This window comes from Phalacrocorax aristotelis, chromosome 2 (assembly GCF_949628215.1).
Source record: "Phalacrocorax aristotelis chromosome 2, bGulAri2.1, whole genome shotgun sequence".
Classification (NCBI taxonomy): Eukaryota; Metazoa; Chordata; class Aves; order Suliformes; family Phalacrocoracidae; genus Phalacrocorax; species Phalacrocorax aristotelis.
In genome coordinates, this window is record NC_134277.1 from 45421552 (window position 1) to 45565730 (window position 144179).

The following is a 144179-nucleotide window of genomic DNA, read 5'->3' on the forward strand; positions in this document are numbered from 1 at the left end:
CATTCTGGGTCGGTGTAAGTGATGCACCTCACTGCAGGCTTTTGGTGGGGGGTTTCGTCAGGCATCTGTGTCCTACTGGGTTACATTTCTCAGCAAGACCCAGTTGGCCTGAGCCCATGGTGTCCCAGCCCAACTTACAGTGCCTTGGCCTATTGGCAGCTCTCACCTATTTTTGACCTCCGGCAGCTGAAAGGCTTTGCTCATGGGCAGAAAGCTGAGGACAAAGTCAGTGGTTTGTTGAAATACAGCCAAACGTTGAGGCTCCTGAGAAGACCAAGCCCAGGAAATAGATTTAAAACTCTTGACTACTGAATGCTTTGAGCACCATCTAATCACTTCACGAAGAGGCAAAGGCAAAAAGCAGCTCGTAAATTATCCTCTGTGAATTATTTGCTCAGTTATAATGGTGATAAACCAATTTCTTCAGACAGTTGCATTCATGTAGCTTAAGTCTTAAAAAATAAAAAATGGCCACCTGATCAGGTCAGCATGCGTAAACTCTCACTGCTGAAATGCCTGTTTTACAAATGTGCTGCCATGTGAAAGGAAGTAGAACAAAGATCCCTGAAATTTCTTCCCAGGTTAGCCATCTTGTCTGTGTCACAGGAGGGACAACTCACAGCTGACAACACTCCCCCTCTTCATCCTCCATTGCAGCAAGGCTTTCCTGTGGAAGAAGAAACAAAAAGCAATTCACCCTGCCCTCTTTTTTCACCATCTGTTGCTTCAATCCCAGGCTGCTGCCTTCCCTGCCCTGCTGCTCCTTTCCTCCCAGGCACCTTCAGGAGCCTGAGGGGGAGCTGCACCATGCACTCCCTCCTGCCGCCGGTTTTAGGTCAGGGTGCTGCTCTTTCTCTCATGAAAGTAGCTGATGGTATTTGTATTTCACACCAAGACCTGCATCAGATATTGGGGTTTAAAATCAGGCTCAGCCCTGCATGACCTCCTGAAAGGCACCTCGTCTTTGTTTCTGCTCAGGCTGGAGCCATGTCCTTCCTCCCATGGCCCTCTCCCCGGCCCGCTTCTCTCCCCAGCAGGGACTGTCCTGACCTCCAGGGTCTGTCCTCCTCCAGACCTGGAGTAAACACATTGCATGCACCTATTTAATACACCATTGCTTTGCTTATTTAGAGTCTAAAAGAAAAACACATCCTATGTGTTTCTAACCAACTTTAATGGAGATGGCAGTTTGGTCACAGGCCAGGCTCTCCAGCTTTCTGCTCCAGTGTGAGCAGTTGAGTGAGGCACCCCAGACCAGGGCTGTCTCCTTAGTTTCCAGAAGGCGAGGGTGACTGCATAGGCCCCTCATGGCACCTCTGGGGTGAAGCGGCCACGTATTTGTCATCCACACAAGTGACTCGCATTAACCCCCTTCACCCTCAACTTTTCCCCACCCCCAACCCAGGAATGAAAATACCCCTGCAACATTTACAGTCCTGCTGCAGCAGGATTTTCTGTAGTATACAGCACAGTCATCTGCCAGCATACCATAAAGACATTTAAAATGTCCTGTGTTTTGCAGTGTGCCTAAGGCACAGGCTGTCTGTGTGTAGGGTTTAGGGGAATGCTTTAGTTAGGATGAGCTAAACTGAAATGGGATGCACAATGCACTATCATCAGAGCTGTATGGTGAGCTACAGAAGCAGAGCTTCTCACCCACCCCCCTGCCCCAACAAAGCCCAAACCTGGTGTTTTCCGTCTCGCACAAAGAGTCCCAGAAATAGACTTCCTTCTGTTAGAAATATGCCAGGGTCTTCACACTTCAACCTTGCAGGAGACCATTTAAGGTTAGAAAATGTTTTACAGAAGATATTGATTGCATCTAATTCCTGTTTTTGCTTGAAGGTGAAAGCTGTCTTTCTACTTCTCAAACAGAAGACAGTATAAACTTCTCCTGAGATAAACATCTCTCTGTCTGTGGCTGCAAATGTTTAGCACTTAAAGGCTGGTCTTTTTATCTACTGACTTCCTTATACTTGTATGTGAATGCTGAGAGGATCTCTGCACTAATCTAGTGAGTCTGTCTATGCTGTGACTACCCAGTAAAATAAGAGGATAGAAATATCGCTCTTAAATTGGGACTGCATCATTTGGAAATGTGTAAGAAATGCATCCCCAGACTCAGAAGCAGCAAGGGTCATCACTTCAGAGATCAAGATGAAAATGCAAGACCGACTCTGGGCTGTTTCAGCACACCATTGGAGCAATTGTTTGAGAATCTTTTAGAATAAAATACTGTTTTTTGAAAGAGCAAAATCTTTTATACAGGGTATGTGAATACCTGGAATGGCAAAAACAGTATTTAATCTTTGATCCAAGAAAACTGAACTAAAGGCTGTCAGAGAAAGGCTCTGGTAAAAGAAAACACAAAGCCCATCTTCCCATACCACCAAGAAAAACAGCTACGTGGTGCAGCCACCAAGGAGAATTATAACCTGCAGCACATGGGTTAACAGCATATTGAGGAGCAGCCCATCCATAAGACAGGCACTTAGCAAGTGAAAGATGATAACTGCTGCTACTTGAATCCAGCCTTATTTCTGAAAAGGTGAGGTTTCCTCCTTTGGTGAAATTAAAGCCAGAGTATTGATTCTCTTCAACTGAGATACTCACTTTCCATCAGCCATCCAGTGCTCCTGGAGACAGAGGAGAGTAGCCATACCTTTAATTAGCTAAAAGGTTTTGAACAGGACATAAATCTCATACCAAGACTTTTAATTTTTTAGCTGTTAGGCCTCATACACTTTTATACAAACTTTCTCATGTGCTTAAGCTACAACCCCTTTTGCTCATCTAATCCTCATGTGAGAGGCAGAAGCAGTATTTCTGTAACATGGCAATGTCACCGACTCTTCAGCCTCACCACTGAGGAGGAATTTGCAAAAGCAGCTTGCAGGGGATTAGATTGAAAATTTTCTTGCAATGCTTTGAAAGCCATAGCAAAATGTTCCTGTGTTTTAAGGCATTAATGACATCTCCCATTAAGCAGCAGGTTGTGTAGTCTGAGTACTTCTGGAAAGGACATGTAAGCCTTATTAAATAAGGACAAGAAAATAAAAATTAAGGCAATGTCAATTTAATGTAGGAATGTTAATATAAATTTGCTTGTCTTGCAATAATTTCTGGAATGGTTGCTTTTAAGAACCTAATCTTAACAAAACCATAGGAAATGGAAGAAAGAATTTAAATTAACTTGCTTCACCCATTTGTAAATTGTTTAGGTTAATCACAGTAAGCCAAACAGGATTCAGCCATACTTAAACAGAGCCTTTGCCCAAGTATAAACTGTTTACTATATCCATGACACACAACCAGACAAAATTCATTCCTGATCTGGGGAACAGTCTAATTTGGTTTTATTAGCTCTAGAGGAAAACATTTTGGCAGAAGAAGGTTTGCTTTTCAATGTAAAATATTCTCAGGAAAACTCTCCCAAGAGCGAACAAGTGATGCAGCAGAGTCTCGTCACCTTCACATCAGCAACTTAGCCTAAACTTGGCTCCTAAGGCAGGGCAGGCCCTTCCCTGGCAGGAGCGGGGTTGTGCAATGAGTCATGAGGGAGCCTGAGCACAAGCAATGAACGGTCAGACAGCTGAAGCTTGGCGAGATGAAGCCTACTCCATGTACCTTCATGTGCTCACATTAAGAGACATTTGGTGAGACCATCCCTTTGCCCCGCTGTAACACTGCTGAGGTCAATAGGTTTGACTTCAGCACTTTGATCTATTACATCTATGGATTATAAGCAGATTTTTAGTATGGACAATGTGCTTTTCATAGCAGCATATGAAGAGTGGTCACAGACTAACTTAAAGAGTGGTTGTTCTGTTCTTTACGCATCTTCACATTGCTGCTAACGCTACAGAGTATAGGTTCAACAGTCCTAGCAAGAAATACAATGGATTTTTATAAAGAAATTTTGCCTTTCAGTTTTCCAAAGAGAAGTTTGAAAATCTTTGGTAAGCTTTGACTGCTATGTGGGTTGGCTAGGCTGGAGCTCTGTATTTTTGCACTACTTGCCATGATGTGCAAGATCAATCGTATCAGCTTCTAGAAGGGACGGAAATTTATTTTGTGGACAAATGCATGAAATAAGCTTTGGATACAGGGTCAGACAAGTCAAATCATGACGTTCATCATTTTTTTTCATCTCCTTTTCTGTATTTGCAGCCAATGCATTAGCAATTGGAATGTATGAATGTTATATAGAGAATGAATCTTCTCACCATCATAGCAACACATTTCTTGCTTGAGCCACATACCTTGGCAATAATAAAATTATTAACTTGAGGATATTAAATGCTCTGATGAATATCTTGTGTATGCTTGTGGCTCCACTTTGCTATAGTTCATGGTAAGAATAGCAATTTTAAATAACTGCTTTAATTGTCTTCCAGGAGTAATTAAATGAAATTATAGGTATTGCAAGCTGCATGTAGTGCTTTCATTAAGACAATAATTATGAAGGAAGGGCTCTTAATTGGACAAAGCGGAGGAGCTCTTTTTTTTTAATGCCTTATGCAAGTGTCTCCTACACGATTGCCTCATCAGGATCAGTACTCCAGGACCAGAGCAATATCTTTGTCTTCCAGTTCTAAAGAAACCCAGCAAATCCCTTCAGGAAGAACTGCATAGCTGAAAATGGTGGCTGGAAAGGCCAAAATGGTTAGTGCTTGTTTGATTGTATCAGTCTTCTCTCTAGCTACAATCAGACAATAAAAGATTAATTCTCAGACAGGATTATTTCAGCCTGACTGCTCTAGATGAACTTCATCGTCACAGTCTCAGATCCACTCATGATTGTCTTTGACTACTCTGACTCATGCATAAAATGGGAGCGCTTGTCTAGCTCCAAACCCAAATGCACGTGCCAGCCACGTCATGGCACTGTACCAAGGCAAGACTTTGCTGCTCAGCCATCCTCCCCTTCCCAGACCCCTGCTTTCTCACAGTGTTAGCACCTGGGCACATGGTCCTGACAGGCCTTTCAGCACCCTCTAGCCTCAGCTCCATCCATAGCCAACCTGATGTTCAACTACTTGAGGACCAATTTCTCCAAGCTGCAACATGCCCCAGAAAGGATTCCTGTAGTTGCACAGCTTGCTCCCACGTTGCCAAAGGGGCAGAGATGGTACTTATCATTTGCAAGGGGGCAAGAGGAACTTGGGACCCGTTCAGGTCCCTGCGTTTCAGGAAATTAGAGAGGATGGGAGGAATCAAACTATTTGAAGACAACTGGAAAACAATGGGAAAAGGAGAGCAGTCAACATGAATTGTCACGTGGGGTTTCTTTCCTACAGGGCAGTAGGTCTTGTAAAAGGGAGATGATACAGTAACTATATGGCTTGAGCTTAGAAAAGCTTTTAACATCACCTCAAGTGATGATATTATTACCAAACTAGGGAAATGTTGTCTAGATTCACGTACACAGTGGGTTCAAAGCTGGCTTGAAAAATGTAATAGTTACTATGTAGATGCCTAGGTCCCTAGGAGGTGTTGAGTGCAGTTCCAGGTCTAGCCCCTCTTCAGTATTTTAAAAGATAGCTTAGGTGATGGATTAAAATATATGCTTATTAAATCTGCAAACTGTATTGCACTCTGAAAGGCTGCACCTGTGCTGTAGGACAGACTGGCAATGCAAATTGTTCTTGACAGGTTGAATAAATCATAGTGTCATAGCATATCTCATGTTGGAAGGGACCCATACAGATCATCAATTCCAAGCCCCTAGTCTTTGCAGGACTACCTAAAATTAACCATATGTCTAAGAGCATCATTCAGCTGCTCCTTGAATTCTGACAGACTTGGTGCCGTGACCACTTCCCTGGGGAGCCTGTTCCAGTGACTGATCACCCTCTCAGTGAAGAACCTTTTCCTAATGTCCAAGCTGAACTTCCCCTGACACATCTTCATCCCATTTCCTCATGTCCTATTGCTGGTCACCAGAGAGAGATCAGCACCTCCCTCTCTATTGCCCCTCTTGAGGAAGTGGTAGACTGCGATGAGGTCACCCCTCAGTCTTCTCCAAGCTGAACAAACCAAGTGACCTCAGCCGCTCCTCACAAGTCTTGCCTGCGAGACCCTTCACCATCCTCTGGACACCTTCTAATAGTCTGATGTTCTTATACTGAGGCGCCCAAAACTGCACAGAGTACTCGAGGTGGGGCCTCGAGGGCAGTGCAGTGTAGCATGGGAAAATCTCCTCCCTTGACCAGACAGTTATGCTGTACTCTTTAGTGGGGACACTTACAAAGGAGTAATTAAGCATACAGATACCTTTAATGGGGAAAAGCCATGTAGAGCAGCTGGCCAAAGAAGCTCTAGCGCTCAGAGTGAGTCACAAACCTAGCAATAGTTAATAGCATTTTGCTGTTACAAAAGAAGGTGAATATCACAGTGTGATGTATAAGCAGCTGCGCTGGCTGAGAGATGGACAAAGTAATCATGGCTCTTTTTAAATCCTGGCACGGTTTCAGAGGACTGCTCTGTCTTGTTTTGGGCAACAGAATAATCAGAACACTTAGAACCGTGGCCTCTGAGGAAATATGGGAGGAGTGACTGTAATTCAGAACTAGAAAAGAAGATGATTAAGGGGCAATAAAATAATAATCCTTGAACATGTAGAAGTTGCAAAGAGGAAAAATATGTGTTGGCCCTAATCATGGAGGATGGATCAAGCACAGCAGTGAAAATCTAGATTTCTATTAAGAAAACCTCATGAGAAGGCTGCCAGATGCTCAGCGAATTTGGTTATGAATTATAGACTAGGTAAAGGTTAGACACTAGTTCTCTGGCATCACTGATCCTGTCTCAGGATGGAGGTCATATCTTCTTGATGACATCTTGAGATCCGATCCTGTCACTGGGATTGCAGTTCTGTGTTTGGTCTGTGTCTCCAAAGGTCTGAGTTCAGGGTGCTCAAGAAGCTTGAAATTTTGTGCTATGGGAAATTCCAAAATGTGCTGGGGCTTGGGGCAGAACTTCCTCTTTTGTAACTCACCATAGAACATTGATATTTCTTATGGAAAGGAAAATATTAAAACCCAGATATTTGGTTTGCTTCAGAATATAATCAAGCCTCAAAACTCAGCACTCTGAGGCAGTACATCTTAAAAGTGGCTTGTGTACTCCTGACTCCATTTTTAAGCTTGGTAAAGAGCAGAAGTAAGGAATTGCGGAGGTGCTCAGAGTCAGGGAAGTATATTTTTCATGGCATCCTGAGCTCCCCATTGCTCAGCTTGGATGCCCCAAACACACCAGTGTCATCATGGGTTACACAGCATGGAAACACATTCCCATCACTGTTTAGGCAGGATGACAGGAAATGATCACAGGTCTGCAAGTATTTCCATGAAGTCCATCAAAATCCAATGTTTTCACAGGAGACTGCCTAAAACAAAGCAACATTTTCTGAAAAATAATTTTTGTCTGAAAAAAATCCCAAGAAGTTTTAGTTCCAATTCCCTTCTCTGCCACATATGAGGTGTCCAAGAGTGCTCTTAGGAAGAGACACGCTGTGTGTGGCACAAGCTGGTTACCAGAGGACACACCAGTAGATGGGGCACACGACTAGGCAGTGCTGCTCTTTGGCTCTGTAAAACCAATTAATATTCTTACTGTTCACTGCTTGCAGCTTGAGACAACAGAGCTGGGGGATAGGGGCCTGGACCAGCCACCAAGTCTGCTGCCCAGCTAGGGTTTCCTTGCTGCCATACTCCAGATGACAGGCTAGATCTGCTTTGATGTTCACCACTGAATTTCTTGGCTGGCTGACTTTATTTACATGGCATTTAGGCTTAGCTCATACACTGCTATTTATATCTACCCCCACAATTTTCTGTTTCCCAAGTGTTTAGTACATCCTACCTCTAACCAAAAAGTTCTTGCAGCTTCTTGCAAGTCCTCAAAGATTTTGCACTTTTTTTGCTGACTCTCCCCTGCCACAGGTTCTTAAAATGACCTAGCTCTTCAAGCATGTCAAACTAAAACTTCCAACATAGCTTCATCAGCAAATTTCAGGAACATATGTCTAATCTCTCCGAAAGGGTTAGTGATGCCAGTATGAAGTTAGATTAGCCCAGAATCAATGCCAGTACTTGAGTGGCATCTTCCTTTCTCCATCACTCGTGTTCATCTTTCACTAGATAGTCCCACCTACCTTACATTTTCCATCCTGCTTTCCATCTTATGTAGATTTTCCCAAATGATACCACATCAAATACTGTAAGAGTCTGCTCTAGAAATTCCCCCCCCCCGCCCCGGGAAATCTCTCTGGTTAGCCTAGCACCATCTCCCTCTGCTAATCCCTTATCACCCTATGTCCCACTTTTCACTCACTGCTGTCTCCTGGTACTGACTGCTTTAACAATTATTCTAAAGCCACAGTGCAAATTTTCACAAAATTAGTGAGTTAAGTTCCTTGTGAATCGTTCTTCTGTAAACCAGGACAACAAACATTTCTCCCACCCTTTGTCTTTAATTTCCCAAGGCCAAATTGGTCTCCCACATTGTATAGTGCACAAAGAAGTCCTGCTCTTAGTGTTACCATAGCTCTGTCAGCAGCAAAAAGTGATCATCATCTGAACATCTAGACAAACCCATTGCTGAGAAAGAGAAGGCAAAATGTCAGTTCAAGATACCACCCTGAGTACTGCTTTTGCTTCAGATTTCAATCTTCCCCCTTCTGCTATTCTGACATTTTTTCCTACGGTGCCAAATACTGAAAATCTCCCCCTGAAAAAAAAATCCAGGCATGAAAAAGGGCACAGAAACAGAGCAAGAGTAAAAAATCTGTATCACCTGGCACAAAAGGGGCAGGATGTACAAGGCTGCGGCTGCCAGTGCCACTGCCTGCCAGATTTAAGGAGTCACTTCCCAGAATGACGAGCCGGGTGAAAGTTTCTTGGAAGAACAGTGTTCTGCAGAGGACAACACAGACTGCACGGTCCCAAAGGCAGATGTTATTTTCCATGGGCCTCTGCTATTTCATGGCAAGCGCTTTCATCATACTTTCCATTTTTAAACAGCTCTGTAGAAATTAACACTCTCCAAGTTACTTACAAGAAATAAATTATTTCATCAAAACAGAACATCTGTGTGTGACAGACCTATTAAGGGTCCATGTACTTCACTTTCTATTATTTTCCTTTATCCTTCATAAAATAAAGATTTTACTAATATTTTTTAAATGGATTTTTAAAATGTGATCCATTGTACTTCAATTGTACATGAACTGTCAAGGCTTAAAGTGGTCATCTCTGATGGACTTTTTCAAGACTACCCTTCCAGTATCACTTTTATTACAGAGAATTCTTTAAAACAAACTTTACCCTAACATATACAAAAATAGTTACTGTACTACAAAGTGTCCTGCCTTCTGAAAGGGCTTGTCTAGGATCAGTGGCTGGACTATGTTATGTTGGGGCAGATTGCTGCAGTGCCATGGTATATTCAAGTTCATTGATGACGCCATGATGGGTACTGCTTCACCGCTCCACATTTGCAGCACAGCTATGCAGTGCATTCACGTACATTAGATTTAGTAGAGGTTAATTGTTTGCATGACCATTGTGTCCTTTTGTGGCTTTGCCTCAAAACCTTTGACGTTCTCTTCATTGTGCCTCTTGCTGTGTAAATTTCCTTGTTTTGTTTTGCTTCTCAGAGTAATTTTTGGTTGATTATTGTGTAGTTACAGAATTAGAGTAATAACATCTAATTGTACATCTGAAGCAAAAACATGTAATTGTGGGAAAGCAGATTCAATTTAAAGAAAGAAAACCCCTCCACCAGGGTTTCTCATGGTTTGCACAGTGCATTTGCCAGGCAGTGCTGCTTTGATTGCATCTAACCTGCAATTAGCATGTGCAATTAAGACATAATGAATGTGTGCAATTGCATTATTTGGAGATGTAACAGTAGCAATATTTAGCAGTTACTGTACTAGACACAGTGCTTATAAGCTCAAACAATTTATCAGCATTTACCAATTATACCACAGGAAGGAGGGGGCCTCACTTACAAGTGATTTTCAGGGTGAACACCCCTCACTCTCCTGTTGAAAGCCCATGGAATTGGGCAGCAGGGAAGAGAGGCTGTGCAGATTTGGCGCTGTTAAAATAGGGGACTCAAATGATCCTTTCAGCTGACCATTGGGTTGTCATAGAGCTCATGTGTGACATAATAGAAGAAAGCAGACCTAGCATTTAGTATTTCTGAACTATTCTTCTCCTCTGCCTTCAACATTTCATATCAGTTTTGTAAGCCAAATCACGCTACCCAAGGATTTAAAAATAACAATTGTTTGAGCATGAACTAATGGTGTGATCTGTGTGTATGAGGAAAACCTCAGGCACATAACAGGTTTTTACACACTCTTACCTGACATTCTGGGAATGCAACTTTACCAGTTCTACCAGGCTTCTCTTAAAGTACATTACTTGTCTTTTAAGGGTCAAATGATATTTGAAAAGCATCTTAATGCATCATTGAAGGATACAAATGAAAATACACTTCAATTCAGTCTCACAGAAATAAAGATAAATCTGAAAGTCTAGGCACGGACCTCGAATAGACAACTGAGATGTCCTGAGTGCCAAACTGTTGGTGTTAAAATGAAAGATCCCAGTGATAGAATTCAGGGCCCAATCCAGCAAGGGTTTCCAGTGAGAGCTAGAAGCACTAAAATCATCCACGACCAGACTCTACTGATTTGTATTAATCAATCACAGGAAATCATATTCGAAGTCCTGAGACCAAGACTGTTTGTTCCAGTCATGATGATTTGTGTGAGTGATTTTGCACATGCACCCAGCACAAAATGCCCAAAGTTCTCACAAGATACACCCTCACAACTGTCTCAGAAACTAAGCTTAGAAACTGAGCTCAGAAACTGTCTCAGCATCCCTTCTGTTTAAATATTTCCTTCCTTTCCTAAAGCTCCATATTGACAAAAGATTATTAAAAGCAGACACAAGAAATTAGAAAGATTGAAACAGCCAGTGGATCACCTTCTACACTGACTTATACCTGTACCTCATTACTTCCAGAACTTGGCTTAGCATCCTGAGAGATGGCACTTCTCAGTAACTAGGAGAGGGAGCTCACAGGCCAATCCCATCTAGCTAGAGTAATAAAGAAATAAGTAAAATGGCCATTTCTGCAAAAACAATTTAACTTCTGCATTTGAAAGGAGGAGTAAGATAAATTGTGACATATTTTCATCCAAGGTGTTTATTAAAGATGATACGGGCACCGCACACAGATAAACCACATCCTGAAGCAGGGTTAGACTAGGTTTCACATTTTAAAGCTGTGCTGGCAGTTTGTCGTTTCTCCATCTGGAGAGCTCATGCATACCTTCTTTATATATATATATATCTGCAGTTTTAGATTGACAAATGACAAACACAACCTGTATTTATAAGGGTGTCATTTACTTCACTTTTTATTAAAATCACCAGCTACAAAATGGACATTTTGTACATACTAGTCCTAAATAGGCAACTATGAGAAAATGACATTAGTCCTGAAATGAGACCATTATACTGCACACCTGGGACATGATAAGGGGTCAGCAATAATAGAAAATATATCGAGATGAGATAAGGTACTCTCATCACACCGGAAGGTTAACCTATACCTTTGAAGAAATCAGTGTACCTGTTGATTGGAGACCTATTTTCTGCAAACGTTAAAAAAATTCCATTTTGCTCTCATTTAAAAATGTTATAGCCACTACTGCTACAGAAAGGAACTGGTTACTTCAGTCCAACATGTGCTGTAAGTGTCAGAAGCTGGAAACAGCAATGCACTAACAACATGATGAGAAACAAGATAGTAACAGTTTTTGATAGTAGCAGTGTCACAAAACACCATGGACCAAATTCTTAGCTGACAGAAGGTGACATAGAACCCCCTGAATCAAAAATCAAGTACTCACCAAGAATCCGGACCATAATCAAAACATCCTGACACTGTCTTCTGTCTTTCCTTTCAAGGTCAAAAAAGAGAAGGAGAAGGGGTAACAGTGCTATCTAACTCAAGAAGAAACAGCAAAGTCACCCGAGCATACTTGCAGTCCACCCAGAGTGGCTGGGAGGCTAAATAAGCCTTATGGGCCCTGAATTTAGCTAAGAGCTTTCCAAGCTGGTATTGCCAAAAGCATGAGATAACAAATGGTAAAGTGAACGGCAGGTATTACAGGGCAGAATCCAGGGACCACATCATTATGTTCTTTTTTATGTTCATATCAATGTGGGTTTTGTCTTAAAATCCAGTGTCTCACTATAATAGCACAAGAATATTCACTTTCAGGACACTGTTAAAGGCATCTGTCAAGTGCTGCAGGGTGACTCAAGTTCCTATCTGCTGCTCTGATTGTGTGACCTCCTTGGGTATGATGATTTTGTTAAACTTTCCATACCATAATCCTGGAGATTGGAAGTAGGAATGTCATGCAATGTTGTATCCTAGTACAATGTAAGAAATGAAAACATGAAAGCATTGCGTTTAAAGACAGCTTTCAGCAGGACAGAAAACATTACAGCAGAAAAGTTCATATTGGTCAGTGCCACCTCAAATACAGAAAAAGGAACAAACATCAAAACATTGAAGTTAAGTAGGCATTGATTACAAGGTTCAAGACACGGTTATTTCCATTAGTCTGCTGCAAGAACATCACACCAAGAAATAAATTTCCATCTTTATGAAATGGATCATTTTATAGAATAAAAACAATCAAAAGTAAACTGTGATTCTTAACACAAACATAAAGTATAGAATTTAATTTTTCAATTTAAGATTGACCAAAAATACTCAGACTAAAATCATATCTTAAAATCACAGGCAGGCAGGCTTTCACTGATCACCACCACCTTAATCTCAGTGCCAAAATATAAATCACATACTGATAACATAAGATTGAGTCATCTCAAATCTGTAGGAAAATACAGACAGTGACAAATATGTGATTTTGCTATACTCTTAATATATAGTCACCACACATTAAAAATATATATCTTTCAGGTAAATATATCTTTTGTTTCTCTGTTATAATTTTAAAGTGCATCTAAAAGGTGCTGCTGAATAAATCTTTATGCTTTAAAACAGAGGAAGGTGAACAGCAGCTCAGAAAGGGTAACTCACTCCTGTTAACAAAGAGGTAAGAAGTTCTAAGTGCTCTTCCAATATTCTCAGCTCTGCTAAAGTGGTGGCGATATTTTGGGTGGGCAACATTGGCAAACACTGACCAGGCCCAATCATTGTATTTCATAGAATCACAGAATCAGTTAGGTTGGAAGGGACCTTTGTAGGTCATCTAGTTCCACCTCTTCAAAGCATGGTCAATATTGGTTGCCTGGGGCTTTGTGCAGGCAGGTCCTGCAAACCCCCCAGGATGGTGACTGTGCTAATGTTGTTGACTGTGCTAATGGCAGAAAACCTGGACAATCCACCTAGTTAGGGGCATTGAGGAACGCTTCATACAAGTCCACGATGTTCAGTCTTATCAGTGTAATTACCAACCAGGCCTCTACCCTTAAACAGAAACCAAACTAAAATATTGACAGAGTATTATCTAGCATTTTAAAGCTCACTGAGCTAAATCCACTCCTAACAGTAACTTCAGAGGAGTATTGCCTGCATATATAAATGACCAGTTTGAGCTACTGTGCACAGGCACGCCGTAAATAGCTGCCCTCCCTGGGATGTAGACACCATTTTCAGAAGTGCTCCCTTCTTGAGGAAACACTTCCCAGAATGGCGGCAGCGGTGCTGCAAGCACCAGCCTGCCCCTGGGTCATTCTCAGCCTCCATCAGCAAATGCTTTCCTGTGAAGGGGTGTTCTACCTGCAAAGCTCTCAACATCACTCGGTAAAATGACAGTTTCCAAACTATATGTCAAGCTTTTTACTACCTTTCACAAAACAGTTCTACAATGCTGCTGCCATTCTCTCTCCATAAATATCACATGTGAGTGTGAGCAGGACCTGGTGCTGTGGAGCTACAGCTATAAGTCCTTAGCAAGCAGTTCAATTTCATCCAGCAAGAAGTCCATGTCTTCTCGACTAACTTGCGGGCTGATCACCACCTGACGGAAGAAGTTGACTTTGTCCTGGTGAGGCTGGTACCCAAGCATCATGCTGCCCTTCTTCATCATCCTTTCTTTAATTATAGGAGCAACCTGAAAGCAGAGACAAAAAAAGGGTTGGCGTCACATCAGAAATACAGCAGATTTGAGCAAGACGTATATTTTGTGACTTATGAAGTTATTTTGAAATGTCTGAGTTTTGCACCCCTTGCCTGCCTTCACACTGCCTGCCCCAAGAAACACTAAAGCTCAGACCTGCAGGTTTAGAGGCAGATTGTGTACTGAGACCCCCAGGTTCTGGGACTCCTGGCAGAATCTAAAGATCTAAAACCCTCAAAAGCCAGCTGCTTGAAGCATTCGTCTGTGACAAGGGAAATCTTGGGTTAAGGTCCCCAGTCTTCCTGATTTAAATCAAAGGTTTGAACTCAGAAGAATATCAACCGTGGCTGGTAAAGGGCAGGGCTTCTCTCCTTGTGTTGACTAGGCTAAGCCTGACTACTCGCCCCTGATGTCCCTTCTCCACATCTGCAAAGTAGCTGTCTCCCTAGAGGACACTCTCCATTGAATCTTTGTGAAACTTAGGCTGCCAAAGTAGTCAGTGTGATGCAATATTAAGGCATGAGGCCTGATTCTGGAGCTTAAGATTTCGTCTCTTAGATCTAAGGTGTAATTAGCATTTGAGTACACTCCTCTTGTGTTGAACAGGATGAAATCTCATAGGTATCTCAATGCAGAATAAATAAGCATGACTAAGATTGGCAGAGTCAGGTCCTTATAGCTGAACACTTGATCTCATCCCAGCGTAATTGTCCAATTAATCTTGTGCTTAACTTTAAGCATGTGAGGAGTTCTGTGTTCTTATGCTTGAAATCAGTCATTGGCTTAAACACATTGCTGGATTAAGTACTCTCTTCTTGGAAGACAGAATTCAACATAAGTATTTTGACAGAAGCAGTATTTTTAAAAATGTGTTGCATTTTAATATATTTCTAATAACACTAATGTATTTTAGCACAGTGCATTCCTTTTCCTCTTTTTATGACAGTTTGACTTTGAACTAAGCAAATAGGTGTATGACCTAACCTTGGTTTCTGCATTAATTTATTTCAGCACTAAAAGTTACTGCCAGAAACTACCACCTGATCTGCAAAAGAAAAATGATGATGCCAACCTTGCCTTAATAGCTTTATTTTTACATGGCACATTTTAGTAGGCAAGTCCCATACAGTTTGCTTAGATAGAAACAGCTACAGTTTTCAACACTAACAGCCTAGCTTTCCCATATTTGTTTAGTGGTACATCTACATTACCATTGTTTCAAGATGTATATTGAATTCAGAAGAGGACTGTTTATGATTCTGACTTAATTTGCCTCTCTGATTTTGGTTTATCGTCATGACAAAGCTACGTGGCTTATTTAGTGTTTGTTTTTTAAACTATGAGAGTGATAGAGTCAGAATTCTAATTAAAGTCCGGAGTGTGACATCAGTATGAATTATGCACATAAAAGCAATGAATATCCTTTCAGAATGCAATGTGCAATCAGAATTTTGGGTTTTTGCATATTGCTGCAAGCAAAAAATGATAAATAAGTTGTGAAATGATTTCGATAAACATTTGGGAAACAATAAGATAACAATGAGGACAGGAACACTTAGAATTACAACAGAAATGTTAAGAGGCATACTGTGATACCTTCAGTCACATTCAATAGCACCTTTTTCCGTAAAATCCATAAAATCTAATGTGGAGCTCCAGGTGTGCCTCCTCTGTAAAAATCCTAATGAAAGCTACCAATGAAAACACAGTTCTGCTGTGTATCTGCAATGCGTACATCATTTAGAAATAGAAGTAATCAAATATATCCCTATAACATCCCCCACCTGGGTTTCTGTCTGCCTAGCAAATGATTCAAGGATTTCTCCATTTGCTTGCTTTATAGCTCAAAATTACATCAGACTAACCTCATTTAGTCCATATTCAATAAAAAACAAACAAACAAAAAAAACCCACATAACCACAAAACACTGGAGTTCTGCTCGGATATTGATGATAGCTATTTTGCATGAGACAGTCTTCTTCACCCTGAAAAGTATGTTACTCAGCAAACAATCCTCTCTGCTTCAGACCAAATATTCCAAACTGCATCCTAACGCATTGCTGAATGCAGTGCTGTGCAGTGCAAACACCTAGGCAAAATCTGGGCCTTATAATTGTTCTTGCACAATTTGCCAGTGGTGGAGTCAAACGGGAAGACTCTTGGTTGGGGAACACTCCTGGTTAGGCGCACTAGTTAGTAGGCCTGCAACACATGTTCTCTTAAACAGTAAATAACTGGCATGATAAAACCTCTCCTACTTCTCTTACAGTTTGCATGTGTTGAACAATTTAACAGTACACAAGGCTATTAAGAGCTCTACTTTTCCATTTTTATTCACACCAGCTATAAGCTGAGATAGCAATGGCACTCTAACAATGCTCGGAAGACATCGTGCCCAGGAGGCATTGTGCTGGGCACAGTATACACGCAGAAAAGAAAAAATCCCTCCACCCCTGTACTTGACAAGAACCCCCAAGCATCTTCTGCTCATAGAATAGAGACACTACAAGTACAAGGGGAGAAGCAAATTCTTCTTACTATACTTTCTCAAGCTCTTCTTTAAGATTCAAATCCCTATGGCAACTTTTAGCCTTTATCGATGTTCCATCAGAGTTATTTCATCTTTTGTATCACACTATTGATTCTCTTCATCTCAACAACCAGTGCTCCACAATCCATCATACCAAAATGCGCAGTAGTACAAATGGAGACTATGAAAGCAAAAACATTTAGAGCTTCAGTAATTTGAGGACTGTAAATATACTGCATTTCAGTAGGTCTACTCTCATGGAAAGAAAAGGTAGAAAAATTTCACTTTTATTATCTCATTTATTATCTCATTCATCCTCCATGCTAATGACTTTGTCCTCTTAATCTGGAGTTGATCCATCCCTTTTTGAAGGCAAACCAAACGCTTCTTTGAAACAAAGAAAACAAAACATAAAACAGTCCTATGGGCTTTTGACAGGATTATTTTCGGAAAGATTTTCCATCAAGTATTTTGCATGTTCTGTTTGCTAACATGATGCAGTCAGTGTAACAAAACTATCAGGGATCCTATTCACAGAAAGCAGTAAGGAACGGAATATGTGCACAAGAGCTTAAGTACATGCCTCACGAAAAAACTATTAAATGATACATGCATGCTAGGGCTTGGGCTTGAGGAGCACAGGGTATAATTGTTAACTGGAAGTAAAGGCAACTACCACTTTGCAGCAGGTAAATTAGACCTATAAGGAACTAATTGCCTAGTGAGGAGGTCAATGAGTTTAAATCCCACTGAAGTCAATGAGACCTGAGGATGCTCAAATAGTAGAAAGAACTGCTCAGCCCCATTCAGGATAGGCTCCTCGAAAAGCAATTTAGTGAGAATGAGATTGCTTCACCAGACCAATTATTTCACTATGGAACTTACTTCAAATTGTAAATCTAATTCTTTATGTGGCCCGTCAGTGGAGCAGTCTCAGAATTTTAAGTGTAATATATCCTTAAACCGAAGTCCTTTTCTCTCCTTTGCTCCCTTCACCTCTTCCTTCCCACCACTGGCCTCCTCTTTCAATCCATCCTGGAGATTATTCTCTCAAATGCTCACTACAGCAGCCTATTAGCTATCAGACATGTCCTTCTTCCACCTAGGAAGGTGGGGAGGAGGTGCAGTGCATGGAAGGCCATCCTGCAGCAGAGCTGCTCATACGTGCAACCAAAGGCCCAGAAAACTGCTTTGCCTGAGGACTGATCAGTGCATCATTCTCCCCATGCAGACCTACAGAGAGGCTGTAACATCTTGTGCTTCCCTTACTATTAATAGCAGAGTTTTTTAAACTAGAACAAAAATGACATAGTAGTTTATCTCCTTCTCCATCTACCTGGGTGACAGGATAATCACATTTCCCACTCTCAGCCAGCACTCAGCCACACTGCAGACAACAGAAAGTTTTAGCCCTAAAGTTTAAGCTGTTTCTATCAAGACTCCAGAACACAGCTGACCATCATACATATTCACATGGAAGATGCCAATGTTCCTTCCCAGCACATACCACACACAGAGCAGTGTGATAAGCAGCCAGGAGCAGCTTGGACACTACAGCTGAAGTATCTAGTGCACCAGGAGGACCAGGAAAGCAATGTATCTCCCTCTCCATATCTCAAGTATCCTTGAGAAGAGTGGTTCTGCACAACCATACCACAGGGGAATACATTAAAACCCACTGTGTTCCCCCTAGTTGGCTCATCAATGGCATTCAATGCAAGTTTCTCCAATGCTTCAAGGATTTCCACCAACCTCAGGCCGTGACTGCGTGACACACTTCAGTAACCACCATTAAAGGCTGACTCATTGATAGAGTTGAGCACATTCTCAACAGGAGATGCATGTATCTAATGTCTCCAGGAATTACTCCCAAGTTTGGACACTTAAAATCCTTTCAGAGGACTTGATGAAACACCTATTTGAGATAATGTCATCTTCTTCCAGCTAGAGCAAGGCCTCTGAAAGCATTCTCAGAGTGGTTGAGCTATGTAAGCCTGGTTCTTAAGCTAAGAACAATTTCCTAACACATGAGTTTCTTGTGTAAAGGGAAATCTCCAGAGCAGCTCTGTTGAACAGGTGATGTTCCCACCCCATTAGTCACAACACAGTATTACAGTAATATTAATACAGTATTACTGTATTAATACAGTACTACTGTATTAATACTGTAATAATATAGTATTACAGTGAGTACTGTAGTTCACAGTACACAGTGAATTACATTCACTGTAAGCTGCCTCCTGTTGAACAGTATGGACATTTGTAATTAAAATTGGTTTGTAGAAGTTTTTTCTAACAACGACAACAGCAAATCATAGTAAGATAAGTAGGTGCCTAGCTTTTTCAAATCACAAAATCCCATTAACTTTTAAAATACATACCCCACTATTTCCAGCTTATAGTTCAAGTCCTATATTTAGTCCAAAATAGCTGATGCTTTCTGGTGACAAGAGGCAGAAAAGAGTAATGTAGCTCTTTTGTTCATATGACGTAAATCCACTGATCCCTCAGCCCCAACTACACTAATGCTGCTGGGTATGGATAGCCAAGTAAGTTGTCCTAAGGAGAAGCAGAATTTCCCAACAAATATGCTACCTTCTTGTTCCTAAATAGAGAAATAAGCACCTACTGGTTTTAATTAGCCCCTTATTTTTCTGCTCTAATGTTGTCTCTGACAATTGCAATTAACAGATATGCTGAAAGTGCAAGAAAGCTCAGGTTGAACAACTGCAGAATACCTTGCTGATAATGGAAGACTCTGTTCAACCTCAGTTATGAATTTCTTTCTCAATGCCCTCCCTTAATCTGAAAAGGATCTCATTTTTAGACCTAATCAAACTGTCCCATCACAAATGATTTTCTATGCCTCTAAGACTGTACCTCTGTTACCTGAATGTTCCTTGTACTGCTGCCATTCTCACAGACTCTAGACATATTAGTCTAGTGATACAAGATGTTGACATATCACAACAGCTTTTCCAAACTGTAGGCTAGAGGCTACACTCTTTAAAAGCAGTATTCTTTAAATTTTGTATTTAAACACTAAGGCAACAGGTATGAGTTGTAAATTGATAACAGCGCTGGGTAAAAATAGACCGCTAAGCAATGAATTTACAAAAATATTTCGCTTCAGGAGAAAAAAAATTTTTGAATTTGACAAATAGCCCAAGTGAAAAGATAGCATTAGCCAGAAAAATAAAGAAACCAGAAAGGCCTAAAGGTTTTCTACATTTTTAAATGAAAAATATTTTGAGTATTTCTTCCAAAACACTGTTTTCAATTAAAACTTTAATTCAGTTAGAAATTGACCCATTTTTATTGCAGCGAGTACAAAAGGACTGAGGAAACCAAAACTAAGTCAATTGCTGTATTTTAGCTTGTCTGAAAACAAAAATTCTTTCTGGTCAACTAAAACCAAGAACTGCCTCCAGTTTCTTAATTCAATGGCCAAACCAAAAAATCCATTATTTGTACAACCATAAATACGTGAGATCAAAAGTGCTGACACTGCTTAACTGAACCATCTGTAGAATTTTTGGCCCCTGGAAAAGACAGAAAGTATGAGAAAATTCATGGGACTGCCTGGTCTGTCGGCAAAATTTGGCTGGAAATCTCCTGTGAACAGCTTCAAGTAGTGTGGATGACTCTAAACGTGCTGGTCCAGCAAGTGCTACAAAGTCAGAATGCCTATAAAAACTGGTGTTAATACTGGCAACTGCTATCAGAAACATTTTTTCCAAATTTTTTGGACAGTTCCCAGGTCACTGAGCATCTATGCAACATAAAGCTGAAGAGCTATTCCAGCTGCTGGCAGCAGCGACTCCCACTCACTGGACCCGACCCCATTCTGCTCCTCCTGAAATTAATTTTAAAATAGCCAGGGACTTCAATGGAAGCAGAATGCAATTATCTGAATTTCCTCCTTATGTGTCTGCTTCAGGTGGCAGTTTGCAAACAGCCTTCAGCTTTTACTAGAGAAAGACACACTTGCAGTAAATCAATAACCTTTCCAGGGATCCACAAAAGCAGGCTAGACAGTGTTGGAAGGACAGGAGCATATTAGCAGCTTAAACTATTTCTTTTCCTCAAATACGGCCTTGATGAAACTTTCTGAGGTACTGAATACTGCACTAGAAATTGGCTGAAGATTTGTAGCTAGAAGACAAAAAAAAGTTGCCCTTTTGACAAAATGGAAAGATCACATTCTCATGATTTCACGAAAATGGAAAACACATTTTGTGTTCTTGCCTCAATTATTCCTTGCAATGGAAGACAAGTTTATACAGAACAGTCTTTCTCATCTGACCACAAAAATCTATTTTGGCTACCCCAGAAGGGGCAAATTTTCATATGGGAGTTCATGATAGTTACTTAAAAGGCAACTTATTGGCTATTCAAAGTCTGACAAGTAATGCTTCCTGCAAGAAATGACCAGTTTGGATTAATGTATAATAAGGAAACAACTATTGTACAGCAATTGCCACCAAAAAAGTAAAAAAAAAATTATTTCAGTGGATCTTCACAATATTGTTTTATATCTTGCTCAAATGATAGCACAGTGGTTGAAGTACTGGATACAGCTCAACAAATAGGATTGGTCCCTAACCCTGCCAGAGGCTGTTTGGACAAATCACTCCATCTCTTTTGGGTAACAGGTTTCTTTTTCCCTTCAAGGCAGTGAAGTCTCTGTGTGTTCATACATCTTTTCTAATCAGCCCTGACACTTCGTAGGTGCTCTGTACACTACTATGATATATATTAAATAATTTCTGTGCCAAATAGGTCTCTCAAACATCTGTCATAGCATATCTGCTACATTTCCCAGTGTGACTGCAGAAGATAACTTCAATATCAATGGTACCAGTCAGTATTAAGCAAGAAGAGTAGCTGGCATTTTAATATCAATCATTGGATGCAACATAAGTGAACAAAACACTTTCCTTTGTTGGTTGTAATCACAAAACTAGCTAAATACTATAAATATTTGGATGTAATAGTGCTTTCAACATATTATAACACTGAGAAAGTATATCCTCCACTGTTAAATATCTTTTCTTGCCTTGTGCTGCAACATCAGTTGTTGGCTTTAACGCAACAGGCTTTTTCCCTTTTGGTGATAATTAAAAACAAACTCAGACCATTTGTCAGCTGTCACCCCAACTGGGACAATCGAAATACCAAATATTTGCACACCCAATCACAGCTTTGTTCCTGTAGCCAAGGCACTCTGTAAAACCCAAACATGTTTTTCTTTTGTCTAGAATTTGTTCTGGGCCCACATCCCTAAACCACTAATAAATTATTGCCGTACACTATTGCGCCAGTGTTCCCCTTGTGCCACACCAGGCAACAAAAGGAGAAATAAGCGCATTTGTCAAAATAGCAGTAACCACTTCCACATTCTTCTGAGCAACTAACATATCAAAGGAGAACAGATGCTGCTGTATTTTTGTCCCAGTACTGACATTCTCCGTGCACCTTCAACTCAGGGTTGTGCAGTGTGTCTACGCTATCATATTTTTCACGTCATCTTCTCACCCATTGCTTTTTGCCAGAAGACACATTAATGAACCCCACAAATCACTGAAAATGACCTGACTAATAGGAGATGGCAGACTGGCTTCGGGTTTTGATTGCCTTAAATGACTTCTTTAGCCGGTCATTTATGCAACAAAAAATAGCCTTCAGACATAGACTTTTACTCTAATGGTATTTGCCTCTGAGAAGGAGCCAGAACAGACAGCACCCAGAACAGAATTGGCACCTAAAGATGTTTGTGTATGTTTTTACTTACAGCTAAAATATACGTTGGTGAACACATGGTTTTCCAGGTGCTCAGTCCTATGTCTTCTTCTATCTGAGCACATGCGGCTTTTCAAGACAATTCACATGGATTTCTTCCTATTTTTCTTTGTTTTACCAAGGTCTTATTAATAAGCCATGTGGAAAGTGTAGGCACTAAGAAAACTCCAAAGGCTAGCACACAACACTATGAATCCAATGCTGTGATCTGTTTAAACAGGAGTTGAGCAGTACTGGTTTTATAAAAACAATTCTTTTAAAAGCTTTCATAGCATACATGAGGTTACTGTGCAACATTTTGTTATGTTCCCATTTTAGTCGCTAGGTTTTTCAGTCTTTCAACCATGCCAAAGACATGCTCCAGTTCTCCATCCAGGATAAAAGGGTAGCTTGTCGTCTTGAAAGCAAGAGTAACTAACAAAAAAAAGACCCTTTTTAGTTTGTATGCATAGGGATGAGCTTCTGTTCTACTCTATTGGGAGAAAAAAGAAATCGCAGTGCAACGTGAATGTCTGGGGCTGGGAGGAGCACTTTACAATAGAAAGATTACATTATACCGTGACACAAGTTCAAAAACTCAACATGCTTCTGGTGTAGAAAAAGGAATGTCACTTCAGAAACTTGGAATGATTCCCAACTGTTAAGATCTTATTTACTGCTTGCACAAGTCAGCTTCTGGCATAAGGTATCAGGACCTTCTGCGTTTGCATTACAGTAAGGAATAAAGAACTGTAATACATCTTTGTTCATATTCTTTAACCAGATCTAAAGAACTGTATTACAACAAAACTAGATATCCTTTTTTTTTCTCCTTTAAAAGCATCATAATGACCTTCTCAGAGGCTGCTTACATTCTTTTGGGGTGGATGAGGGGACGTTGTCTACCATGACCCAGACTGCTACCACAAAAGCAACGCTGCTGTTTGATCTGATCATCCAGATTAACAAAGAAAATTATCCCCTATTCCCCTCCACCCAGTGAATTACAGGACCAATAACTGTCAGTTATTAGAATTGTTTTGCCTACCTGAGACTCATTTATTTAAATCCCAATCTGGACATGAAATAAAGGCCATCAAAACCTACCACATGGAGCCCTGTCGAAGTCAACAACACTTTCTTCATGTACATCTTGTCACAGAACATTGTCCATTCCAGCTCAGCCTTCCTCCTCTCCTCATCTCCAGTGAGCATATTTTCCTTTTTTTTTTTAATCCATAACTTAAATGCAACATATGTTACAAACCTCTGTGCTTAAACACATGGACAATCGTGAAACTGAAAGAACAGAACAGGATCCCTAGGGTTCAAAATCCACAAATTTTCTTGTAGTCTGAAATTGTGGATATTGAAGGAAAAACAATTATTTGCACCTACAAGTATTTGCAAACTGAAGAACCAAAATATAGGTAATTTTGATTAATAAAAGCCTTAGCTAAAAGCAACTAGACTGCAGTCAATCCCTAGATAATTTGGGGGCAGTTGGAGGGGTAAAGGCACACTGGTCTCAAAATTTAGCATCCCTTTTGCAAAGATTTGTAACAATATACTTACCTCAAAAGGAATACATGGAATAAAATTTTGCTAACCTCAGGCCTACCCTACACCCCTATAGATATGGCTTAGCATGCAGAGGCACAGATTAAACCTTCTAATCCTGTACACCCAATTGCTTTGAGAACCTTATTCTTTCACCAGTCTGACCAGATACGCACTCCGGACCATGGCAAAAGCCACAATTTCCCTTAGTGCCGCAGCTACCTATAAATCACACCAAAAAGGTAAAAATTGTACAAGTAGAAGCAAAGGACTAGCAAGGTGAAAAAAGGTGAAAACTTGCATGTTTTTGTCAAGCTTCCACACCAGCATATATATTTTTACTAGAGAAAGACAGAGCACATGCAAAAACAATCTTTTGACCTTCGAAAGAAGTTACAATCTACTATATAAAACTCACCTACTAAAGTCTGCTTGATTTTACTTCCTTTACTAGAAAGGTTCCACAGAATTCAATAAATATAAACAATCTTCCTACAAAATTTAGAAAGTCTCCAATCGATCAGTGGCTCAGGAAAAAATTCTCTACATTAATCAACATTCACCTACAGAAGTCTGCCACTGGAGCTGCTGGGAGTTTTATAGCTGAATTCACCTGCAGTAGAGTTAGACTAACACGTTTCCTTATAACTCTAATAAATCTGAAAGGAGGGTCTAAATATCTGCTGAATAGATATCAGTCTCAAGTATTTTCTACTGCTTTTAGAGGAACTCTTCTCAGTTACAAGAAATTTTGCAAGACCTGTAGATATTTCTGACTGTACTGACCCCTTTGGAGAGTAACAAGAAATTCCTCCCTTGTAGACATTAAAAGGAAACATACCCCATCTCAATCTTCTTGAGACGCCTACAGTTAGGAAGGAATCCTTGCTTAAATATCTGCAGCACAAAAAGAAATCTGAAGTCCTAGAGAAAACTTTGTGTCTCAGAACACATGAAGGAACAGGATTTCCTCCCACCCACCCCTACAAATATTTCTGACACCACTCACAACATTACACAAAATATAAAGACTGCTTAAGTGAGCAGACGACGCAAGCTACGCACTTTTTCTGTGGCATTACTATTAATTGATTTTTTCTGAACATTTCTGAAATTTCTACTTCTCAAGCAACAGTAAGGAAGGGCGGTTATACGTGAAGGATGGACAAAGAGTTTAGGCCCTAACCCTCTTTTCTTCTGTTTGCAAATTCAATACTTTCATGCAACTTCTTAAGGAAGTGTTTGACACAGCAGGAGGGAAGTGCAGCTCCCCTCTCCCCCTACTGAAGTTGGTGATAGGAAACAGAAGAGTGCAAATGTTATAAGTAGATACTCATTTAAGTTGAGGCAAGCTTAAAATTTATTGACCTGAGAGCAAGAGGTCAATATTTATTCAGAGAATAATAAATCTTGATACTTGGTTCTAACAGATGTTAATCCGATGTATTATTAAATCCTTCCCATTAAAGCTAATTAGATTGTGTGTCCTCGTGAGCCTTGTTGCCAATAGTCATTAGTATTGCATGGGTCATAATTACGGTGCTTTGGTAATTAAATCATATAATTTTCAATAAAGTTAAATATCTGGGGGTAGAAACACTTGTTTTTCTCTACAATGACTATATTATTGTACATTTCATTGGGTTCTTCCTTCATGCTGCTGTAGACCTTCCTTCCGTTCTTTCGCCAGGACCAGCACAGCTAAGGAATCAAAAGCTCTGTTTGAGCTACACCATTTTTTAAACTTTCTCATTTGTCTTAAAAAAAAATGATACTCCTAAAGCCACATCCATCTACTGCTCATATACTAGGCAGGTAAGGAGCAGAGACACAAATCAATAAGTAGCTGCTGTCGGGGAAAAGAAAAAGGGAAAAGAAAAAGGAGTCATACTCCTAAGTATAAGTGAAAAAATCCCTCTATTTTGGAATTTTACAGTGCTTTCCATCCTCACATTTCAATGTTCTTCATAGATAAGAGGAAAAACTATAAACTCCATCTTTAATCTCTGGAAGGAACTGAGGCATCCAGGAAGGAAATAATTACCAAGATCTTAATCACAATCCTATGCCAAAACCAGACATCACTCAGGTACATTAGTGAGTTAGTGAGCAGAACAGGGTATTTTAGTGCAACTTTGTCTTGCAGATACTCTTGCAGAATACACACAAACCCACCACCATGTTGGTCAAAGTGGTTTCCTTCTGAAGGAACCACAGCTGAACTCAGGCATCAGGGTGCAATGCAGAGTGCCCCACCTGCAGTGCAGCTGACAGCTCCGCTGGTGGTTGGCGCTCCATGCACTCACAGCACACACCTACAGCTGGTGACTGGTGTGAAGACTTAGTGAGGGCATGAGACCACAGAAAATCAAATCCTGGTCGTCCTGTAGTCTTTATACCACACACATCAGTAATACAGACTACAGTTCCCAAGCTTCAGCTCTGTACGCAGACTTACATTGATCCTTGACAGTATTTTTCCATCAGGACCTGCATTGTTTACAGATGGTAGTTGCTTATTTCTGTAAGAGTCTCACACATAAGGGGAGTAATAGCTTGAGAGGAAGTGTTAAGTGCATTGAACCGTACATCATGTGTTACCCAGAGACATAGCCTCCAGCACTGAAGGTAAAATGTGGAAAGTAGGAGTCAACTGCCATCACTTTAGCAGTCTAAAAATTGGACATCTAGTCTAAGCTAGTCATCTAGTCTTTGCCTTTAATTAACAGAGGAAATTAAGCACTTCCAGAGAGTGATCCACCTCATCCTATAGTGGGCAGCTGAGATGGATGGGCTCAATTTGAAAAAGCTTCTCTCCTCCTCCATGGGCTTCAGTGGAAGACCTCTGCCTAAGTTTTAGATGGGTAAAGCAAGGTGAGATGGAGTCTATGTGGACAGTTTTTCTCACAATAAAGATATCTAAAATCCACATTCCTCTGCCGTTTCTAGCCCATGGAACTGCTGGATAGGCCCAAGAGCTGCAGTGGTCACAGTGCAGAGGGAAGATATCCAGAGTACAAGCAGAATCAGTGAAACCAAGTGCTGCTCTGGTGACTAACATGGTAGCTGTGCGATAGGTGATGTGACCAAAAGCTAACGACAGCGAACACAAAGACACAGCAAGGATTAGATAACAACAGGCAGAGGAACCCTAGCAACCTGATCAGTGAAAATGGAGCATATCACATTGAGTGCTCCTCTGATTATCAAACGAAGACACTTGCCCCTGTTGTGAAACCCGCAAAGAGAAATAAATGAAAACTCTCACAGGAACGCCACGCCAGGGGTACAAAGCAAAAAAAAAAAAACAACTGAGACTGTAGAAACTGTATCATGGGATGCTCAGGTGAAGGAGCAAAAGTATGGACAGAGAGAGGTCAAGGTGGATTGGGGAAGAACAAGTGTGGGGAAAATAGATGGAAGAAGATGATCAACAGGGCAGTCAGATACAAAGAGACCACTGGTCAGTACACTCACCTAGCTGATCCCTGCACTTGATCACAGCAAACTATCCTATATTTCTGCTTTCACTAGTGAACTTCAAGACAGATGAGCCAGCTAGCAGGATAAGAGGTCTGAGTGGTTTGCAGACCAAGTGCCAGCAGCAGGATAGACAAAGTGTCCAAGACTAGCTACCAGAGACACCATAATGTGCATATATTTACCCCTCAAGATTTCAGTCCTTATCAGCTGAAGAGAACTGGGTGGTTCATACTGTTCATATATGTATGACCATTATATGTGTTTATGAGGGCACCAGTAAAGACACTGCTGTCTGTGGTGATCTGTGTAGCCAGCTCTGTGTATATTATGTATTTTGTATGTGTGCATATGCACGTGTGCACATGTGAACCTATTACGTGTAGTCACTTGACCTGGGGACAGGGAACCACAGTGGCCTTGTATCTATTGGGCTGTAAAAGAAGGAAGTCCCCTGGGTCCCAAGGACACCTGAACTCAGCCATCTTCTGACATTGTACTGAATTGCCACTGCTTTGAAGTCTTTTCGGTGGTTGACAATTTTCACTGAAATTGTGGGGATGTGTGCTTTGAATCATTTTCTATACATAAGAACTCATTTGCCTTTGATCCCAGGAGCATCCCATTGGTCCCACACATGCATACTGATCATTAGAAAATTTTGCCTTCAGGGTGGAGGCTCATCTGGCTTCATCTGACATGAACTTAAAATGGAACTTCAGACTAGGATTAAATCCACAGATGTTTTTACCTCATTATCCTATTATATGTTAGGTTCTCTGAGCTCAGAAACTTAATGTGCACAGAATGAGACAATGTGAGGCTTGCAGTTCTGATTCTGTTTGAGGAAGAGCCATCTTTAACTAAGAACATTTGTGAGAATACGTGCTAACACCATAATAAGGGCACGCCTTTTCTCTCTTGACGCTACTTCCTTCCATACATTTGGAGCCAGTTTTTATAAATTTAGTGCATACAAATCGCTTTGGTGCACTGCTGCCAAGCTGGCTGTGTGTTCATATACAGATCCATTTTTCATGTACACACAGATTATTTGCATGCATGCATTATATGCATGCAAGTGTATACGTGCAGCTGTGTAGGACCAATTTAGAACAAAAGTCAGACTTGCAGTGGACTCCTCCAAAAAAAACCAAAGACAAAAAACAAACCAAAGGAAAAATTCCATCTAGTACGTGGCACAACCTCCATCTCTCCAACGTGCTGCAAAGCAATTCACTTTCCACATCTAGCATGCCTACAGGCTACTGCCCTCCTACAAGCTTCAGACTGTTGTTATTTTACTTCCCTCAGATGATTCTCATTATAAATGGGCTGAGTGCTGAGTTAAAAAGTCAGTGTATGAATCATATCACCAACTCAGTTGTCTGGAATCTTGCTTTTCCATGCATTTCCTCGTTGCTACATGGATCACCAGTGTAAAACATGTTGTAGCTGCATCAAATTTCCTTTTGCTCTTTTTAACCCTACAATTGCCTGTGAGCAGATACTTATTGTTATCCAGCTTCCTAACCACTGATGATTTGTGCCTTTACTGCCTGCCTCACAGAAGTCACAAAGAGTTATAAGTATTTAACTTGAGGTTATTGCCCAAGGGGGACCTCTTTTTCCAGCTTCTGGGATAAGGCCTCAGAATTGAGTGTCTGTGTTCTGCTCAGGAAGGAAAAAAGAGGGGACTGTCAATTTAAGCCTAATTTAAGCTACACCATTGCTCCATGCACCATAGGGTCTCCTCCCTCTTTCCACACGTGAAGGTGGCTCCACAGCACCAGTATCTTTTGCCATAGCCACCTCCTGTGAGACCACTGGAGCAGCAAAAGCACTGGTTCCACCAGCTTTTAACTCTGCCAGAGGAAGAAGGTATGCACAGGAGTGGCTCAGAGCACTAGTACCGAGACAGGCTTCTGCTGCCTTACTTACAGATGTACACAGAGGACAAAAAAAGGCTCCTAGCTATTAAGACTTTCTATTTACACAACACCCTCTTTCTTCCAGCTGTTTATTTGAACTACGCTATTAGCCCATAATGGCTATCGTACAGCCCTGTGTGTTGTACATTCCCCTTCTGCTAACTCAACTTTGCACCTTGAATATTTTCTACCTACCATCGCTCTACACAGTATTGTACTAGCTTTCCCCATATCCCTAAATCTGTCTAAATCCATCTTTCAGCATCCATTCCTGAAAATTATACTTTGATTTTTTATTAAAGGGAATATTTTTGACTGAATTCAGTGGAATTCATTTTTCCAGTTATAGAGTCCAAAACACATCTTGCAATCTTTCCCTTTGAAGGCAGTAGTATGCCCAAGGTACAGGATTAGAGAAGCTTTTATAAATTCAGGGTGGACAGAAGGAAAATGGTTTCTCCTTGGTTTGTTTTTAATCTTATAAAAATCTGTAATCATGTTTTCAGAGTAGTGCTCCCCCTTCTCCATTACCACTTTGTACTAACCACCAGTTATCAATTTCTATATTCAGAGACTGGGTTTTAGTCCATAAGAACTATTTTAAGAACTGGTGTATTTAAATTTCTGTATTGTGGAAACAACACTAATCCCATCTTGAAGTTATGGGATATTTTATGAATGTTTGCTGCTCACACATTTATCAAACAACTGATTCTGACAGGATATATGAATTTAGCAGTGCCACTAAACACTTTCATTTCTACCTTAATCTTTAAGAAGATTCTGCTAAATAGATTAATCATTCAGGGACACAGAGAAAAGTTTAAAATCTTGGCAGGAAAAATGGTCTGCCTCACGTGCTTTCATTTTCCACTGTTAACTGTGACTTCGGTAAGCAGAGGAGAGCATGCAACTTGGGCTGCTTTTGATCACCATCTAGTGCATGAATTAAGGAACTGCACAAATTTAAGAAGTGACCTCCCTATTTAAAGTTAAGCAGCAGTAGGATTAACAGTTCTTTTCATCATTTTAGAAGACTTCAGATAGGCTTAGTGAACTTGAAATAGCAGGAATTTCCAGATGCCCCTAGCTGCCTGATGAGACAGACGTTTCATAATGACACCATTTTCTACTAGTGCTGTGACTGTGATGGTGTAGGGATGTAAGGAAGGCAAGACCTGCATATGGAAGTAATCTCTTTTTCAGGACAAAACACATAGTGAGAAAAAAACCAACATGGTTCCAGGCAAGGATTCCTTTCATCAAGTCTCTGATGTCTTCTGCAAGTGTCCAAATGTGACATTCATTTAATTGTTGTCTGATTTTTAGTCAAGGTTGTCAGAAACACTATTTGCAAAATTTTTCACTTACAAAAATGGATAGTGTGTTTTGTTATAATAAAAACTCATATTCTGACCATGCTTCAGCACTGATACATGCAATGGGGACTTCAAGGCCAGTAAGTCAGTAAGACAGCTGGACAAAGGAAGACTACCAATACCATTGGGCATGAAAGTCCCTGGAAGCTTTAGGCTTTGATCATTGCAGATGACTCAGGATAACTTGCACGATGCTTTCCAACATCACTGGCCAAGCAAGTATCCTTGCCTTTCAGAAAGCAGGCTGTGCCTCAACACACAGGAAGGAACTCAATATCTTCACACTGAGGAACTTAAGAAGACTGCAACAAAACAGAAAATACATCTTTATTGAAACAGGGTCGTACTTCAATGTTAAATAATAATAGTGTAAATTTTCATCAAAAATTAGCAGGAGGGATTTCAGGAGATTACAGAAGACACATTTGGAAGAAGCTTTCGTCTGTAGATAGCAGAAGGAAAAATACTACTTTTTCCCACAATAAAGGCAGGCACAATCCAGCTAATCCTTATAAGGCCAGGTCAAGGAACAAACAAAGATACTTTGACACCATGACTTACCAGCAGCCTATAGTCACTTTTACACAATGCCTACCCATGTTAAAATCTACATAAATTTACATAGAATTTACATAGAGCCATTAGCCAGAAGGGATATATTCAGGTATCCCTTCATGTCTGAAGCCCAGACCATCAGCTGAATTGTCACTCAAAAAAAAAAAAAAAAAAAACAAACAAACAAAAACACCCACACCAAAAAACCAACACTCAACTGCTGTTAAAACTGTGTACTAACTCTTCAAACACTACCGGATTCAGACCCCATATAGGACGTTCAAATGCCTAGGAAGGAGAGAACTGTTAAATCTCTACAAACAGTTTCATATTTTATTGGACACTGACCACTCAGGGATAATTATTCAAAATATCTCATTCAAAATAACTTTCTAGTCTAAACCTTGTAAGCAATTCATAATTTTATACAAAGGATTTAAAAACACAAGAAAAGAAACGACAAAAAAAAAAGCTCATGCTGCCTGGAAAGTACGAGATAATTCATGCTTGCTATAGTTTATTCTTTAACAGCTCATGCCTTCAAAACAGCTGGCAGTATTACTGAGGAAATCATGTTGATTTAAGAACTGGAAGAAATTGCCTCCCCTCCTCAAACACAGGTTTTTTTTTTCCTGGCTGCACCAAATAGACATTAACAGTGTGTGCACTAATTAGCAGTTCCAACATATTACTGTTGTTCTGGTGCCCCCCAATGGTCACCTGGCTTTACGACTAGCAACAGTTTAAAAACCTCTGCTGGAAAAACTGTGTGCCAGGTGTAACCCCCAAATGCACGAGTAACTGTTCATCCAGCTGGACCAGAGCTCTGAGCCCTGGCATAGCTACCAGCACTGCAGATTGCCTATACGTGGTTTCCAGAGTTGGACATGGAGGGCAGGTCCTACAGCCAGATACTAACCATCACCCCTAACCACTTCCAGCAGAGTGCTTAGGCAGCTTGAGCAGTAAGCCCTCCAGGTCAATGCGACTACCTCATAGCTCCTGTTGATTGTGAAAATTAACCTGATTCACAGGCACAGATGCTACATCCAGGATCTCTGTAGAAAACTGCATTATAGTAATCGAACTGAGGCATCATTCAAGCAGCTAAGACACACAGATACCCAGAACTGCCTGTGCCTTCCCTCCCTTCCCCAGTTGCCGCATCCCGTTATCATGCACACTGACCTAGCATGTCCAGACAGTCCCCATCTTATACAACAATCAGTTTTGCACCACAATGCATCCTGTCCCAACTCATCAGCAGGGGTGACACTGACCCAGTATGACACGTCTTCATTTCCAACCATATTGTGGCACAGAGAAATTAATTATTTTCTATAATCAGCACTTCCCTCTGTGAACTAATCACAACCTGACTATACTTGCTGCAGCCAAAGGAAAACGATGGTCCCAACCACAAAGGGTGTTCCCAGAGCCTTAATTTCCAAAAAACTTCAGGCGGAAAATACAGAAGAATTCTTAAAGCTCCTTAAGAAGAGATTGGATAGACAAAAGCTGCAATCCTTCAATCAAGAAAGAAGACAGCTTTATCTAACAGCCCATCCTGGTTTATTGGCAAAGCGAAGATAGCAAAGCAGGGGGAAACAGATCAGATAGCAATCAATACAAATGTGACATGGAGAAAATTCATCAGAAGGAAAAGAAATCCATGACTGACAGGACTCAGGAAAGAAGAAACACTTTAGTATGTACATTAGGGATGAGTAAAGCCCTACCTATGGTGAATCATTAAAAATGCAGGCAAGGCAGAAGTATTCAATGAGCTTTCAGTTCTGCATGGAGGGATTCCTACCACAAATCTGATGAACTTTTCGAGCCATCCGCAGCTATTGGGATGCTAAAGATCTACTGAGGACAAATTTATAGATCTACAGGCCTGGAAGGCTTATACCCAAGATTAAAAAAAGGCTCAGTGAATCTTTGGATAATTTTGGGGATACCATGGAAATTTCAGAAAACAAGGACCAATATTAGAAGTGGTAGGGAAATGGATCTAGTGAAATAAGGATGCTTAAGCCAATATGAACGTAAAGATAAAAACACTTGTTCTGCATTTAGTTTATAATTAATTAAAAGGTAAGAATATATAGCCATTTTAAAATTGTTAGAAACATTTAAAATTCAGTCTCTAGTGTTCAGTTACATTTATAACTCTGCTGAACACCATTTTTTGGGGGGTCAGCCTGCCTTCATTATTTTGCTGATATTACAAGCTTTCTTCATGATTTACTTGCACTTAGAGCATTAATAAGAAAGCCTTACACAAGCCATTTAGATGAAAAATAGCAGGAACAATTCACACAGCAATAGCACAAAAAATTAGGACCACACAACAGCAATAAAGTAAAACTAAACAATATTTGAATAACTAGCATATCTCCACATGTAGTAAGTAGGGTGTCAATCAAATGTTGCTGCTAGTGAGGCTCGACAGAGATCAGGATTAGCCTTGACGCTAATGCCCATTGTTGGTTTTCTGGAAGTCAATAAGTGACAGCTGATACAATTTGTGAGTGAGAGACTTACAAGGGGAGGAAACAGAGGAAGATAGACCTGGAGTGCTCAAATGCACTCCAGCAATGGCTTTTTAATACAGCCAAAAAGTAAGTTGTGCATGTAGGAAAAAAACAAAGACCGCTCAGAATGGATGACTATCCTAAAAACAGTGACTCTGAAAAGACTGTACCAGTCAACAACAAATGAGCTTCCAGGTCACATATCAGAAACCAAGAATCCTTCCTGGCAAGAAACTGAGTTCTCTGCAATTCTTTTCAGTCTACATCAGAGACAAAAATCAGCTTTTTAAAGTTCAGTCAAGAGACAGACTACAAAGGTTTGTAATTATATAATTTACATGGATGCTTTAAAACAGTCAGGGCTGCTCCTAAACACAGATCCCCAGATCCTAGGACCACTGGTTAATCTGGGAGGTCAGTCTGTTTTCCATGGGTCAATGGGAAAAAAAAACAAACCCAAGATGTCTCAACAATTTCTTTTGTTCTTGAAATAGACATTTATTCACACAAGTTTTCATTTCAGCATTCATTATCACAATAAATATATATTTCACATTCTCATCAGCTCGAGCTCCTAAAGAAATACAGTAGAAGAAAAAATTATTATGATCCATGATTTTACAAACCAGCATACAGGCATTAAGAAGGCAATTTTATCTCCACATGCAGTAGTGGAAACTCAGGTGTTGGAAACAATGCATAGTTCAGATGTTCACTTTTTTTTTAAATAATAAAGAAGAACTGGAAGGATGCTGATGACAGCCACAGAAATTATTCAATGGCTAATAAAGACTTAAAGATGTGAATCTATTTAGTTTATAAATAAAAGGATGAGAGGTGACTTGATGATAGCTTACGAGCATGTGAAAAGGTAAAAATGGAGCAGAGAAGGCTATTTTATTGTGGAAAGGTATTTTTTTTCACCACCTTTTTTCCTCCCTTCACAATCAGTCTTCTTTCATATAGGAAGGCTAATTAGCCATTGAAAGAAGGTGCCAAGGAAAATAGTGGTTTTACCATTCCTCGATATTTTCCAGTCAAGAATAGATGCCTTTCTAGAAGATGTGCTTATACAAAGGTTACCTGGCTGCACAGAAAAAAGTCCTCAAAATACAGAGGTGGCCAGGGAACTCCTTCTGTCCTTAAGTTCTTTTTGATCATAGGCCTCAGTTTTGTGACTAGATGCAAGGCTAACATGTAAATTAGCTTATTCATTTCTTTTTATAAGTCAAACGCAGCAACCTGAAGCTTTTTAAACAATCGCTAATACATTCCTGTCCAGCAGGCACAATTCAGTTTAAGCTTACTTTCAAGGGAAAAAGGTAAAGCCAGCTAATGCATTCCCACAGATATCTGGGCTGACAGCAACTGGCTCCTCTGGTCTGCCCAAAAGAGGGAGAGAGAAATTGCATCCCCTGCCCAGACTCGTCTTTCCCAGCACAGTCTGTTCAGAGTAAGAGCACAAACACTGTACTGCTAAAGAGCTGCTGCAGCAGGAAGCAGCAGGAAGGGCAGAGAAAGAGGGGAATGGCAGGGAAAGTAGAACGGCTGGAAGCTTCATTGCTCTTTGGCAGACAGCATGCTTTCATCTGTGGCACTTTCACTCCTATTCTGGTGCCAAAAAAAAAAAAAAAGCATTTTTTGGACCACACGGAACAAAGTAAGGACACTTCACAGAATGGCAGGGGTTGGAAGGGACCTCTGGAGATCATCTTGTCCAACCCCCCTGCTTGATCAGGCACACCTGGAGCAGGGGGCACAGGACTGCATCCAGCTGGGTTTTGAATGTCTCCAGGGAAGGAGACTCCACAGCCTCCCTGGGCAGCCTGTTCCCCTGCTCTGCCACCCGCACAGGAAAGAAGTTTTTTCTCATATTTAAGTGGAACGTCCTGTGCTCCAACTTGTGCCCATTGCCCCTTGTCCTGTCATTGGGCACTACCGCTCTTCCACAAATCCTGCATAAGCTGTCCAACATAAGAAGTGTAAAGCCATAAATGTTTCATTCGCACCCTAAAACAGCCACTAAACAATTCTTTCATCAAATATTTGTAACCCAGGTATGTTTGTCTTTCTTTTCTAGAAACGTTGCGTATGCTCTAATGCCCATATACTTTGCAACTCCGCATGACATGGGAGTTCCCCACTTATATCTGATCTAACAAATACCATGAAATATTTCCCCAGATACGCTAAACCAGTGTTGAAATTGTCTCCCATGTTTCAGACTACAGTGGAAGGTTACCTTTCCTCTGAGGTAAAATAAAGGCTTATACTGTTAAGCAGCTTCTGTTTTCTGGCTGATAAGGCAGAAAGATATCTCAGTTTTCATCAAATACATAGTAACTCATGCTGTAGGAGTCCATTAATTAAGGCTGAAATTCAAAGATTTTATTTTCCTTCTGTCCAATTCCCTATAAAATGACCAAAAAAAAAAAAATCACTGTGCTATTTATCTTGTAATCACTATTATTGCACTACAGCCAATTCATTACTGTTATTTATTAAACATGCCAAAACAAACAGAATGTTAGAACACACTTGATTCATTCAGAAACCACAGCAGGTACCAGCTGGCAGGGCAGAATGGTCATGATGCCACCATAAAGATTTGTAACTAAAAGGAAACTTTATTGTGTAGCACAGAAAGGGTTCATTTAAAAGGCCACTACCAACAGACCACACTAGCTCTCATTATTCATTCATGAGATTGTCATTTAGCCCACCTACAATTTCTGATACCCAAGTACCTTCATACAATATATAAAGCATTCAGAGAAGCTCCTGTTACTACATCCTTGCAGAAGAAAAGGCTGCAGTTAAAAAAACGCCAACCAAGAAGTGGTATCTTCCATTCTAAGTTGCAGTTTTGCTCTGTGCAAAAGCAAGAAAAATCATGCACCAACACAATTAAACAACTGCTGAAAATAACTTTTGTTTGGCCATGTTCTTTGCTTTCATTCTCAAAGAGGTTCATCCTATTCAAAGGACCAATGGGACAGGCAGTATCCTTTGGCACTGAAATATCAAGTATTAGCAAGGTTAAGGAACACATATAACCACCACATACCAAGCCAGAGGCTCTGCTGGGCGATCACCTCATCAATCCTTAGTGCACCCTGAAATGTCCACTGCAAGTGTTCACCTAAAAAACATCTGTTATTCCCTCATCTGCATTCCTCAGTAATCAAACCCATTCAGTTCAAGCTCCCACTGTATACCAGAAAAGACAAAACTCCTGATTGTCTGAACTGCATACCAAAATCCTCAAAGGGACAGGGAGCCACAGCTTGGACAGCTGCAGGAAAGTAGCTCTAGGAGTAGCTTACAGGGACAAGGTGAAACAAAAAGCTTCTTTGGGAGCACCATTGCCCACAGTGGGATGGGGCTGATCTGGACTGCATGGCTGCCTCCCTATCTCTAACCCTGAAGGCTCCAGATCAGCCAGTATGTCCCACACCAACCCAGCTCTGCTACAATCACACAATGCAGCCCTGGCATAGGAGCCGTGTGATCACAACTCAAGAAAGGCTCAAGGGCCTCAATTTGGCCAGGCTTCCTACAGTTTCATTCCAAGGTTCATTTTTTTTCCTGTCAGGATGCTGCAAAAGTCAGCCTTCCCTCCAACTGCTTCACATAGGAATAGAATTTATCCCCTGTGCAAATCACAGAGCACTGAGTCCATAAAACCCTTCAGTGACTGCTGTTTTCCTGAAACAAGATTATACATCCTCCCCATACCCACACAATACCACCTGTGCAGCCCCAGGGTTGCAAATTATTGTGTTCTCATCACCAAGGGACCAGTTATGATCCTTCAGAGAGCCCCCGGGGCTTCTCATATGAAACGAGTAATTTCAGAGCTGGCGTGCAGACCAGCTTCACAGACCCAGAGAGCATGCTCAGTGCCCCTGTGGGACCATTCTGCAGACACCCAGCACAGAGAAGAGGTAGCCGTGAGTAGAGTGTACTGGAGACACTCTGAAATGCTAATACCTCTGAATGACTGTTTTTCTCATTTCACAGAAAATCAGGAGGTGGAAGGGGAAGAAAAGGGAGTTCATTGTTCCCCGAAATGCCAGATAAAAATTATTTAAGTCAGTGCATTAAAATATGATTACCATTTGTTACAAAAAGGAAAGATGATGGGGGAGGAGACAGCTTTTATTCAGGCAAAAACTGAGCACAGAATGAAGCTTCCAGTGACCTCAAGACTCCAGTACTTAGACATTCCCAGGATGCTTCAATTATTGAGTTCCTCTGTGATGTATATTGGGTTTCATTTTGATCCACAGGCTATTAGACATGATCTATGACACATTCAGAAAAGCTGCAGTTTGGAGCTCAGCCTGTAACTCAAACTTTTTTTTCTTCCATCATTGCTTATTAATGTGCATATGGCACTGAAAGAACACAATGAAGAGGTGCACAGATATGCAGAAGCGCAGTGCTGCTTTATAAGAACATAGTCAATAGGGTCAACCAGAACTAAATTAACTGTGTTGAGTGTCTTCAAACTCTGCTTTCTTATTAAAAGCAGTTGTCTTCACAGGCAGGCACAAAAGACCATTTAAAATATTAGTCGATATGTTCTAACTCCAAAATGAAGCAAAGGGAAGGAAAAGTAATTAGTCCTATTTAAGCAGAGAAAAATATACGCTGTTTAGGCAAACAAGGCAGGAATCTGGATGCACTAGCTAAAACCAAAATACATCAAGACTACAGCAATTTGCCATAGCTCAGAATGGAAAATATTTGACTGTAAATAGACTAAGAATGCATACTGTATTTTTGTCAAAGAATAAACCATAGATTTAGAGGTCACCATTTCTTAGAAAGTGTATCTTTGTGAGGGATAAGATTGTGTTTGCTTTTATAGGGTTGTTTGAGTGGGCATTTTTTTCACTAAAAGTAGCCAAAGACTATTAATATAGCAAAAATGATGAACATGTTTAAGAGAAACTGGAACATGCACATACTAGAGGCTGAAGAATTGGGCTGACCAGAACTTCATGGAGTGCAAAGGGAAATGCCAAACCCTGCACCTGGGGAGGCACAATGCGCTGCACAAATAAATGCTGAGGGCCACCCAGCTGCAAAGCAGCTTGGCAGAAAAAGACCTGGGGTCCTGGTGGACACCAAGCTGAACATGAGCCAGCAATGTGGCCTTGCCACAGAGAAGGCTAGGGTAGCCCTAAGGTAGCCTAGGGCTGTGTTAGGCAAAGCACTGCCAGCAGGTTGAGGAAGGTGATCCTTCCCCTCTGCTCAGCACTGGTGATGGCTCACCTGGAGTGCTGTGCCCAGTTCTGGGCTCCCCTGTACAAGAGAGACATGGGCCTACTGGAGAGAGTCTAATGAAGGGCCCTGAATACTGTTAAGGGACTGCAGCATCTCTCCTGTGAGAAGAAGCTGAGAGAGCTGGGACTGTTCAGTCCAGAGAAGAGAAGACTAATGGAGGGATCTTATCAGTGTATATATAAATACCTGAAGGGAAGGTACAAAGGACCAACTCTTTCCAGTGGTGCCCAGGTTCCCTCTGAACATCAGGAAACAGTTTTTCACTGTGAGGGTGACTGAGCACTGGCACAGGTTGCCCAGGGAGGTTATGGAGTCTCCATCCTTGGAGATATTTGAAAGCCGCCTGGACATGGTCCTGGACAACCAGCTCTAGGTGTCCCTGCTTGAGCAGGGGGCTTGGACGAGATGACCTTCAGAGGTCCCTTCCAGCCTCAACTGTTCTTTGATTCTGTTGACTAGATTCTTAGAAAAGCTTTCTTCAGTAACACTATGTCTTATTCCATCCTCTCCCTTTTCAAGAATAATTTTCTTTTACATGATCCCAATAAGTAAATACATAATCATATATATGCATACACATGAGCACACACACATTTATATTCAAGAAGTGCATATGAACAATTCTGAAAAGTCTCAAAGTACTGCATTATAAAATACATATTTTTTCATTTCTGTAGCAGCAATGAAAAAATACAATATTGTTCTGTGTGGCTATATGACTCCAAGTAAAAAGTGCTTATTTTTATTATGCTATTTGGAAATGACGAGAGGTACAAATAAGGATGACAAGTTTAAGTACCCCTAATGCAAAAAACAGACAATAAAAGTTTTTACATGCCTTTTGTTTTCATTTTCTTTATCTGTAAAATATCAATAATGCATCATTAATTTACCTGCCTTTCAAATATGCAACAAGGGTGAACTAGTAGGACAGATTCAATGCAAATTCCCTTTGGCTTCCTACAGTCTGAAAATAGTTTAATACTTGCTCTTAAAATACGTTGTAGAGTTGACTTGGTTTTCAGATTAGCTGTTTTTGTCTATTAGCATAAGGACAGCCTACTAAAAATGGAAAATGTTAAATTTTTCATGTGTTCACAGTAATGATCATTATTTTTCTTTTCTAGCTTGGTCATTCATAGTAAGATACACAAATCCAATGCTTCAGTTTTACCCTAGTATAACGCTTTAAACAAGATGACCATTATCTCCAAATTAGGAACACTTAGATTTCTTATCTTTTCAAGTCCTCACAAACAGAGAAAAATTTTCTAAGGTATGTCACCAACTGCCTACTTAATTTATACAAACTTAATTCCCCCCAAAATTGACTTTTCTGAAGAAGAAATCGGGTTTAGTTTTACCCTCTTGGTCCTCCTACAATCTGTGAGACTCTTAACAATGGATGCAAAATGTCCACTGCTCTGGGTAACATGCTGTACCTATTTGAAAGCCACACAAATTAAGTACTACTGTCTTTGTTCACAAAGAAATAGCAAGAAGCACTTATGCAGTGCCTAAGCACCCTTTAGTCAATTGAATCTGTGGCAATAAAGCAACGAATGCAGCCCACTGAATCCCCACTACCTTTGTTTCTGTGATCCTTCAGTTAGAAAATAAGGCTTTTTAGATGCTTTTTATATGTAAACAGAAAGATTTATTATGTGTGAAGCTTCTAACAATGCAAAGGTTCAAAATCTGCTTGTTTGTTTTCTATATCTGAACCGAAAGCTGGAATGACCCTCGGGCTTTAATGACATAGTATGAAAAATTTTTAAGACATTGAACAGTTGGAACCTATGCTTCCCTTGTAAGAAGGGAGCACATCTACACAAAACATACCACTCCATTGTAGGTGATTCACTTGGGTCCTGAAAGAACAGTCATGTTAACTAACTAGTCCTACTGAGATAGCTTTTAACCTGAATTAAGTACTATACTTACATATGGCCGTACTGCTCCTAGTAACTGAGATAGCTAAGGTACCTTCATAGAGCATTACATACTGTGATGAAAATATACCTCTTGCATTGATCTCCCTGGAAGGTGTGGGTCCTTCTCTTTGAAGCTGTCAGTCTCTCATGATTTTATTTCCTCACAATATTTTTCTCCACTTTATCTATCCCTCCTCAGCTTCATTTCATGCCATTACATGTATTACCACATTGAGAAATTATTGGACCCTCCATTATCCTTAAAAGGATTTCAAGCAAGAATGAACTAGTGTGAAACCTACTTCACCTCTAGAGATGTGAGCAATCTTCTCTGCAGGTGGATCAGCTAAGATGAAATCCTTGTTCAGCCTGAATGCAACATATGGAGCTGCAGCAGACTCCCTCCCTACAGCTTCGATTGCTTCTGTAGGCTGAGCACTAGGGATCAATAGGCCTCAGTTCCCAGTGGGCCTTGAATGTGCAAAGTTCAATGTTAAGTCTCTGACAAAAGTTGCCCTGCACTCTCATCTAGTAAACCATACAGCAGCAAAGCCATTTGGGTTTCTTCTCTTTGGTCCAAGAATTGAGGGGTAGTGTTACAAGCTGTGTAACAGTGCTCTTACAATAGAGATGTTTTGCTGCCAGATGTGTTATTATTGCTGGATGAGATGTAAATATCAGTTCAAGACATCACCTTATACTACAAGTCTGGGAAGGAACTGAGAGCTAGAATAGAAATAGTCAACTACCGAAAGGACAGAACTTAGATGGCCAAAACGAAGCAAAAGATAATTTAGTGAGCTGATTCTTGTCTATTTGCCTCAATTGAAACAGTACCACCAACCTAAAAAAAAGGTAGGTTTCTGCATAAATAGGCCTGCTTTTAACTGGACCCCAACTGGTACTACCCCCTCCTGAAAAACCAGCCTGGAAGAGGGACAAAGCAGAGAACTAGAACAGAAATCTCTACAATTGCCATGTCATGAATTACTAACATATCACTTAGGACTATTATAGAAAGCATGGGCTGGAAGTAGTTCACGTCTTCGCCTTGTCTTATTGCATCTACTGCAGGTTACAATACAATCCTACAGACATACATCCTTTCTATTCCTATATACACACCTGATATGCCAGTCATCCCATGAAAGAGCAAGCATGAGATCAGGTCAGTCTCACAGACCAGCAGATGTGGCTGAAAGTAAGCAGGTGTACAATCCCACCAATGTAAAATATATACTAAAGTGTTGCTAGCACCTGGGTCTAATGCTAAGGTGAGATGGACACTGTCAATGTAAAAAAGCACCGATCCCTACTTCTCCTGAGAGAGACTTTAACAGTGGATTTGGCCGCTTAGTCTAGCACTGCTACTGCAATCCTCATGCAAAAGATATAACAGAGAACAAAGCCATAAATTCCAGTTATGTGCAGATATGCAGTCAAAAACCATAGTATTCTATATTGAATTAACAATTTTTTAAAAAAGGCATGCTATTTTTGCTTTCTTACAACTCAGATCTACAGAGGTGACATTTAAAACAAAGTCATGCTAAATATCTTTATTTAACATCTACAGACACTTTTGTAGTGATGAGTTATATAAAACTGCAGAAAAAAAAACATTAAAAGGGAAAGTGTGTAAATCCCTCATTAACAAGGTACTGAAACACTGCTATAATTTTCCTTTGCTATTATATTCCACTGTACAGTTCCTTCTCATTTATCAGAGCTCAGATCTCTCTTAACAGTCATTTATATGCAGCTAAACTACAAAGATTTTATTCATCTGCTGCTGTATATTAGGTACTATTACTTGCAAAATAAGAGATGTTGTTGCTTTAACAAGTGACTGCTTATTTTACTATTAAATTTCTGATCACTATCCTCTGCTAAGGAATGGTCACACCACAACAGAAGTCCTGGTTATTATTGTATTACTCATTTTGTGGTTTCAGGGCTATTGTGCCTGTCTCCTCTAAGGTCTCTGCCTGCAGCCCTGCCTTCACCGGGCCTTATGCTCTCACCTCCCCAAAAATGCTGCGTTTCTGCAACACAATACTGAGAATTTAGCTGGGCCATTGAATTAGGAGATTTTGCAGCTCTTCCCCCCTGGAGCCTGTAAACTAGAGGCCTAAAACAATACACAGCATGCTGAGGATTTAGTGTTGGGTTCTTCTTACTTGTTTTTATGAACTAAAGCAGCTGAGGTAGGATTCTGGCATCCCTAAGGTTACCCTCCCAAATAAGGAAGACTGACAAGTCTTTCCCAAGGGTGCTTCTGACTTTAGGTTGCCTAAGTCATGATCTGGGAGTTCCCCCCTCTCCTTCTTCATGTTAAAGATGGAGGGAAACCAGGTCAACTCCTCAAGTAGCTTCCTTGGATAACTGCCTCATGTTATGTAGGATCAATCTGGAGCTTCTGTTGACCCTGAAGATTTCCCTGACAAATCAAATTTCTTCATACAACCCCTTTGGGTGTCCCCATCTGATTCACTGAAATGACGATTCCTCCTCCTGAAAGGTCTTTCTTTTAGACCTGCCAAAGCAATCTTTTCCACTTGTATATTTTTATTTCTTGAAGTCCACGACAGATTTGTAGGTTGCTTTAAGAGAAAGCAAAAAGGTTAAGGGATGGCACCATCTCTTAACAATCATCACATGTTGGCAAAAAAAAAAAAGCAAACCCAGAACCTGACCCACTCTTTCTCTTCCTGTTGTTTCCAAACACATTTCTACTCTATGATATTATTCCAATGCAACATGAAAGCACATGGGATCAGAAATAATTAGATCAACATACAGTATCTACAAGTGATGGATGAACAGCTCCAGATCTGTCAGTCACAATGATTTAGCCAATCTAACTCCCACATACTTCTGTGTAAATCTTACTATTGATTTTCCTGTCGTTTGATGTGGCCCTCCACAGAAACTCATGTCAAACAGAGTTAGATGCTAGAGTCAGTAGGCTACTTGTTACCATTAAAATTACTCATGTAAGCAAAATTTACAGAAATTACTCTTCAAACACACACATTAAAATATCATTTAATTGTTTTCTTGTAAGAAAAACTCAAAGTGTAATACAGAAGTGTGCCAGGCATTCAAGGAACGCCATCTTGCACAACAATCCCAAGTGGAAATACACTTGCAGTGACGTGTTGGGGAACTTTCTTATGCATAAACCTGGGTTTGCTGCGTGTATGTTTTGGTTATAATCTATGTCATTTTTCTCTTTTTCTACCAAAATATACAGGGCAAACATTATTAATTGGAGGTCTTGTTTTTCCCTTCCCATTCATACCTCATACCATAGTCAATAGGTATTTTGAATACATAAAGAATACTGAATCAGGTCCTTGATTAATGTTTGATTTATACCAAAGGCCACAAGATTCAGAGGTTGCCAAGGCAACACCACTTCAACCTCCTTACATTTCTGCTTTGATATGAAACCTCTCATTATATAAATGTATCACAACACCAGTCAGCATGACAGGCTATTTTACAAATATGCCTTCAGACAGCAGACAGCTATATTCTTCTCTTAAGTGGGGAGGGGGAAGTCAGGAATAAGGTTACCTTTTACTAAGGGAGAGAGGGGAGGGGCAAAAATGACATTCCAAGCTGTATAGGCTTTATTATGGAATTGTATCCTGAGCCTTCTAATGCAGCCAATGAATTTTGTATTATTTGGCAAAAGTCCACAAAAGGGCAGGAAGCAAACAACAACAAAAAAAAAAACCACAAACCCCAAACACACCACACAAGTAGAGTCTGAGATGCTGGAATTTTGAGTAATTGGAACTAACAACTGTGTATAAAAGCTTTACTGAACCATTGGAAATCTGATACGCCAGCATATGTTGTTTAGAACTATAGACCAGGCAAAGTTTAGTAAAGCATAAAACCAGGAACCTACTGACACATTTTTAGCCCCAATTTTGAGGTTTAAAGTGGTACTTAGCAACATACCACCAGCCTTCTTTACTAAGCAGTATTCAATATGCAGTAGTCTCCCTACAGTTATGCCCCAGGATCCTTCAGCAAAGCCAGGCTCCTGCGGGAGGAAGCCTCTGTAAAGATGGTTACTTCCGTGTCTCCTTCTTAGTCCTCTAGACCACACTGATTTTGAGCAGACTATAAGCTGATCCAGAATATTCAAGGCATGGCTGACTGTCTGTGTTACCAACAGGATGGCAGTAGCTCCAGGTACATCCCTCCAAACCATTCCTTTTGTGCTAGCTCCCTCTGTGCTGCCACGAGGCTTTCCAGAGACAGTATTACTAACAATCAGCTAATTCTGCATCTACTCCAGCATGAGCTGAGGAAGCTGACCTTTGAATTTCTAAAGAGGAGATTGTTACAAGTAAGAATATGCATGGATATTTGTAGTTATGGAAAATATATGAAAATTGGAATGGTCTGGGCTTAAATTTTTTACTCCATCCTTCCATTTCTGGCTTGTAGTCTCCAGTTACTTTTCTCACTGTGACTGTGACACACTGACCATCCTCAGCAGTAAACAAAGTGAATCTTACAGTGTGTCATAAGAGGAAGAAGTGTAGAAACACCACTAGAGGGCACATACAACACTAGCAAAGCAATTGTTCCTTCAGCCCGTCAATTGTGTCAGTTCCAGGTCAGAGATAACTGCCCCCAGTTTGCAACGACAAAATAACACCACTTACAAATATTTCTAGTTGAATGTAACAGCAGCTCCCCAGTTACTGCAGAGTGCCCACCTGTATGGTTTCTACAAGAGGAAATCCCTCTTCACTTACTTGTGAAGGATGTTACCGAAAACCACCTTACATCACAGGTTCCTTTACGGTTATGCCACCTGTTATGCACTCAGTGTACTGCAAAATGTTCAAGACATGGACTGCCTTGGACCACCCAACTGCATCCAAAGCCTTGTTGTACTGTATGTAGAACCAGTTTCACTACACAGCCAAATCCTGCTGTAATCCCAAAAGATGAAACTGTAAGACTGGGGATGTGCACAGAATTCCCGGTTTCACTGGGTAATGGAGTGATGCAACATTTATGCTGTTCTTTACTTCCCCAGCTCCATGTTGTTTCTCATTCCCCAAAGTGTTCAGGTGATGACTCAAATGACCACTTAGTGGCTGACCCAAATCCTTCAGACCACTCTTGGCTATCACCTTTCTGTTTTGTGTGTTGGAGGCCCTGAAGAGGGCAAATTTTATACCTGAAGTCCAAGGCGCCAGAATAGAAAACAGTGTACCAGAAAAAAAAAAAAAAGCTCTGAGACAGAGAGTTTATCTAGGACAGCTAGAAGACTGGCATCAGAATCAGGTATCACACTGCGATCCAGCCAGCCTTGACACGTTGCCACATAAAGTGGGCCATGGAAGCTGGAGGAAAGCCAGTACAGCAGAAAACCTTCAGGGTTATTTTGCATAGGACTATGCAAATTCTGCACGATGCTGAGGACTTGAGATCAGAGCTATTTGCTTATCAACTTTCACCACACTAAAACTCACATAGCTAACCTTAGAAGACAGCATTCTATTCTGAACAATATTGCTGAACAAGCAGTTGAATCAATTACTTGCTCAAGGGATTTTTAAGACATACATTTCCTTAATTACTGTCAGTTACGCAGGTCAACAAAAAGGAAGATTGATTTCTGGATAAACAGAATAACTGTGATGTTAAAATGTTGTGTGGAAAGACAAATTGTGAATTAAAACATTTTAAAGCTCATTTTAGTGAAATGATGGGCACATTCGGGAAGCACTTGTAGTCAGGAAACTGTACAGATCCCCATCTGCCCATCGATGGCATAATGCAACAACCTCCCCAGTCTTCATCTTCTTATCACTTGCACCTTGCTGATCAGGATGCACTCCTCCTTGCCCAGCCATATATTTGTCCTGATTAATGTAATACAAATATAATGACTATGCTGTTTGCATCAGCAATGTGAGAACAAGTTGACATTAGCTGGAAAAGTCAAGGTAGCCTTATTTTTTGTGACCCAGTGCTGTCATCTCATCTGCTCATTGATACATGTTGTGCCCCACACTGGCCCTCATCACCCAAAAAGGAAAGTAAATCCAGACCTGTCCCTGTAGAGAATGAGGGAGGTGAAATAACGTGTTTTAGTTGTGTAACAGGCTCATTCCTATAATGTCAAAGAACTTCCCAGCAGTGCCTAAAGCAACGCAACTTAAAAAAATCATTTGTTGTTTTTTTTCCTCATCCCTCGGGAGAGAAATTTGTGCCATTCAGTGTCTTGCTTTGCCAGGGAGTTTTGGCCTGCTTTGTGGTAGATTTTCATTCAGGCTTATGTGGGGAGGAGAGAAATAGGTTATATTTTAGGATTTTGGTTTTCTTAGAGCTTCATCAGAGGAGACATAAGAATCAAGAAAATGTCACCTTCCCCATGAAAAGAGTGGTTGAAATCCACAGTGGTGCTCAGTTTTGGGGAGAAACTGCACACAAGCTCTTTTTCCTCCAAGTCCTGTCCCACAAGACACTGGCTACGAAATCTGCATTTCCAGGGTCAGTCTATGTAAATCAGTACATAAAAAAAGCCAGGCATCTATTCCCCACCTTGATGGGAAGTACAATAGAGCATCAGAGCAAAGAACCAGTAAGTTACATTCAAAAAGCCACTCAATATATGTGCTCAAAGCCATTCGACGTGCTTCATCCCTTCCCTCCTCAGTCCCCTCCCTAGTTATATAAATCAAAAGGTGGTAGTTACAGCATTATTTCTTCTATGCCTTCCCATTCCTCACTACTCCATGGGTAGGGGAGCCGTTATACAGGGTATACAGCTGTTATACAGGTATGTTATACATATATATATATATGCCTTCCACCCTAACAAGATGAAGGGAAGCCCCATATGAAAGGATCATAACCAATCCACATTTTGTGAAAGCATGGTAAGATGCAAAGCCCTTGTATCCACACTGTGGTTATGCATGGCTTTGTACTGCAAAAGTTAAATATACTTTCCAAAACAACACAGACGGGGTTAAAGACCACCTCACCCCTAAAGACACCAGCATCCAGCACAAACTGAAAGCAACTCCTGTGAAAAGAAAGCTGCTGAAAGGATGGCTGACATTAAAAGTATCCATGTATATATAGTATGTATACCATATGCAGGCCTGCATATTTATGTCCTAGTTTAAATTTCTTGTAGCAATTTCTAGGAGAAAAATAAATGCAGAACACCAAGCTGCTACAGAGAGGAGCAAACACTGAATTAAATTCAATTCCTCACAGAATAGCTTGTTCAGTAAAACATAATACCACAGTACCTAGTGGCTTTTAAATCCACTAGTAACTTCAAAATTCTACTGCTGCGTTTTTCAAGTTGTTAATGTTTTTTCTACCAGGATAGCAAAGAGCTACCAAAACACTCACCAAGGAAGTTTTTCCCATTGTATTCCTGTTGACATTTATGAGTAATGTATTCTTAAGCACTTCCTCACTTGCATTATCATAGATTATCATAGATAATGCACGACAAGTTCCAAGAACAGCGTTAAGTGTCTGAAACAGGTAATGAATACTCTGTCTAGACAAGAAATGCGGACAACACTGTTCCTCTTCTCTCAGTTCTGCCAGCTGCTAATAGCTTTTATAGTAAGCTGAATACCTGTAAATGCCTGCATCTCTTACATTAAAAAAAAATTAATTAGCCTTGTCTAAACAGAGAACAAACTTAATTCTTATCACATCTATTTAAGGATTACATCCCCATTCTACTGACAGGTTAATGGTAAGCAAAGCCAAGGGCTATTCTTACCTGGCACACAGGTAAACCTACAGATAGCACAGTTCATGTGGCACTCACCTGGTGTAGCTTCTGCCAAAATTCAGGTCCATCCTCCATTTTTCTTAAACTTGGTGGAATGTACCAAAAGCAAACATTTGCATACTCTGGCTAAACAAGAGAACAAGTGATTGTTTATGACATGTAACAAATGGGACAGGAATACATATCATAGCTTGTCAAAAAGTTCTGCTTTTTTGCAGGGGGGAAGCCTTTGAGTTTATACCTTTTTCATTAAAACTTCCTTCCCCAAGTCACCTTTTGTTTCCCTTTTTTGAAACTAGAAATACCTTTCGCTTCTCTTCCTGCTGCCAGAAAAAGGAAACCTTTCTCATTTCTTCTTCCTATACACATATTTACCTCTGCTTTGCTCACTAAAAACTTTGGTAAGGAAAGAAGCGTAACAGAGGCATAGGGAGGTAACTTACAGATTTCAAGACTGATGCAACTTTAAAAAGAAGATTACATTCTTTTTTTGGTGTTTTGTTTGATTTGGTTTTTTTTTTCCTGGAAATTTTTATGACGCATTTTACACAAAACACACAAACTCAATTTTTGTCACCATTTAACACTTGCACACATAGTCATTTTTCTACTGAACAATGCCAATCTCCTTTTACATCACACATCATACAACACACTATACAGTGCTGGAGTTAATGCTGGCTTTCTTAATTTCCACTTTTTATAAGAATCTCAGGACCCCTTGCAGAATATGTGCCAGACCCTCGATATATCTTATCCAATATCTAAGCAGGCTTTTTGAGCAAAGACTGAGACTCCACATCTCTGCTTCCCTCCAGAGAAATTTTGCCTTTAAACTCAGAGAGTTAGCTGCAAGACTCCCACCAAGAATGACTGTTCACCATAAATTATAAAATAAGGCATTTTGTGCTTATGAGGTTTCTGTTGCATATATGATTGAGAAAATCTTCCCATCAGGTCAGTCCAGGATCTCTCTACACTTCCAGCTAATTTGGAATTTTACTTTTTTTTTTTTTTTAACCTGTACATGTAGCAATAGCATGAAGAATAGGTGTGCCTTCTAATCCCATCCAACACTACCCATAAAACCACTCCGTCAATCTTGACCTACATTTTTTGCAGCACAGTTTTTAACTGGGGTCTAGATTATAATCTGGATTAGAAACTCACATACCCCTCTCCCCTCCCACACGCCATCCTTACTAGCACTGGCTGAAAGAAGAATAAAGAAGTTAAAAGGGAGCTTGGTAGCTGAGTCACACCATCTCTTTGCCCCACTATGCATGTGGCTGCTATTGCAATCTCAGGCACTCTCCTGAATGAGGAGAGCCAACCAGCTGAGACATGTTCTTTCATGAAAGGGCACTGGGAACTGCTTATATCATTTTCTGCCTCGCTTCGAAGAATGCATTAAATACAATTTAATCATCAAGAAGAATATCGTTGTCAGCAGGAACAGAGCTGCAAACCTGCCGCCTGCTGCCACTGAATGAAATAAAGCTCAGTTCTTAAAGTCCCATTTCTTTCCCCAAAGAGTGCATTGAGTACACACATAAACACAGACTCTGAAAAGGCGATGACGTCCTCATGAGCACAAGCACTGGCTTGCTGTTACAGGGTTTATTTTAAATTTGTTTAAAATCAGATGGCAGGAGTAGACAGATGGCATGTATTACCATATTGCCATTGCCTATATTGCCTTCTTGATTATCTCAGTTTCTTTTCACACATCAAATACATCATCCCCCTCTGATAATACCATTCATCCTAGAAAAACTTAACTACCCCCAGCCATGTTTCACTCTATTTCTGGCTATCTTGTCACAGCTCTTATCCAAGCAGGTAAGCAGTTATACCACAGAAGAGTTTGAGACGACTCAAGCACGATTGGCATGCATTTCCAGACCATGGAGTGGTTCTCGTTACAGGACTTTCCTCACGGCACGTATCAGAGGATCATCTTCCTGAGCTTCTTGTCCGAGGTCCAACTTCCTTTCAAGAAAGGGCTCGCATAACTGGGCTTAGCTGCCTCCCAGCAGTCTGTCTTGGAATTCTCCCTGCTTGTCCTCCTGCACTACTTAAAACCTTCTTAACCCTTGCTCAACCTTCTCATAGCCCATACTAATGCACTCCCTCCAATCCCACTTTTAATCCAGGTGTCCTGTTCCTGCAGGAATTAAACAGCAGTCTCTGCTCTCACATCTACAGGGGATCTTGGATCTCTGCTAAGCTCTAGAATAATGGAGAATGGAGAGATTTTTAACAGACTTGCTGCTTCAGTAACCCCATCAGGCATTGTTGGCCCAAAATTCTTCACTCCATGTAAAGTTTCCCAGAATGTACTTTCAAACTAGCAGTTTTCAAAGTTAAAGGGAAAAGTTTATATTGTATGACTAGTATAAAACGTTTTTTGTATTTCATATTTCTTCTAGCCTAACCTGGAATGCTCATGGCATCAGCAAATGTAAACCAAATCTGCATCATTATGGTTTGTCAATCTCCATGTACGACACTTACTCCATTTCCTTCCTCCTCCATGTGCTCCCTTCCTCCCCACGCTACATACCCAGCTGTCTTTCACACACGTACACTTCCAACAATGCAGAAGATTCTTTTAAAAATAAGAGGCCTTTGCAACATCCCCAGATATCAGCCTTATAACCAAAGACCTAAGGATAGGTTGAAAAACAGCACTTTGGCTCTGCCCCCTTTACCCATTCTCCCCTAAGCAAGATCATCAACAGTTCATAAGCTGACCGGTTTAGCAAAGATGGGTGAAAACCACAACTTTTGGGTATTTTTTAGATGGATGGGTGTCGAAATAGAATTAAGGAAAAAAACATGGACTATAATGATGAAAAGTCCATTTTTAGATTCAAAATATTCTTCCACCCAACGCACATTCTTACCCTTAAGTCTGGCAAGCACTCTTTTTTCTGCAGCCAGCCCCTTCACTTTCACAGAAAAGTGTTCCATCTATACCCCCTGAGGCAATGCAGGCCCAGAAGCTAGGAAAATAGAGTAATGATAGGGAATACAGAGCATGTTATGTGTGTGCAATCAGATCTGTGTATCTCCAATACAAAAACTTATTATATACTTCAAATACAAATTGGCCATTGGCGCAAAAGAGCAAAACCAAACAATAGACACACACCCCCCCCAACAATAACAACAGTTCAGTTCCATTTTCACTTACCTCCAAAAGAAGCTGGAAACCCTCTCTTTTCTTAATTTCCTCCACTAGGTATCTGTAATTAAAAATGCAGGGGTTTAAAGCATAGAACATACAGAAAACAATAGAAAAGGTCTTGAACATGTATATACCTTTTTTACTCTTTTTTTTTCTTTTTCTTTTTTTTCCCCCTAAAGAAACCACAGAGTTAAACCTCATTTCTACCTGCTGTGAAAATGCAGTAGCTATCAGTTCCTGGAAACAAATGAAGGCTACAGCCAGCCAAGGAGCACTGAGGAGAGGCCGAATTTTGTCCTCAGGCAGAGATTTTCAGTGGAGCTACATGGCACAAATTGATCGTATTTACATCAGGCTGTGAACTTTCCCAATGCAAATTTCCATTGATGTTGCTCTCTACAAATTAATTCCTCCATCTCTTTTCCTCAAGTGCTGATGCAGTGCTGCCATGTTATTTCATGGTCACCTTGATGTCTTTTGTACTGCTATTGTCACTGGGACCTCTTATTTTACCCCAGAATTTAAAAGTTTCCATGTACTTCAAGCCCAGCAACTTTTCCAGTACTGTCCTTGTTCCACAATGTACACAAACAGTGCACATTCCATTCAGTGAGCCACTACTAATGCACAATAATCCCTGGGTATCCTACACTAGTGATGCATTGAGATAAGTATTTCTTTTCTCTTTCGCTGGTCACTATGAAAAACACAGAAGTCTTCTCTGGGAAGATGGATTTGAATCAAAACTTTGGATCCAAACAGCTTCAATTTATAGAATTTTTTTAAAAAATGGCACACACCATACTGGAACTCTGAAGCAAAGAGGACACTTTCACACAGCTGGGACTTCTCTCTTTATTCCCCCTACTCAAAGCCTTCCCAAGGAAAAAGCCAAAGCAATCAGCTCAAATTCACAGAGTTTTCCATTTCAACAGAATTTTAGTCTTCTACATGAAGATTTTGCTGTGTAACAGGAATAAAACTGAGACAGTTAACTAGATTGTGTACAAATCTGTTCTTTTGTTGCATTTATTTGGCATTTTCCTGCCTGCAGCTGCATTACTGGTCATCACTCAATTCTTTTATCCACTACTTGAGGTAGAAAAATATTGTCAAAATAACCCCCCTTTGGTCCTATCCACACGCCTGAAACCTGCCCCCACAGGGACACCTCTAGCACAGTTGTATCTGCATCCTCTGCTGTTTGGCAGACGTGCTGCAGAAACAGGTTGGCTAGGGAGGCAGTAAACAATACCCTAGATGGTATACATTTTTCAAAACAGCATGGGGAGGCATCACGCTGTTTATCATTAACAAGTATTGTGCGTGTGAGTCATTACCTCTTAGCACACATCCCTGCAAAACGATTGCTGTGGTAGAGTGCCAGTTCCCACGACACGCAGCTCTGAGTTGTGCCGCACTGTGCACTGCTGAGACTTTTCCTTTCACTAGAACAAGCCGAGGTTCTGGGTCTTTTCTGCCATAACCATTTAGATCCTTCTGTGTGCGTTTCCCTGGCTCTTAATGCCCACATTAATGTTTACATTGAAAGAGAGGCATGCTGAAAGGTAAGTAGGAGACTAGATATCATGTAAGCTTGTTGGGGGAAACCTGTGTCTGGAGGCTTGTAGTAAAACAAGCGCACTGCTTTTGTCCTGTTGATTAGAAGAGACTTGTCTGTGCCATAAAACCAACATTCAGCAAAATCAGCAGGCTATTCACAAGACAGTGGCCCTCAGTTTTTTTTTTAATAAATAATGAAAAAGAAACCTATGTATGATCACTTAATTTTTATTTTTTTTTTTTTGAGGTCTTGAACTGTTAGAGCTATTTCACAATGCTAAACACCCTTCCATCCTACCACAAGTGCTTTTTCTTAACACCACCATCTGACATAGGATATCTGATGTCGGTCAAGCTCACAAGACTGTTAATCATGCTCTTAACTACATTGCCAATAGCCTAAGAAGGCAGCCATTAGAAAAATCCATCACCCATGATTTATCTTGCCAGGACCATTTGATGGCAGTGGAGCCATTTACTCTGTGCATCTGTGAAGTTTTATTATTTTGCCACAGTTGCAGAACATCAGAAGGGCTTGAGTCTCAGTGAGGACGGGAGTGCACAGAGAAGTGGTATTTGCTATGATTAAGCCTTGCAGAAAATGAGGGGTGGATATCTGCAGTGAAAGTAGACATATGTCTGCTAAAAGTGGGTGTCAAAGAAGAATCAGGCAGAAAAACTGCAAAGATGCTGAAGCATAAAATGCAGAGGTGGTTACAGTTATATTCTAAAAGCAGTCTACTCCTATTTTCTTTTTAGTGTACTTCATAAAGCAACATCCCTGCATCAAAAATAATTGGAAAAAAAAAAAACAGCAAAAAATAATTCTGAAGTGAGCAGCAGGATGCTTTACTGTAGGTATTTTAAAAATAAGCCTTTCCAAATAGGTAGCATCACAATGTTCCTGGGATACCTAATACACTGAAAACATGATTCATCTCCAGAACAAGAAGAAATTAATTGAATAGCCAATAAGCAAAGTTTGATGCAACAGAAATACATGCCTGCAATTACCTCAAAACCTTTGCAGCTCTGCCTAGCCGGGGAGGGGTGGGGGGCAGGACATACTCTTGCTCTCAACTTCTATAGTCAGTGGACTAGTTCCAGAATTAATCCAGGTCTGTGTTCAGGAACTCTGAAATACTATCTTTGCAGCATCAAAGTAAAACCTACTGTAACAAATCAGGAGAAAGGCTGCACAGCTGTTGAGTACTTAGGAAACCTGGCATAGTGCCCAGTAAACCTGATGTCTCAGCTGCAAAGTGCCCATGTCCATGCAAACTCAAGATAGCAATGCAGCTATGGTAAAGAATACACTTTATCAGATGATGACTAAGAATTAAATTTCTTCTTAAAGAAAAAAAAAAAAAAGAGACAACCCAGTCACTCCATAGAAGCACTACCAGCTGAATGCTAATGTTCAAAGAAAATATTGATCCCAGAAAGGTCATTAATCACAACACTTTCAGTCAAATGACCTTGGCCAGTGACCTTGATAAGGCTGAATTCTCCTACTGATAGTGGAATGAATTACTTACTCTGTACAGACACAGAACAGTACCATGCTTTGGAACAAAAACAAGGTGCAATTTAACCAGAAGATACTAAGGAACACTTAACCAGCCAAACAATAAGTGGGTTTAAAGAAATAAAATAGATAAAAAAGCCGCAGCTCATTTGCGCTTTTCTGGTTTTGCTTCTTTCTTTTTATTCCTTTCTAATCCACTCTGGCTTTAGGTCATGGGCATTTTTACCTTTTCTTTAAGTGACATTGTTAAAGTGAGACTATTCCTTTAATTTTCACTAGAGTAAACATTCAGTTCTTTTCAACTTAGTAATTCATATAAAAAATAAAATGGCAATATGATATGGATGACTGTTTTTCAATATTAATGATTGACTTATGGTAGTGTATAGCTAGCCCAGGAATTAGTGAAGATTTCATTGTGGTTTACCCTTGGATAAATTCTGAACAAATCTGATACTTCAAGTGAACTCTTTTTAATGGACCATTATATTATTTCGATATTATTTCTTCTATCAGAAGACAAAACAACTGGTGTATGGAAGTTTCTTCCCAGAAACTGGACATCACTGTCATTTTAGAAACACCTTCTATTAAGAGCTTTGCAAAATTCATGTGTGAAACTAGGTTCTGCAAGACCAAAAACTTAGTAAAATTGAACAGGGCAGGCAAGGGCAAGATCACGAGAAAAAGGTGCTTCAGTCCCTAACAGAGCATATTGTAAGCATTAAAATCTTCAGCAAACTTGTGGAGAAAAAACAAGCAGTATCTCAGAGCAATATTACTTCATATACCTTTACTACATCCTAATATTAACAGAGTGTCCTCATATGAATTTGCCCACATCTTCAGCTTTCTGCTTTTCCTCAGTCATAAGGAATTAAGTGAACAGAAGAATGGCAAATTCACGTCTTGCTAGACACACCTCAGAGCCTGGCACATAGGGCTGCTTCTATATTAACACCAGAACACACAGTTATGAGTTAGAAGAGGGTCTGTTGGTAAACCTGTCCTATGTCTAGTTCAGATACCATAAATGTTAAACAATGTAGATTGATAGCCTAATTTGGACTTCTATGTTTACCAAGATCTATGCTTATTGCTAAAAGTAATAATTACTATTAAATATTGTAGCCAATGTAGCAAATGTAATAACACTTATTAAAATTGCTATTAGTTCCTCCTGTTATACACAAACAAAAGGAAAGGGGCAAAAAAGTAACAATGTCATCTATTCCAGGATATAGAGCATCTGTAGTTGCAACATTTCACTCAATTAAACAGACTAGACATATTTAAAATTGTGAGGCGGTACCTAGCCAAAGCCAGTGCCCTGTTTACTCTCTCCTCGAGGCCTGTGGTTCCCAAAGCTTTCCACATCAGCCAGAATTTGAATGCATCCGGACGCCTGCTGCACTGAATGGACTTGTCACCAGTGTCATAGCTGACATTGTAGAACTTGTCCTGCTGGAACAGGTATGTGGCATTGGCAGAGTAACACTTCTTCAGGAGGCCCTATTAGAAACAAAATAGAGACTTAGATTGCTGATAAGCATTTTCAAACCTTTTTATCTTCATAAGTTAAAGCCTTTTTTTCCAGTCTGTACCAACTGCTTAGTAAAACAGAACTGGATGTGCAGGAAACTATCCAAAGCTTATGGTGTGGTTTAAGAATGCTTGATGAACCTGAACTCAGTGAAGTCAGCACTGACAACACCGAAAATTTTGTTCTTGTTTTCTTCATAATGTCACTGAAAAGTTGCAGGTTGAAAAGAAACTCTGACTCAGATCTCAAGAAACCATGGGAGTCAGTACCACAGAAACAGTTGCCCAAAGACACGAATGGGTGGGAAAGAAGGAGGAGGAGGAGAAGCCTATGTCCACTGCTCTAGTCTATAGATTGGAAAAGCAGCCCGAGGAGCTTCCTCCATGTTCACCAACGGCCCAACCTATTCCTTCTTTGTCAAACAAAGAATTTTTTATATGGCACAGTTAGTTGCATGTAGGGAAGATTTTAGCCCCAAGAAATAAATGTTTAGCACAGAAAATAGTCACTGAGTATTTAGCATAGGCTATCTGACTGTTTGAGTGGAAATACCACAAGGAGATTAGTGCAACCCAAATTTTTGTCTCTTTTCACAGTTCAGACAATTTTAACATTTGAAAATAAACCTCAGAAAAGGCGCTTCAACATACCCTAATTACGGTGTGTTAATGAAATTATTTTTATTCAGCAATCTGAGAGGCTGCGTGGGCAGACATGAGCAGCAGAAAACGGACAAAGATAAATGAGTAACCTGGCAAGTTCCAGCAAAGAACAAAGATGAGAAACAGAAAGCACTGAGGCTGTTATATGTTTAAAGGTACAGAGGAAGAGAAGAGGCATAGGACTGGCTATTGGCTGAAGAATGAAATATCGAAGTATACTCTGTAATACTATGAAGTAGAGAGAAGGGCTGGCAGATGGCAGGTTGCAAAAGTGAGATAAGGGTGGCCTCACAAGGAGCCCAGGAGACAGAAAAGGTGGTAGATTTGTCAGTGATATTAAAAGTGAGTAAGAAACATAAACCACAATCCGTAAGATAACACCAGAATAGAAATTCAGATGAGGTTAAAGACACGGCTACAGCATCTTATTCAGATCTGCAACCATGTATTTAAGTGACAGTTGAACCAGAAGCCTTCCATGTAGAACAGACCAAGGAACAAAAGTGGACAGCATGACAGAAGTTGCTAAACAGTACCTCAAAGACAACAATTAATTTTCCATTCAACATCACTCTTCAGTTTGAACCAACAGAAAGAGCATTTCACATTTAATCCCTTCCTCTGCATCTGCTGCAGGTCTGATTTCAAAATAGCAGTGTCTGACATCGCTCTTAATCAAAGCGTCATATTCCTGTAACAGAGGTACTGTTCTTGATCTACATTACAATACCCTACTGATAACTTTGGAACAGGCAATAAAATAGAGAAAAAATATCAAGACAAAAAAAAATCCAAAGGAGAAATAATCCACTGGCACACACAGAATAAGTCTCCCTCTTACCTAGCAATTTCAATTCCCTCCATCAATACTAAAACCAAAACAAAAAAAAAAAAAGAAAAAAAATCAACCTGTGCACCTATTCATAGAGTACAATAGGAGAAGAAAACCAAAGGTTTCACCACAACTTCTGTAGGGGTTTGACAATCCCATTGTCATATTGCTGGTTTGCAAAAAGGACAGCAAATTCCATCTGAACTCTTTAGCCACAGGGTCAGCACACATTCAGCCTTGTGAAAAGACAGTTTATGTGACAGCTTGGGAAAGAAGGGGCAGCAGCTGCTTTCCCTCTGCAGTCAGAGTGATAATGCGCTGCTGCAGCACACAGTAGCTATAGCTGGAAAGTCAATGCTGGGTGCAGTTTTTTGCAACGTACAAGATTCTCACACCTACTTTCCAACTCTCTCAGAAAAAGGCAAAAAGATTACATTAAAAGCTGAAGAAAAGTCAAGCACTGAAGCATCCATCCTTTACAGTTTTTCTACAGCTTTTTGTTCTCTGGCTAGCAGCTGCACAACAGGAAGAGGAGTCCACCTGCCAAGCCATTGTGCCCTATTCGTTTAGATTGCCATACCTTGATTTTCAAGGGAAATACGTTTGTTGTTTTTTTTTTTTTTTAAAAAAAGTAGCAACATCCACAAATTTAAGTTAATTGCTTTGTCTTTTACTGACTTTAAAATTTTGCAATGTTCCTGCAGTGAGCGTATAGCAGGGTTGATCAATGTGGAACTATCTTCTGCCATATCAGAATGTAATACAGCTGCACAATAGAGGACATCACAGGATACTGGTTCCTCTCATGCCTGTCACCTGAGAAACAGCAACTTCTGATGTCACAAGAAACCTAAAGTCAGTTGGTAACATTATAGAAAGACCAAGAAGTTCACTTAAGATCACAGTACAGCTGCTGAGTTTCATAGTTCAAAAACAAGTGTTCTAGAGTGAAAATGCAACAAGAACAAATAGTTCAGTATCTCTGAGTGAGTTCAAATTCATGGGAACATATTTCATTTAAAAAAAAAAGTGGGTACTGTTCTACTCTCTTGGTGCATCCAAAGTTGACAAGACTTGCTGCCTTGATGATCTTTTTCCATCTGCTTATCTTACTAATCATGCAACACACTCAAGAAATCTTGCTGAAGCTATTGCCTATTGCCAACCTCCAGAGGCAAGTACAGTGACATCCTCCAGCATGTCACTAGAGCAGACAGGCAAAGAAATAAAAATTATGCTTTGTGAGAAAGAAGGAAATGTGCCAAACCAATGCAAGAAGCAACGTGAAGGTGAAAGATAAAGGAAGAGAAAGGGAACATTGCAGAATACAGTTCGGGTGGGGAGGACAACAGAAAAGGAAAAGAATCCAAGGTACATTTTATGATCAAGAAAGCAGTTACTCCTTGATTGCTGCTGTCTCAAAAGTAATAGACTCCAATATGCTGAAGACATAAAAAGTCACCTCAGTTTTCCTAGTTAATTGATGGAAAAGTAGAAGAAAAAAAAATTAAGAAGTATGCTTTCTAAAACTCAACATTCTCAGTCCCAAGAAGACCCAACAGTTTTCCACACAGTAACTGAGCTGCTCCATCTATTCAGAAGTGTTGCAAAAATTTCATTAGAACTGCCCCATTTGACAAGTTTGAGATTCTTTCTTCAGCATCTTTTCTTCTTCTACCCTTTGCACAGAGACTAATGGTAGTGCTCTACCTTATACTGGAGCTGTTAAAGTTTATAAATGGAAATACTATTTTCATAAAGGCCCTAGTCCGCTATGAAGTTTCAAATAGCCTTTGGTTTTGATGAACTCTGGATAGTTCCTGTGTGTTCTATCTAATGGCAAATAAATGAATAATTATTGATACTAAACTCAATATATAAGAGTTCCAGTTTCATAGTTCAACACGCTTTTCTCATTGAACGCACTTACCTACAGCAAGCCTTCTGATCTCTTTCCATTTCCATTGCTAGTTAAAAGTTAATTTCAATTTCATTAACAAAACATCTTTTTCCCAAGCCAAACACCTTCCTCATTTGCCTCATCTGAAGCAATAAGGACAATCTTTTGAATGGCATACTTGAAAATTCTCAAAAGCAGTGCAGTGCAAAAGGCCACCCCTGTAATTCATTCCAAGAGGTGAAAAGGAGCTCTCAGTTGTACTAACCCCAATCAGAAAGCAATAGGAATAGAATATATCCTGCAGCTGCCCTGGAAAGGAATCAGGGAAGTAGATATCTTTGTGGTACTGCTAACGATGAGGAAGAGATTACACTGTAGATGGCTACCATGATCACCTCAAGCAATCATATTCTCTGCTAAACTGGGATTTCATTAGCTACATTCTTTGCAACTTTATTTTTAACCAATAAGTGAAAATTCTGCTCATTACCTAGAATTGATTGCTAATTACCTAACCTAGTGCTACACTCTAATGAGTCACAGAACTTTGACACATCACTATTTATATGGTGGTAATATTCATGTTTATATGGATTATAGCAAGGACAAATTGAAGTAGCTCTGTGGTCTTAAGGGAGCGTGTACAACCCAAGACTGATCAATAGCATTTTAAGAACCTATAAGAACAAAGTTGGTTCACTAATGTTTTGGGAATATCAGTCCACCTAGCTTTATGTTTAAACAGTCAAGGCAATTCAAGCCATAGCAATACAAGAGTTTCCTGAGTAAGTCTATCAATACAAAAGTGATGAAAGTTACTCAAGGTATGGCAGTGAAAAAGGGATAGCCATGCATTTCTTGAGCACTTTAAGCACTGAAGAACTACTGTCATTGATCTGAGCTTTTACGGAGGATTAACCAATCCCTCCTTCCCTTTGGTGAAAACACTTCTGCCTTCTAATCAAGTCAAACACATATTTCTCTTTTCTATCTCTACCTTCTTTGGAAATCATTCTAATTTTATTTCACTAAGGCTAGAAGATATACTTTTATTGGCAATTCACTGCAGTTTATCCTTTTTATTTTTAATCTGTATAGGAAAATATTTAAATACAATGTTTCATTCTAATAACCTAGCTGCAATGTCTTAAGCCTATTAACACCGCTAAACCCCATAGCTTTATTGATGCTATGTGGCAAGAAAAACAAACCAAACAAAAACAGTTACCACTACATTGTGATGATTCCTTCTAAAGATTATCTTTTCATATCTAGAGTAAAATACAAATTTTGGGCTTGTAAACAATCTATAGCTTAAGGAAAATAAAACAAGAGGCAGAAAAACAAACCAAAGGACATTATTTGCTCACCTGTAATCACCTAACCCTAACCCTGAGACCACAGTTTCCAAATGGATCTCAAAGCAAATGGAAAGACAGGCTAACAAAACTTCCTGAACCAGACCTTCAAAGGGAGCCAGGGCTTGATTCATAAATGGGACTTAATAACTATGCTTAACATTTTGCTGCTCTGATTTCTTGCAGGATTAACCACTTCAGAAACTACCCGAGGATCCCTGAACATTCACTAGCAAAGCAATGTGTGCCAAAATTCCAGCTCCCATCTCAGCATCCAGCTCTTAATAAAGCATCCTAATCAAAGTGTGAAGGAATTATGTTCACATATAAATGTATGCTTTATCTGCAGCCACAGGTATTTATGTAATTTAGGAGCAGTGGAACAAGCTCCAACGTGAGGAACCAATACATGTACTCTTTCATACTCTTACTGCTGTGCAAATAACATTTTTAATAGGAAACTGGGTCCAGCTGCCTGCTCCAGACCTGGTATAGAGAGGGTCAAAGCGAAGCAAGGCCTTTCTGGCAGTGTCTTAACTAAGCATTTGGTCTTCCTTTCTTAAAAATTTATATTCCAACACGTCAAAAAAAGCTGATAAGAAGGTACTCAAATTTGTATGTGCTTCTGTTTGCATATAAAGACTACAGTGGCAGATACACAACACATGTAAGTGCCAATTTTCCAGGAGTTAAACACAAAGTAAAATGCGCTCTCCTCCCTGTGCTGGTTTTGGCTGAGAAGGGGTTAATTCTCCTCACTGTGGGGGTCAGCTACCTTTCCAGCTTCCCGCGCTCTGCCGCGTGGCGTGGCAGGGGGGGCTGGGAGGGGCAGGGCCATGGTGGGGGCGGCTGACCCCGACTGGCCAATGGCAGGTTCATTCCATACCATGTGACACCATGACCAGTATATTGAGGGGGGGGCAGTGGCAGCGCGCGGGCGGCGCGGCGTCGGGTCGGCGGGCGGCGAGCGGCTGCGGCGCGTGCGGTTTGTTCCGGCGGTTCGTTCCCCCTCTCCCCTCCCCTCCCTTCCCCCCTCCCCCGGGGCTTTGCGCCTCTCATTGTTCTCCTTCACATTGCATTTCTACTGTTGTTTCTTTTAATTTTCATTATTAAACTGTTCTTATCCCAACCCACGAGCGTTACCCTTCTGATTCTCTCCCCCATCTACCGGTGGGGGAGTGAGCGAGCGACTGTGTGGGGCTGAGCTGCCGCTAAACCACGACAGTCTTTTTGGCGCCCAACGTGGGGCACGAGGGTTGGAGATAACAACAGCTGCTGGTCACAGCACCATGTTGTCCTTTTTGCAGTGGGTGTTAAAAATCGGTGTTGGTTGTTTGAGTCTGCTGTGTTCTGCTGTGATTAGTAATGTTTTGCCTACGAGATTTGTTATACAAACACTCGTTTTCAGCTTTACCTGGTATTTGGGGTTTTTGCTGAAACCGTTACTGTACTTCGGATACCACCTTGTTGAGGCAATTAGCAATTATACCTCCTCCTCTGAGAGATTTTATATGGAGGAAATACAGAATAATACCTTTGCAACTTTGTTCTATGATGTCTGTGCCTTTGTTACAACAACGTTTTTGTATCTTGAACATCCTTGGGTGGTTAAGGTGCAGTCATTGTTAGTTTTTGGGCATGTTGTTTTGGTTTTGACTAAGCAACTTAAGAATATCACTCAGAAATCTGCCCCGAGGCTTGATAGTTACGAGTGGCAGGGCATGTGGGATAGCATGGGCAAATACCTAGGGCAGTGGGCACCCCCAGTGTTTTGGAGTTTCACCCCCGAGCAAGTGCAGAATCCTAAAAAACTAGTAGAATATTTGGAGAAAGTATGTTGTTACGCTGGGAACTCCAGAGAGACACAGATAACTGCAACGTGCTGGGGTCTGGCCCATGCATACCGAGCCCTGCTCAACAGTATTCAGTGCCCCCAGGGGGAAGAGAATGTCTCTGGATTGAAATGCAAAGTGACTGGCACTGTAGACAATCCAGCCCTGACAACAGGCACTGCAGCCACTCAAACCCCCACAACAAGTACCGGAGCTAGCTCAGAAAATAAACCCGTACCAGTATCAGTTGCCCCCATACATAAGACGAAATATTGGAAGCGGACATCAACTCGTTTAGAACGGGATGATGAAGAACCAGGGCCATCGCGGGGAGAGGAGGGAGAAGTAATAAATGAAATAGAGACCACCCGATCCCTGTCCTTAAGCGAGTTGCGAGATATGCGAAAAGATTATAGCCGTCGTTCAGGTGAGCACATTGTCACCTGGCTGCTCCGATGCTGGGATAATGGGGCCAGTAGCCTGGAACTAGAGGGAAAAGAAGCCAAACAATTGGGATCCCTTTCTGGGGAAGGGGGCGTTGACAAAGCAATTGGAAAAAAACCACAAGCCCTCAGCCTCTGGAGGCGACTCCTGTCTGGAGTGAAGGAAAGGTATCCCTTTAAAGAAGATGTTACATATCGCCCAGGAAAATGGACAACTATGGAGAAAGGCATCCAGTATCTCAGGGAATTAGCTGTGTTTGAGGTGATTTATGGTGACCTGGATGATCAACGGTCATCCAAAGATCCAGATGAAGCCGAGTGCACACGACCCATGTGGCGGAAGTTTGTACGGAGCGCACCATCTTCGCATGCAAACTCATTGGCAGTGATGTCCTGGAAAGATGACGAGACACCAACGGTGGCAGAGGTGATAGATAGGCTCCGGGATTATGACACAAATATCTCTTCCTCGCTTGTCTCTGCTGTGGAGAAACTATCCCAAGAGGTCCAGCAACTCAAAGAAGATCTGTCCTACTCCCCACCTCGACAGAGCAGTGTCTCAGCTGTTAGGAATAAGCGTCCTTTGGCTCAAAGAAGGGGATACACACCACGGGCCACCCTATGGTTCTACCTGCGTGACCACGGAGAGGACATGATGAGGTGGGATGGCAAGCCTACTTCGACCCTACAGGCACGAGTACATGAACTGCAAGGAAGAACAGTCACTCAGGGAGGCTCTTCCAGGAAAGCTGCTGCTCCAGTTTCCAGCGAGCAAGTCCCCAGACAGAGGAGTAGAAGCGCAGATTTTATTTCTAAGTGTAATAGAGGGACTCCTGATTCACATTTACAGGAAGTGAGTTGTGACTGCCATGATCAGGACTAGAGGGGCCCTGCCTCCAGCCGGGTGGAGGAAAGGGATAACCGGGCTTACTGGACTGTGTGGATCCGATGGCCTGGCACGTCCGACCCACAGGAGTATAAAGCTTTAGTGGACACCGGCGCACAGTGCACCTTAATGCCATCAAACTATATAGGGGCAGAACCCATCAGCATTGCTGGAGTGACAGGGGGATCCCAAGAGCTAACTGTATTGGAGGCCGAAGTGAGCCTAACTGGCAATGAGTGGCAGAAGCACCCCATTGTGACTGGCCCAGAGGCTCCGTGCATCCTTGGTATAGACTACCTCAGGAGAGGGTATTTCAAGGACCCAAAAGGTTACAAGTGGGCTTTTGGTGTAGCTGCCTTGGAGACGGAGGAAACTGAACAGCTGTCTACCTTGCCCGGTCTCTCAAAGGACCCTTCTGTGGTGGGGTTGCTGAAGGTCAAAGAACAACAGGTGCCAATCGCCACCACAACAGTGCACCGGCGGCAATATCGCACCAACAGAGACTCTCTGATCCCCATCCATAAACTCATTCACCAACTGAGGAGCCAAGGAGTCATCAGTAAGACCCACTCACCCTTTAACAGTCCCATATGGCCAGTCCGGAAGTCTAATGGAGAGTGGAGACTAACAGTAGACTATCGTGGCCTGAATGAAGTCACTCCACCATTGAGTGCTGCTGTGCCAGACATGCTAGAACTTCAATACGAACTGGAGTCAAAGGCGGCCAAGTGGTATGCCACAATTGATATTGCTAATGCATTCTTCTCAATCCCTCTGGCAGCAGAGTGCAGGCCACAGTTTGCTTTCACATGGAGGGGCGTCCAGTACACCTGGAATCGACTGCCCCAGGGGTGGAAACACAGTCCTACCATTTGCCATGGACTGATTCAGACTGTACTGGAACAGGGAGAAGCTCCAGAACACCTTCAATACATTGATGACATCATTGTGTGGGGCAGCACAGCAGAAGAAGTTTTTGAGAAAGGTGAGAAAATAGTCCAAATCCTTCTGAAAGCTGGTTTTGCCATAAAACAAAGTAAGGTGAAGGGACCTGCACGAGAAATCCAGTTCTTAGGAATTAAATGGCAAGACGGTCGTCGTCAGATTCCAATGGATGTGATCAACAAAATAGCAGCCATGTCTCCACCAACTAGCAAAAAGGAAACACAAGCTTTCTTGGGCGTTGTGGGTTTTTGGAGAATGCATATTCCAAATTACAGTCTGATCGTGAGCCCTCTCTATCAAGTGACCCGGAAAAAGAATGATTTCAAATGGGGCCCTGAGCAACGACAAGCCTTTGAACAGATTAAACGAGAAATAGTCCATGCAGTAGCTCTTGGGCCAGTCCGGGCAGGACAAGATGTAAAAAATGTGCTCTACACTGCAGCCGGGGAGAATGGCCCTACCTGGAGTCTCTGGCAGAAAGCACCTGGGGAGACCCGGGGTCGACCCCTAGGGTTTTGGAGTCGGGGATACAGAGGGTCTGAAGCCCGCTATACTCCAACTGAAAAAGAGATATTGGCAGCATATGAAGGGGTTCGAGCTGCTTCAGAAGTGGTTGGTACTGAAGCACAGTTGCTCCTGGCACCCCGACTGCCAGTGCTGGGCTGGATGTTCAAAGGAAACATCCCCTCTACACACCATGCAACTGATGCTACGTGGAGTAAATGGGTTGCACTGATCACCCAGCGGGCTCGAGTAGGAAACCCCAGTCGCCCAGGAATCTTGGAAGTGATTATGGACTGGCCAGAAGGCAAAGATTTTGGATTATCACCAGAGGAGGAGGTGACACGTGCTGAAGAAGCCCCACTGTATAACAAACTGCCAGAAGATGAGAAGCAATATGCCCTGTTCACTGATGGGTCCTGTCGCCTTGTGGGAAAGCACCGGAGATGGAAGGCTGCTGTATGGAGTCCTACACGACAAGTAGCAGAAACTGCTGAAGGAGAAGGTGAATCGAGCCAGTTTGCAGAGGTAAAGGCCATCCAGCTGGCCTTAGACATCGCTGAACGGGAAAAGTGGCCAGTGCTCTATCTCTATACTGACTCCTGGATGGTGGCAAATGCCCTGTGGGGCTGGCTGCAGCAATGGAAGCAAAGCAACTGGCAGCGCAGAGGCAAACCCATCTGGGCTGCCACATTGTGGCAAGATATTGCTGCCCGGGTAGAGAAACTGGTTGTAAAGGTACGGCATGTGGATGCTCACGTCCCCAAGAGTCGGGCCACTGAAGAACATCGAAACAACCAGCAGGTAGATCGGGCTGCCAAGATTGAAGTGGCTGAGGTGGATCTGGACTGGCAGCATAAGGGTGAACTATTTCTAGCTCGGTGGGCCCATGACACCTCAGGCCATCAAGGGAGAGATGCAACATACAGGTGGGCTCGTGATCGAGGGGTGGACTTGACCATGGATATTATTGCACAGGTTATCCACGAATGTGACACATGCACTGCAATCAAGCAAGCGAAGCGGGTAAAGCCTCTGTGGTATGGGGGATGATGGCTGAAATATAAGTATGGGGAGGCCTGGCAAATTGACTATATCACACTCCCACAGACCCGCCAAGGCAAGCGCCATGTGCTTACAATGGTAGAAACAGCGACTGGCTGGCTGGAAACATATCCTGTCCCCCACGCCACTGCCCGGAACACTATCCTGGGTCTTGAGAAACAAGTCCTGTGGCGACATGGCACCCTAGAGAGGATTGAGTCAGACAATGGGACTCATTTCCGAAATAGCCTCATAGACACCTGGGCCAAAGAGCACGGCATTGAGTGGGTGTATCACATCCCCTATCACGCACCAGCCTCTGGGAAAATTGAACGGTACAATGGACTGTTAAAAACTACACTGAGAGCAATGGGGGGTGGAACATTCAAGCACTGGGATACACATTTAGCAAAAGCCACGTGGTTAGTCAACACGAGGGGATCTGCCAACCGAGCTGGTCCTGCCCAGTCAGAAATCCTACATACTGTGGAAGGGGATAGAGTCCCTGTAGTGCACACAAAAAGTATGCTGGGCAAAACAGTCTGGGTTCTTCCTGCCTCCGGCAAAGGCAAACCCATTCATGGGATTGCTTTTGCTTGAGGACCTGGGTGCACTTGGTGGGTGATGCGGGAGGATGGAGAAATCCGATGTGTGCCTCAAGGGGATTTGATTTTGGGTGAAAACAGTCAATGAACTGAATGGCACAATGTGAACTGCTATATAATATTGTGTGTCACCTCTGTGTTGTATCAATGATATCAGAGTACGAGCCTCCCAACCCATGGAAGATCAACTATGAAACAAGCCGTGCAGCAGTGATGGAACGATGACTGACTCGGTATGCAGCAACCCAACGCCACACACCATCTCTCCCACCCGGAAAGACTGATACAACAGATGGAGCCCAGAGTCATGGACTGCGTGAACTCAATGGACATTTTAATGGACATTTTACAGGGAAGGTCCATGAACTAAGGGAATGATGTCTGTGTATTATGTTAAAGGATGGGAAGGGGAGGGGTGGTGGTTGGTACGGTTGTATTGCATCATATGGGACCTGGGCATGGTGTAAGTGGTATGGAATAAGGGGTGGAGAATGTGCTGGTTTTGGCTGAGAAGGGGTTAATTCTCCTCACTGTGGGGGTCAGCTACCTTTCCAGCTTCCCGCGCTCTGCCGCGTGGCGTGGCAGGGGGGGCTGGGAGGGGCAGGGCCATGGTGGGGGCGGCTGACCCCGACTGGCCAATGGCAGGTTCATTCCATACCATGTGACACCATGACCAGTATATTGAGGGGGGGGCAGTGGCAGCGCGCGGGCGGCGCGGCGTCGGGTCGGCGGGCGGCGAGCGGCTGCGGCGCGTGCGGTTTGTTCCGGCGGTTCGTTCCCCCTCTCCCCTCCCCTCCCTTCCCCCCTCCCCCGGGGCTTTGCGCCTCTCATTGTTCTCCTTCACATTGCATTTCTACTGTTGTTTCTTTTAATTTTCATTATTAAACTGTTCTTATCCCAACCCACGAGCGTTACCCTTCTGATTCTCTCCCCCATCTACCGGTGGGGGAGTGAGCGAGCGACTGTGTGGGGCTGAGCTGCCGCTAAACCACGACACTCCCCATGCAGAGGAGGAGAGATTTCTTCTATTTTCCAGAACATATCTCACTGTACAATAGGATCTGGTTGTATGATCAGTAGTACTTGTGTTTGCAGCCCCCAACAGCCTGGGATTCAGCTCTACAAGTATTTCCAACACAACATCGCCCAGCTGTGATTTAGAAGTGGAATAGGACTGCTCTCTCAGATGTTACACTCCATGTAAAGAGAATACAGAAAAGCTGCCAGAGACCTGAAGTTGGAACAGTGTTTGTGAAGTGACTTTAAATGCCAGGGTAGCTAGAATATGTCATTCCTTTCTGTTTCTTTCCTCTTTCTTCCTGAGAAGTTTCCACTATGCAGCTCGAGTAGTCTAATCATTACCTGAGGCTATATATAATGTACTGGGCCTAATTAGTTAAAAATATAGCATTGAATTCTTCCTGAGCCTGCAATTAAGACACCACATTAATCTTAGTCAATAACTTCATTCTGCTTGTTTTTCATCCTGGAATAAAGATAAAGTGATGGACAAGTAATCCTGGAGTCTAATCCTCTTTAATCCCATAGACGCTAGTCTAAGGAAATTAGGAGCCACACTTCTCCTTGCTGTCCTGCCACATCTCACCCCTGACTTGGAGCAATCAGCTGCATGAGAGCAGTGATTAGCATCTACGCTCTTTGGTCCCCATCAGTTCCTACTACCAGGAATTAGTAACCAATTACATGGACAGCTAACCACTAGCAGCTGAATAGAAAAAATCAGCTGTTTTGACAGAGATTTACAAAGGTGATCTACAAACAGCAGCCGCAAAATAGTGGTGTAAACCTCAGGGGCTCCATATCCTCCCGATGTTCGGTTATCCATAACCTATGACGTATAAGCTAAAATTCAACCCTGATGGTGGAGAATGGACATAAGTCTTAGCAGGACTGAGTTTGGTATGGGGCTTGAAATAATTAACCTCTTACTGGTTTCTTTATTAATATAGAAGAATTCCACAAAGATATAAGCAGGGACATTTACCACATTGTAGACTCATCTCACTTTTGTGCCACTTGAGATCAGAGCTCTGTTGTTTGCTTGCTACACCTTTTAATTAGTCATGGTTTCTGGAATACCTAAATCACCCTGGTGATGAGGAAGAGCTAGTAGAGTAAGGAAAGAAGGCTCAGCACCTTTACCTGCATGTGCTCTATCTCTCTCCTTTTCAACTCTGGTGCACCCACAAAAGTGGTTGTGAAGGGGACCTCTACCTACTTTAAACAGAGATGCAGTACTGCTGCAGTCCCAATGGATGACAGCTATTTTGAGGACTTTGATGAGCCTGGTGTTTAAGTGCTGCAGACCCAGGTGACAATTCATTTCTGAATGCAAAACATGTACAGAAGTTAACTAGCAAGGGCACCAGCTGCAAGGTCTGACCACTAGCAAGTACAATGACTTGGATTGGTTTGACCCTGCTCTCTTATTCACCCTTTATTAATTTTGTGGTGAAATTCAAAATAATATCATTCAGCCTTTGCACTGCAGTGTAGTCACAGTGACTTGCAGTTGTTTTCTAATTATTTCCGCTACCATATCACAGCAATCACAGCCTACCTCATTTAAAAAAAAAAAAATAAAAAAGGACAAGACAAGGGGACTTACAGAGTTGTCTTTCACCAAAAGAGCACAGCACTGGATTCCTGCCAACAGCATTTTATGGGGATTCCAGGCAACAGAATCAGCCCTGCAAAAGTTATAAAGAAAGGGAGGTGGAAATTGCACCCATAATCACGGGTACTAAAGAATCCAAAATGGTCAAACACAATCTAAGCAGATAAATCAGATTTCCTATTTTTTTCCTCCCACACCCCAGTAGGCTCAGAAATCTCTCCAATTAATAGTAATATATATATTTTGGAAAATGCAATTCTCATGGGTGCAAATAGGCCACACAACTATCTCAGTCCCTGGTAAATGTGCCCATGAACTAAACTGACTTACCTGTGGATGCCATGAAGAAGTCTGCAATGCTTCCTTGATATCAAAGCCGAGCCACCCCAAGAAGCCTATTGGAACATTTATAGAGCCAGAACAATATTATTTGTATAAAGTTCTTTTGATAATTCTTCAATAATTTCTGAAGATGTTTTATCTCATTTAAAATGTAGTTTACCAGGTGGTCATTAGGCTAAATTTTGCCTTTAGTATCATCTACTGAAATAAAGATGGCAGCCTGGGGCTATGCCTAAAACAGGAGCTGATGGTTTCCATCAGTGCAATCATGTGAGCCACAACCTACGCTGTCCCTTCTGTGTAAGCAAGAGCATGAACTGAAGTGTCCCTGCATAACCAGACCCATTCCTGGTTCTGAGTCAGAGGTGCTTCTTTTCCCCCGGCCTAAACCTAAACAGTGGGAGCAGAAAGCTCCATTTTGCATACCTTCGTCCTGCTAGCTGTTTCCTTTGCAAGACATTCACAAGGGAAACTGAGGACAGAATGTTAATCTCTGCCAATTGCAAAGTCCAGGCTCAGATCTTCCAGAGTTTGGATATGAAAAGAGAAGTCAGTGAGTAGGCAATAGCAACATTTCTGTTACCTGCAATCCAACTGACGTTAAAATAGAGTAAGACTCACCACATATCAGTCAGGTCATCAATGAGCTAGGTGTGTGGTGTAAGAGGCATTTAGGCCTTCTCTGTAATGAGGAGCTCTCCACTGAAATACCTTACGGAGTGTCATCTTATCTATTCTAGATACCTGTCCCTGGGTAGCACCTTTTGCAGATGTCTATAGATGGACTATAGAAGGAACCCAGGCAACAAGCTTATATTACCCACGGTTAACTTCTGGGCAACTGGGGTCATGGAAGGTGATTCTCATCCACGAATTCTGCAAGGATCAGATTTCACACACCAGCTGCTATGAATCTTTAGTTCTCAAACAACATTTGCCCATAAGGGCAGGGTGGGTAAGAACATGCAACAAACAGTAGAGATGTCAAACAGTGCATTTAAGAAATTATTATTAAATACGAAAAAAAAGGATTTTGAACATTCATGCAGGCAGAATCCACTTGAACAAATTCCCTGTGATATAAGCAAAGCTCCTCAGAGACACACAGGAGGCATCAGTCCACCAAACACACCTGAATTCAGCTTGCTTAAAAAAAAATATATAATTTTGGACTAATGAAGAAGAAATCACTGAAGATTCCTGATCTAAGCATGGAGAACATGTGCTTGTTTGGGTTTTGTTCTTTTTTTCCTTGAAAGAAACAGATGTGATAGCTGATCTATGAATTTAGCATCAGTATTTGCTTCATAGGCGATACATTAGGAGAAATATCTGCTCTCTCTGGGAGACTGGAACAGTAAAGGCTCACAAGGAAAGTGAAAGGTTAATAACTTGTCTTAACGCACGTCGTTCTCATTAATGTAGTACATTAATGCGCCACATCATATTTTATATTGTCATGTTCAGAAAACCCTTACTGAGAAAAGGGCTGCTGCTCAATCTACAGGTGGGACTTCAGGCAGGAAATTATTTGCCTCAAACTTCACAGTAATCCTGTGACACAACCATGACTTGAAACTGGGTTTCCCCAGCTAGCCCAAATTAGCCATGTTATGGGAGGGCCATCAAACTCATCTTCCCATTCATAAACAGATTTTACTCTTCTCATTCTATGATTCAATAAAGTCCAAACAGTCACAAAGTTATTCCCTGATTTTTGTAATTTATAAGCAACCCATTGAAATATAATAGATCTTTAAAAAATTTGTGCTCAAAGGTATCTGTATTTGAAAAAGTTGACATCTTCACAGTGTCTCTGAAAAACAGGACTAGAAAGGCCCTCAAGAGGTCATCTCAACAGTGTGCCACCCCCAAAGGCAGGATCAGCCATACCCATCTCATTTCTGTCAAACACTTGTCTTTTCTAAAGACTATTAATCAATAAATGCACCTAGCTTCTGATTAGCAAAGTGAAAAATAAAGGTGCAGAGAGACAGCAACAATTGCTGCTTCCACAGCACTATTGGCACTGCTTTCTGCCTTTGTTTTAAAGGTTACTGCTGGAGATCTGTAAGAGAGGGGTGATAGTACTAGAGATCCAGGCCTCTCCACCACTTTTCAGTATCAGCTTGAGACTCAGAACTTCAAGATGAATTTGTGCTCTATGATTATTTACCCAATTTAAAGATCCAGAGCTGGCAAAAAAAACCACCCAAAATTAACCAGAAGGCACATAAGAAGACTGAGAATCACTGGCTTTGTCTGGTTTTAAAGACCTCTAATGATGGAGGCTGCACAACTTAACCACTTAATTTGTGTTTAAGGGTAACAACCCTACTAATTTAAACTGTCAGTCCTAAACAGTGTTACCTCTTGTCATACCTGCAGTGGTCAGGGGAACAGACTATTCCTTTTCTTTTTGCAGCAGCTTTTAAAGCATCTGTAGACTATTACGTATTGTCCCTTTGTCTTTTCTAGTTTAAATAAAATCAGTGCTTTCAGTCTTTTCTCATTGATCGTAATTTCTAGATATGGTTCTGTTTATCCTCACTGCTTTACTATTTTCTAATCTTTCTCCTGTGGGTCCTAAACCTTCTTGAAATGGAGCTTTTTTTTTTTTTTAGACACAATGTAGATAAAGCAGATGGAGCACTAAGCAGAAAGAGAGGATTATTTTAATGTACCTTCTTTATTCAATGCTGAAAGCCATTTAACCCTATTCAAAAATGCTTACAATCACCGATTTGTGATGTACCGCAAACCCCAGAATCTTTTCCTGAAGGTCTGCTGTCGAGCCAACAATCCCCAGCCCGTTTGTGCAGTTGATTATTACAGCTTAAACTCAGAGATCTCTTTATTGAACTGTAGCCTAGTTTTTCCACTTTTTTCTCCAAACTGTCAAGATCTCTTTGATTTCTAATCCTGTCCTCCCACTGCCTTGTTTTTTTGCAGCAGTTTGATGTCATTTTCAAATTTAGTCAGTGTATTCCTTTTCATCCAAGTTATTAATGAGAACACCAGATAACTTCTAACCTAGGATGGACCTTTGTGGAATCCTGCTCAAAATTTTCTCCCCTTTCAGCAATGAACCCCTGGTAACTGCTCTCTGGGTATGATTTTCCAGCCAGGTTTTCACTCACTACAGCAGCTGCAGCTTGGCGTGTTTCTCTGGCTTTCTGGTAAGATATTGCAAGGCACAATAAAGTTAACTGCTTCTCCTCCGTCCATGAGATGAAAGAAAGAAGGTAGATTGATCAAACCAGATTGACATATTTTGTTTGTGACAAATCGAGCTGAGAGCAATGCAGGGTAGCTCAAAACACACAGATTATCACCCATGTCCCATGCAACACTGGTAACTAGGTAAGAGAAAATTAGTGTTTCATATGCAACAAACTGCTTAGAGCTGAACAATGGGAATCACAGCGTTCACAATGTGATTAAACGACCTAAGCACAGGCTAATATGTCAAACCTCATTTTCTGTACTGGTCTAGCCATAGGAGAAAATTGTTCTTTTTGTAAGCATGGGAAAAATACTCATACATAGTACTTAAAGCTACAGGAACACAATACATGACATAGGTAAGTGCTGGAGCTGGAGGGCATGATGATTTATTTTGCATCATCAATAAGAAAGGCATCATAGATGTACAATATAATGCAATAAGCAACTGGAATGTGTGCATTAATACTGTAAGTGCACAAAATAAGCCTAGCTATAGTCTTTGCACTTAGGCTGATGAATAGCTTGACTGCTGAGACAGTTTGGGCTTATTGGTATTATCTTCTTAAAACAACCTTTTCCTTAACTCCCTTTTCGTCTTTAGGTTTGTCTCCATGTGAGAGCTTATCTACTATTTCTGACTTTATTAAAATATATCTTCAGGAAGCTCACTGATTTTATGTTGACATTCTCCCTTTTGCCCTTCCCAAGAATCATGAGCTTTATCATTTCATATTTAAGAGTTTCCCTAAGGCAATCATATCAATCTTTGGGATCAGAAAATATTCTGAAATAACACACATCGGTGTAAATCTGGAAATAACACCACTGACATTCATAAAAGATATTCTTATAAACAGCTCTTGAGACCATTTGCAGTAGATAATCCTCATTCCCATCAATGATACATGAGAAGTCCTAAATCAGACAGAACTTTCCCCGTTTCTTAATCTTCGCTTTAATTGTACTGCCTCTTTTTTCCTCCAAAGTTACAGCAGGCCCAAACCGCAGTACTCACTTGCTATAACTCAGACTGCATAATATGTAAATCATTCAACAAGAAACCAGGCCTTTTAGAAGAATGTAGATCCTCAAAGCTTTTAAAGATATCATATTCTCGCCTATAAGGTTAGAAGGTAGGCTTGCTTAAAAACAAACTAAACCAACTCTTCACTATGTTTCTGAATGGCAGATACCTGGTTTCACTGTACCTTTTCACATATTATTCTAGTAAACCTATTTCTAACGATGCTGTGAGTAAAAAATGGTCACATGAATTACTGTCTGCTCATTTTACCATAGCAAATTTGTATATACATGTGTCCCTGATGTCACTTACTTTAAAAGCTTTCAGTCTTTTCCCCATACCCTGTTCTCATAAAAATACAGCTAGAAATTTCAAACAAAAAATAAACAGCCATCCACTCAACTTTTCATAAGGGTGAGAGAAAAGATGGGAAAAATACCGATAGAACTTCTGAGAACCATTGAGAGGTTCATAACATGAGTCACATCTTAACAGAACGATTGGTCTTCTAGACCATAAGCCCAATTTATTACTGGACATTTGTCCTTCTACTGGGAATCAATTAACATCTGACAATTACAGCCATTGCTCAAACAGAAAACTAACTTTAAGGTATTCACTGACGTTTTTACCTTACTTTAACATCAGACAAAATTGGAAGAAGAAAGTTAATTCTTTACAAAACACTGTCAACTGCCTATGAAGTATATAGTTCAGAATACGGCCCATGCTCATCTCACCTAATTTTAGTTATTCAGCTAGAGAGAGAATGCTAGGAGATTACTCATTGTCCTTCTGCAGCCATTGGAGGTGGCTCCAGCCATGCCTATTGAACTCACCCAAGATCCAGCACAGATCCTGAATACATCACTCTTTCCACTGATTATACACAGACAAGCAAGAGGCTAGTGTCTAATGTGAATGCTACACTTCTGCTGAAAATCATCTAGGTCACTCTCACCAGCACACAGCCATGAGGAGACTTAGCAGACACTTTAAATGCTAGGGCTAAATTCTGCATCTTTGCCTCCAAGTCAATAAGAAAACTCTTTTGACTCACACATACAGTGACTTTATTTATTAATGTCTGCGAGACATTTATTTGAAACACACATCACTGCCTACGTGATTTTTCACATTAAAAACAAACACCTCACAAATTTAGAGCAGGTCTAAAAACCTCCATTAATGTTGCTCCAGTTTCTCTCATTGCTCCATGGCTTTTAATCTAGCCATTCTGGATTTGTAGCAATTATAATGAGAAAGCAGTTTTAGAAAATATGAAGAGACCTACTTTTACAAAAATACATTTACATCTAACTCTTTCAGCTAATAAAAAGGCTCAATTATTATTCCAAAAAGGTTCATTTATGGATTTTAATATCCAAACCAAAAATTATAAAGAAATTAGAAAAAAATTTCTGAAAAATTGAGGAAAACATAAGGAGATCTACAGGAAACAGAAAACCATAAATATGAAGCAGAATAATTTATGACTGGTTGAGTCAAAAAAATACCTTTGTTTTAACCTGTATGAACCATATACCACAATTCTAATGTCTCCATTCTCCAATAGAATGTGGAAAGAATCTGAACTTATATTTGTATACAATCACCCCTGAAACACTTTTAGGAGGTAGCAAGAGGAAATCTATTTTAAAACCATTTTGAAATATAACCTGAGAATGATAAAATAACTTTGACTGCTTGTCACAACCAAATTATTTGCCTTTTTTTAGCACATAACAGAGACAAATCAAACTGTATTTCTGTTCTCTATGCAAAAAAATGTTATTAGAGCTCTACTTACTTCTACAAAGAAACTGCAACAGTCAAAGAAAAATAGCAATTATAAAAAAGCAATGCCAAACAAAACTACACAGTATACAAACTCACGTCAACATGAAACCAGAGGCCATGCTTTTCACAGATATCAGCAATTTTATCCAGAGGATCAAATGCTCCCAGCACTGTTGTGCCTGCTGTAGCACAGACAAGAAATGGTGCTGACCCCTGCAATAGGATTCAAAACAAAAAATTGTCATTTGCACTGCTCATTTCCTCCAGTATATCTGCAGAGCTAAATTATAAAGAGGTCTAGGAATGTAGGACATCGATGCGACAGTCTACATTTTAGTTTCCCAGCAGAAGGTACTGCATTTAAAAGTGCTGATTCTTTAAAAAAACGAAAAAAAAAAAGCATTTTCCATTTCCAGTTAACACCATCCCAGAGCAGACTTTACCAGCTTCAGACTATTTTGACAGATGCTAGTTTTGTCAAAATCAAAACATACCAGATATTTGACATGTCTCTTTATATACTGATTTTAATTTCTCAGCTTCCGCATTTTACTACTGTATTTGCTGCCATTCTGCCAAATTAAATAAAGCTACTAGCTCAGCCAGCAAGCCACCCATGCAAGGAAAGGACTCACCCCCCCAGGGTTTCCACCTGCGCTGACTCTACAATGCCCCTATTCTCTGCCTGGTGAAGAGGAACCTTCAGTTAGGGAACATGATTTGCCTTAGGCAGCACTGGCACACACATGCAGTGACTGGGACAGTCATCACTACCTGACCCCAATGCCTGGTCTACAGCAAAGCGTTATTTTCTTGCTACTCCTGTCTAGAAAACAGGAAGGGCTGTAGATGGCAACTGAAGCTTAGGAGAGAGGCCATTGGAAATCTCAAGACAGTTTTAAGCTTAAACAGGTGGGATAAGGAAAACTATTGTCGGGTTGCAGTCTCAGACAACCATCGCAAGCCATCCATTTTGGTTTCAGTGGCTTTGCTCGTTGCTTTCCCCTTCAACTAATACCAGGAGTGCAGTTACAACAGCAGACTAGGCCACGTATACCAGATGGCACCAGCCGTTGCAGATGCACGTGCCTGTGCCTACTAAGGAGAAGAAACTGAAACAATGAAAAGAATTGGTGGAGTTTGAAGCAACTTCATGAAATTCAGGGTATCAGCCCTATCAATGACAGTACAGTCTCACTTGCTGGTAAATACATGCTGAAGGAGCTCCTCTGCACATTTCAGCATGTGGCCTGCAGCATGACAATGCAGTTACTGAAGATGGACTAAAGCTGTTATTAAATGGTATAATCTGGGATCCCTGGAGTTCACTTGCAGTGAATTAAATCTCTCAGATGATGTAAGTCTCTCTGTTCATATGACTCAATGTAGCTTCACTGAAATCAGACATCAGCTGAAAAATCAAACTTGACACACGAGTGTCTCATATCTTCACTTCAGCTGAAATCCGATCTTTTTTTTTAACAGGCAGGGGGTTGCCACTTTTAAACATCTTCTACGGAAACAGGCTAGATTCACATTTACACTCTGACAGTTTTATACCTTTTTCACAGTGTAGAGGACTGTTAGAATGGTATATAATTATTATTTCTTTGTATTTTAGAATTTCTTTACAAAGTGCTAAAGCATTGAAAAGTAACCTTGAAATCAATTTAAATTAATCCCATACATTCACAAAGAATTACCAGCCTATAATTCACTTCTTGGTCATTCATTCCTAGTACAACCTACCATAAAAGTCAATCAAACTTAAAACCAGCCTGAAGCTGAAGTACAAAACACTTGCAAGTGAGGCAAAGATGCATCTGCTCACCTAGTTTCTCTTACTGTTCTCACCAATTTTATCCCACAGCTACATCAAAGTCGAAGGTCCCCCAGCAGCCAGTAGCTGACCATGACTGAATATGGGGACAAGTCTAGGATGTCTACAAATTCCAAAGATTGTTACCATTACATTTTTCCCTGCAAAGGGAATTTAAATTTTTATTCTTCTTGACAATATAGTTAAAATACATCTCCCTGACCAAATACTAGGGAAAAAAGGCCTAATACTCTTGCTATTTATAGTCAGTGATCATTTTGTGCTCTTATCAGTAGCAAATACATCCTCTGTTGTCTAGAGTCATTAGACTATTTACTATAATTCACTGAAGTATCCTTCTGTAAAAGTTGTAAAGTAGCACTTTATCAAGGACAGACAAAATTACTGAAGCTCTGATGAAATGAAAACCTTCCAATATACCTGTAACTTCCATTAAAATGCAAGTAAGATAGTGTTCTCCTGTAAGCTGAGCTTTTAAATATGGAACATTTGTTTTCAAATTGCAGAGCACCATACTGAGGTTGACCTTTTTTTTTTTTTTAAGATCATAAATGCCAGAGGATTTCTTTCAAATAACCATTAAATTTATTATTACATCAACAAACAAGAATTCTGGTTTTGCAAGACCAAAGAGAAATAAGGTGAGCTAATCAAGCCAAAAGAAGATGCCTTACGATTCACGTTCAGTCCTCCAAGCTCTCTAAAATAAATCATGTTGACTGTAAAAGCACTGTCTTACAGACTGTTGGAATGTATGTTAATGTTGTCCAAATACACACATCAATACACTTCCAGATGCTGGCCTTTGACTTTCTACTTGGCAAAGTCCCTGGGGGAAAACGGGCAGAGGACAGAATCTCTGCACTCTTGCTACAACACTAGAAAGGACCAAATTTAGCATTTGTAACTCGTATGATAGTTTTAGAGACTAAGCCACGTGTTACAGTTCTTGCTCACTGCAGAGGATAGCACAATAGCTGCTGTAATTAACTGAAAAACCTACAGCTCTCATTTACCACTTAAAGAAAAAAAAACAGTGCATCCATTTAAAAAAGGATCAAGACCAAAAGAAATCCTAGAAGAAATGTGCTAAATACTTCAGAGCAGTGTTGTACTCAGGATTTTCATTAGTAGTAAATACCCCATGGAATTTTATTCCCTCGTAAGAATGTAGCACTTAGAAGTCTTGGCTTGTTCCACAAGTTTGTGGCAAATGAATTGCACCTGTAAGAAAGACACTGTTACGTTAACTGCCCTATTTTTAAAGATTTCACTCACTCTTAGTTTTCCTTCCTTTCATTCAGACACAAGCATACTGTCTGCATACACTCCTCCTCTCTCCTTCATGCTTTCTCTCCCCCTCTCACCTCTTTCCTGGCCCGTTGGACTTGTTTCTCCAGTTCCTCAGGTATCATCTTACCTCTAAGGGACACAGATTTAAAACTTTTTCAGTTACATTCAAATAGGTTGGTTATGTACAGCACTACTGCATTTTAAAAAGGCTCAGAGACCACAGCCATGGCTTTTGCTTACTTACCTTTCATCTGTTTTGACGAAGTAAACATTCTCTGTACCAATACCCAGGAAGGAGGCTGCCTTCTTCATGGAGTAATGACACTGTAAATGAAAGAGGCATAAAAAAAAAAGTTCACAATTAAAATGAAAGAAAGTCCTTTGCATAGGGAACAGTCGCGCTGAAATTATTTTAATAGCAGCTAACAGTCTTGACAACAGCATATTGTAAAACAGAAAGCAAACTGACAAGGTTACACAGCACCAAGACCACCTTGTATTTAACAGTGACACACACTGAAGACTGGGGAAAATAAGACACAAAAAAAAAAAAAATGATGTGCACCATGTTTAAAATGGGGGCTTAAAAAAAATAAAAAACTATTCTATACAATTTTTTTAAAGCTGGTTCTGCATTGGAATGAAAAGTAGACATTTTGAAGTGTCATCAGGGAAGAATTATTAATTATTTCAAAATGTTTTAATAGAACTGAGTAAAAAATACCAAGGAGTGTAAGAGTTCGGAAATGCAGGAGAAAGGTCCAAAGGCTATTGAACACAACAGCCTAGAAGCAACCGATAGTTCTGAAAGACCAAAAGCACCACTCCTTAGAAACTGGACCCATAATTAGGTTACATCATAAGATACATCTAAAGCCTCTACCACTGTACCCTTGTAATTTTTCTATATGCTTTTTCTAAACATCAGCTGTTGGCCACTGCCAGAGAGAGGATACTATGCTAAACTGACCCATGGCCTGATCCAGCAACTCTGTTCATAGCATCAAGGAGCTCAAGTCCCAAGACTGCAGATGTAGAACAATTGAGACTTCCAAGGCTTTCAAGGCCCTATCTCTGCAAAAGGATCTGAAAATCATGGTGTTGTGAAGGTTGTTCACATGAACTTGAATCTTAACCGCCATTATGAAAGCAAGCAGACTTTAGACAGGACTCAGCATGTCTTCAAAAGTTAGTACAAATGTTGCAAAAGGTTCCAGTCTGGACCAGTCTGCATTTTTCAGAAAATGATATTACTATTTCAGCAAAGAATTTTAGCTAGGTGTCATCACAGAGATGCCTTTGAATGAGTACAGGCACATGCAGCCCACTTCTCACTTTGCACTGAATAAAGGGCATTAGTGTATGAAGCCTGTGAAGGGAATGTAAAAGAAGAGGCCCCTTCACCTGCTCAAAGGTTATTAGAAACAGGTGTTTATTCAGTCAGGAAGTGGTAAAATGGCTCTGGTGAGAAGGATACTCAAGCCCACACAGTCCACTCTGTCCTTTTTACAAGCTTTTTTCTGTTAAACAGGTATTCAAGGTACATCTTACCATATTTCCAACATTCACCTCTATAAGGACCTGATCTACTGTGGATACTGTTATTCAAGCACAAGAACATTTTGTCTTATTCCAGAATAAATGTATGCTGATCTCGGCTTAATCCATCTTCAAGATTAGCCTGGGAATTCAAGATACAGTAACCTTCTTAATCTGAAGATATTTTTAGATGTCAAAATCACTCTGAATAACCTGTAGCATGCCAAATGCCCACCCACTCATAGCAATGGAGTCAGTTTTGAGAGTATGTAGCATCTCATAGGGCTACACAGTTCTCAGAATCAAGATGATCCAAGCCTTGGATTATTACTGCTCATCTCAAAAAATAAAATTGGCTCTTTTTCAAAACAGTACTGAAGAGTTAAAATAACGGATACTCCAGCAACCGTGAAGATGTCTAGAATTATTACTTTTCATGCAGGAGGTGAAGCCAGGTGGTTAATTAATTCCATTTTCTTCCAGAGTTCACACAAATGCAGTTACTGTGGAACATAATTATGAAAAATGTACAACATTTTAATGTGTGGGCATGAATATATTAAGGGTATTAAAGCCTGTCACGCTTATTTTGATGAGACGGATCATCTCAAAGGGCTCTCTTTCTTTTTGACAAAAACGTTTCCCCCACCATCACCCACTTTTTAAATAAAGGCATACAAAGACACTACCTGATACTATCAGGTAGTTTTAAGAAAGCTTAATTTTGTAACATGACACATCCAGAAAGCCTTTACAGCTCATTCATTTAGACTGTTACAAGAATAACAACATACATAGGTGGATAGTTAGTCATGCATTACATCAAATTACATCAATATTGATAATAATGATGGTAGAGTGGCTGTGTGTTGTTCAGTAGAAGTTTGGAAATGTTTTCAACTGATTAGTGAATCACTTAAAATACAAGTTGCCTCCATCACTGATTTCTAGCCATTAGGTTCAAATGAAAGGTATGAATCACCAGGAATAATCAGATTGCTCCAAACTGAGAAAGCAGTAGACCTGCAAATTCAGTATATTAGTCAACAGGCAATCACTAAATCATATATTTTGTTACCAAAAAAACGGCATGGGAGACTGGGAGAAAGAAAAGAGGCTTGAGCACCTAAGAGATTATACCAAAATGCTGAGGAAAGAGAAGAACAAAGGGAACACCAAAACAAAACAGGCTGTAAGATACATTATTCCTCACCTCCACAACTACTTATGCACCTCTTGGAAAATTTTGTCAGGTCTTCAGTAGAACAGGAAAGGGACAAGACTTATACTACTACATAGACTTGGAATATGCTTTCTTTGATGAAAAAAAAAGTAGTCTTTCAGTTATATTGATTGAAAACATACAAAAATTTTTCTTTTTCCCCACTATCATAACTAGAATCCATTATGCTAAATTACACCAAATCATTTTAAGAAAAAATATACCAGAGAACACTTAGCAGCTCCAGTCACAACAGTGTCAACTAATTCACTTGCTCATAGTTCCCTTTCCAAAAAAAGAGAAAGAAATATCCAAATAAAAGGTATTATTTGTATCGAGATTATATACATAATTTTAAGTAATAATTTTAAATACGGTGAGTTCAGCTTACTCTTGCTATATTGTAGGGGAATAGACAGGGATCGGCGACCGGAAGATCACGGGATGTGACGGAAAGATAGACTCCTCCCCATAGGAGTGGCAGGAACAGGAAGCTCAAGAGCTGTATAAGCGTGTGACGCAGCTAAATAAACGGACATTTTGTATCCATCATATTGATGTCTGTGCATCACTGTCCCCAGGGTGGGTAGAGCCCTGTGTCCCGGAGATATGCAGCCCAAGATAAGTTCTCCCGTAGAAGCATACAGCTACACCACATCTTTTGCAGTTTTGTTTGTTTGGACACATTATTAAATCGGTAGCCATTTGTAGTAAGAAATTAGTGCCTTTGAGCACAAGATCAAATTGGAACAGTGCGTTTAAGATGTGCTGCTGTACTGTTTTAACTAGAGCTATACATAGTTTTCATTTCCTAATAATGTTCTCAAAGACAAGGTACTTTCCCCCTGTGCTCATTAAAACAAAAGATAAATTTGTATTTTCTTGATTTTGAAAAGTTTCCTAGAAACATGATTGCATAAAGCAATTATGTTATTATGAGATTGTTTTATTACTCATTTTTGTCTGTTGTAATTTCAACAGGGGACAACATGGTGAGTTAATGTTGTGTTCTCTCACTTTATTACTTTCATGATCAAGTTGCACTGGGGAGGAATTTATTCTCATTGCATTTAAAAAACTGCTTATATCAGCATGCACATTTCAACTGTTTACACATCCTCTTCTACCCTCAGTTACCTCAAATTTAGCAGATTTCTACCATTCAGATCAATGCAATATATTCTTGGGTCAGAAAAAAGTTCAGATGGGACCCAAATAGCAAAAAGTAATAAATAGGTGGGCTGACATCTATTACTACTACAATTATATTCAGTTCCTACAGAGCCACAAATCATGCCTCAAGAAAGTGGGGTATAACAATTTCTCTATTACTGTGACAGGAGGAATCACTCTGTAATGGTCCAGCAAGAGAACAATGGAGCATAAACAGTGTTCATTGTGTATCACCATGGTTTTAAGTAGCTAAGCATTTTACTTGCAGGAACAAGGAACCTTTTTATTCCTGAAGGCCAAATAGAGCATGTAAGGACCTTGGGTGAGCTATGCATTATACACCTTCATGTTATCCAAGAACACACAAAAACACGTAGCTCCAGATCACGTAAAATTAAGTCTGGATTCCCCTGCTCTACAGCAAGGCAACTCTTTCAGTCTGCCAAGTACCAGATTCAAGTTCGGGACTTGACAACTCAAGGCAAAGATCATCTCATTTGAACACAGTGTTGAAGCGAAGCCCTAAAATGATGCAAGTGCCTTGAGCAGCCAGGTGTTTTGACTCCTTATCAATACTCGCAGTTCATTATAGCTTCATGGCTTCTCCATGCCAACACTGTTTGCCTGATTCACATCGAAGATAAACACAGGTTGTTAACTTCTATACGATCAATTTTTTTTAATCATTTGCTTCTCCAGGTACCTTTTCAGTTAAAAACAAACAAACAAACAAGGCTCAAAATGCTAAATAAAGGAAGGCTCAAAATAAAAACAAATAATAAATTAAGATTGTGTGACACAAGCACTTATCTTCAGTGTGGGCCATTTATTACATATATTCTCAATATGACATACCTGAACTAAACAAACTTCTAAAAAGTAGCATAACTTGGACTCAGTACAGGTGGATCTAAAGCAAGTATTTATGAATTTGCACATTTCCTCCCACGTAACCATGAATAAACACTAGAGATCTTAGACAATAACCAACTACTAAAAGTGAAAGCTTCACAGCAAATTATTATTGAGTACTAAAGACAACATGGTTTTGTGAATCAAGCAAAGTATTAGAAATCAAGAGCACTGCCTTACAAATAATTTACCGATTTATTTTTCCTGGTCAGCTCTATGTTTTGTGGTTTTGGTTTTTCTGGTGAAGCAAAGACATCAAAATAAATTTAGACTGGGGGTCAAATAAAATTTATTTTGTCATGAAATTAAATGTTTGTTTGTTTTAGAGTATGAGAGCATACATTTTAATTAAATCTTGCAATGAAATAAAATGTTACTTCATGATAAAAATTCTACATGCTTCATTTCAAAAGCATTAGCAGAACATGTTTCAACCTCATTTTTACTTCCTTAGCTATTTTTAAGATGTAATGTGATGGATTAAGTATGAACTGGTATGTCATTTCATATACACACTTTTCAGAAAGAAAAAACCTAAATATATTTTGCCTGGAGAAAAAAAAAATCCCTGTATTTGGGACATTTGGATTCAGTTCCAAAATATATGTGCTGTCTTGGACAACTTATGCAATGCCTTCATCCCTCAGGCCTCTTCAAAATAAGTCTCTTCTATTTACACTGCAAACTGTTTAGAGCATAAACTTAAGAGCTAAAATTATTCTAGTAACTATATACTTCCTAGTACAACAACACTCTCACTTCCACTGGGGCCTTTATATAGTGGAATCAGAATTAATAATAACTCTGTACTAATCAAATTATAAACTCTTAAAATTGGAGGGACAGGTGAGAGAAAAATCCTCCAAAAAATAGCTTCAGAATAAATGTATGAATATAACTCAATCTCCCACAGGCAGTTGGGACAGATATTATTCAAAAACTTTTAAACTAGCCACATATTTTCAATTATTTAAAAAAATGTATAAAAATCGAGCCGTTTTTTCTGAAATGCTTCATGGTGGGTTTGGTTCTGTACCGCAGCCAATCTGTATTCAGGCATAGGGCAGAGTGAGAGCTGCAAAAGCCATCTCCCAGGTCCACAAGTGCTCAGCTTAGTGCAAATTAAACCTGCAGAAAAAAAATCTTTTACATCCAAAACCTACCTATGGCTCCTGCTAGACTTTATGGTGTGGGAAATCAAATGCTGCAGACCTCCACAACACACTGCATGCATTCTGCTTCAGGTTTGCCCCCCATACAACCTATTCTTCTACCAGCAGTTTCCAAGAGCAAGAACATCTGTGTTCGTTTTCTGAAAGCAAGGAAGCTTCTGCAGGGAAATTCACCACCAGACTTCGCCACTTAGCTCCAATATTGCACATCATACACGGATGACAAATTTGTCATACCAGTGCCCCATCAGATATGCAAATGGTATAATTTTGCAGCCTTTGAAAAAACAGCGTTCAAAAAGCATTTTTTGTTTTTTACCTCTTCCGAAGTGAACAGGACCAGTCTCGGCAAACCTGAAAGCCCTTTTTCCTTTATCTCAGGACAAAATTTGTATCTTGCTAAGTTCATAGCATACATATTAGAAACAGAGCCACCTGTAGAAAGAGACATACAAATATCATATTAGCCACAGTCCTAGCACCTGTGCTGTGTCCAAGTGCTTGACCTGTTAGGGAAAAAAAATAAACCATATAGTTAACCTATAGATGCATCCATCATAGCTTATTTCCTCCCCAAAAGCCTACAGACATAAAATGAACTCTGGGCTCTGCAGAACGCATGGAAACAGAGTGAGTTTGAATGCTCTTTGGGGATATTTCCTGAAGAATAAGAACTGCATCCAAACAGTCCTCCCCAACAGGGCATACCCTGCAACAGCTCTTTCCCATTTACACTGAAGCAGGGCTAGCTCAGCAGCCTGCACCGAGCTCAGCTGTGGCGGCACCATACAGAGCCTAGATCTCTTGGGCAACCAGGCCTCGGAGTATTATGGGGAGGAAAAAGCCATTAGAAAAAAAAAAAACAGAGTGAGTGGTAACTGGAAGATCTGCAAGGTAGAATCTGGACAGGTTTCATTCACTTAAAAGAGCAAAACTGAAATAATAAGAAAAACCCTTACATAAAACTAGCACAGTTAATTTATCTTTTGACAATATCTCAGTAGTTTTAATTAAGCAATTCTGCCATAAAAGCAAGGATTTTACTGAAAATACACATCAAATCTCATGTGGAAAAAAAAAACATACCAACGATATATTTAAAAAGAACCAATTCGGGGATTGCAATGTATTTATTTTTCTACTACTCACATGTAGGCTAGAATTACTGATTTTGTTTTGGCTTTGGAGGGGGGCTGTAAATCCATTAACTCATTTAATTCCTCTTCTCACCCCCAAATTAGATAGAAAAGCTTTGCATCAAGCCTGATAATTTGTTATCCAAATAACCTGTGGAATAATATCATTATGCTTCCTTATCTCAATACAGTGGGCTTGAACTCTGCTTTACAGAACACTTGAAAGCTGCAGCTTATCAAGCAGCTTAAGAAATATTTGTTTGGTTGGCCTTGTCATAACATTAAAAAAAAAAAATCTATCAAAACTCAAAGGAGTTAAACTCATGACCTTCCCACAAAGATAAACTCTGGCTCCCACAGCTGATAGGCAAGATACACAGATCAGTGCCCTCAGGCACCACTGGTTGGTGTCTAGCACTTAAATCAGCTCCCTGACTGTTAACCAATTTGACTCAGTCCCATGTGGCTGTTGGTATTGTTGTTAATAAGGTCAGGAAGGGCATCAGTTACAAACAATTAATTTCCACGTAATTATATTTAAGATAGAACAGTTCTCATTCATTCACTGATTAGATCCACAGAATTATTACTAGAAACATGTAAGATAAGCCTGGATTGAGTAGCTCTGTGTGCATCACTGGACTTTCGCATGCATTTTCCAATATTCAAACAAGTCCAACGTTCATGAAATTACTGGTATTAGTTGGTGTATAATGACTCAGCTTGAAATCTGAATCATTCCTACCTGGATTAAAGATACCATCACCTTCCTCCCAGCCTATGAACTCAATCATTTTCTTGATGACTGCTTCTTCCACTAACAGAAACACAGGGGATACTTCATATGTATATCTGAACAGAAATGAAAGCATCTTGATTGGTATTAAGACTACAGAACTCATGCCACAGAATATTGGTAAAACAAGATAGTTTCTTGTACCTTTCTCTAATCTATCAGAAGCTAATCACCATCAGCAGTAGAACTCTAAACTAAAACCACTATGGATCTGACCCAGTAGAGCAACTGCTTAGATCCTGACAGCATCACATTGACACTTCCACTCTCAAAGTAATACATCTGCGTTTGATTTTAATGTAGGTCACATGCTTAAGTTTCAGCTATAATGATATATTACAAGCAACAGTTACTTTTTGTTTAGGCTTTACATCTGCAAGGAAACAGTAGGGAGGTAACCATTTGCATTCAACTCTGCAGAATGCTTCAAAGGAAATGAACAACTGAGTAAGTCTGATCAAATCATTTTTAGGCACTACATAAGATAAAAGTCTACATTTAAAAGCCTTGAAAAAAACCCAAGGATTTCTCCTCTTAAGCCCCAACTCCCAAACTAGAAAAAAAGGCCTCATCAGATTAGCCAACCTTCTGGTGAGCTATCCAAACAATGCAGACTGTTTTCTCTCCCAAATTCCTGCACATTTCCTACCTCCTCTATAACACCGAAAGCCGAAATCAGAAGGGGGTGGGGGAAGCAAAAAAAAGCTGTTATTCCAAAAAGCATGCTAATTCATCATCAAGAGGAAAAAGAACTACACTTACACACTTGGGTTCAGTGCTTCTGTAATGAAACGAGCCACTAATGAGTAATAATCTATTCCGGCATACAGCTGATTGAAAAATCTTGGATGACCTGAAAATACAGATGAAAAGCAAGCAGTGACAGGATAGACGAGAAAAGAGAATATATCACAGGCCCTTTCAGTTGAACGCTGATCACTGCAAACCACAATTCACTTCATCATTCACTGTATTTTCTGGACTTACTGTCCTTTTCTTAGGTTAGACAACCCTTTGAAAGTAAATTTAATAAGTTCTCTCAGGTCTCAAAACAAGGTTTGAGAGATGTAAGTAGTGCACAGAATGAATGTGGGTTGTTCTCAAGTTTTATAAATAAAAAAACCATAGATCAACGATTGAGTAAACAGAGTGACTTTTAACAGTGGTCTTGAGAGGCCACAATGGATGCTCAGCCAAATTTTGCTAAGCAGCGTGAATACTGTGAATCAGGAACCTGCTGATCCCAGGCAGCTCTGCCTGTGCTCTCACCAAAGTCTCAGCACTGAGAGAGGCAGCATAATGGCTTGAAAAAAACTTGCTGCAGACTTAAAATGACAAGTTATCAGAATTTGTTTACATGCCTTTAAACACTGATATATAACTGATTATGAGAAAATTCTATACTATCAGTGACTACAAAAACAAGTCAGTTCAGCAGTGGGATCACCACTTAAATTTTAATCCACAGCACAGTACTTCTATATGAAAAAACAGGTAAAGTGTTTAGCTCCATTTATATTACCTCTGGGGCTTCGATAAATGTTTATAGATCAAAGACTATTTGCACAGCATATTTTTATACACAATATCCTTTCTGAGGTGACATAGTGTAACAAATTAAAATCTAAAGGCAGTTTGCAAAATTAAGATAAATAGAACACCTTCCAGTAACGCAGTAATTATGGTTGCATATTATTAGTGCACTCCTCCTGTACATCAGTATGGCTACTTTTCTATGGTTTTCAAAGGCATATGTTCACTCTCAGAATTATTTTACGGTTTTACTTTCTAGCAACAGGGACTGTAGCAGGGAACATGCCCTGGAAATGCACAACTAACTGTATCAAATGTCCTTCTCACTTTCTAAAACACAGCCTAAGCCGTGCCACATCTGAAATCCTGAGCTACTGAGCCACAGCGCTATTTCCTGAACAGATGTTGTTCGTCCCTTCTCACTAAGATTGAATTATACTACACATGCTGCAGAAAGGTTAGCCACAGAGAACTAATCCTGCAGAGAAGTGGTGTACTGTCTCTGAAACACTGCAGGTGCTCTTCTCACAGTGTCTGGAACAGGAATTACTGCCTATCAGCAAATTAACACCCTATAAGGCTATTGCTCAAACAATAGTAAATGCAGGGTAATTGTCACTAAGAATGTATGAAGGCAGTCATGGCAACTCCACTCCACACCACTCACAGCAGGAAAACACAAACAAAGGTCTTCCTCCTGCATGTTTTGCTGGACTGTTACATCATACTTGCCTAGGTGACTTTCACAAGACTTCAAAATGTCAGAATCTACTATTAATGGCATTACAGAAATTAGTTCTCAATTAGTTTGCCATGATTAGACATTTTAGTCAAACCTATGGCAACCAGCATTCACCTGAACAATGGAAACACAACCAATGTTTGCATACTTGTATAGGCAGGCAGAAAATAAACATTCACACCTCCTGTTTCCTGAAAGGTGACAGAACTTTGTAAACAGTATCCTGTCTTCCTAAGTTAGCATACAAAATAACTATAAATCACACTCCTACTGGTTTTGACGCTGTATTGTATAACATCCTGGCAGAGTTGCAAGAGTTTCTGATGAGATTCTCCAGTGTCCCTCATTTCCAGGTCGAGAATCTGCTTCAGTGTTTCGGGGGCTCTCCATTCACAAACCTAGTGATGAGGAGGGGGGAGACACCAGCAGTGAACAGGTTAGCCAAGAGGAAGAGGTTAAAGGTACAAGGTAAGCATCACATTCAGCGCTAGTTTCACAAAACTGCCCATTGCAGGGCAGCATGCCACTAGAAAATATCTCTGGTAAACTGGTCTCATGGGATCTTGGTTTTATTGTGTCTTGGGCATTACTTCACCATAAAAATTAGAGTGGGGAATGCTGGAAAGCAGAAAAGCAAGAGGCCTGCAAGTCAAATTCTGTCCTTAGCTAAAGATTTGTAATCACAGCATTTCCAGATGCTGTTCTGCCAAGAGGAGCATGCCCAAAGGCAAGCATGATTCATTTGTAGCTCCTCTTCCCATACAGCCTCTTAAGCAGGGGTTCTGCCAAACCCATAGCAATCTCATAATGTTGCTCTTTCACAGTGCTACCACATCCACTGTTCTTCCTTCTCCAATACTAGCATCTCAAGGAGCAAATAACTAACTTCCCCCATCCCAAACAAGAAAAACACTACACCCATTTGTTTTCTCAAAGAAAGTGACCATTGTACTTTGAGATGAGAAAACTCATTATTTTCTGGCAAATATGTATGCTAATTATGCTACTGAAAGGTTTTATAATATGAATTTGTATAATTCTTCATTTGTAAGGCTGTCTTTTTATTTCAGAGAGACTAGGAGCAATTTTGAGGCTACTTAGAAAAAAATTATTTCACTGTTCATTTTCTCTGCTACAAATTCTCAACAACACTCTATGGCTTTACCTTTTCTGTTACATCATCAGCTTTCTGGATGACTTCTTCCATTATAATCTTACAGACTTCTTCCACAAACTTCTCTCCTGCTTTTGAGTCCATTATTGGACCATTTAAAATGACCCCATCCACCAAAACAGCATTCTTCTTCTGGAGCATCTCCTGTTTGCAAACACCAACTGTAAGATAAATAACTCACCATTAGAGCAAGACCTGGACAGATAAATCATAAACTAAAAAAACATTTTTAAAAATATTCCTTCACTGCTGAAGATATAGTCAACTTAAGGAAAAATATCACATGGACTTCCACCTAGATTTTGGTGGAAGAATCTTTACAGACAAAAACCCCAACATGTTACTTCAAACTTAGATTGGTATTATGTAGGTAATAATAGCCTACTGTATGGTATCTACTGCTTTCTGTAGCATACAAAAGCATGCAAGGCACCTTCCAAACACAGAGGAAAATACAGTTGTGGCCTACAATATGATGCAGCTGGATAAACAGAAATAAAGTGCAAGTTAATAGGCATTTTTCTTAGCTGAAAATGTTTCCCTCCACATCATCCCTCCTGCTCCCCTTTTTTCATTAAATACTTTTCAGCTTCATTTCCCATATTTTTATGCTGCTTGTTCCACCAGTCAGTCCTATTGCTCTGAGTCTTCTGCATCCTCTGCGAAGTCTTTCACTGACCCACACTCCATCAAGGTAAAACCTTTTGATGTTGCTGTCAATATCACATACCTGTACTTCTTTCATTTCTGCCCCTATTAAGTGCCCTCAGTCACTAATCACACTAATTTGATGTGCAGATTATCTTGTTTATTCACTTCACAATGATCTTTTTCTTCTCCCTCACCTTTATCCAGGAGATGCACTCTCCAGATGTGTTCCATAAACCCATTACCACTTCATCCTTTACATTACTTCTGAAAGCACATCCAAGATGTTTATATGACACTGGCCAATAGCAGCAACTACGTCTCTATTTCATGTATTGATTTCATACGGTAAGATCAGGACTCCAGTTTTAATCAACGTGAGGATAAAGATGAAAGTGAGACATTTGGAAATATCATGGGAAAAGACATTTGAAACAGTATAGGGCTGAAAGGAGAAGCGGTAACTACCATATCCACATTATCTGTGTTACAGACAACATCTCTCCACTGATCTTGCCTTAGAATAGCTAAGATCTATGAAGCCAGGCAGCATTGCCTTGAAGGGTCATCTTCATCTACAGTGAGGATGGTAGAAGGGTAAAGATGCATGAAGGAGAAAGTTCAGACACTGAAGAGGAAGGCAAAGCAAAGAGAAAGGCACACAAAGAGAAAGACAAAGTAGAGGGGTCAGAAGGAAGGGAGGGAAAAGACCCTTCATTTCAACAGCACCTTAACTGTGTAAGGCTCCAGCAAAGAGTTCAGGACTTAGCTGACATTATATTTCATTAAATAATACACCTTGCAATTATTTACCACTTTCTCAATATTTTTTTGGTTATCACTTACCATTTCAATCTGAACTTGCTGAGCTAAATTCTGCCCTGGAACATACCTTAAGACTATTACTGGAAATGAATAGGAACAACTATTTCACAACCAGCAGCTAAATCAAGCCCCAAACATAGACATTTTCTGAGGTAAAGGTCTTCAGGTTTTGCAAACCACTGTTGAATATATACAATATTCCCACCTATCATGATTTTGCTGCAAATCCCGTGATACTTAACCTTCTACTTATAACTGTCTGACTTCTGGAGTTCTTATGAGAACTCCAAACTCCCCTTTACTGGAAAATAAATGTGTTTCCTCCTGGTAGTAGTAAAAACCTTGAAGAGGAAAAACTAAGTAGATTATAAAAGTCTGAATTTCCATAACATTATTTCTTTTTTTGTCACATTATTTAAAAGATCCTATGACCAATTTATTATGTTTTAGATGGGTGAACCTCCAGAAAGATTCAAGGTTCACTTTTTATGTCACAGGACCCAAGTTAAAAAGCATGCCTTTAACACCTTCTCAGAGCTCAGCATCCAAGCTAAGAAACATACACACTATCTTTATGAGCTGATAATTCATGTTGTCTCTTTAAAAAGAATTAAACTTTTTTTAAAAGTCATACCTCAAATGCTCAAAACATCATTTTCAAAGAATTTTGGGCCTTTTACATATCTGTCTCAAACACACCTGATTGCACTAGCAGAATGTGTTCCACATTGAGCCCACTTCATAGAAACAACACCTTGTCAAATATACCTTTTTTGTTTTCACACGTGATAGGCAAACAATCTAGAGATGTGGCTGCAATAAGTATATTCTTTTCTATTTAAGAACGCAGAAACAGATTCCTAAGCAGACTCAGAGAACAGACTTCCAGAAAGTATATCAAATGCAATTTCAGCCAAATGGCTCCAGGCTTGAAACAGAACAAAAACTTTACCAAATGGAAGTGCTTTAAATCAGAGATTAAGGATTATTGACTGTTCACTATATCCTCCTGCAAAAGAGAAGATTCAATCCTGCTCTAATTGGAGGTGATTGGGCATTTAGCCACTGGCTTCAGCAGCAGCAGAATCAAGCCCATAATTCTCACATTTCATCCTGAATAAAAAAACGTTCTGTTACAGAAGCCTAAGGATTGCAACCCAGCATTTCATTTTTTTGATCAATATTTTTTTTCCCTGCAGAAAGCATAAATTAATTGGAGCTGAAATAACGTACAGAAAAATAAACTTTTTTTTCAGATGTTTCTATATCTTTATGTAAGCACTATCAAGTATTTTAAAAGCTGCATCTGTGTTTCCATAAACATATGAAAATGTTCACTGCTAAATTCTTGCATTACAAAAAGAGACTAGAGCCTTGTACTTGGCACGTTCTGACAACATTTGGGAGAGTAAAATAAAATGCCCAGAAAGATTTACTGCTCACAAGGAAAAGGCAGAAACAGAAGGGGGTGGTTATGAAAGAGTAGCTTGTGCCTAAATGCCAGAGCCAAATCCTGTTCAGTTGACACCGTTCTAGCACCACTGACTATTCAAGTGAATGAAAAAGGCTGGCTTTGACCAAAGGCTGATTTCTGCTTTGTAACAAATGCAATAATAATGGCAGGCATTAATCAAAAACAAATTTTAAATTTCTTTTTCTGTATGATCTAGTCACAGTTCTTCTTTCCAAAGACCTCAGTATTTTCTTTCAGTGTGTCCAGCAAAAGCAAGCAAGTGAACTTCAGTGTCAAGACTCCGCACCACCATGTTTCACGGATTACAGTGGTGCCATATCATGTGTCAAAGTATTAAAACACAAACCTGTCCCGTAGTATGCAGCTGAGTCCCTTGGCATACATAATCTTTAAAGACACTTCTGGTCTTTTTAATCACTGTTTTCTGTATGTCTATGACTGAAGTAAAGCCACTCCAGTTTTAAGACAAAATACATTGTTTCTTAATAAACTGATTTCCCAGGCCTGTTGCCAAATAAAGGAGATACAGGTTACTTAGAATCCAGTATATAAGTTGACTTGGTGTCCTGGAAAAGCCATCCATTTTTTAAAAAAATAAGTAGGCACAGCTATGGTAGGGCTCATGTAATTGCTCCTATACATGTTCCCGTTTTGCAGGTTTATGGACAAGGCCTGTGGACAAAGTTGGGTACATCCATTCAGAAGGTCTGTAACAGCCCCCTACCCCCCAGCGGGAATCCTCTGGCTATGAAAATGCAAAAGCGACCTTTATAAAGCAGGACCCGAGGAAAACAAAAGTGCTTGTGTCCAGGCTCACAGGCGCCTCAATAGTCTCTTTGAGCACACTGCTAGCACTGAAATGCAACACTACAACAAACTGGTCCTATTCTTCATCCCACACCTGAATTTCCCATTCTGAAAGGAAAAGTTGGGAGGAGAGAGAGAAACCTGGAGAGGAGCCCCAGCAGCAAATATCTGACAGGGAACGCAAGGTCTGCACTAGGAGAGGTTCTGCCTTCAGAGATGTTTCCAGAGTCCCAAGGGGGCACGCTTATTAGGTGAATGCTCACGGCATGGTGTGCCCATTCACTGTGTGCCAAGTGCTTGCTGTACACAACAGTACTAGGTAGGATATGCTAAAAAGAAAAATAAATAAAAGAAGCAGACAAAAGTCAAGAAGGAAGAATCGGGAATTTTTATGCAACCAAACCTCAGGAACTGACGTTAATATTTAACAATGACTTCTCAGTGCCCTAACCAAGTAACTGCAGGAACGATTCATGCTGTAACATTTCCAATTAGGAAGAAAGGCCGTGGAGAATTGGAATTCAACCTGATGAGAAACTGAGAAACGGCAGATGTCAACTATGAAATGGAAATCCCAACTTCCTGACCCCAGTGAGATTCTCTCAGCTCAAATGTTCTAATTTTTAACATCTGCCAACAGCATAGGGAGTATCTGAGAAATGAAATGGCTTCTATTTTAATTAGAAGTTGCACATTGATAATGAACATTTAATGAACGCCCCTTTTTCTGGGGGAAAGTGAATATATATGCAACATGCAAGTCAATCACAGGCATTGTGCATGGGATCACAAATTTAACAACTTCAGGAGGCTGAGTTCAGACAGAAGTGATAAATTTATGTGTGACCCACATAGAATATGAAGAATCCCTGAGACTTCACTGCTTCCTACTGGAACAAGTTGAAGTGAAAATACAATTGGGTTTTTTTTTTCCAAATGGAAGTCCTGCAACTTGATTTAAAAAGAGTCCACGACAGCCTGTAATTTCATGCAAGAACTATATTTTTAGTCATAACATAAAAACAATTTTTAACTCCGGTCTTTCAAAAATCAACCAAGCAAGCAATAATTTACTAAAACTGAGTTTTCTGAGAATCAGTGCAGGTTGAAATGTAAAAATAGATGAAAAGTCTGCATTTCATATTAGGAAGTTTTACCCCTACATGCAAGTCACAGTCAAAACAACCTTTTTCCTCTCACTCTCTTAACATCATAAACACTTCCATATTTTCTGTTTCCTACAAAGGATGTCCAATGACTGCTCACTAATTCACATCTACAACATTGCTTTGAGATATGACCTTAGCTACTAACAGAGGGAAGCTAGTGCACAGTAAATCAGGATGTAACTTTCCAGCCCACTAGGTCCTCTGAACTAGTTCCTACATAGACATTCATAATTTATCAGTATATTATGTACAGCAAAGTAGTTCAATTCACTTTCAAAATGGAGCAAGCTTAGTTGCACAACTATTATAACGTTACTGGTCAGATCAGCAGAGACCAGTCACACAGATGAGGGACCCGGCTGGGGTCTGGACCCATCACTTGACATCGTGCCTGCCTTGATATTCCTATGTGGTTTTGGGAAACAACTCCTGAGCTGCAAGAGGCCAAGCTTCTAGGTGACAATATACCATGGCAAGTCCCAGCAGAAGACACTGGCAGTCCTTTTGGAGGGCAACAGCTTGGATGATGCCTGGTAGAAGCACAGATCTGGCCATGATACGCATGCTAGGGCTCATCAGTTAGACTGCATGATCCCTGCCCCAGCAAGGCAGCTGAAAGAGACCCAGAGTCCCCACACCACCTGAAGTCTGACTTCATCCGTGATCCCAGTCTTCCACTTTTCCCTTAAGAAAGGCAGAAGATGGATAATTTATTTTGGGGTTTGTTTTTTTTTTTGACCATGCCAAAACTTTAATTAGTCATTTGAGATAAGCATCAGCACTGCAACCAAATACCAGGTACATACAGCATTTGTTGCTCACTCTTTCCCCTTCAGGCAAGTGTAACAGCCTTTTAACATGATGTATTGGCCAGAGAAGGGGCTCAGTAATCTCTGAACAATGGAACAGGTCTGCTTGAGAAGAATGAGTTTAAGAAGCTCAGAGACACACAAGCTGTCTTGCAGTATAACTAGCAGAGGGACACCAAGCTGCTATGAGACCACCTTTCTTTTTGAAATCCTGACATTTGCGAATGGATAAGATCATATTTATGAGGCTTTTCAGCTTACATAAGGTGAGATGAAAGGGCAGGGACATCCAAGTTTTAGAGCCAAAATCTCTTCCAAATTATCTAGATTTAACCAGCTACTTCATAGAGGTATTGCTACTTCGCTGACAAAAGACCTTGGTCACTAAGAACCACTTTCCTCATCATATTTATGGCACTGAAAAAACCTTTGGTCCAGTGACTTGAAAGACACCTCCTATTTGCTGACACTGGACAAGTTTTTCATTAAAAAATAAAATCAATATCACACATACTCAAGATCTGTAATAGAGATGGACATACATGCTTTTGAGCCAGGTCAAAGTCACCTTTTGTTATTGCCCTTAGACTAGTCCTGACAATAATCATCAACAGAAACATGCCACAAAACAATGATTTGCCTTTTTAATTTATTATTCCCTCATTGCACATGTATAAACTCCATTAATGTTAAAATAAGGTAACTTGTGTGCACAGATGGGAGAATAAAAAAAGGGGGAAATGGCCCCAATTTAGCAATGTCCTGCTGAGTATCCTTGAGCTACCAGTGTTTTACAAACAACTACCTCCAACAACATCTACGGTTTGAGACAAAGCAAAAAAGGCCATACAAAATGTAACTTTTTATTTTTGCAAAACTTGGAGATGTAGTTTCTGTAAACATTTGGGATGAGCAGTAGGACTGACTATCCCAAGGGAAGTCAGAGAAAGAGAGATGTATTCCAATGTGTCCATTTTGTGTCTTGAACAGGTAATAAATGTTTATGGAAATACAAATGGTCTTTATAGAAGGAGGCTGCTTAAAATAGCCAAGGGCAAGGAAATTAAGGCACATGAAATCTAAACTGTTTAATAGGCAATAATAGCTGAATCAGTATGCAGCAAGATCTCCCAATGCATTAAAAAGTGACAAATCTTGGTTGTATAAGTGACAGCTTAAAAGATGCCTTAATCAAGGAAGAAAAATTATTTATTGAACTTCTCAAATGTCAAATTAAGCTTCTTCACTAAATGTTCATTAACTGCCAAGAAAATTCTTATTACTTTTAAAGCAGAATTAATGCACTCACGTAGAACGGCTTTATTTGATGCAAATTTCATTTCTTGCAAACCTATGTCTCCTTCCCTTTGATGAAGTGGTATTAGCAAAGATCCTAGTATCTTTTTTTATCAGATCAGATTTTAAAGACACAGGAGAGATCCTATCCCTGCACTCTGACCAAAATACTAACCCGAGTGTCACATTACCAGAGCCCTAAAGTCACCTTAACTTCCAGTATGTTTTACCATGCTTCACATTACACCTGTTTGAGATGGCAACACAGCAACCTCTTACACAAAATAAACGTTTGCTGACTCATCTCCCCAGTCTGCTGGCAGATGCAAACCACATAACACCCCAAACTTAACATATATACACACTGAGCAGCCAGCAATTCAGAAGTTAAAAAGCAGCATGTTGCGTAAATGCTGGCTGCTTCCTTCCTCTTGTGGATCCAGCTCCAACTCTGTTTGTTGTACTTGATGAGCTAGTAACAACTTGCTTGAGACTCTGCTTAATAGACTCAGCCTTTATGCCCCACAAGGGAACATCTCACCTATTTTTTTCTCCTCCATATACAGAATTCTTCATGCTTTCTCCCTGCCAAAGCAACCTTTGAAAGCTACCCTGATGCCAAATGACTGAAGGACATGTGCAGTCAAGACCCATTTCTGCAGCTAGGAGTAGGAACCTACAACCTGGTCCCCACTCACACGTAGGATTTTGCTATCTTTTGTGTTAATGGAGGCACAGCCTAAAGAATCCTCTAACTCATCCCTGCACAGTCGGTAAGGCTGCTCTTGTGGACAGTGCTGATAATGTCTGAAAGAAATTAGGCTTAATTAGCAACAAGCAAGATGAAGCTCACAAGCGCTCACTTTCAGATACATTAAGGGTGTTAAAAATCAATGTCACCGCCCAAGAGTGCTCCCGCAGCCACTGCAAGGATAACTCTAAACGCATCCAAGTCTCCACTGCAACTGTGTCCACTTTGCCAGCTGCTCCAGTTGTACAATGCAAACACAACGCTACTGCTGCAACAGGCAAGTGCCCTTCAGTCTTTGTCTCCTAGATGTTTTCCCACGCAACCTGAACAAGATCCAGCTAAATGCACAGGAAATCAGTACTGAAAGGAGAAAGACTGCACATACCAGCCCAGAAAGAGCTGGTTTTAAATGTGGGTGCACACTTGCTAGAAAAAAAAAAAAGCTTTCAGGAAGTAGCAAAGACCTTAACACCTCAAGAACCTAAGCCTCATTTGTCTAATGGCTCTAAATAATGAGCAAAATCTTTCCCCAGATCCCAAATCACCTAAATCCACAAATAATCAGGCTACAATCAACATCCCCAGCAAAGGCTCCAGTACAGCCCAACTTCCTTCACCACCTTGCTGTGAAATGAACTGATGTGAAATTCATTCACCAGACAGAAAACACAGCAAATCACCAAAGGCAAAGGGAAGAACACCGGACAGGGAGACACTAGAATTTCTGAGGAGAGGAATGTAGGCAGAAGTTAGAGATCCTACTCATGAGGAAGGTAGAGGGACTGACAACACTGCAGCAACAAGGGTGGGGATCATGTTATCACTAAACTCATTCTGTCTTACAAGTGCAGGTTTCGGAAGTAAACGAGACTTTTGGTAGCATACTTCAGGCAACATTTGAACAAGAACACTATTACTCAGCTGAAGGGAACACTAGGATCTCAGTCTTAGCGACCACTAGAAGTTTATCTTTGCTGTTATCGTGGCAGAGGATATTGAGCTAAGCTGCATCTGAAAGGAATCACTTTTGGAGGTACTGCCACTCGTACAGTACTACTGCTGCTACTTGTACAGTACAGCCTTAAGCTGCAGTGCACGCTAGAACATATCTACTGCATACTAGAGTGTCACGTAACTTTACAAAGCTCATTCAATTTACAGCAAATTAAGAAAACAGGAAACATTGTGTTTAAACATTAAGTTTCTGGACTTCTTACATTCTCTCAATCTCAAATATATTATTTGTGTTTGGAGATTTTATACAAATAGAGTGCTAATGACTTAGGTCACCCATGCATGCAAGACACCGAACTTCCGGAGACAAGCTAGGAGACTTTCTTAACCTGGAAGTAAAAACTTTTTTGGTGTCTTAACCATGCTTAGGGTAAAATGAAAAGAAACCTACTAGACCCCAAGCCATTTTGACTGCTTTTGTAAAAGATTCCTAATTCGGGATAAGTAGAGAAACTCTTATCAAGAATATTGATCTTGTGGCTGGGGGGACTGCCATCTGCAAACACTTCTGTTTTCTGACTTAGTAACCAGTTTCCACTTACAAGATCAAGGAATTCCTCATTTCTTAACCTTGCAAATAACGGCATACCTAAAGCCTAAGCGTACCGTGATTTAGCGTCTTCTCATTTTCCAAGCTTCTACAGAAGTCTCGTTATTTTATTAGCCATAGGTCTTCCATGTTGCAAACTTTTATAAGCATACGGTCAACTTTTATTTTTCATTACATAACGATGCAAGGCCTTCCTGTTAATGCAGGTAAACAAGTTAAACTTGAGAATACATTTATAAAAAGGGATTAACTTCTCCCTAAGACCTTTTGCTCCAAAGCAAATCACTGTACTGCTATGCCTGCTTTATTCTGGTGCCTGGGGGGGAGGGGAAGTAAACCCCCCCCCCCCCCCCCCCAAAAAAAAAAGCATGCCTCTTTAAAGATCACTTATATCAACAAAATTATACGCTGCAATGCTTTTATAATAGTCGTTGCAAACTCCATACCTTATTACACCGTTCTGGCTACATTAGCGCTGCACCTTAACAAAAGGAGGCTATAGATAGATATTCAACAGGCAGCCTTTCTGCTCGTCTCCACGCGTTGCTGGGGGAGCCCCGGAGCCGGCGGCAGCCCTTACCCCTCCCGCACTCGGCTGCGAGCAGACCCTGCCTCCCTCCCCAGCCCCGAGGTCCCTCTCCCCCGCGGGCCCGGCGGCAGCCGTGGCGGGGAGGCTGCGGGAGCCCCCGCAAGCCGGCGGCTGCCGGGGGAAGGGGCTGGAAGCCCCGAGCGGGGCAAAGAGCGAGGCGCTTCGCTCCTCCCTGCTGCCCCCGAGCCCCTCCGCGCCGCCCCGGCGACCGCAGCCCCAGGCGCGGCGGGCGGGGGCCGCAGCCCCGCTGAGGCGGGGGGAGGGAGGAGGGAGAAGGCGGCTCTAGCCCCGGCAGCGTTTACCCTCCATCTCGCCTTCGCGGTGGGAGCCGGGCGCAGGACCGGAGAGGAGCCGGGGAGGGGGCACAGCGCCAAGCCGTCCTGTGCCGAGCCGAGCCCGCAGCCTTCGCCCCGCACACCCGCAGCCGCCCGGCCGCTGCCTCCGGGACGCCTATTAATACCCTCGGCGCCGCGGGCCGGCCGCCAGCCGCCTCCCCCGGCGCGGGGCGGGGGGGCACGGCCGGGCGGACCGGGGCGGGGAGCCGCCCGCAGGGTTCCCCCTGCCCCCCGGCTGCCCCCTGTGCGCGGGGACCGGCGGCGGGGAGGCTACAGCGAGCAAGGGAGGGAGTTTCTAATGCCCGGGAGCTGCCCTTCTTCCCGAAGTCGGGGCTTCGTTGCTGTCGCTGCTTGTGACAAGGGTTTGTTTCGGTACTTCTAAAGCCTGACCCGGCGCCTTAAAACCCCTCCCGGGGGTGAGCGGCGGCGGCCGGCACCGGCTGCCAGACCCCCGCAACCCTGCCTGCAGGGACCCTGCTGCCCCGCACGGCCCCGCCGGCCCTTAAGGGCGTTTTTAGGTTATTTAAGGGCCGTTAAGGGCTATTTTAAGGCCTCCGAGCGAGTTGTGGCTGACCTCCTTATTCCAGTTTATTCCAGGACATCAGTCCCGTTCAGTGCAACACAGGCCTGCTTAATTCTTATCCCCTTATTTCCTCGTAACCGCTACTTTAAAAAAAAAAAAAAGGAAAAAAAAAAGAAAACAGGCTTTCTTCTTGACAGCAGGCATTAGTGCTATTGTCACAGGAAGGTCTGAAAATGTCCAAAACTGAACTACCAAAGCCCCCAAAAGCACATATGTTCCATTAAAATCCAGGCCATGGTTAAAGTTTGGGGAAGATTTTTGGAAGCTCGTGAAATATTCAGGTGTGAATCAAATATTTATTTACACATAGTACCCTAATTTTCCTTGTTCATGAGAAAACAAATGTAGCCCGTTTCTAGCTTCAGCTGCAGCCTCTACTAAGATTAATAACTTCTACAACTTGCAGAAGGTAATTTGTAGCCCAACGAATATCCTACAATGCAAGAGATAAGTATTTGAACCTCATTGTGATAGATAAAAATGGTAGATACCACTAAATTAAAAGTTTGTAGGAGCCTGGGAACAAGGCCTGGTTGCATCCATCATGGGTAAATGAACAACAGCCCCAAGCAAAACTATGTACTTCTGCTGCTTCAGAAGAACTAATTTCCACAAACTGAGAAAAACGGTAAGGGGAACTGACAAGGCAAAAAGGTGAGAACGCCGAAAAAAGGGGCTCTCTTGAAGACTATTAAATGGCCAAACCACTATGATTTTGTGATCAGAGGAGGCAGTAAGTTTCCCATAAGAGTTCAAAGGTTGCAGTTAGAAATCAAACAGAAAACAAAGTGAAATTATATATATTACAGTTGATATAAATTACAAGTTACAATATCAAAAATCTATAAGGGAAGTTAATAGGCAGGAAAAAAAAAACTGTGGCTGTATGAGCTAGACAAGTGAGACATTTTAAGTGTGTTAGGAATAAAAGAAAGTCCAGTGGCGATTCTGATCCATCAGTAAATGTAGTTCATAAGCGGGTTTTTGCTGATGTGGAAAATGTAAATATGTTCAATAAGTACTTCTGTGCTACAAAATAAACAAGTAGATGGATCTCAAGGGGACTATGAAGAACTGCTCCAGCCTGCTACTAATTAAGAAAGGTAGGAATCATGACCATTCTCCTATAAGCAAACTTAGATAACTTTTACTCCCAGTTCCAGAATAGATACTTGGGCTCTTTCACCAGTTTTAGTAAACTTTGGAATACTTGTGAAATTCCAAAGGGCAACTGCAATGACAGGAAAAAACGTGCCAACATCAGAACTCAAAATAATAATGGGAATAACAGATTTAATTAAAAATATCTCAAATAAAGGAATAGAAATATTTCCAGTCTTTCTTATGAAGACCAGGTCAAATCCAACTTCTCTAAATTCATTCTTTGATGAGATTGTTCATATGTTTAAATGCATATTGATGGTTTACACCTTTAAGACAGTCTGAAAGAAAATGTCATACCCCATGGTATCATTGAAGCACATATGAAATTGACTAAGACTTGCCTAAATGACTGATGACAAAAAGTAACTGACAGTAAGGAACCTTCACCGAATGGGTATGTTTCTGTGAAAAGGGGGTCACACCTGAAAATGACACAAAGAGGAGAGAAATGGTAAAGGAAATAAGGACCAAGCCACCATGTGAAGTAGTCTGAATTGAGTGGCAAACTGGGCCTTCTCAAACGAAATACGTTTACTATAACTAAATCCCTGTAACAAGCGTGAAGGATTGTAGGTGCTGTGTACTGAGAGGGAGATGGCACTTGCTGAAAAAGATTTATGGGTTGTAGTCACCAACTCATAAATGCTCTCTCTGACACTGGTAACAGGAAGGATTAATCTGCATCAGGAGAGTAGGAAGTAGGGGAGATAGTTTTATCCCTGGATATATCACTGATGAGATCCATCTTGTATACTGTGTTCCTGCCCATGTTTTGAAAATAACATTGAAATATTGGAGAGGGGGCAGATTAAAAGCTGAAAATGAGATTTGAGAATTGAAGAAAAATGCTGCTAAGTGAGACTTCAAGAGCTCAATCTGTTTATCGTATCCAAAAGAGTGACTTGATTACAGCATGTAAGTACCTCTATGGAGAAAAAAATAGTGAATTCTGAAGGGGTTTTTAACCGAGCGGAGAATGGCATAACAAGAAGCTATGGTAGAAACGGATGTCAGACAAATTCAAATGAAGCACAGAATTTCTCTTCTTAAGGTGACAATACATCACTGAAACAAGTTAATAAGGGCACAAAGAAATTCTTAATGGTTTTATGTCCCCCAGCCAGGACAAGATATCTTTCTGGAAGACAGGCTTTAGCCAAATGCAGGTTACTGCCCTCAGTACTTGTGCATGCATGAAATTTAATGATGCAGGATACGGAGGAGATCAGATTATATGACTAGATTGTCCTTTGTGGTCTTACTTCATTAATTCTTGTTGTACTAAGTAAATATAAGAAGGGGTGGCTACTGGTGAGCATCTGCTCAAGATTATATTCTTTGTGAAACTGACTGCAATCAGTCTCTATGAAAAACATGACTATCCCGAGTGTGTAGGATTTTAAATGATCGCAGTACACGAGATATTCTTGGCAAGCAGAGTATGAAATATCAAAAGACAATCAACATTAGTCACCTATTTTCATTTGTCAGTGCACTAAGCTGACAAGCTTTCAATTCATCTGGGCTCAGAAGAGCTTAAGGAGAAGCTGAAGGAAAGGGCAGAAGCACGAATCCATTAAAAACACTGGCCATCAGACCTAGGTAACATGATAATTAAACTGCAAGCTTTGAAATGCTGGCAGGCAAACTGGACAACTAATTCTATATGCAATATTACACTAGTAAGTATACATCAGTTTCAAATATTTATGGATTTCTTGCCCAGCTTGTGTATAAATGAATCAAGTTACCTCACCTGAAGCTATGATCCCCAATAATGAGCTGTGGTATGCAATGAGGACTAAAAGGTTTGACACTGGCAAGTCATACCTACCTCTCTGAAAGCACCCAGGATGACACAACTGAATGGTGTTCCACATAAACTATTGAGAACTACATTTAAACATTAACAAACTGACAGTCTTCTTAAACTGTTGTATTTGCCAGGATGTGAACCTGCATCTTCTCTCTTCTGTTCACAAAGTTGATATGGCAATGTTCACCTCAGGGCCCTTTCTGTTCTCATCACCTGCCTCCCTCTCTGAAGTGTGTTATATGAAGACACAACCTTTTCATCAAGGAAGGAACCTCCTCTAAACTATGCAGAAAACCAATGGCTGTATACAAATAGTTAGAACAGTAGAATAATAATACATTCCTTAACTGAAGGAAGGAAGAATGAAGTGGGAGAGGAAGAGTTCATTTTGGAGTTAGCATGTAAACTATTTTTCAGTACCATTACCCCAAAATTCAAAATAAGGGTGCTTTCCAAACAAGAAAACAATTTTTTCCAAAAAAGACTCAAAGATTTTGAACTGCTTAATTTTGGTATACAAACCTTAACACCCTATGAATAGTTCTAACCTCTAGAAATTATTTAGAAAAATGCCAGACCCTTTAGATGGTCTTAAAGATGGAAGCTTTCAAAATCACCAGATACTTTTGCAAATCTAACCTGGAAGTTAGGGTTTTAGCTCTTTCTCTGTCTTTTCCCCAGGAGCAGCTGTGGGCTTCATTGCTAGAATTACAAAGAATTCCCAACTCCAAATGGAGTAAACAAAAGCTGCAGGTTCCCTGCACTTGTGAAAATCAGCTCCTGGGGCATTAATAATTGAAGTGTCATGGTTACCTTTGTTGGTATCAACATCACCTATGGAACTCAGCCATTAGTAGTCTGGTGCAGGTAACTGAGACAGGGAAGAAAAAGCATTAAGAGGTTGAAGGGCATTCATTACCTTTTTGGTGCCTAGAGGAAAAATGCTGCTGTGTTACTGGAGGCCAACCAAAGGTGATGACTGATCATTCTATACAGTAAAGTGAAGAAGTAGTCAGGCTCTCAAGTTGCAGCATCTGATGCCTTCAAAGGAACAGTATTACATTAGCTGGCTGGCAAAACACATTGTTCAGAACATCAAGGCTCAAAACAGCAAAACATCAGTAGGTGAGGCTCAGACCCTAAAGGCATCAGCAAAGACAACAAAGCCAGCAGAAGGAATACTGAATTTAAGCAGCAAAATATGGCTACAGGACACTTTCCAGATATTATATTCTGCCTATTAGAGTGATCAAATGTCATTCCCTTGAGGGACACATAGGCCATATCTTGTTTTGGAAATCACATATTCATGTGTCCAAAGGTCACACATGCTATGAAGCGTCTAGGTGGAGGAAAGCACAGGGAGCAGTTCACAAGTAGTAAAAGTCTCTGCAACCTTAGGAGGCAGGGCAAGGATCTGTCAAATACCAGAACCCACTGCTGTCCCTGCTGGTGCTGGCAGGGGCAGGATAAGGAGGAGACAACAACAGCAGCCTAAAAGTCAGAGGCACTGAAAAGACGTCCCACCACTTCACTGCAGGCCTGGGCTGCACACCCCGCTCAGGCCTGTGGCAACCTCATGTTGCTAGCTTTATCCCCACTTGCTGCTCAGACAGAAGCTCACCCAAGTTGTTGGCGAGTCTTTTGTGGTTTCATAGACCCAGTGTAGATACATACCCATGCTGTGTATTTAAATCTATTAAATCCCATTTATATTTTCTTGAAAAAAAAATGTAGTGGAATCCAAATAGGGCTATTTATAACCCTTGAGCATGCAACATTTCAAGACTGACTTTTGTTGATTCAAGTCAATAATGATAATTACATATCTGACTGTTATTATTCCCACGTTTAATAAAACATACATTATTAAAGGGTAGACTACCTGAGGTGCCTGAGCTCAAAACTGTAATATTATTTTTGAATAACTGATACATCTTGTACATTCTCCTTTAATCAATGTTGGCAAACAAAGTCATGTCATATCCTTTCTCTAATGCTGATTTTGGTGGGAGGCGAAAGAATTTAAAACCTCATAGGAGGAAGAACTTTGCAGGATTTGGGAATCAGCATACTGTTTCACCCATTATGTTTTAATCAAATATTTTCCTGGGGTAGGTATGTGCTCTAGGAAAGATCTTAATGATAAAATAATGCTTAACAAATCTCATTACTCAGGTTTATGAAGTCACTTGCCCCTTTTGTAATTCAGAGGGATTAAATCACTCCTGCAAATTAAAAATAGGACAATCAACTGATTAGAGCAGGGCTTCTGTTTGCTATTTGAATCAGGCAGACAAAAGAGGGAGCAGAAACAATACGGAAATCATGTTCAAGAATTATAGCAAATGAGGGTATTTCAAATCTCAGACTTCAATTTTATCTCAAGATGTCATTGATTACAAAGAAGAAGATTATACCATCTTCATTCTTATGGTTTATAACATTACCAAAATCTTTTGATAGCAATATGATTCACATTTGCCTGTTTCATTGTGACCTAGACAGAGAAGACTAGGAAAAATGGCTAATAGAAGCAAGGTGTTTTCATCCTTATTATGTCTCTACTTGATGTTTTTTAATAAACAAAAAGATACTAGATTTTTTTATTTTCTTTTTTTTTTTAATGCAAGAATCTTAACGTTCTATTTTAAGCATAGAAAGAGAAAGGATATCACAGAGGAGGGGTAAAGAAAAGTCAGAGCAACACCAGAAACAACTCTACTGCGGTCACTGCAGCTAGTGTGGGTATGTGTGAGCTATCTTTAAACTAGCAAGCTTGGCTATCACTAAAGAAGTAGCAAAAGTAACACAATGCTGAAGGCAAGCTGCAGACTCTTCCTCAAGGCTGAGTATTTGGCACATGGCCCACACGGAGATACACACTGCTGCAGCCAGAGTGCTGTCATGCACAGGGCTGTATCAGATGATCATATGTGGTGTCAGAACAGCTCAAAGATCAGTCTTTGGTTTATCTTGGAAGTTAGGAGATAAAATCCATGTATGAAGATTACAGGAGTTGGAGATGCAATTAGTAAAAGGACAAGGTTTCACTCATCAGTCAGCTGCATCAATTAGAGTCTCCCACAATGGCTCTTTTCCAAAATCTTTTATAGATACTTTTGAATCAGGCTTCACAGATATTCTTGAGACAATAAACTCTGAACAGCACAACAGTAAAGGTGATGAAGCAGAGAAGGGGCAAACTGTCCACTTTCACTTTTTGCAGTGTCAGAAATCTTAAGAAAACCGTATATACCTTGTTTTCCACATAAAGTAGCTTGCATGTTTGTTCCCCACGTAAAAGAAAAAAAATCTCTTTTATTTTCCAAAAGAATAAAAACTAGGAAATTTTGAGCAGGCTAAGTACATGCCATCCTGAAATACCTTTGTGGCAAAAGCTGTAACTGTCATATTAGCAAGCCATAAAATAAAAGGCGTGAATATTGTTTCTAGAATCAGGATTTTTGGACTTTGTAGCTTGCAGCCACCAGAAGGTAATGCACTCAAACAGGTCTAACACTCCACCCGTACCGTTTGGAGGCAAATACAGACACTGCAGAGTGTAAGTGGAACATGTCTACATTGTCTTCCAGGGCATGCAACCATATTAAGTAAGGAGAGCTAATGCATGAGCTTCCTGGTTCTGTAAACTTCAGGAAGGGAATGAAGTTTATATCTTCAGGACACATGTTATATTAATTCCTTACTGTTGCAAAACAAGAGTCATGGACCACATAACATTCAGAAGGATGCAAAGCAGCAGGCAATTTCAGAACCATACTGAGCATGTTATTCAGCAAAAAAAGAGCCTGTGGGTTCTGCAAATGAAATGACTCCAAGACTCACATGGCAAATGTAGAATTCTATGTGCAGTGTACACCAAGCATCATGAAACTGCATTCAGAGAGAAAAAAAAAAGTTTCTTTGAGCCATCTTCATATCTGATGTGACCCTGCACAATTTCACTGCAATGAGCACTATTTCTTGTATTTGCGTGAAGACCTGTTAAGGCTAAAGAAGTCTGAGGTAAAATGAAATTGCTGTAAGCAGGGACTGTAATAGCTGATGTCATGGCTGGGATACAGAGACTAGGCACAGGCAAGAAGCAAACAGATGTCACCAACCCACACCCAGAACAAAGTATTTTTTTAACAGTAACATGTTTTAAATAATGTAAATACTGCATGTAGATTGGAGAACCAGTTTCAGTTAGGTGGCTGACTACTCCTCTGTCTTTCAGGAGAAATGAAGCAGCAATAAGGAGAGGACTAACTTCTTCAGGACAGTATTAGCTGTGTGAAACCAGAAGGCACTTCTGGCCTGTATCAGCTCTCTCATGATAGCAGAGGCAGAAATTAAATAGTTCAGTGGCCCTGTTGTCTGTCTGTACACTGTTGTTAAAAAGCACAGCTATGCCAAACCCCGTTATTGTGATAACTGGAAGTGGCTTTAATATTTAGACCCCCCTGCAGAAAGTAAAGTGACCAGTTACTTCCAATGGACAGACGTTCAATTGCAATTCAAGGCTATCCTGATCCATCTGGTTTTCATGCAGCTTTCAGAACGCTGAACTACATCATGAGCTACAAACAGGCAACGTACACAACAAGCTGGACTTGCAGATTCAAACTGAAGGCCAAGAAGCAGAGATGACTGGGATTTGGGCACAGTACAGGACATATCAATAATGTCTGCACTTTTTTTTTTTTCCTTTTCAGTTAATTCTCCAAAAACAATTTTCTTGCGAGGAAAACGGTTAGTTTGTGACTAAGCATCTTTTCTGAGATCAAAGGAGATCAACAGGAAATATAAACACCTCTCAGGACAAGAATTATGCTAAGCAGCTCACTCCTTTTAGTATCTTCAGCTCTTACATAACTTTCCAAAAGTCCCTATTGTTAGATTAAAGAAAACAGCTTGCATACAGACAATAGAGTGTACAGAAAGGTCAAGCCAATGCCAATGTCTTGCTGAAAGTTACCTGCTACACTCCTGAGCATCTGAACTCATGTCTCCTGCATCCACTGTAGTGCCCTGCACATGGAGTCCGTTTCATGTTTTGAGACTGAGAATGAGCCAGTGATCTTAAATTGTTACACAGCAAAAAGAAGCAGAAGTCCTAGCCACTAACTAGAAGAGCCTATCCTTGTTGCTGAAACACTGTGACCCCTGTTTCTGCTTCTTAAGTGCTAGAAAAACCACAGCCTCCAGAGAAAGCACCCTTGAAAAACACTGTTTCTGCTGATAGAGCTGAGGCAAAGCTAGGAGAGGTATATCTGAGCAAGGTGTTGATAACATAAGCTGTGGTACTTAATGAGTATAGCACAACCTTTATTTTGGAGGAGGGTTTTGACGTGGATGCCTACAGACCTTTTGCAATATGATCAGTATATTAATTAAAAACAAAACAAAACAAAACAAAACACAAAACCCAAACCACCAAAACGCTAGAGTTTCCGGTATAGAAATGGCAGTGTATAAACAAATGACAGAACAGGAGACCTTTGAACAAGAGGGCCTTTTGATGTTTTTCAGCCACATTTTCACTTTGGCAAAGACATTCACAACTGAATAGCTGAACTGGAACCTGTGCACTGCTATTTCTTTCCCCACCAAACACTCTGGGAGCATTATTAGATACTAGGATTATGTGAAGATGGCTCTTGAGAACAGCAATTCACAAAGTATTTTTGGGAAATTTTTTAGGAAGAAAATGAAAGAAAAACTTAGCTCCAAACCAAAAGTTGCAACTTGGGGAAAACTGTTCAAAGTCCTGGGTCTTTCAGTTACATAGATTCTTTCACAAGGTGTGCTGGTATTGGTCTGCCCAGGCAGGAAAAAGAATTCATTATTTCCAAGAATAATTTTTAATTTAATCACTCAAAATTTCTTTTCTACGGAGACACCGTCCATTCAAACTTGTAAGGCATTCTATGCCAAGACATCTTTTCTCTTGGGATGTCTTTGGATTTAACAGGTAAAGAAATGCAGACTGTGATTGCTCACTCAACCAGTTGTATTCAAAATAGTAGAAATGACAAGACTGCATAGCCTTTTGTACTTGACAACACAGACTAATACAGATACAAAGACTTACTCTACAGGCGTATCAGAAAGAATGGAGCCAAATGAGTTCCAAAATACAAGGCTGGCCAGCAGTGCAATGGAAAGAAATCAAAATGAACTTTCATCTTTTTTTTAGAAAATATGCCAGTACCATTTTACAAATAAACTGAACTATAGGGAATATCTGACAAGTATATACACCTAAAATGAATAAACATACATCCTGTTAAAAATTAAACAAAGAGAAAATGCATACTTTTAAGATATTCTTTTAGCGTCTACTTATGTAAAGGGATACAGAGTGGTATATAACACATTTAGAGATAAAGATGCTGTTAAATTACATACTTCACAAACAACTGTAGTCCATTAAAAACAGTTACATTCTCTCTTGAATCATAGCTGTCTTCAAACATTTAATGTCAACAGCAACATAAAACAAAAATATGTAATTTTACATCATCTATGTTTCATCCTGCACGTAAGCAACCCATTTCTAAAGGTTTGTCTAGACACAGTTTTAGGGTTGGTGTGGCAGTTCAGACATAGGAAAACTAACACAATCACTGAAACAGATTCTTTTGCCTGTGGTATTTAGAAGTGCTAAATCAGTAGCTCAAATCAGCATATTGCCTTTTTAAATAGGGCTACTTACATTGATATAGATAATTCTTCTTAATCATGTAGCTATTTGATTCCTCTTCAAAGGTCAATCCCTATAGTTTAGAACTTTTCAATAAAATTTCAATACCATAGTTCCCTAACATATATTGACCCACTAACAAAATCAGGTTTCTCAGAACACTTTCTGTTCTTCAAGATGACCCTTTAAGGCCATTTGCTTTTTATTACAGTATTTGGCCATCAAAAGACAACACTGCTAGTATTTTTGACCTTTCTCTGGAAATTCGTTAATATATTCTTTAATCCTAATCCCTTGTTATCAGTTTATTTGCAGTGACAGAGTGGCAATAAGGGCTTTTGTTCCATTCTGGATGCTTTGGTTTCTTTTAAGATGTCAAACAAATTAATGAGTATTCTCAGTACCAGAATAAAGGTGATAATCGTGCCGTTAGCTTTGAAGCAGAAACCTCTGTTGATAGCAAATGGTGCTTTTTGCTTAACAGTTCTAGCCCTGAGTATATTTTATACTTTACTGCTCCCATTTTCTTAGAGGCTACTTTTAGGAACTGGTGCAGTAACTGAACTTCAAGTATCCTAAAGAGTATTCTCTTTTCTTTTTCCTTTCCAAAGAAAATGAAAGATTGTTGGAAGAAATACATAAGTGTCTGACCCAGCACAGAGTCTTTAGAAAAATCTCATATTTTTAATTTTGTTACTCTGAAGCTTTTTTCAGTATTCTAATTCTCACAACAATAAAAGCCAGACAGTAATTAGTTTTATAATAAGGCAAGCTATCAAAAATGGAGAGAGCTAATTAGGATTTCTCCCTTACCAGTCAAAAAAAAAATCAATTCAATAAAAAAGTTACAGCAAAATGGTAAATAACAGAACTGCACCCAGAGTTTTTCCAGAATCTACTCAGCACTAAAAAGAATATGGAACTTTTGGTGTATTAAGGCATTATAAACGTAATCTTTCCCACTATTGGGAACTACACATAAGACTTTCAAAGGTTTGCAACTCAGAGTTCAGTTCTGGTGATTTGCACACTGAAATACTAGTTTCTGCCCCAGGACAGCGTAACTACTAATGGACTCTTTCACAGCCCCCTCTTTGCTTTGCCCTGCTCCAGAATGCTATGTACAACCTCTTGGTGTAAAGAATGGGCTGAAGCTGTCACTTGATTTCTCATCTACAATGTCTACACATCTGCTTTCTTCTGTTCTGTTGAAAGGCTAGAAGCATATGGCCCTTAGTGGCCTTGAAACCCCACAGGGTAATTTTAAGGCATTGTCCATGACAAAGAGTCTAAAAGTTAACCTAGTTTGACAGCAGTCACACCTGAAGGGGTTGAATTTATAAAAACACATAGGAAAGGCCAGTTTTTCTATCTGATCCTTGCTACTATAGGCAACGACAGTGAAAAAGAAGATAGACACACATGGTGGCAACATAGGAAAGCAAACCGACAAGACTCCTGTGCTAGTCTCTAATGAGCCCCTTCTCCTTCACCCTGCAGCAGGGTCCAACAGGAAAACAAATGAACATAAAAAGAAAGTTAGCTTATTTTCAGAATGTTTGGGGTTGTTTTTTTTAAAGAATCAACAAGATATCTGTGATGGTGGGTGAATGGTCAAGATAAGATGGGTCTGAAAGTCTGTGTCCAGTCAGCTTCTAGTGTGTCTCACTATCACTATATCCATAATTTATACTAATAGAGATCCTCATTAGCTGTCTCAGAAGGTAGAGGCTAGTGAGAAAACTGAATAGACATGGAGGATAAACAGCTGTCCAAATTAAGATGCATCTTGCTCAGGCATTGAGAGTTAAGCTAGTTGCCAGGTTTGGGGCAAAAAAATTCTTTCAGAGCAGATTGGATGCGAAGGCTTGGAAGGTTTTGGTCTCTATTGATAGTGTTTGTTTTGTAGGATCTTCTAGACTTCTTTAGGGGACAAATTCGCCTGATACTTTGGAGTCTAAACACACCGGTAACGCCCCCATCTCTTCTAGTCTTTTCCTGTGCTGTGGCGGGCTTTTGTGGTCCTGCCCTTTGTATTATGGACTTTCATGTTATTACAAGTTCAGGGTAAGTGTTCTGTGGCTCCTGGGATATTCACAGAGTAGCATTTCTGTCAACTTATCTGTACTAAACATTTATCAAAGGGCTGCATACTACTGCAAAGGACTAAATATGATGGCTGAGGCGCTTACTTCAAGATCCCTGTTCCCTCTAGATGGCCCTTCCAGTTTATGCGTTAGCCAACTCAATGGGCAGCTCCCAGGAAGCGTGCTCCAAATCTGCCCTGCCCAGCTAGCAAGAAGAAAACTAGACAGTTTCCAGAGCCATCAACACAGCATAAGCTCAATATTGCTGTTAAAATAATCAACAAAAGTAAAGATTTCTCAGTCTGACTGCAGCTGATGCTGCTTCTACCATCTCCTTTCTCACCCCAGGGAATCAAACTTCGCACTGCAGATGTTTTCACAATACATCCTCCCGCCCAGCTGCCTGATATATTAACACCAGATTCAAAACAACACGGGTTTTCCATCTACCTCTTTCTCTAGCTGATTGTAATCCTTGGTCTGTGGATTTTAGTCATTTCCCTACTGAAATCTGTCATCTTATTTTAGACATTTTTTAAGCTCAAGCAACCTACTGTCATTGCCACATACACAACTCCAGAGCCCATAGTAAAGAGAAGTGCTGAGGACAAATAGCATAATCAATGTGTTACCTAGATCCTTCCCTGAACTAGTTTAGGAATTATAAGGAGAAAAGCTGTCCCCATGCAAGTCAAGAAAATGTATTACTATTAACTGTTACAGAGTCAGATTTTTCAGCCATGGTGACTAAAGCTCCGAGTAAAGCACTTTATAGTGAAAGCTCCCTCTGTGACTACCACCAGAGGACCTGAATGAACTAGCTAGGTATGTGGAAGAAAATATGAAGACAAAAGTAGATCTGCATTTATACACATGCTCACACACTCCCTCCTTCATCCATTCTCCTTCTCCAGTTCATCAATATACCTGACCCACTTTCTAAATCCCTGTTGTTGCAGATGTTGCTGATGCAAAGCCTGTTTCAGCTTATTGGGTAGATACATTCATCAGAAAAATAATGCAGTGCAGCAGTGTCTTCTTCTGTCAGGAGCAGCTGGAGTTCTCTCTTACTTGGTCACCCCAAGGCATTCATAATTGGGAGGCAGGAGATGTGTGTGCCAAGATAGGCTGTAAAAGACACATTTTATGCCAAAAGCAGGTTGGGAATGTCTTTGTAAGTACAGCAAATGGTTTCATTTATACCTTAATGAAGGCAATTTTCTTGGATTTCATTTTCGCGGTTTGCATAGAAGCATTTGATCTGGTGCAATAAAGATTCAAGTAACATACATTTATGATGGCGCAGTACCATACCTGTTACTTCTGTCTGCAACAAATTCTTAATTCCATGATAAAGAAAAAAGAATCTCCACAGCAGCTCACATTTCTGAGTATTCAGATACGAATCTGAGGATTTAATTCACATTGAAGTAACACTATTTTAACCAAACCCATGATTTTCAATTAATTTAAAGTCGTTTAAAATTTAAGATAATTTAAACACGAAGTGTGTTATTTAATCACAGCACACCAACTTTAAAACAAAATCACATTATCTCCTAATGCAGCTCAGAGCTTGCAGTACCAAAGAACATGGGTTTCCACTGAGGTGACAGACTGGGAATGGGAATGGTGGAGGCAGGGGTGTACATTTCTTTCTGCCAGGTCTCCTACAAGAATAGTAACTGCTGGCAGAGGGAGGATGGCAAACAGCAAAGAGACTATAAAAGCATAAACCCGTGCAGCTGTTTTCTTAGCAACTGACTTAGCCTTAACTGCAAACACACAGCTCTAGCAGCTTCACCAAATGGGTGATAAATTAACACTCATCACATTTCCTTGCTTGGTCTGAGTAGAGATACCTGTGATGAAACGGAATTAGCAGTCTAGCTCCAGATGAAGAAGTCTTGTGGGCAAGGTTGCCTCTCTCTATTCCTTCAGTGACAGTACTCACTGCATTCAGCTCAGGTTCACCACCAGGACTGCGCTCTGTAGTTTCCCAGTGGGACACCACACTGTCCTCTTCTCTCTTCAGGGGCAGGCTGAATAGACCAATTCTTCAGTCTCTGAACAAGCCTGTCAGGAGCCTTCCCCTTGACAAAAGGAACTATTACTTGCTACTTACTACTTATTACCTATTACTAAACTGTACAGCCTCTGTGTATGGGTGGAGAGTGGAGGAGGGACCTTTGCCTTCTGGCTGAGGAGGTCCATGTCAAAGCCAAACCCCTTTGCAGGACTAACCCCATGCATTTGACAACACTTTGGCCATTCCTGTGAACAACTCAGCTGGGAAACAAAAGTATTACAAAAGTCTCCAGTATGGCACATTGTAGACCACTGACTCCCAAATATTTTACTCTAGGCCTCACTTCAGTGAACCCTTTTGCAGCTGATGATAACCAGCAGCTCTTCGGCAGTATTGCTTGATCAAGGCAAGCGTCTCTGCACCATCTGCATGTGTGAGGGCAGGCCAGTAGTACCCCAGAGGTCTATGTGTTGAATTTCATTACTTGATACAGAAACATCCTCCATGACCTCAGGTACCTCTATACAGCATTCAGAGAAGTCCCTCTGTAAAGATCAAGTCACAGGATTGGGGCCAAAGAATATCACACACAAAGCTGTACCATAAGCTCTTTCCTCATAGATCTTCATGGATAAATAAAACTTACCTCTAAATGAACAAATACTACTAAAAAAAAAACCCCACATATTTCAAAGATATTATTAACTTCATTGTTTATCAGAAAACACTTTAACTGGAATTTTCCAGCAAAAAATATGAGCTGGAATTCCCAGATGAGTTTATATTTTAACGCACGTGAGATGATGATCATTATTTTTCTAAAAGCAGAAAAATAAATTATGATAACAGTCACCATACAGAGGAAGAGAACACTGATCCATTTTGACACTTATGACTTTCAGATCAGAGACCTATGAAAACAGTACTGTCCTGTCAAGATATAAAAAAATGCACTGGATGAAAATCACCTAGGGAATGCTAATTAGGCCTATACTTCTCTGTCCATCTTTGACATGCCATGTGTTGAACTTCTGCTTCTTTCCTCTGCAACTGAAGGAGTGAAATTGCTGACATTTGTTGCTGGGCTGCACTGACCATTAAACAAATAGATGAGGTCACAGGAGATATATTTGTTAGGTCATCTTATAACTGAGCTGGAAAACGTGCATTTTTAGGAACGAAAAGGAAACCTTGTACTAAAGCCCAGGATTATGGCTACATGCCCAGAATTGCACAGGACAGAGTACCTCAAGGCAAAAGCCTGAAAGGACTTGGCTCACAGCAGCATCATGCAAATGCAGAGTTTCCATGGGAATAAACTATTTTGGTCCAAAAAGAAGCTACTTGGGATTCAGACTGGGGCAACACTTCTAAGGCAAAGGCACAATGTGGTTATAATTTTTTTTTTCCCTTGAGGTAGCAAAGGTTTTCCAGTCTAACCCCACTTATTCATAGCCACAGAATATGAAAACAATTCAAAGCCAGTGAAGTAAGCGGAGTAAGTATTCACACCTTTTCTTCATTATGTTTCTTTACTATTGCTGGAAATTGTTGGCTGTTAATAGCAAAGGTTCTTTTCCTTGCGGTCATCCTTGTTGCTAATTGTCATCATTATGACCCTGCCATCACAGTGATTGTCATTACAATGTATTACTATGGAGCTTAAAATACTCAAGAAGCTCGACTTGAATAACCATATACTGTAAACTAAGCAGACTTGAGTTCTGGACAGTGATCATCAATACCATTTATGTGTTAGTATGCTCCCAGACCAGTTCTCACCCATGCTTACTCCCACCCTCCCACATCCTATCTGGGCTCAGTTTTGGGGTGAAACAGTATTGGTATGTCCTTATTAAGCCATTTGGGCTCAGTCATCATGTTTGAAGAGGGAAGGAGAATTTAGCCATGTGAACATGAGGTAGGCTACACTACCTGGTCTAAGGGCAGAGAATGCTCCCTGGCCTATTTTATCTAGTATGAGAGACTCTGCCTCTACACAATCTTTACAGTACTGTGCAGCAGAGACCTGTCTTAAGGCCAGATTGTCACACTAATTGCCACCTATAAAGCCTTCTAGACGGCTTTGTGTCGAATCCATTGGTAATCAGAGAGGGAAGCCAACCTTGGATGCATCTTAGGGTTCACAGTATACTTACAGATCTACTTATCTACCAGATGAAGTGCTCTGATCTCACTCTGAGCTCAGTGAGCCTCCTCACTCAGACTGAAGCAATTTTAATAACTGACATGTGGTCAAGAAGAGTTATTTTTTTAAAGGTTCTCTGAACGAGAATAGCTATGTATTTAGGTGTGATAAAACTAGAACATTTTCCAACAATGAAAGTCATTTGACACTGCTTAGGAAATCTGTAAAACTTTTACTGATAGAGTTCAGATAATCACAGTTTAGATCACCAAATTAAATTTTTTTTAAGAGGAAGGGAAATAAAAATTAACTGTTGGTTTCTGGAGTCATTAATTATCACATGTGAACTTTTCCCACAATGTTTAATTTAACAAGGGCATTTTCAGCTCCAGCAATCAGTGCCCAAATGCAATGGATGTGAATATTTACTGTATTTTGAAACTATAAGACAGTGTCTAACTCTTGTTTTGATTCCTCTGCAGGAAATTTTCTCCATATTGATATTTTGATAATGTTACAACTGAATCAAGGATCTGCAAGACGTTTTGAATTTGTTTAACATCATCAAGTAGACGAAATGCTGTGAAGTGGGCAAAGTGTGAAGTTGCACAAGGTATTAAATTGAGGCCAAGTGAAAAGCAAAGGTACTAAGGTGGCTACTTGGGAAAGAAAATGAAAAAAAAAAAGAATATTGAGAGCAAGATTTCTCAGAAATCCCATTTCCTGCAATATCAGTGACCTGTGCAGATCACAATCAAGTCAGAGTCCCTGCAAAACCAGAGGGCAAAGGATGGGAAAAGTCACCAAATTCTCCCAGAGAGCTGAGATGAAGACAGGTCTCAGGAAGAACGTACCACTGCAAAGGCTAAAGGCCAAAGGAAGCAGCCAGAGGGCCAAGTGCAGGTCTCTCTGCCAAGAGAATCCAAAAGAGCAAATTCCAAGTCCCAGAAATATCAGAGAGGAATCCCTAAACAGAGATACCAGTTCAGAGCATATAAGGACATAGTACCCATTGGGTATGTGCACACAGATAGAGAGGACAAGACCATGAAGTTCAGAATCAAGTTCACAGAATCCAGTGTTTAGGGTACCAGTGCTCAGGCATAATGGGAAAGAGACATGGTCATGAATCAGAGAGCCTGGATTTATTTTCTGGCAGCTGCTGGAGGAACTCAGGTTCTCAGTGCTACAGCCTCTGGACCTGAAAAAAAAATCAAGCTTTTTTTTGGAAGCTTGTATGTCAGACAAGTGTGTACAACACCAATTTGCAAGAGGAAAATAAAAACTATATTCTCTACAATACAGATAATCAACAGGGATCTATGCAGGGGACACTGGTAATGTTCTTAAATTTTCTGTGCATTGTGCCTTCAGTATCCTAGCATAGCAAACATTATATATTATACATATATATACATATACATATACATATATACATATATGTATACATATACATATACATAGATACATATATATTATATTATAAACAGTCTCTTCTGGCTATTAAAGAAGGTATTCACATAGCTTTCACTAAGGACATTGATTTGTTTTGGTTTGGGGTTTGGTTTTTTTTTGTAGTCTTTGCAAGTTGCTTCTTTCCCAATATTCAAGTCCCAGAGCCTTTATTGTGTGATAGAGGATTGGGTCTGGAGAGCCTGTGACAGGGAGGGATCTTGGCAAAAGGCTCGTGCTGAAGAAGTTCTGAGAGTCTCTTTCAAAAACTGGATCTCATCAGAGGGCATATCTATGCTTCACGGTAGCATAGTGGCCTTGCACCTTCACCAACCCAAGAAACGGGGACCACTACAGGTAAATTACAGATCACATTGGTCATGCACGTCCTCCACCATCAGGTTCCACAAACCAGGAGAAAGAGCAGGGTGTTATAGAGTGGATGGCTGAGACAAAGGACAGGTAGGTGAGGAAAACAAGATGTGACCCCATGGCAGGGCCCTTTGAGCAGTCAGGAGATTTGACAGGTCTGTGATTTCCTTACTCTAAATTAAAAAGAACATGTTATCTTTTTAGGAGAAAAAAAGCCTGGGGCCCTTAATCCTAATGACAATCATCCTAATAACATCCTAAAAATAATCCTAATAACAACCCACAATAACTGAAAGGTCAAAGAAGGATTGCTACTAGGTTTAGCTAAGGAGATTCACTTATGGTTTTATTTAATGATATCTAACCACCTTAAACACTGTGCTTTGGGGTCTCTTGAGCAGGCCTCAGAAGGTGTTCACTGGGCCTTCCCACCCTAACCTGAAGGGAATGAATTGGTGATAGTCACCATAGAGCTAAACATGCAGACACCAACATAATTAGTCAGCCTGAGCTGCCTAAACTTGATTATACTCCTCATGTATTTGCAGCTATGAACACTCTGGGGGGTTTGTTCTCAGTTTCTCAGACCACTTGCCAAGCAGGAGACACTCACAATGAAGTGTACAAAGATAGGAAAAAAGGACAAGAGGCTTCCTTGATGGAAAATGTCTGATCAGATTTCTCCAGTATCAAAAGCATTATACAAACAGATCTTTCCATATTCATCTTGTCAATAATTTACAATAAAATTAGCATATACTTAAAAATCTCCTATGCACAGATGGACTAGACAAGTTACACAGTCAAGAGGGCAAGTAGATGTTAGATGCAAGAGATCAGGGATCAAGAGCAGGAGCTTCAGCCAGTACAGACAGAAGGGTCTAATAACCAACTCACACTGACATTGACTGAAGCTTCAGCTAGCAGCAGAGAGCAGCGTGAAGCCACCATTGAATGAAACTTGCTTTCTGATGTTCAACTAAGAAAGGAGACAGCTGACAGGACTGAAATGGGCTCTGTCACAGTTAAGGGACCAACTTTATTCTCTCACTGATGCTATAAATATTCCCTTGGTTTAACTGGTTTCCAGCAGTAAGTGCACAGATACATCAGGAGATACTGCCTTTTTTAGCAGGATTTCAAAATTGCAGTCTCAATGACTCGCTTTTAGGGGGGCATGTAACTGCCAATCCAGATTGGAAAATTATGTTTCTAAAGGCCTCCTTTGAAGCCCCACGCTCATAGGTAGCACATCTTGACAAGCAGAAGACAATTACATTATTTACCAATATGCAAAAGTGCACTTTTGCCTAGGAATATGAATAAAAACATTTTTGCTATATAGTGTATTGATAGAAAGTGAAAAATATTGCCAAGTGCTCAGCTACCCTCCTGCACGGTGAAAAGCACTGTGCTCTGTTCTGCTTTGTTGTGCACAGTAGACTAACAGCTCCTGAGGCAAAGCAGAGATCTTCTGTGCTGCATGTGACATTCTCACCTACCTTGTACATTTGAACATATATTGTACTGAGTCTGCTACAACTATCCAAGATTACAGTAAAGGTCATGTAGACTTCTCTAGTGACCAATCAAAAACCAAAACTGTTGTAAGAAATGTATGAAGAAAAAGAAGCCAAATGTGAAACTTTCTGGCTTGCAATAAGATGGGTTCTGATATCTAAAGCAGTGTGCTTGAGCTGGAGCTGTCAGAGGAAGTGCTGCTGGCTTTTTCAATAACCTCACTCTATCATCAAAACTTGCTTATGAAAGCATCCCATAAAAAGCACATGTCCCAGTGCAATCCAACGTGTTTTCAAACGCTGCACTGTTACAATATGAAGTCCTACTAATTAAGACCTGAAGGTCAAAAGAAAAAAAAAATCCCCTGCCAAAATCATTCTGATTTTCTAAACTTTGCTCTAACTAGTTTTCTTTGTGTAACTTGGACAACTGGCACCAAACATACATTACTGTGGTTTTCTTGGCATGAGGTTGCAATGGCAGAAGGCCACATTGTTCAAGTGATAAAGCTACTAAGTACCAGATGCACAAAAAGGCTAGGGCATCTATATTTCACTTATCTCTGTATTTACCACCCAACCCTGGAGCTAAGGTATGTAAAACTTCTGGCTGCCTCCTTCCCCATCTGGTATGTAAATCCTCAAGTCCCTCAAAGGACTCAAGTGTAAACATGAGTGTTTCCCAGGTATCTAGGGTACTGCTGGCCATGCACACAGATACTTAACATCACTTGGCAATCAAGTGCCAAACTCTGCTGGGTCCCACCACTTGTGTTCTGGTTGGCAGGTGATCCACAGTGGTGGTCTATCAGCAAGTCTAAAGGAAGAGTGTTACTCCTGTATTTTGAAGCACAGCTTACTACTGTTCCCCCTTTTGTACCACAATCTAGTGGTACATTCAGCAAATGAAGTGGCAGAAAACACACATTCAAAGCCACCTTCTGCCTAATGGGATTCAACTGGCTTCTCCAAAAAAACTGCCCTTACCACAAGTGTCTGGCTATTTTATGGGGCAGGAGTCCCTACCATCCCTCTGGCTGAGACTGCTTCACTTTGCATAACAAGTTAAAAGCTTATTGGGTGAAGGAAACTAACCTGACTCTGTCACCTAGTGGTCAGGATTCTTCCCAGGGAGTTTGCAGTCCCAGGCCAATGGAAGTGACTACAAATTTTGCAATGAGAAGTTACAATAAACAGTGAAATCAACATTGGTGAAGGAATGGTGTCCCAGGACTTCCCATGGGGGGGAATCACTGAATACAAAGCATACCCCCCAAATCTCTAATTATTCTACAAACAACAGAATGAGGGGGTGTAAAAGAAGTACTGCCCCTTATCCTCAGATCAGTGTAGTTTCATCAGGAAAGATGTGTTAAATCCCATCCATCAGAGGAGAACAAAATGCCCCCATGTCTCTGTGTGCTGGTCCTGGCCTCTGAGCTGTTGGGCTGCGGCATCATTCTTTAAATAAAAAGGACTAACACAAACCCAGGCTTAGGAAAAATGCATACTGCAAGCTGAAGGGTGGCCGAAACATAACAAATCTCACACTCTTACAGTATACTGATTTTGTATTCTAGCACTTGGACCCAGGGACAGTGGGAGTTTGGTTAGCTTGCTATCTAGCAACGATTTTACAGGTGAAAAGGACACCTGGAAAGTCACTGTACTGCACTGTTTAGACAACCATCTTCTGCTTGTTTTCTTTCACAGAGAGAAATCTCTGAGTCATCAGCATCATTACTGCCTCCTTTTTGCTTACCTAGACTCATTAAAAGGATTAGACCGATCAGCAAGGGGCAGCAATTTAACCAATGCATACTTTACAAACAAAGCTGCATCAATTTCTTATAACTCCTCTGATATTTTTGCCACATGAAGAAACACTGTGGCTTGACCTTCCCTACATAGGACTTCCGTTCTTGAAGAGGCAGTATTTATTATTTGCTGTCTCAAATACAAAATGTGTACATGTTTTAATCCTTCCCTCCAGCCTAACGTCTCTATCTATAGTAAGTCTAAGATGCTTATCATTCTATTAGCTAAGTAACTGCCCCTTACATGGCAGAGAACATTAAATGCTCCTTAAATCCCATTACAGTCAGAGGAAGATGAGTCACTGAGTGGCAACTAAAATAACCATGGCATTGATGTTGTTCTCAGTGACTATTGCACAAAGCCTATGGAAACAGTCAGGATGAGTGACACCAAGAAGGAATGTATTGACAAAATCTGCCTCTTTTCAAAATAAAATAATAACAATGGCTGAGATTAATGATCTAAAGAACACAAAGCATATATATGCTTATACAGAAATAAGCTGCAAATGTCTCTGAAATGCAAGAAAAGCCACTTTGAAAAGCTGTCATATAGGACAGAGCAATGTCAGGGGACACAGCAGTCTACTCTTCTCATGCAGCTGGAGGATAGGTTTGGCCAGGGAACATTAAAGGTGAGGCCCATTCTACCTCAACAATAAAACTGATGTAATGGCTATGGGCAACGGAACCCTTCCCTTCACTAGAGAATTTAGCCTAATTCTCTTTTCTGCCCTGCTAGGGCGCTGGTTGGTGCTGACGCGGAAGGGGGAGTACCACCTATTGTCCTGAAAAGCACTTCTGCATTTCAGGAGAAAATTATTTTGTGCTAATTTGCTATATGAGCAGGTACCCTGCCTGGCCTGATAATCTACCTCTAAGCAGCTTGTAAGTCTGATATGATACCAGTGTTTTATAGTAGAGGATAGCAGCAGAAAATTCTTTATCTGGGGGTTTGGCTAAGCAGATACTTGCATCTCTCAAGTGAATGCTGAAGTCCTTATTCCTCTCATCTCAATGGGATCTCTGCCAGAGAGGTATCAAGGCATAAAGATGCAGATCGCAGGATTTCTTCTCTTCTAAACAGCATCTTAAAATTCTACACTTATTGTTAAAAAAAACTAATGAATAAGATTTGGCACAAAGTAACAGGGCAGGCTTTAGGTCTTCTGTTTATTGCATTTCATTTAGTGAACTTCCTTGCGTGGGATTTAAGATGCAGCTTTCTACAGCAGGAGCAAATATTTTGATTTCTAATAAAAAACCCCATGTTGATTACTCAGGCCAATGGATCCACAGCAACCATGACATTACTTGTGACAAGTGATGGGAACACTGGATATTTTTTGCTAGAGATAGTAAATAGAAAGACAGCTGAAAAATGGCACTGGATGAGATTAATGAGAAACTAAATGATTTACAAGTACCGTGTCCTCATTTGACTGGGAATTAGACAAATTAAGCAAAAAAAAATCAATGCTCTAATGAAGCCGAAGAGCAACTCCACAAACATATCACAAATGGACTTGGAGACGAAGGAAGGAAAAGAGAGGAGGGAGAAAGAGAGTAAAGAAAGAAATTACAGCCTACATTTAAAATGTGCTTAGCAACCCAATGGAAATGATAACAATTCAAACGGAAGCCCTTAATGTTGTTTCCTGAGGGTGACAGGCAAGGAAGGAGAAGCTGGTATACAGTAAACTTCATCTAAAAGAGCTGATACGACTGTTAAAAAAAGAGTACCTTGCATGGAGGAAAGTCTTGTAGACAACTAAGACATGCTACCCAAAATGCTAGCAGAAGTTTAATTTTAAACTTAATGGACTTGCTGGACAGAGGAGAGCTGTAAATGCTGGGACTAGAGGCTGGATGGGGGAAAAGTAGCCTATATTAAGGAACATACTTTTGGGGATCTCACAGGATACATTCCCCCCTCCCCCCCAAAAAACCCACAAACAAACAAAAAACAAACAAACAAACAAACAAAACCAAACAAAAAACCCCAACAAACAGCGAACAAAAAAGAGAAACATGCAAAAGCCATGCTATTTTTCCTACTTCAGCAAACTTCCGTAGCCACAATATGAAAAGTATTGATTCTGCACCAAAGTCAAAGTTCTGTATGAAAAGGAATACTTCTTGGGAACCTGCAAAAAGCTACCACATAGCAGGATTTTAACAATGGAAATAGCACAGCTGGTTTTCAATAATTATCATAATCAGATCCTTTTCTCAGGCACTGAATTCTACTGTTTTCTTGCCATAGCCACAAAAGGGGTTACAGCTACAGCAGAGGATGACCATCCATTTACATATTAACGCTTCTTCCTCCAGCCTGTTTTTTAATGGCAGAATTTTCATTGAACCTGGAGCTGAGGACTATTCAGTACTTGGTTTATCTTAATTATTTTAACAGGCCCACTTCTTGGCTTGTTTACTATGTCCAGGTTCCTGGAAAACTGGAAAATTATTCACAAAAGATTTTTTATAGGCCAGGTGTATTACCCCCACAATCCATTAAGGTGATTCAGCTATACCTTCTTAATTAACATTGTATAAGATTTTACATCAGTTTTACCTTTGGTGGGAGTTTGCAACTGAAATAGCTATGTCTGCATAAAATACTCTATTTAGACTGATGTTTAACCTGCTTAAAGCTTCCTGCTCTAGCACTTAATCGTGCACATTATACTTAATATGTACACTACTAAAGGCATATTCTTCTGAAGGTCTTCCTAGTCATGAATAAAAAGCAAAAGTATCCAATTTTTATTGTTCAGCCACCAAATCAAGAAATGGAAAAAAATATTTTAACTCAACACTAAACACTTTTTTTCAGTTTGAATATTATCTTTAGTCTAGAGGATATTCAAATATTTGTTCGACAAGAGGGACAAAAAGAGTGATTCTGGATGGTTTTGTCTTACTTGTAAAGGAAGTTATCTGACCTCTTCTGCTTCTGTGTTACTGTGCCGTGAAAACATTACATGAGGAGGAGTCAGCACACAACATCCTAAGGTGAGCAACAAGGGTTGTTCCAAGGTGTGAGAACCACCACTGTGATTTAGGTTCAGCTTGGATTTAAACCTTCGTCATCAAGATCCCAAACAAGAACCACTGGAATACGGGCTATTAATGAAGAAAAGGAAGGCATCACCCCTTCTTTATTGTTGCAAGTGGTATCTAAGTTCCTTTCTAAATCAAATCTCTAATGCTGAAATATTTATGTTTGGAAGAAATCAGAACTACTCCTGTCAACATTTCCATCTCTTCAGTTTGTTTGTTTGTTTCAGCCAACATAATTTGCTGAATTAATTTCAAATTCAGGAATCATTCTGACCAACCAAATATGGCCTATTTATTATTGAAGGAAGCAGGATGCAATTGTGCTCTGGGTAAAGGCATTTTATAGGTACTGTATATGTAAAAAAGATTAAGGGACATCAGAGGGACCATGAAACAAGCCGTCCCTTCAGTGTGACATATAGCCAATTTTAACAGCATACTTAGAACTACTGCAGAATGATATTCATGTCCGTGTAGAAAATCACACTTAAACCTTCAAAACAAGGCTTTAAGTGTGACATAAATGATTTTCTGTACCTTTTCCTGGCTCTTCAGTGGAGCTGAATTTCCTCCCAAGAGGTTAGGACAAATATGAAAAATCTTCCAAAAAACTGCAGAAATGCCACAGGTAAGGAGAAAAATATTTGGTTTAATGAAGACTCTGAAACAGAACGGAGCTGTGCATTCCTCTGAAGCCTGCCCATTTGCAGAAGTGCCCTTAGTGTACAGGATACTTTCTGGTAAGTGTATTCATGCTGTGCCTCTTCACTGCTTGGTAGACACAGCCATAAAAGCTATGTGGATTTTTTTGGTTTTACTCCAGAGGATTTTCCTTTCAATTCCGTTTGACTGCTTAGGTGGAACAGAGCAGAAACATACTATCCAAAAAGTATCATGTGCACAGGGTTACCTGTGCTACTTCAGGCAAGTGTGGTTCAAGAGAGATTCATAATTTGTTTTAATTCAAAAATGTATGCTAACTTTGCTGGACATATAACCATAATCAATGCTTTCAGTAGTGCATTACTAAAAGATTCATAGATCTTCTAAAAGTGAGATCCAGTTTTTGATCCAATCAGCATGCAAGTACATTTTTTTTCAAGGATTTGAATGTGAACATAACGTTGCGATGGAGCAGCATAAAATACTATTTTTCCAACGTGACATAAAGCATCCGCTAAAAATCAGTTTTGCTAGGCACTGGTTAATCTGATGAGAGCTGAAGTTGTCACTGTGCCTTGCACAAAGGTTCTCAGTCTATAGCAGCAGGACAAAATAGAAAGGAAAACAATATGAAGATGGTAAGAAAAAAAAAAAGAAATGCACTACCCTTCTGTTCTGCCTTAAAGATATTTGATCTCAATGTTGATAACATTGCAATGAAATTAAATCAATACTACAATGTTGTATTCTCAAAACAAACACATACGGATCCTTTTTCTTCATATAAACAGTATATGCCTATCTAGCAGAATTGGTGTTGTAAAAGGAGTAACTTCTGAGGCACAGGGAACTTGTTACGTTCTTCCTAGATCTCTCTGAATGTACACAATGATCTGAACTGTCAGTCTCAGTAGGCAGGCAATGAAGGAGCACTAAAGCCACTGCTCCACTGGTAAGGATTACTGATCTCTGTGTGCAAGGACAGCAGTGCTTCTTCACCTCTCTCTGAAGAAGGACACCCCACCTGCCAGGCCACACTGGGTAGCGAGCAAACTACTCCAGCACAAACCACCACCAAATGGGCACTTACCGGCAGAGTGCAGAGTACGTAAAGCATTTATGGGACTGCTGAGAGGAAAAATACCTGCAAGAAAACGTGAGTATATTTGAAAAGGAGGCAGGAGGAGGAAGAGTGTAGAGGACAAGACCATCTGCAAGATCAGAGGTGTAAAAGAAGAGACACTTGTAGCTCCACTTGGAGTAACTTTTTGATTCTTGCTGCCAAATTCAGTGGGACAAAAATGTTTCCTGGACTTTTTAAAGGTAAATTGGAATGAATGAGCCAGCCTTACTTTCCATTAACCCTGGAAGAAGTAACAGAGGTGCTGGCAGTTTCAAAGGAGTTCTAGCCACACGTAACATACACTTGTGACTCCCTATCCTGTGGATGATTCAGAACTAATCTCTGAACTACTGGATGACTCTGCCAGGACTTCACAAAACATTGCACCATGAGAAAGCAATTTTTAAAACAAAAACAGAGATCAAGAGGAAGAAACCCCAAGGCCAAATTATTTGAAGTATTTCGGCACCCCACCACATTCATTTCATTATGAAGATCACAAACAGTATCTGATGGAGCAACCAAAGGTGCCAAAGTGTAAGATATGTGCTTTGCTATTAAATTTTAAAGCTTTAATTATAAAAATGTCTGACCAACTCTAACTGACACCTTTAGCTTTATGATAATGAGAACAAGAAGCAAGGGGACTTAAGAGACTGAACTACTCTTTCATTCCTTTAGATCAGGCCTTTGGATAAAGGCAAAGGCATAAAGCTTGTAATTAAGAGGGAGTTTGAACTACCAGTGTTTGAGCTAGACAAACTAGATTTGTCTTGTGCATAAGCAGGGGCTTATAACCTTGGTATGATAGTTAGGATACACACTCATTAATGTCTGTCTAGATCTATAATACAGATATTTCTTTACACATCTATCTCATTCTCCTGTCACAGGCTTTGAAATTTTGTTTTTCTTTTGGCTTGCCACCTGCCTTCTCACCTATTCAAGAAACCACTTCACACTCTGTGGACTCAATGCCAACCTCATGCAGAGGGCTGGCACATGGTCTATGGACTATCTGGAGCAGAAAGGAAAGTCAGATGATACACAGTCGTTGTACTAATCCTCCAAACACACACAAAATCTATCCTTTGTGACTACACCCAAGTGAATACTAAGAAACATTTGATGTAGGTGGAGTTCAGGAATGTAGTAGCAGTCACAGCAGGTGTGACCAGAGGTCCTTCCTGCCAGAACACTCACTATGACGTGGCCAGAATCGGATGCTTAGAAAAGAGAACAAGAACAGAGTTAACATGTAGTGATGCTGTCCCAAAGTACCATGCCAGCCATCAGCAATTTACAGCTTCCTGAACCATTGATGATCTATTTTTACTTCCTAGTCACTTTTGGAACCTGCACAAACTTGTCAGGTACAGAACAATATGTCCCTCAGGCAGGCCTAATTTTACCTAACTTCTGCTGTCTAGATCTTGGATGTCTAGATTAAACCATTTTTTCTGTGTTTCACCTATCAGCTGGAGAAGCAGGCTTTTTAGAGGGAAATTCCGCTCATGCTAAGGTTAACTATTACAGATGTGGGGGATATGTTGCCTCCTGGAGATGCTGTTTCTTACTCCATTAACTTAGGAGGGAGCCTGATGAATGTCTAGCTCCTGACAACTATAGTTAGGTGACACCAATTCATTGCCAAAAGCATGCCTCCAGAATGCAAAGATATCATTGTCGTAAATGGCTGATACAAGAAACCCGGAAAATAGAAATAAAAGGGACCTTATGAGAGTCCCTTAACTATACAGAGGTTCTCTGGCCTCTGATTCGAGTGATCCCATTGCTGTTTAGGTTAAAGCTGGTTACTGGAATGACCTACTCACAGTATGTAGTTTCTTAATAAAGTCCAGGGCTGTGACAAAGGAAACTGAAATTAGTACAATAATTGACAACATACTTGATATTTTCAAGAGAATGCACTATCTAACAATAACACAATAACAACAACAACAATAATAATGTTTCAGAAAAGATGAATATGGTTATGTGGTGAGCTGCTAAACTAGAATCTGAACAGAATCTTTAAAGGAGGGAAATTATTATGCAAATGTTCAAGAAATAGAGTCTCGTAAGAATGTCAAATGTCACAATTATCCATTTACTTGATAAAACAAGTACTCTGTTGATTAAATCTTATTGCTCTCACTGCTTCCTGCTTTAAAGATTAAAACATCAGAATCAATTCTAAGACACCAGGTTTGTTAGAAGGGGGGGGAGGGTGCCTGTGGCAGCAGAAGTCCTCAGACAAATTCCGAGCCACTTTCGAGGGTCTGTAACATCCACTGTCTCTCACATGCCTTAGTTCTGCTTCCTGCGCTGGAGGGATAAGTAGACACCACAGTTTGTTTTTATCAGACTTTCTTTTGGGAAATTTAGTCCAACCATCTCCACCAGCTATGCAGGGCACGCAATTCTCATTGGCTACAAAAGTTGGCCACTGCAGACAGCAGGTTGAGGAAGATTTCACTTACACTCTGCTTTTCTGTAGAACCAGCTATCACCTGGCTTTAAGCAAACACACAAAAGTCATTACCATTTGTGCTCCAATCTGATTCACCATGGCATTTCCATCCCAGTGTAAGTTTATCATGCGTCAGCAGAAACCGGGAGTGTCATAGGAGTTATTCCAGCCTTGGCTATTTAGAGCTCCTCAGAGATGAGCCGTGTGTGTTACAGTAGGTCAGCTTATGTAAGAGAGGGACCTTGTGATTTACATCTTGTGCCAGAATTTGGAAAGGCCAGCTGCCTTCAGTCTGTATTACGCTAGTGCTGGCATTAGGATGAAACTGCCCCGTCAGTTTTTGAAATCCCTCTGTTTTTACATGGAGCTATTTCCACCTCTTGCTAATCATGTGTTCATTTCCAGCAACAACTGCTGCTGCCTCCATGACCAAACCCAGAAAGCACCAACTCCAGTCTTCTGGCGAGGTTATATAGTGCCATCATTGAGCCATCCCCCACACGGTGTGGAAGAGTGCTGCCATGCTACATAGTCTCCTAGCTTCTTGGCTCAAGATTTCAGTGGGCTAGGAGCAACTTTAAGCTTATCAAATGTCTTCTTGCTCTATCTCTACAAAGGAAAAGAAGCATGGGGACTATGCAGCAATACTAGCTAAATAGCAGCAGCTGCAATGCTCATAACTGTGGGGATGCCTGGAGACATAAAGGAAGTGTGAGGAAGGGGAGGGAAAAAGTAGGAGCTCCTTCAATCATATCTTCTTTTGATACATACAGATGTACAGGAACAGGAGTGGAAGGATGCTCAGCCTGACATGTCAGTATTATAAAGCATCTGCCAAATGGTAGTGGATACCATTATCTCTATTCTGCTACACATTTTGTACTTTGCAGCACAATTTTAAAAACCCTGAAGACTTGGGCCAGGATTTTCAGAAACAGAAACTTAAAGTGAGAGCTACATCTAGACATTGGCATCAAATGGTCAGTGGTGGCTGCTGCATGCTCAGAAGCTTTCACAGTTAGCCCGCCCGTGACTCAGCACAAACTTGGCTGTTCAGATCTGCACTTCTATTTCTGAAACCCGTGTGGTGAACCCACTTCCATCACACACCAAATCCCAGCCCTGCCTGCTCACTAGCTTCTGATTCAGTACCCTGCCAACTAGTCTCATGTTCAGATGAACTACACACTATTCTTTCAGAGCCTGCTATCACCTTTCACTGTGATTTCAGCAGCTGGGCAGATTAACACTCAGAGAGCACGAACAACTACATTTTGCTTCATTACTTTTAAGTAATAAATAAAATGGATTCTGAAAGATCTCCCAGCCTGTTCCTCATTCTGTAATGTTTTGATATACTAACCCACAGTGTCGCAAGCAAGGCTTACTTCACTGTGAAATGGCTCAATTCAGCAAGCAGGTTTGAAATATATACCAAAGGCCGTGTAAAACAGCACCCTTATCAAGCGCGGAAAAAGAAATGTAGTCTATAAAAAGAGTAGAAAGCATATTTTAAACAACTTCTAATGAACTTCAGAAATAGCAGAGTTTGAACCAGACAACATAACCCTGACATCAGCATCGGCGTTCAAAAAATCACATTGTCCATGGGTCATATATTTCACTGCGTCTCTGAAGAAATGTTAAATCAATAAAATACCTAAAGGTTGCCAGCGAATCAGACAGTGTTCTATAAAAAGCCAACGAGTATTGCTGAGGGGCAACATAAGAGCTCAAGAAATATTTGCAAGGAAAAGGCCATCCCTCCCACCGGAGCCCATTCATATTTGGTCGTCTAACACATTCCAGTGGACATCAGTGAGCAGTACCAGGAGCTGGAATTGTTTCAGTCTGCTCGCCCTGCTTCAGCAGCCTTCCTTGATGATGTACGATATTTCACACACTGTCAGTTTGATTTCTCGAGTGCTTCTCCTCCCTGAGCCTAGTCTTTAGCAATATTTTAGGGTTTGCATTGGCAACACATTCACCTATTAATGTTTGCTGTATATCCGTACCCATTTTTCCAGATTGCACATTCTATACTCAGCCTTCAGAAACCACAAAATGATCCATATCTTGTAATTGTGAAATCAGATCTGGGCATTTTTTAACAACCCATAGTAGATCTTTGTTTTAGTTGTTAATGTGTGTACCACAGGAATGCAACCTTCTTGCTGAGGAAAATATACAGAGGAGAATAAAATACTCAGTGAAAGCAAGCTTTGCTATTCTGCTGTGAATCCAGAAATTTAGCCTACTGGTGTCGTAGAAAACTTTTGCTTCCCATTTCCTTCATACGCTGACATCCATCTTACTAGACACATTAAAGTGAGTGGAGTCCTTAGCAAATCAGACTATCATACTCACCTGCCTCAGTTTTCATAGTAGCAAAAATAAACGTAGATGTCTATTTCCTGAACTCCTGCAAAGCACTTTGATCCTTTTAGGCTAGCAATTTTAAAAAAGGGCAAAGCAGTCTAAAAGCCAATCCGCTGTTGATGGGGAGGCAAAGCACTACTGGAATTAAAATTATTTTAATTTCTTGCAAAAGCTGGGACTAGAACCTCTATCTCCTGATGTTAACATTATACAAAGCCCTCTCTTTTCAGTCACGGTGGCATACAACTCTGCAGCAGTTTCAGAAAATAATAATTAGTTCCAGAAGAAGTGTATATTATATATATTATGTCTTGGCACCACAGTTCCCTATCCTGCTTTTCTGTTGCTAAAAATACAAATTGTCCACAACCATGCTTTCAATATCCATTTAGTATTTGCAAACAGGGTGTCTTTGACAAACAGCGGTTTTGGCTAGGCTTCAATGAGCACTGTGTTCGGCTCCATTACCTACAGCATCTTCACCTTTGAAGATATATCCCTCTGCTCTTGCCACCAACACAGACACGAAAAACGGGTTCTTATTCTCCTCACAGTCACTCTCCTGCAAGCTTCACAGTTTGAAAAAGCCAATCTCATCTACATTTCATTACTCACCTTAAAGAATTGGCCAGTTCAGGGGAATGTCAGATAGCCTTTAGGCTTTATACTTGTCTTACTCCAACACGTTGTTCTAAGTTTTACCCCAAATCTTTACCTCTCTTCCCCTACATGCTGGATTCACTTGTGATAAGCGCTTGTTTAGAGATACAGGCGCTTAGCAATGCCAAAGACATCGTTTTCAAGCAGATGACTTTGTGGGTGGCCAAATGCTCACCAGCCAAATGTACATCAAAATTGTTTTCATTAGTTTATAGCAATGTAGCCCAGAAAGATTTATGGATTCCAAGATGTTTACCACCACATGTATTTCAACATTGTGCTTGCTGGCAGATGTTTATTAAAAACTTACTTTCACCTACCAGTTCTGTAGAACACTTACTTACAATACATCAGGTTTTTGTAATAAACCCACTTGATCCTCACAATTTATGAGTTGCAAATCTTCTCCATTTCTTCATACCTTTCCTAAGTTAGACTTTGAGACACTGGGCAACAAGAAGCAATGTCAGACAGCATACTGCTAATGTCTTTCCTTGTAAATACATTAGACATTTCCATTTAGCATTACAATGACTTTTATCCCCTTGAAATTATTGTTTGATTCCAATTGCATTCTATCATTTTCCTGAGTAGAGCATTTATTTTATAATCATTTTAAACAAGTTTCTGGAAAACAGTCGTCCTTTTAGCCCTAATATTAAAAAAAAAATCTCTGCTACATGGTATTTTTTGTCATTAAACTCCATCTCTTTTGTACAACACTGATTTCTTGTTCGTATACAGACCTGATACAAGTGGCGTAAGTGGGAGGGATGATGAGCCAAATTTAGTCCATGATTCTTTTCAACCACAGGGAGATTAAACCAAAAATGAATTAGGCCTACATAAGTAAGACTCTACTGCAGGAATGGCAAAGCAGAGCATCTCATATAATGAGTGTGTTGCTTAGGAGTGAACATTTACAAAAGATCAACCAATACGGAGAATCACTTTCCTTTTCACAAATTGTGATTCCCAGAATGCCATTAACAACACTAACTACCTAAGTTTAACAAAGATAAGTGTTCTTGTCAGATCCTCATCAAATGTGGTGTTTAAATCCTTCATTCATCAGAGTCATTAGTATTAACACAATAGCATAGTCCCACAAAATAACTGCAGATTATTTTGCCTTGTTCAACATTTAACAGGCTCTGAAATGAGCACAGATCATACCTGGATTGGACTTTTTCCCCTCCAAATTTCTGCAGAGCTCACCTTGTGGTTTTTATTGTATTAGGAGAAAGCTATGGGGAACATCTTAAAAACTGTCTTTTAGATGAGCAATCCTTATATGTACAAGGTCCTAACATCAGGGTGAATCTTGCCAATGATTTCCAAAGCTGCTAGGCAAACCCTAAAATGTAGGCTGAACATATTCCCATTTCTTCCTTGTAAGCCCCGATAATGCTGGACACAGCATGACTCCTCCTATTCAAGTGTTAAATGGAAGCTAGGAAAAGCAGCTGGCTCTTTGTTACTGGGATGCTGAGCATACAGGGAAAAGACAGTTAAAGATCTAACTAAATCAACATTTCTGCAGTAAAAAAAAATGAGATGGTGGTAAAATGTGCACAACTTTTGTAGCATTATTTGTGTTTCTTCAGGCTTGGAATATGGTATTGTAGTGATACCACCTCTGCCTGAAGAGTGTCAAATCTAAAGTGTATAGGTTTTGAAAGAAACAGATTGTTAAAAAAGAGATATGAATTGTGAAATCTTTAAGCAGTTGATGACTATACCTACAAGACCTTTTCAAATGAAATATTATGGCACATATCTCCATCTCTTTCTCCCCGTACTATTCAAAATTTTAAAACTGTCTCTGATTATGATTTGAATCTGAGCTAAGAATATACAGGCTGATCAGCTACAGCTGCTTTGGCACACTTCTCAGCAGGTGTAAATTGAGGTAATTCTATTGTATTTTCTAGGCTAAGGGTTGCTTTCCATCTCCAGAAGCATGCTGCTCTTGCAGCTGATGACTTGGAAACCTGCTCTGCTATTAGGATCAAGGAAAACAAGGCTAGGAAGAGTTCACAATTGCCAACTGCCAAGGACAGCAGAATTTTGGTCCATGCTCCAAGAATGAACTGCCTGAGCTCACACTGCATTACTGGACAGGCCACAGAAGGGACTGGCTACCACTGGACCCTCACATTAGATCCTTCTGACAGAAGCGTAAAGAATTAAGTGCTCCCATGCACTCAGTCAAGCAAGGTCAGAAAGAGGAAAATCAATGTCACATTACACTTGGTCTTCTCTGCTAAGCACAGCCCAGTGTCAGTCAGGTTCAGTTTCAAATGAAGTTGTGTCAGCAGGGCTCAGGTCATTGAACTCTTCCAGCCACTCTTCTTGTCTGATTAATGTTGCTTGTTATTTGACAGCTTTCAGGTATGGTGGAGTTTGCTGAGAATGTCTGGCCACTCTGGTATAGAATAAGGCACTGTAATTTTGCCATTTCATTTTAAATCTCAGCTAAAACAGCTGTTCCCTGAGCCTATAACTTGCTGTGACTGTCTCCTTCTGCTGTTATTTATTTCAGTTGCTGTATTATTTAACTTTATGAAGCATATTGGAATACAGTTTGTCTCAAGAACACTATTAAGTGCAAAATGAAGTGGTACTCTTAAATCAGATTTCACTAATTGCTTTGAAAAGCTTCTAAAAATTCTTACCTGATGCTTCCCATACAGTCATTCTTTACGCATCTATTCCATAACATGACATGCAAGGAATTTTAGGCTTCAGCCCTTCTACTTTCTGATTCTGGCAGCTTCTGAAAATCTTTCAGATCAAAGAATAGATGACAGTTTGTCATCTTTGTAATGATGCATTTTTAAAAGGTATAGCAGTGCAGGAAGTTACACGTACCTTTTCTGCATCAGTGCATCTTTCCAATTAAGTAAGATTCCCTGTTACTGCAGGCTTGACTGCTCAGATAATGGACTGCAGTGAGATATGTCCTGAGATGAATGCTGCAACATGGACAAAATTAATCCTGGGAGAAAAATATCATGAAAAGTAAGATTAAGCAGAATGATTATAATGTAACTATGTAATTCACTTCTAAATTGTGAGAAAAATGAGGAAAGTGTTAATCCTTTAATATTTAATGGGCCAAATTAATCCCCAGTTTATATAGTCTGTTAGAATGTAACAGAAAAGTGAAAAAAAAAATCTTGTGAAGACCATTTGAGCAAGCTGCAGAACTTGATTTAAAATTATATCCTAACTACACAACATTACAGGAATATTTTTTTTCCTAGGGTAGAGAGAAGGATACATTTTATAAAGACATTCTGTTGTTGCAAGGCTTTCATATTTAGGGAATTCCAGCCAGTCCATTACTGCCTGGTGGAAATAGGATCACTATTTGGCCCCTCACTGCTGGGTAACATACAACTAATTCTGTCACTGTTCTGCAGTGGTTTCCCTTCCTATTCTTTAGATACTTGATCTATTTAAATTGAAAATTTCCTGAGCCCAGGACCATGACTTATTGCATGTATTTACAGTAATCAGCCTACTGGTGTGCTCATTGCAACTTGATCTTTACTTGATCCTCAACATGAAAAATAAACTACAAGAAATATGGAAAATTTACTTTGGTTAACTTTTACTTCAGTTGCCTTTTACTTCAGCAATGTGTGTACATGATGAGTAACTAGACTGACGAGTAGACCTTGGGCAAGGAGACACTGTTCACATGCAGTTTAACCAGTGACCCAGAACAATGTCAGTATCCCATCCTTGGCCACAGCATCCCACAGGTGTGCCACAGAAAGGCAGGCTGCCCAAAAATTCTGGTCAGTTTTCAAGCTGAAGGAGTTCAAATTGCAATACACACTCACAATACCAGATTAATGCAACTTCTGATCAACCATTGTGATCAATTGCTTCTCTGATATGTAGATAGGCACAGATTTCAAGATCTTAAAAGGAGCAAAGGGTCTTACTTAAACATTCTTTGTGGAAAGGAAAAATGCAAATTAATGAGTCATGGCTTCGATTAACATCAAGTGCACTCTAATGGCCAGCTTCATTCTGTCTGATTCATCATTTAAAGCTACATGTACTACTCCAGAATTTATAACTAAGGATTCACTAGTGCAGTCATTCAACTTGCAGAGTTCCTCTGCTAGTTTAGGACTTGAAAGCACTCTAAGCCCATGACAGTTGCGACACACAAAGATTCAGTGTTTATAGATACACAGGGCATCACACTGCACCTGCAAACAGACCTGTCCAAAAAGATGTGGCCATGGTGGGTATTTGATGAAACTAGCCTTACCCTGAGCAAATAAGCCTCTTTGTGAGCCGCATACAACAGTAAAATGCCATAAATAGAAAGAGAATAAGATCTACATGGAGAAATGTTCTCATTTCAGAAAAATAATATAGAATTAATCAATACATCTCTGATTCTATCATTCCCTTTTAGTAAGCTTTTGGCATGGAGAGGCAAGGACTGTACATTGAAGCTGTTATTAGACTATTTCCTCTTAGCAGTGAACTAAGTTTTGGACTAACAGCTAATAAACTTCAAAATATTAACAGCCGTAAGATTGCCATTTATTAATTCCTGCATCGAGTCCAATGATTGTGTGCAACTGAACTAGCACAAACCTTTCAAAAGAAAACATTGAATCCTGATTTTAAAAATTAGCAATTGTCAAGCCCCTCCCCCACTATTCTACATAAATGGTTTCCAGTGATTACTTATCTTCTTTGTTAGAAAGGTGTACCTTATTTCTCTGAATCCCGGTGTCCACCATCATGGCAACTGTTACAAAATCATCTTTTTTTGATCATTCCAGGTGTAAACACAGAGCTGTAGCAGGAAAAGCAGCTGATGCCAGGAACTGGACAAAATAGATCCCCACACAGCTTATACCTGTTATTTATACCCAATGGCTGAACAGAAGACTAAAGATTTCCATCTCATTAGAGATGTGAATGTGAAATGAGTTGCTATAATCTTTTTCATTCATTCAGGAAGGAAGATATTTTTCTGCCCTAAGCAGCAAAACAGAATGACTGAAAAAACTTCAGTTTTGGTTTTATTTTTCAACAACAATTATTAACTAAAATGGAGCAAAGCTGAACACAGCACTTGAGGACCAAGGAGGTGCTACCAAATAAAAATTTACAGCTCCTCAACAAGGAGGCCTTGCAAAAGATGAAGCACCTCCTTAACAGGCTGATGCTCTGACCAAATAGATAGAGGGCAAAATAGATCCCCACAGAGCCTGACCCCTCACACCAGCTCACATCCAAGAGCAGGCTGAACAAAGCCACTCAGCACCGCTGCGAAGTCTCTCTGCGTTTTCTCCAGCCCCTTGTATCTGGTGCGTGGGAGCACAGAGACCACAGGAATCTGCAACTTGGTGCAAGGAATACGTGCAGTGCCACTGCCACAGCAGAGACATGGCGGAAGCAGGGAAGTGGGGGGTTTACTGCTAGTAAATGTCTCATGGGCCAAGAGACAAGTGATCTCATAGTAACTTCATATTGTGGGCCCAGATTCACCCCAGCTGACTTCAGATGCTCCACTGAAGCACCTAATCCCCAGGGTTCATCTGTACCTGCCCTTCAGGGGGCAGTTCCAATAGTCTCTGGAAGGAAGGAAGCTGTTCTGTTGCTAGCCCACGTACTTAAACTGACTGACTCTGATGAAGTGGGGTAAATAAGGAGCATGGAGCCCTTTATTCATAACTAATCGACTGATAGCACTGCAGGCGTTGCACTACAGTTTGCTACAGCCTGTGCCAGTGGTGACATGATATCCCCTAACTCCTGCTAGCAGCAGTTGTAGTAGTGTGTCTTTAAATTGCTAGAATAACTAAGGACCCTGCATTCCACTGTATTAGAAAAAAGCTGTTTAAATGACAGTTTCCAGTTTATAACTCTAATTTTCTGAAACATAATTGTCCTGAAAACATGGATGGATCGGAAAAATGGCTTACCTGTCAAAACCACCCAAACTCTACTTTGTTTTGACACTGGATCTAGATACATGTAAATGAATACAGAGGATATGAACATATATATGGCTGAATACTAACCTTTACTACTGTATGGCAAAATTGATCAGGAAGGCTTTTGATCTAACTTAAAAATAATGCAAGCAGTGAAGTGTGTCTATGCATTTTAAATAGGCTGAATGCATAATAACGTAAATTTTTTTCATTATTTCTTATATGCAATACAGTTGAGTTGAGCACATTCAGAATACACTAGATTTTTTTGCCTGATCTCCCAGAACAGTTGCATATCATATTATGCTCTGAATATTATGTTTGAAGGTTTATTCAGCTTCCTGGATTTCCCCACTTTCAACAGAATTAGCTGTCATGTTCATGTCTAAAATAAGTTTGGCCATGAAATCTTTAGATAAAAAAACCTAACCGTCCTCACTATAAAGCTGCTCATGTGAAAGTCTACCACGTGAAGTGCTTCATGAAAGACAATGGACAGAATAGAGATGACAAAGAACATAGTCTGCAAAACAAGAGAAAGTGCAAGAAGTAATATACACAAAAGTCCCCCTATTTTGATGGCTGAAACAGTCACTGGCACAATTTGGGTACCTGAAATCTTTATAAAGTCAAACGAAACAAATTTTAGCCAGTGACTGTATGCTATCTAAACTACATCATTCAGGGTAGAAGGTTTTTTTTACTACCAGATGGTTGTTGCTTCAGTTGTGCTAGCCTAGATATGTGCTGACATCTAGTGGTCCTTTAGAGAATAAATGCAGTCCAAACGTTTGTTAATCAGCAATAAAGAATAATAACCTTCGATTAAAAAATGTATTTTCCCCCTTCTCTCCCTTTTTACCCACAGTGCGTTTAATAGAGTTTATAAATAACTGAATTCCAGTGATCAGTGGCCTTTTTGATATTTGTGCAAGCTGAGGTTGTTGACATCATGTGGGGTCCTTTGGGAAAATCCACCTGGAGGCATTGCTTGACTGACAATCACCACGGTATTTAAGCAAAGATTGTAAAACTGAAAAAAATAAATAGGTGGGAGTACAGTTCTGAATGTCTGGAACCACAGTATGATCTGTATTACACCTGATCTTATCGGAGACCGCTTAAGCTATTCGTACTAACTTCAGATCAAAATTTGACCTTAAACTGTTATTTACCTATTAATGTGAGAAAATGGCTACAAATAGACTTTAAATGATAATTTAGTTTACGACTATATTGAAAATATCTGATGGTATTACAGACCCCAATGAATATTTAGGAGTTGGCAGTCAAAACCCTGCTTAGAAACCCACTTTCCACAGCATTTACTCATCTTAATTCAGCACATATTTCTGTTCATTTGCAAAGCCATGTGTGTAATACACCCCCTACTCAGGATAACTAAACTGGGAAGAAACATTAGCGCTTTAGTTCGTGACTCAAAGTAAACTGAAAGAGGGAACAAAACCAGAAAATCAACTGCCTTTAGGAAGAACTGAATCAGGAGACCCAAATGTCCTGCTTAGGTTTCAGTTAATTTTAGAGCCCCCACCACTGCGAAACGCTTTTATTACTTGACAAGTGAGGTAACTGGAGGTTTTATAGTGATGCGTCTGGTCAGAGAACCCCAGTCTCCAATATGGCATATTCAAACCCTAAAAAGAAGCCCTATACCACTTCCAAGGGGTCCCTGAAGCCATCTTTTAACCTGCTTTGATTTCCAGGAGATAGAGAATAGTCTTTCAGACTAAAGGAATGAGCTGCTGCAGAAGACCCCAAGTCAGAGAGGAGAGAGCGCAATGGTAGGCTGAACTAACGCTGGAGAGATTTATTTTGAAGGAAGAAAATGGAAGCCAATCAAAAATGGCCTGATAGCTAGTGTTCATGTGCTGTCACTGTTTCACGCAAAGATCACCAGCGTGCCTTTAGTGTTCCTGTGACATGTATCCACCAGTGTCCCTAACAACCCAGTGTGCTCAATTCTGCATGACCAGGTCGTTAATATCACCTTTGCATGATGTTCATTTTGGGGGTATTACAATTCAAGTGGCTGCTCAGCTGGTACCCTATAAAGAGCCTTTCCACAAAATGTTATTTTTCATTTTTTGCCTCAGTGCAAGACCTGCTCATGATTTGTTGGCTATAGCAAAGCACAAAGCCATAATTTTCTTTTATTGAACTCACTCTGGGTAGCCATCACTCTGCAGAAATGCAGATGGTCATCTTATTCTTATTCTTAGTGACAGGATGAATGCCACAACTCTGCTGACAAAGACAGCAAAGCAGTCATTTATAATGGTAAGAGGAGCATTCCATTTAATATCTGTGTTAACTGCACAGAGTTCGGCATTTTGGACACAACTTTTATAGGATCTTGCTCTGCTAATATTTTAGGACTTTACAGTATTAAGGCAAATTTACATAGCTTGTGTGCTGGCATCCAGGTGTAATTTCTGCATTTATAGCAAATGAAACAGAACTACACCATGCAGAAAAAAGTCAGCCCCCAATTGAACTCTTGATTATAGTCAGTTTTTATTATGTATATTTGAAATACTGCAGTTTAATAATTTGTCTATCTTTTCCCTTACTTCACACTTCAATTTTCAGGGGCATCCACACTGCAGATGAAATTCTGGATCTGGACCAGAACCTATGAGCTTGAGTGAATGAATGTATTTCTTTAACTAGTTCATTGCCAATGGAATTAAGGAGACAGCTTGCAGCTTCCCTTCCATCTCAGAAAATGTGGATTTAGGGAATTGCTGGGGCCAGCATGATGCACAAGGTGCACTTTCTCTGCTCTTGCGCAAGAGTGGCAGTGAATAATTCACAGCACCTAGTGGAGTACCAAGGGACATGCCCTGTGGTGACCAGTGAGTTTGTGGAGAAAGAAAATGTGGTGTTGAATATTAAACAGAAAGGATCAGGTGTTTTTTAATAAGCACCCTGCCTGATCCTGCCAAAGGGGCCCCATACAGACCTTAACAGCTGAATCTGGAATGTCCTCCATTTCATCGGAGAACTGACTATCACTACAGCAACCGCACTTGGAGAATTATTCAAAGAAACAAAACACAGATGCAAGTCAAATCCAGGGGATTAGAGTATTTAATCGTTTGGAATAAGGAGAGCTTTACCTAGCATATTCAGTGAATGAATTCTGAGCAAAACTACATCCAACATCTGCTAATGCCACATTTTAGCATTGCCTCTTCAATCAGAGTAAATTATATAGCTTAAGTGTTCATATCACCAATTAATCTCTCCTGATTCAGATCTGCATATTAGTTGCTTGAAATAGGCTTAATATAGTCATAATTGTACAAAACATGAATACCATTTTTCATAATAATTAGGTAGTCATGTTGCCTTTTCTCTCAATTTGTCTAAATGTTCATATGTAGATTAGAAGTTTGCAGTTAAATTTTGTCCTTATATCTCTCAATTACTCCATTGGTCTGTCTATAGCATCTTCTGCTGAAGGCAATACACAGTGAATTGATTTCCTCAGAGGCACATTTGAAAAGACTGGAGCTCTGTTCCAGCAAGTGCACGGCAAGGAAGCACGTAAGAGATTTCCCACTTTGGAAAAGGCTCAGTGAGAGGAACCAGGCACACTGACCATCAGATCATTTCCTTGCAAGCTGGGAGCAGGCCAAGAGCTTGCTGTGCGAGGGCCATGGAGCCTTGCAAGGGAACCGCATTGTGCTGAAACTACCCAAGCGTTATAATGCTCTTCCATAGCACAGTTTGATCGCCTCATTTGCTACAAAGTAAGACCCCAAAAGTGACAAGGAGATAATTACTCTGACCTCTGCTTGTTGGAAGTTGATAGAGAGAGAGTTGATAGCAGTACCATGAACTGTCCTCATGTTTCATTTGCTGATGTGCTGTAAACCTTTGACTTGCTGCCAAAATTTAAGGTTGCCTTATGAGATAATCCCAGCTAAGAAGTTAAGTTTATATGCATCTTCCTGCCCTTCTGCTGGAGACAGGGACATGATGCAGTTGGCTAATAAAAGAAACACAAAACCTCCTGGGCTATGAATAATGAACTTGAATAAGTTCCTGGATTTGCAAAATTATGATAATACTATTTATCCTCGTATTAAATTTATAAAATACTTTTCCCCTGCTGGAGTCTCTAAATCCCTGATTAGACCACCAACAATTCCCTTATACATTTCCTGCTGGTTTTAATCGCCTATCCCAATCTTTTCAAGGATATTTTCCCTAAAAAAGGAAAAAAAAAACAGCAACACAAAAAACCCCTCTGCGTTCAGAAACAGTTACAGCTGGATTCAGGAAGGGTATGAGAGCTGGCTTGCAACAATAACTTTAAAGATAATGTAAATGCTTTATTAATCCATGCTGTTGACAGCTTTGAATGCCAAATTATCTGTGTTGCACTGAGCCGTGAAACTGTCTCATGAGGTACTAAGTCCACCTTGAGACAGCAGTGAAGCCAAAGCTTTGATTCTCAAGG

The 144179-nt window shown here is 40.4% G+C and overlaps 1 protein-coding gene across 2 annotated transcripts; it reads right to left on the reverse strand.

The window, feature by feature from the left end:
* Window positions 1-11418: 11418 nt before the first annotated feature.
* GADL1 (glutamate decarboxylase like 1) lies at window positions 11419-101747 on the reverse strand. Of its 2 annotated transcripts, XM_075083296.1 has the most exons (16): window positions 101612-101739; window positions 100777-100914; window positions 91369-91538; window positions 90475-90601; window positions 88691-88781; window positions 87878-87984; window positions 86316-86431; window positions 80223-80302; window positions 80053-80107; window positions 76942-77058; window positions 70782-70846; window positions 70443-70524; window positions 56575-56774; window positions 52178-52229; window positions 49015-49104; window positions 11419-14179 (listed from the first exon to the last, which is right to left on the reverse strand). In XM_075083296.1, exons 3-16 carry the CDS (start codon window positions 91516-91518, stop codon window positions 14006-14008), a joined length of 1506 nt encoding a protein of 501 aa, XP_074939397.1. In that variant the 5' UTR covers window positions 91519-91538; window positions 100777-100914; window positions 101612-101739; the 3' UTR covers window positions 11419-14005. The 2 variants fall into 2 exon arrangements, with proteins under 2 accessions (XP_074939397.1, XP_074939398.1); XM_075083297.1 differs by lacking the exon at window positions 100777-100914 and having other exon boundaries at window positions 101612-101747.
* Window positions 101748-144179: the final 42432 nt, after the last annotated feature.

Excerpts from the sequence above, each read along its gene's own strand:
- GADL1 (XM_075083297.1), bottom strand. Across the intron at positions 86,432-87,877 it reads TGATGGTATCTTTAATCCAG|GTGGCTCTGTTTCTAATATG; the intron begins GTAGGAATGATT and ends CTCTTTCTACAG. Across the intron at positions 80,303-86,315 it reads TCCTGTTCACTTCGGAAGAG|TGTCATTACTCCATGAAGAA; the intron begins GTAAAAAACAAA and ends TTTCATTTACAG.